A 144,179-nucleotide genomic window follows, 5' to 3' on the forward strand; every position below is an offset into this window, starting at 1 on the left:
TTTACATCTAGAATGAGTTTGCCCCCCATGATTTTAAAACCACAAGGCTACCTTCCCATTCTCCTGTTGGAGATGGTTTCTTAATGACATAGTTTAACTTTGTGAGGAAGAAAGTTGACCTCCCCCATCAGGCCAAGTGATTAAGCAAATTCAGACAGGCATCCAAATTTCAGGATTTTATCCAAACCAAATCTGTACTCCAGACCTACAGAGGTTCCCTAGCAATTGGAATAGAAATATATGTCACGGGTTGTGACCTGCAAAGAAGGAGAAAAAAATAATCCCATATTTTACCTAAATAGCAGTTTCTATCTCAGGGTCTGAGCCAGCATCCCTTGCTGTCATAAATATAAAGGGAAGGGTAAACCCCTTTGAAATCCCTCCTGGCCAGGGGAAAGCTCCTCTCACCTGTAAAGGGTTAAGAAGCTAAAGGTAACCTCGCTGGCACCTGACCAAAATGACCAGTGAGGAGACAAGATACTTTCAAAAGCTGGGAGGAGGGAGAGAAACAAAGGGTCTGTGTGTCTGTCTATATTCTGTCTTTGCCGGGGATAGACTAGGAATGGAGTCTTAGAACTTTTAGTAAGTAATCTAGCTAGGTACTTGTTAGATTATGATTTCTTTAAATGGCTGAGAAAAGAACTGTGCTGAATAGAATAACTATTTCTGTCTGTGTATCTTTTTTGTAACTTAAGGTTTTGCCTAGAGGGGTTCTCTATGTTTTTGAATCTAATTACCCTGTAAGATATCTACCATCCTGATTTTACAGGGGAGATTTCTTTATTTCTATTTACTTCTATTTTTTATTAATAGAATAATAATTCTTCTTGTAAGAAAACTGAATGCTTTTTCATTGTTCTCAGATCCAAGGGTTTGGGTCTGTGGTCACCTATGCAAATTGGTGAGGCTTTTTATCCAACATTTCCCAGGAAAGGGGGGGTGCAAGTGTTGGGAGGATTGTTCATTGTTCTTAAGATCCAAGGGTCTGGGTCTGTAGTCACCTAGGCAAATTGGTGAGGCTTTTTACCAAACCTTGTCCAGGAAGTAGGGTGCAAGGTTTTGGGAAGTATTTTGGGGGGAAAGATGTGTCCAAACAGCTCTTCCCCAGTAACCAGTATTAGTTTGGTGGTGGTAGCAGCCAATCCAAGGACAACGGGTGGAATATTTTGTACCTTGGGGAAGCTTTGACTTAAGCTGGTAAAGATAAGCTTAGGAGGTTTTTCATGCAGGTCCCCACATCTGTACCCTAGAGTTCAGAGTGGGGGAGGAACCTTGACACTTGCAAACCCCAAATTCCCACTGACTCTAAGGGGAGCTTTGGTTGTGCAAAGTATGCAGGACTGGGTCCACAAGAAGCAACAACCAAAACAGTGCATTGTTTCAGAGATTCTCAAACAAATGCAGAAATCAAATTCCCTAGGACCTTTCCCCTTTTGAACACCATTTAGATACTAGAAGAACACGGTAAACCACAGAGAGATAAAATGAAAAGGAATATATTCACTTTCCTTCTACTGCTAAAAATGTACCCTTATGTCAAACTTACAACTACTATAAAATGCACTGTGCCTACAAAAATTGTACACCATATGGAATATAAAACAGCATTTTACAAAAAACAAAGTTTAGCAAAGAGCTAGTTAACCCTAGTTTCAGATATTATGCTAGAAATACCAATGGCCTAGCCAGCTGGCCCTAAAGATATCTAAGAGCGAGGCAAGTTGGAAAATCCAGCTGATTCTAATAATGAAAGATCTGAGTTGTGAAGACAGAGGAGGAAGCCTAAATATATATAGAGCACCTGAAAAAGAGATGATTAGGAAGCCAAATATAAATGTATGAAATCCACAGGAAATGTCAGATAAATACAGGTTGTGATAGTCATGGAAATGGTAAATTGGGCTCCTTATGCTGTCAATTAGTCTAGATGATCAGTGCCCTAATGCTTCATACTACAGTAATGCTGTGCTGTATAATCATATAAACTAGGCCCTGCCTTTATACAGCCATATGTGCTACTATATATAGATATTGAAATGCAGAGCTGCATTTAGATTTGTTTTACTTAATAGCTCTTAACGTTTGAACAAAACATTTTGGGTGCTTCAGCAAGTCACAGTGTAGCCATATCGTGCTTACAGTTCCTGATTTCTTGTTTCTCGTGGTGCTATTTAATGGACTATAAAAATTATTTTAACTAATCCATCTTCAATTCTAATTTATGAAAAAGCAACTATTGTGGCTTAGGGCAACAAATTAAACAGTATCAACCCTACTGGATGATTCAGAGTTGAGCTTCTTTACAAAGAAGCTTAATTGCTGACCAAATGAGTGTGGCAGTACCTAATATCCATCTGTTATTGTCCATCAACCACTATTTTTGGGAGTTGCCATTCAGCATGTGAAATGCTTGCTGCACTTAAAACTTTAGAGAGTGAATCCTAGCTCTGCTAGGGATCAGGAATAATGTTTAAAGAGATGATTTTTATGTTTATAATGTTTGTGTGTGGGAGTCCCATTTTAGGGGAGAAAAGACACAGAGATTGCTCAGAGTTATCTTGTACTGTGCTTTGGCAACAACATCAGCTATTCATGGAATATGCTTCACTCAAAAGTTCCAGGGTGTTTTAGCATTCAGTTAAAAGCAGCATCAGCCACATTAACTTCAATTTTTGTTTAAAGCAATTCCCTATTTCAGCATGAAGCTCCAGGCTAAATATAATCCCATAATCTGGCTCCAGTCAGAACATGGGCCTGCCGCATTCTGTATCAGATTAGACCTGTAAACACTGCAACTGAAGTCAGAGGAAAGACTCCCATTGACTTCAGTTGCCTTTGGATCTGTTCTTAAGTGCATAAAATGAAGGAAATGAAAAAGTACATTGACCAGCCTTCCATGTCTGTCTTGATGGGCAGAGATCTTAATCTGGCAACACTAAAGAGATGTTTCAGAGTAGCAGCCGTGTTAGTCTGTATCCACAAAAAGAAAAGGAGTACTTGTGGCACCTTAGACACTAAATAAATTTATAAAATTTGTTAGTCTCTAAGGTGCCACAAGTACTCCTTTTCTTTTTACTAAAGAGATAATTATTGTGCTTCTGTCTATAGCTTTCGTCCTCTAAGTGATCTCAACATGATTTAAAAATATTAAAACTTAATAGTACCTCTGTACATGAGTAGGTATTATTATGCCCACTTTATAGAGATGTTAAAGTAAAATCCTTCAAGAGTGGCCACTGATTTTTAGATACCCATTTTGGGCCCCCAAAATAGAGGCACCCAAAACTGGTCATCTCTTTTGAAAATCTGGACCTAATGCCCTGATCCTTAAGAGACTTAGGGCTATGCTTAACTTTATATATGGTGAGTAGTTCTCACTGAGGTCAATAGAACTACTCACAGTGTGTAAAATTAAGCACAAGTTAAGCATATGGACCCCAACAAACAAAGGGCTTATCCTGAATACAGCCCACTAAAGCTACATTCATCTTATGTCTATTTATATATAAATGCATTACCTGGCCAGATATTTGTGTTAGCCACATTATTATGTATCAAGCCTATTTATTGGCCATGAAGAGTCCATTACTATTGCTTACAGTGAACTCCACTCCCAACACAACCTTCCAAATAAGCATGCTAATATAGCAGATCTCTTAAACATTCTCATAGCACGAACCACGTTGTAAGGGGAAGCTTGTCACATGGATCGCCTCCCTTTTTGCAATTCTGTGGATTATTTCCATTCATAATCATGTAACATCTCAGTAACTACAACAATTGCCTGTATGCTAGGGAGATATTTAACATATACTTAGCTGTCTTTAATGTGATTTAGCAGGTGAAAACAAGAAGAACTGGCACCATGTGACCACCCAACTCTCCTTAGAGAAGTTGCTGAGCAAGTGCACAATGGACAATTTTGGGAACCTCTGCACTATCGTATTTTGTTACACAATTAGTCTGTTTGTCCTTGCACTTAAAGGGGTAGGTCCAGGCAGGTATCACCAAATTGTATCAGGAGTATCTGTTCTACAATTTATAAAGGAAAGATGGAGATGGAGAGGGTGAGAAAGGATACAAAGGTCTATGGCAAGGGTTGTCATTTATTTCTTTGACAAGGTCTAGACTCCAGAGAAAATAATAGAAATATAATAACAATAATAAGTAAATAAAAAGATTTTAAGGTCCATTCAAAAGTGTCTGGTGGCCCTGATTTGGCCTGCAGTCTTATTGACTACCCTTGTCTATAGCATAATTCAGTGGTTTTTAACCATTTGCAGACACCTAAAACTTTTTGAATAGAGGTGCGTACTCCTTTGGAAATTAGACAGTTTGTGGACTCCCAGGGGTCGGTAAATCACAGGTTGAAATCTACGGGCATGATCTAATGACGGGGAAGCACAGGAGATACAGAACAGAAAGCTGCCTAAACTTATGGGTTTGAACAGTGACAACTTGATGAAGACCATGGGTCTGGAAAATCCCTGTTGATTTTTGTGGGTGGTCTGCCAGTTTTCCCACAGTTTGGAAATTAATACATGAAGGGGAATTGAGAAGAAGATTTCTTGTATTAACAAAATTACAGTGAGAAAAGAAGTAAAAACCTTTTGGAAATGTAAATATTCCTGGTGGGAACCAGCAGCACTGCATGCAATACAATGAGGTGTGGGGAAACTGCAGCAAGTGTGTAATGGAAGCAGGTGCACAGCAGCCACTGTGCAAATGTGTAACATATTAAGCAGCTAGGCACTAGGCAGGGTGCAACGATGCAACACAATGAGCAGGCGTGGGGCAGCTGTGGTGTGAACGTGAAACTCAACAAGGTATGTGAGAACTGTGCAACACAATGAGCAGCCATATGGCAGCCCTCGTGCAATGTGCCACAGCTTGGAGCAAGCGACTGGTAGCCGTGGTGCAAACGTGCAACACAATGACCAGACGGGTGTCACCTCAGACCTGCCCACCTTCCCCCACCCCCGAGTGGGCAGGAGCGGGTGGGTCTGCGGCCAGGGTTCGGCTCTGCCGCTCTACCTGCGATGGCGGGTTTGGCGGTTTCCTGTAGCGTTTTGGGGAGACCTGTGAGCGCGGGGAGGGGCTCCCCTGGGCTGAGCGCACCCCAGGCAAGGGCCGGCCTCCTCAGGCCTCCCCACAGGGGTGGGAGAGTAACTGCACGACGCCCCCAATGACTGCTGCGCTGCCTCCTCGTCCTACTGCTCTCTCCCCCCAACCCCGGCCTCGCGAGCCATTCAGAGCATCAACCGCCTCAGGCAGAAGACTAACGGAAACTTTGACTGGAGCCCTGCGCATGCGCCGCCCCACCCCCTCGCCCAGCTCCTGCAAGGCAGGGTGGGGGTTGTCGTTTCTTCGCCGGGCTCGGCGGAGGCAGGGAGCGGGAGGTCGAACTACAGTTCCCGGCAGCCCCTGCGTCCCACCCCGTCCCGGGCGTCTCTGTGGATGTGGGGAGCAGGGGGAATAATGAGATGCGTGTGAAGCGGCTCTGTCCCGCGGGGCGCCGGAGTCGCTCTGTGCCGCAGGTGAGTAGCGGGCTGCGCGCGGGCGGAGGGGTCGAGGCGGGAGCCGTGCGCGGGGCAGCCCCGCCCCTCCTGGGAGGCTGGGTCCGGGGGTGCAGCCAGAGCAGGCTCCGGGAGCCCGCGGGGCAGCCCGGGCTCCTGGCGCTGCTGCTACGGGGGCGGCTTCCTCAGCCCCGACCCGGGCGGCCCCAAGCTCCCGCTGCGGGAGGGAGCGGGCTGAGGCCACATCATCTCCGGAGAGAGGCGCAACCGCTCGCGGGGGGAAGAGGGGCACTTTACCGCGGGTGACTTCAAAAGTGGCTCCCGGAGGCGGGGGTGGGGTCGGGAAACTTTCAGTCGCCCTCCCCCGCCCGACTCCGAATCAGAAACGGTGTGAACGAGCGAGCCGGCCACTTCCATTCCCGCGCGCTGCCCGGGACAGACCCGGCTTGTCCCCACACTGTGTGGGGCCATCGCCCGCGCCCTTCTCCAGGGCCGCGGGGGGGTGGGGGCGGGTAACGGGATCAGGCACGCAGAGACCGCTGCAAAGCCTCGTCACGCGTGTGAGGAGCCCCTTCGAGCTCAGGGGCCCCATGGCATGAGTAGGGGGTTTGCAGGGCTGGACCCCAAATGGTGTATGACGTGGGCCTTCTCGGTCAGTCCTGCCAAAAACATAACTTCCAGGAGAGTGAGAAAACTAACAGCCGCCCAGCCAACCACTTGGATGAGGGAGAGGAGTCATGTTTTATTTGTATTATTGTGGCACCTCCGAGTCTCAATCACAGACCAGGAGCACATGGTTCTGAAAGGTCTAGGTAGGAATAATGGGGATGAATTTACGAGAGAGAAAAATGTAGGTTGAACCTTAGGAAAAATTATCTGGAAGATCTAATACTTTGTGAAACAGTCACCAAACGACCATGGTGGAAGATCATTTGGGACTTTTGAAACTGGACATGACAAAACTGAAAAAAATAGTGTATGGAGCAGTGTTGTACTGGCAGGGGAGTGGACTCTATATCATCTAATAGGTCTTTTCCATTTTTGATTTTTGAGGTTCTGTGAACTATTTTATTTTTACAGTTTTAAAGCATTTCCGGAATGAGCATTGATTTCAAAATTTGAGTTTTAAAAATATATTTTTAAATTTTTTAATCACTTTATAATCCTTGCATGGGGAAGCTGTATAGATGTAAGTTATATTTACATGGAATAATCTTGTTAAATGAGCCTTTTTAGTTTACAACGGTCGGCCCCCATTTTCAATAAACGACTTTAAACATTTATGTGCAGATAATAAAAAATTGGCATGAAAAGACTTAAATACAAATATTTACCATTTTAAAATCTTTTTAGTATAAGAATCGGGCAAATATAAGTGACACCTGGGCCTACAGCATGCATCCAGTACCTACATTTGACCTGGTTTCTCTTAATTTCTAGCCACCAATGACATCATGTCAGTTAATTCTTTCGTCTCCTTCTCTTGCACATATCTCTGTGCCTCCTCCTACACTACTGCATATTCTTGGAACCCCTTCCCCAAATTTGTTTACTAAACCACTGCTCTTGTTTCCTTTAATATTCCTTCTAAAATCTAATTGCTGCTATCTCATCTGTGAGAAGTGAGGGATAGGAAAGTAACACAAGGAAAACACACACAACAACCAGCTCTCAGGGTTAAAGGAACAGTTAAGATGTTCGCATGCTTTATTGCAGTGGTTCTCAACAAAGGGTACGCGTACCACTGGAGATACTCAGAGGTCTTCCAGAGGTACATCAGCTCATCTAGATATTTGCCTAGTTTTACAACAGGCTACATAAAAAGCACTAGTGAAGTCAGTACCAATTGCAATTTCATAGATAATGATTTGTTTATACTGCTCTGTATACTATACACTGAAATGTAAGTACAATATTTATATTCCAGTTCATTTATTTTATAATTATATGGTAAAAGTGAGAAAGTAAGCAATTTTTCAAAGTGTGTGCTGTGACACTTGTATTTTTATGTCTGATTTTGTAACTTTTTAAGTGAGGTGAAACTTGGGGGTACACAAGACAAATCAGACTGTTGAAAGGGGTACAGTAGTCTTTAAAGGTTGAGTCACTGAGTAAATGCATGATCTTACTATCACTTTTGCCGCCTTTTCTGCTTTGTCTGTTTATGGCCCTAATTTGTATTGTGACAAATGTGTTCTTCGAGGCAGGGACTGTCTTTATTTTTCCTACTTATGAGTGCACAAAAAATAATTATTTTGTTGTAACTAGTTACACTGAAAGACTAAATAAGTAAAAATTTACTTTTATTTTTTGGATGAGGTAATTGTGAGAAGCTAAGATATTAATCTTAAAATAAGACATGGGAGCAGAGCTCCATACCAGCAGTTCTGATTGCTGGATCAGGGACTATTTTTTTCCCCAACTTTACATCTCTTTTATGACTTTTTTTATGTGTACACACAAACACACACACTCAAGTGGATCTTTGGTTATATTATGGATAAATATTCACCAGTAGTTTTAATCTGTTAAATTAGGCCTGTAATGTTCATCAGCCTTATTACTAGTCAGGGTAGTTTTTATTTCCTGTCCTGAAGAAAGCATGGAGTTATTTAACTTTTTTAGGATTAATTTAATTGTTAGAGATAGTAATGTTCTCTGTGAGCATCCCTCATCTACAGAAAATGTGATGAAAAGCATGTGAGCTTTTATGTCTTATATTGATTTATTCTTGAAAAAATTCCTGATACTTGGGTCACCTGGTGGAGCATTCAGATAATTTCTTTTTATGGGAGCAGAGTTACATGGGGAAATGCAGAAATGTTTGTTTGCTGTTATTCCAATTATATTTCTTGAAACCGTGGAAAAGACATTCTCTGAAATGCTGTGCACTGTCTGCAAAATGTTGAGCATCCTTAATTTCTGAGGTTGTCAGGGGGAGTCATAGAATTGTGCCCTCAGTCCTGTCTCAGATTAGTATGTCTGACATGACATTTCATTGTGTTTTAAACTATCTGTCATATTGATCCCTGTTATAAAATGCAAACTTGCCTCACTTTGTTCTTTAATATAGCCAAATGATAAAGCTCAGCACTATTAAAAATTCAGCCAGAGCTGTTAGTGTAGACAAAATGTATTCAATGAGTGGTTATTTAGCATTGCTCCTGAATGCTTGAAATGCTGGTTCAGGCAATAATATATTATAACAAATAATTAGAGTCCATAATCACCAAATGCAGAGCAAAAAAGAATTAAAATAATCACAAAACAATAATAAATACATATAAAAAAGTGGCAGGTTCACTGTTTGTCAGGTATAAGAACATTAATATGGCGTACAGTAGCTCTTTTGAAAACATTGTGTAAATATCTTATAGCACCTAGAAAAGTTTAGCTGCAGAATTTCACATTTTTATATTGACTTGAATGAATAATATTAGAAAGTCCAAGTTAAGCACCAGAGAATTTTCTAATGATAATATTGTGGTTTTGTGAATATTTGATTGCATTTAATGTATTTATTATCCCACACACCACCTACAGACCAGTATACTCATAAAACAGAGCTGTGCTCAGCCCTTCTACATCAATAGTTACAGTATGAACCACTCTTTCCTCTGACATTACTGGGAAAACAATCATGAAATGTCAAACGGAGCACGTATGCTGGGTAGCTTTAGGCACCATGTATATAGTATGGTATACAACAAGGAAGCAGTTAAGCATCTGTTATTAACCAACAAAATGAATGTAAAAATTGATTAATTACACTATAGATGTATTTGCAAGGAATTAGTAATAGTTTGAAACTAATGTGATTATACTGCTATTATGCAAAATTATAAACTAATTTGAAATAATATCAATTTTTTTCCCCTACCAGGCAGAATACAACGTTTCAAAATGCTGCAGATTATCTGGGTGAACCTAGAGATTAGATTTAATGTGCTTGTGTTTTTAGAAATGCTGTTCCTGCATTTCATGAGATAAAACACTTCACAAAAATGAAAACTTGGAGATCAATTAAGGTAACTTTTTTACCATGTCCGTGCATATTAATGAACTCCGAGAAGAACTTTTGAAGAAAGAATAGATTCGTCATAAACACTGATATACGCAGTATTATTGGCTCAGGATGCTATCCACATGTTTTTTTGTTTAAATAGAAAAAGACATCTAAGTGAAGATGAGCCTGTGTTTGATATATAGTGTCTGGAGTTAAGTGAGAGAAGGAATATTTTTTTAAAGATCTACCAACAGTAATCTCTATCTGAGACCAAGATTTTTCTCAAAAGAAATAAAATGAAGGACCTGTGTGAAAAAGCAGTATTGATTTATTCCTCTGAAGTAGACAATTTCATCATGATTTAAGCCTCTCCAAACATCTGGATGTGGTGCTAAAGGCAAGTCTGTGTCTTTGATCAGCTGATTGAAACTGTGGAAAGAGGACCTTTAATTTAAAGTAACTTCCGGCTGAAATTCTCTTGCTCATCAGCTTGAACAGAATGAAAGGGAAAATGAACATGATGTATCAGTCAGGGGCCTCTTACTGAACTGAAAAAGGGAAACTTTAGACTATCCTTTAAACTGTAAAATTATAACAGACACCCTGGTCAAATATTTTTTTAAAAAAGTTGACTACTAGGCAGATCTCTACAGATTTAAAGAAAGTCAGATGTCAGCAAACGATTCCTCTCCTCCATCCTTACAGAAGTTTTCTCCTCCTGCATCTCATGCTGCCGCACCACCAGTCCCTTCTCTGTCTTCAAGTCCCCAGTCGGGGCTCTCCAACCGGCTGTCCAATGGCAGCCTCAGTACACAGAGTCTCACCAACTCCAGGGGCTCTATGCATGGGGTCTCATTCCTGCTGCAGATCGGTCTCACTCGGGAGACTGTCACCATTGAAGCTCAGGACTTGTCACTCTCATCTGTCAAAGACCTAGTTTGTTCTATAGTTTACCAGAAGGTATAGTATAACAAAATACAATGCTGTTGATTGTAATAATTGTTTTAATTTACTATCATCGCTATCACTCTGTGTAATTTGGGTACATCAAGTGGTTATGTGCAGAGACAAGACCAGTGTTGGGACTGTGTTAAGGCTGATCCCATGTAGTTCTGAAAGGTGTACCTCCCAAGATGGGAGTCTCAGTTAAAAGGAAGTGGGCTCTCCTTATGTCTGTCTTCTGAAATCCTACAACAATAGAAATGTAGTAATAAAGTTGGACTCTTCATACAGTAATTAGTTTTGATAATATGGAAAGAATGTTATTTTTCGCCCTTGTGGTTGTAGTCAGTGTTGCTGCTCTCTAGTAGTGTTCTTCTGTGGTCATTGCTGCTATATATTTGTGTTGAAGAAAACATTGTTCAGTATTCTTGATATAACACAGCAATTCTCAAACTGTAGTCCTTGGTCCAGTGGTGGCTCACAGAACAATTGCTGGTGGTCTGCAGGGGTCTGGTGGGTCACATGATATTGGCTCTTCTTGTTTACAGCTGCAAAATTTCATTAAAAGGCAGCTAATACTTTCCTAATATTTCTTTTCCATGTAAGCAATTGCTATAGTTGTCACAAAGATGCAATATACACTTCAGTGGGAGGGGAGGTACCAATGAGACAATTTTTCTATTAAGATGGGGTCTGCAGTGTGAAAAAAATTGAGAACCCCCAGTATAGTGCTAAAATGTTCTGAGTTAGTAGAAAGGAAATGTGCATTTCATTATTTTTGTTCATGTGTTCTATTTTATGTATAGATTATATGCTATTAACCAAATTCAAAGTTCACGTTAACTTTCAAGCAAATAATAAAAACAACCTAATTGTATCCATTCTCTCAAATGAGTTGTTATATTAAACAGTTTTATAGAAGGGGGGTGGGAAAAAATCACGAGAGGAAATCAACACAATGGGAGTGTCGACTAAGTTGATTTTCTTTGCCTGTAATTCTTTTTATTTCTCTGAACTATGTTTATGAATAGAAAGGCTTATTAGACTTGGAATACAGTGTTCTTTTCCCTTACTTAGGATTTTGAGAGGGTGCAGGTAAGCTTGATATGAGCACCAGTATCTAGATAATCTAATTGCATTTCCCCTTCTCCATAAGATTTTTTTTGTATTCTCATTCTGTGTTTCACATTTTTTTAGAAATGTAGTAAACATATTGATTTCACAGAAGTTTTGTCAGCTGTCAAAAATAGTTCAGGCAATGAGCCATATAATTTTTGGTGGGAAAAAATATAGGTGGGACATAAAAGTTAGCACCACTATTGATTCCAACCTTTTATGGTCCTTCTTTCTTTTTCTTTCTTCTCCATCTCTTTGCATCTGTATGTTTGCTTGTTTCTTCCTGTCTTCACACTTGTAACACCTTTCTCTTTGTTCATTCTCTCTTATTTTGGCACTTCCTGTCTACTCTTGGTGGCCTCATCTATAGCTATTTCATAGCTCAAGTTCAGAAGCATGTTATATGTGGAGCCAGCTAGATTGTAAAATTGGCTAGGATTTCAAGATCCTGGTCTTCCTCTCCCCAGCTGGCTTTAATTAATCTGTATACTAACTGTTGTGACTGATGATGCCAATAGAGAGCTGCTTAGGGAGAGCATGCCCCGTGCAGGCAGCAAACCACTGACCAGGAAATTGGGGGATGGCTGCTTATGTGTGTTGGACTTATCTTTTGTAAGTTCTTTTGAAGCCAGTGCACAAGTGGCAATATTACCCTACAGTTCACAGCAATATACCGGTATCCTGCCTGGAACTGATCCTGAAGTCAGGTGGCAGAGCCACAATTATATCCATAAATATGTTCTCCTATTAACATAACATTAACATAAACATAACTTTTCTCTGAGAATTATCCTGCACACAGCTATTTATTGTCCCATCAGGAATGTCTTGTAATTTGGTGGTAATCAGGCCTCACCTACCTGTGGCATTTCATAGCACGCTCAGTGTCTCTTCTCTTGACCGGTTAACTTCTTCTAGCCTCAGGACAGTACACAGCTTGTTCTCATGGGTTCAGGAGATGTATGCTTTTTAAAAACTGCTAATAGTAAATTTGTAAAAGTTTAGGATTTGTGATATTTTGGAACTGTTTCTAACTTTTGTTCTTCTTTAAAAATTTCTCAACTCTACTGATAGTTTCCTTTTACTTTTGGTATTTCTTCCCTATGTTTCTTAATAATGCTTCTAAGTCATATTTCAATTGCATGTTGTTTCTTTGTATAGCGAGATGAGGGAGACCACTCTTGATCTGTCTCTGTAGCCTCAGACACCTCTGGATCTGAGGTTGAATTGCCTGCCTACCTTCAGTAGCTCCCTACCGCAGGACAAGTTGTAGAATATGAAAGCATGTTGGTTGGGGGGCTCCAGCTGTCCATAGAGTGTTGATTAGTAGCCCTTTCCTCCGTCATAACCTGGAGCAGTAGGGGCAGGATCTCTTTGCAAATCTTTCCAAATATCTCATATTTGCCCCTCTTAAAAACAGTTGTCTTCAAGCACGTTTTTATTTCTCTTAGGGTAGCACAGTATACTTGAAAACTACACTTCCATCAGAAAGTAGAGTAGCTACTACAGGTAATAGCTAAAAGTTCTATAACTTAAAGAAATTGGAGAGCAATTTCTCTTATTTTTTTCAGTTTACTTTGTGTTTAGTCAGTTTTGCTATTTTGACAATGGTCAGTTGGACTTCCTGTTTTATGCACTGCCCTTGGGGGAGCTCAAATCATCCAGGTGCTGCAAAAGGGCACTTAACCGGTTTTGTTCAATATCTTCATAAATGATCTGGAGGATGGTGTGGATTGCACCCTCAGCAAGTTTGCAGACGACACTAAACTGGGAGGAGTGGTAGATACGCTGGAGGGTAGGGATAGGATACAGAGGGATCTAAACAAATTGGAGGATTGGGCCAAAAGAAATCTGAGGTTCAACAAGGACAAATGCAGAATCCTGCACTTAGGACGGAAGAATCCAATGCACTGCTACAGACTAGGGACCGAATGGCTCGGCAGTTCTGCATAAAAGGACTTAGGGGTGACAGTGGATGAGAAGCTGGATATGAGTCAACAGTGTGCCCTTGTTGCCAAGAAGGCCAATGGCATTTTGGGATGTATAAGTAGGGGCATAGCGAGCAGATCGAGGGACGTGATCGTTCCCCTCTATTCGACATTGGTGAGGCCTCATCTGGAGTACTGTGTCCAGTTTTGGGCCCCACACTACAAGAAGGATGTGGAAAAATTGGAAAACGTCCAGCAGAGGGCAACAAAAATGAGTAGGGGACTGGAACACATGACTTATGAGGAGAGGCTGAGGGAACTGGGATTGTTTAGTCTACAGAAGAGAAGAATGAGGGGGGTTTTGATAGCTGCTTTCAACTACCTGAAAGGTGGTTCCAAAGAGGATGGTTCTAGACTATTCTCAGTGGTAGTGGATGACAGGACAAGGAGTAATGGTCTCAAGTTGCAGTGGGGGAGATTTAGGTTGGATATTAGGAAAAACTTTTTCACTGTGAGGGTGGTGAAACACTGGAATGCGTTACCTAGGGATGTGGTGGAATCTCCTTCCTTAGAAGTTTTTAAGGTCAGGCTTGACAAAGCCCTGGCTGGGATGATTTAACTGGGGATCGGTCCTGCTTTGAGCAGGGGGTTGGACTAGTTGACCGCCTGAGGTCCCTTCCAACCCTGATATTCTATGATATTCTAACAGTAGTGGCATCACAATTGAAATTGAAGAGGGAGTGGGCATACCTTTTCACTGAGAGGAAGGGGAAGAGAGAGAAGATTGGAGGGCCACATATGTCTGGTTTTGCTCTTGAACTTGCCCCAAAAACTCCTTTTAAAATCATCAGGAGAGCAGAAATAAACCTTTCCAAATTGAAATTCAGGGCATTCTGTGTAAAGGGTATTCTATATCAGAAGATTTTTTTTAAATTAGTCAGTTTAAACAAGTCAGGTTGTCAGTGTTCTTTAAATCTGATAGGGATATTCCCAAATTATCCTTATTTTTATAGCCATGTGGGGGATTGTAACCATGTCTGAACCATAATTAGCACTGCTTCTGTCTTTCCTTATTTAGATTACCTGTATACCAGCTACATTTTTGTCAGTGTGGAGTTTGGAGAAGAACCTTAGGCATAACCAAATAAAAATATAAACTTGAAGTGCATGTTGTTAAAAATAGACATTCATATGTAACAAGTGTGTTAGAGCAGAGCGAGTCTTGATATCTGATAAGATGTGGGAGCTGCCTCAATAGTACCCGATTTAATGTTTAAATCTGCTGCTAACTGCAGCTGCTTTCTTCCCTGCACACCCTCTGATGTCAGGAATGAAGTGAAAAGTAGAACTGTTTAGCAGTTTTCAATAGAAAACTAATGTTTTAATGCATTTTGTGAGGTGTTCAGCTGACAGTGTGCTCTAAATTATAGCTAGTATTTTCTTTGTTCTAGATAAAGTAGAGGCAGTGTTCTCATAAATTTATTATAAATGAGAAAAAGATGTTTTACCAGTTTAGGTTTTTTTTGTTCTGTTTTCTTTAGAACAGCAATCTCTGACAAGATCTCTTCTGTTATCTCTCTACCCTTGCAACCTGTCCCCACCCCTTCTCAACTCCCGTTATCCTTGATTCCGCCAGTTATTTTAGCTTTCTTTTATCTTTACCTGCAATCTCTTCTGTGGCTGATTTCCTTTTGCCTTGAAGAATTATATTTTTGTGTGTGTGGAGTTCTCATTTTCCTTTCTGACTACTGTTCTCCCTTTGTCTCCAAAATCATAATGTGTGCTATTTTTTCACACTTCTTAGATTTCTTCCCCTCTTAATTTCTTTATGGTCCTTCCAAGTTGGCTTCCTCCCCTCCATTTCCTGAAACTGTCCTGACTAATAGTCACCATCTGGCAAAGTCAAGGGGACACTCCTTATTTATACTGATCACCCCTCAGATTTCTCTCATCTTTGATTTCATCATTCTGTGCTCTCCTTTTTCTCCTCCCGCTCCATATATGGTGGCCTCCTTGAAGGTTCTATTCTCAGTCCCCTCCTCTTCTTTCTCTGACCTCATGTATTTCCTCTGCTTCATCTACCACCTCCACACTTATTCCCAAATCTAGCTCGTTACATTAATTCTCATATTTCTTGTTCTATCTATCTCTTGGATTTCGATATCATTCCGCAGTTGTCTCCTTTCTTCCTAATCTGCCTCCTTTAACTCTATTAACAATTCCTTTAGTTTCTGTCTGCCAGGCTCCCAATCCTAATCTTTTTTGCTCTTCTCTCCTCCCATATGCAATTTCTTGTTATGTTTTGTCATGTATACCTGTAGCCTCTTCAAAATCCAGCCTACCCCATCATCTGCACATTGAAACCTGTGTGTGGCACCTGGTCACCTTGACTACTGTAACCTTCCATTATTTGGCATCTCTGGTTCTCATTTCTTCACCCCTCTAGCAGTAACATTTTGGATACACTTAAGTCGTCATCCTCTCCCTCCACTCCAGCTGTGTCAGTCCCCTTTTTGAATCCCACCATTAGCTTCCCATCTCTCTCAGCATCAAATTCAAGATCCTACATTATCTTGTCTCCTCCACCTTTGTATCTGGGTCTTTGTGTACTCCTCCATCCTTTTACCTGATTGTTACCTTGATCTCCTCTTTTCAGCTTTGGCCTTTGCCTTTGATCATTTTGCCTTCCATACTCAGAGTAATCTTCCTGTTCTTGTCTGGCAAGATTCCATTTGCTTACTTCACATCTCTTTATAGCCCACGTCCTCTGCCAGGGTTTCATATCTTCTCATAACAATCTCCTCCATCCTTCCCTGAATTATTGCTTACTGTTTTGTCTTATCAGAATTGAGGCCTCAGTCTATTACAAATTTACACATGTGATAATCTTATTGAGTCTGCAGGATCAGGGTCTTGAAGTATTTGCAGGATTTTTGGGTGGGCAGTGTAGTTGAAAGAGCACAATCAACTTGAAATATAGTCATTTTCAAAAAGGAAAAGTAGTTTTAGATATTACTGTGACAGAATGGCAATTTCCTGCAATATCCTTGGAAGACCTCATTGTATTAAGTTTATGTATTATTGTGGGCCAGGATTATATGTAACCTCTTTAAGGGGAAGATGTGATAGATGTGAGACTTTAGAGTTCAAAATACTATATTGAAAATGTTGCAGACAGATACTGACTTTTGGGACAATAAGTGTTAAGTGGATTTTCTTGGCATTTCATAGGGAGAGCGGTTAATGCAAATTCCTCTACTCTAGTTTTGCAGGAACACAGCCTTTTGAAGTTAGTGCCCCTCTCCTAAGGGCATATCTGCTGATCATCTGCTACAGAAGGCCAAGACCAAAGCTGTATAAATAAATGGCTGATGTGCCGAGCCTTCATTCTGGTTCTGGATCTAAGATGGATGAACTTGTAATCGGAGAGAAAATCTGGTTGTGGGTTTTGAAAAATTAAAACTTACCAGAACCCTAGGTTGTAGTTGGGGATGACCTCTGGGAAGCTTTTTAGCATGGTTGTATGTTCATTTATTTTTTAATGTTTTTTTCTGTAATATTTTTACCTTAAGAATAAATGTGCTTGCTTAAGAAGGAGTTGTCTGGTAACTTGTAATGGTTTGCTATACACTTTTTATAGTCTTTGAAGAGAAAGCAAAGCCTAGGCAGTGGTCTGTTGAAGCAGTTTAGCTTGCTGGGGATATCACAGTGTAAGGCAAGGTTCTGTGTAGTCTTAAAATCCCTGGTCCAAAGTTAGTGAGATGCATGTCTCCGAACAAGAGAGTTACTGCTAGAAGCCTGAAGTGGATGTCCTTGGTGGACCTTGGAGGGGGCATACAGGTGCAGCTACCTTGAAACTATGACAACTATACCTGTTGCTAAGTTTCCCTGGCAATTTTTATGATTTTGACATTTTCTCCTATTTTATAAAAATGTTTCACGTCTCTTGTTCCTGTGTGAAAGACCAACACAAGCATTGGAAGAAATAGACTAATTGAGGGGAAACTGCGCATGTGACAGCACTTTGGTATGGTTAGTTTCAGTAAATAAATGTAAATATCCTTTGTTATGGTAATCTTGGCTGCTGCTTGAAACAATAGCAGATAAAAATGAGACAGAAGTGTGATTTTTAGTTTTTGACTGGTCACTGTGCCCCTCCTGATAGTGCAGCTATGTTCCAGTGTAAATCTTTCTTTGATCGTTGTATAATTCTACTTATATTTTTCCTGAAAATTGCCCAGTTCACTTTGAAGGCAAAAGTGAAATTTTCTGCAAAGTTTGAAGAGACTTGATCAATTTTTTTGAGTTAGTGGTCATTTAAAAAGATTATCCTAATTTGAAATTTCTAATTGGGTAACATTTAATGTGTGTCTAAGACACAAATGGCTGCTTAACCCCTTCAGATTTTCTATATAACAAAATCCAGGGTTGGATAGGGATGACTCACAATAGCTAACTAACTGGTACTTTTTTGTGGTGGCTGTCATTGTTCCAGAATCTAAGCTTTCATTTAAAAACAAAACGAAAAGCCTCTCTTCCTTATGTCTGAAGATAACTTTCAAAATGTTAACTAAGTGGTGTCTTCCTGAGTCTGCAGATATTAGGATAGTTTCAGGCTAAGAGGCATTTGTTGCTCCTGTTTATATGGAAACATGAGTTGACATTGAAACCTTATGACAGTTTAAATGTGAGGATTAACTATTTAACTGTCGATCAGAGTAGATGAGGAATAGATCACATTATGACAGTATGCTCATGACCTACTGTGAGTGGTGTCTCATTTTGATGTCAGGAATGGGCAGCTCAGGGGAGAGTACCACTATTGTCTGCCTTAGGTTCTTCCCCTGGTTAAATCTTAACTCATGCATAGGATATATTTGAAGAAATGAGGTTGTAATTAAGCAATGTATTAACTATTGTTGGATCTAGTTGTAAATGTTAGTTTGTTTATAGGTAGTGTGCTCTTTCGTAGTTGATTGTAACTTAGCATGAGTCCTAAACTACACTTATGTAAGGGACTGATTCTGTTCCCATTGATGTCAATGGCAGAACTTCAGTACATCACAATGCAGGATTAGACACTAACAGGAGCAGTGGTACAGGAGCTAGCAAACAGAGCTCAAAAACAGGGAAGTTTGGGGGAGGAGCTGTGTGGTGGTCTGGTTTTGTTTTGGTGTTTGGTTGTTTTTTTTGTTTTTTGTTTTCCTTGATAGGAGCTTAGGCAGGAAGGCTATGAAAGATTCAGAGGCAACAGTAGTAGTGACCTAAGGAATGGAAGAGACAATGAAGATGACCGGCTATAGAAGATGCAGATACATTATTCTGGAGTGGGTATGGTTAAAAGAGTTTCGTTTGTATTGTGTCACCTGATAGAGCTGATGGAAGAGGTTTGGAGATGCAGGTGGAAACTATGGTTGAATTCTGAAGGTGATTCCAGCAGATAATGGAGGAAAGGCAAGAGGAGGCTGAAGGGAAAAGTCAAGACTTGCAGATGCAAGCTGGACTGGAGAACTGAGAGAGTAGACTGCTGGGTAAGGAAAGCAGCCATGGAAGCATGAGAGTACGAGAATCATGAAGAGTAAAGGGCTGGCTAGTGAAGGAGAAATATAGCTCAGGAACAGGTTTGCTGAGTTGAAAAATGAAGAAGGGGCATAGCAGGCAGTACAAGGTGGGAGGACAAGGAAGAAAAGAGCAGCTAGTCCTACAAGAAGAGGGGACAAGTCAATGGAGACAGTCAGTCAAGCCCCAGGAGAATAGAGGGAGAGTCGCAAAAGATTGTTAGAGAGAACAAAAGACAAGAGGACTTGCAGCCAGAAGGAACAGGAGGAAGGCCAGAGAATCACACTATTGCCAGAAAAAGGCAGGTCTACGTGACTGGGGGACTCTCTACTAAGAATAGACAGGCCTGTCACCTGAGCTGATGCCCAGAGATAAGCTATGTGATGTTGACCTGAGGTTGAAGAGGACCCTAATAGGATCAGGAAAGAATCCACTAATTGTCCTTCACATTAGTCCAAATGATACTGCTAGATTCTTGCTGGAACGCATTAAGGGAGACTAGGCCGGGCTGGGGAATACACTTAAAGAAATGGAGGCTCAAGTGATCTTCAGTGGGATTCTACCTGTCCCTAGAGGAGGAGGAGGAGGAAGGCGAGACAAGATTGTGTTGGTCAACAGATGGCTCAGACAGTGCTATAAGGAGGACTTTGGGATGTTTGACCCCTGAGAGGCATTCACTGACAGAGGACTGTTTTCATGGGATGGACCCTATCTGAGTAGGGAGGAAAATAGACTTTTGGGATGGAGGTTGGCACAACTCATTAAAAGAGCTTCAAACTAGGAACCCAGAGGAGATGATTGGGACATACTCATGTAATCTCCATGCCTGATTCTAACATTGAACAGGAGGAAAATCAAGAAAGAGGGAATTCAGCAAAGGGAAAAGGAACAGCACTGGGTAGGAGAAGGAATATTAAAAGGAAAGAGCTTCATTGGTATTGGCACTAACAGGCAGGTAGGCGATACTGGCAGTAGAATGACTGTATCTGATTGGGTGAGAAATTTGGGCAAAGCCAAGCAGAAACAACTAAGACGTCTGTACTTCAATACAAGAAGCCTGGGTAACAAAATGGAGGAACTGGTGCATGAAGTGAAACCAGATATTAAAGGGATAACAGAAACATGTGGACTAGTAGTCATGAGTGGAGAGATTGAAAAGTATGTGCTGTTTAGGAAAGACAGAAATAAAGGTAAAGGTGGTGGAGTAGCATTGTATGTTAATGATGAGGTAGACTGTAAAGAAATTAGAAGTGATGGAATGAATAAAAGTCTGTTTGGGTCAAACTCACTTTGGGGAAGAAAACTACCAGAGGTTCCCCTGGAATAGTGCTTGGGATATGCTGCAGACCCCCCAGGATCTGATTTGGGTATGGATAAAGACCTCTCTAATATTTGTAATTAAATAAAAACTACTGGGAATTGTGTGATTATGGGAGACTTTAACTTCCCAGGTATAGATTGGAGGACAAGTGCTATTAATAATAGTAGGATCCAGATTTTCTTGGATATGATAGCTGACAGATTTCTTCACCAAATAGTTGCTGAATCTACAAGATGTGATGGCATTTTAGATTTGGTATTGATGGATAGTGAGGCCCTCACAGAAGAACTGATTGTAGGGGACAACCTTGGTTTGAGTGATCATGAGCTAATTCAGTTTAAACTAAATGGAAAGATAAACAAAAATAGACCTGCAACTATGGTCCTTGATTTCAAAAGGGCAAACTTTTTTTTTAAAAGGGTGTTAGTTAGGGATGTGGACTGGACTGCAGAACTCAAGGTTCTGAATGTAGAGGAGGCTTTGAATTAGTTTCTGCAACTTTGACCAAGTATCTGAAGCCTGCGTCCCAAGCAAAGGGAAAAATTTTGTAAGTGTTGCAGATCAAGCTGGAGGAGCAAGCATCTCAAACAGATGATTAAGGAAAAGCAGAAAGCCTACAAGGAATAGAAGATGGGATGGATCAGCAAGAAAAGTTACCTCTTGGAGGTCAGGAAGTGTAGGGGAAAAGTGAAAAGTGCCAAAAATCAAGCAGAGTTGGATTTTGCAAGGGAAATTAAAACCAACAGTAAAAGGTTCTTTAGCCATATAAATAACAGGAAAACAAGGAAAGAAGTGGGACTGCTAAACACTGAGGATGGGGTGGAGATTAAAGATAATCTAGGTGTGGCCTAATACTTACATAAATACTTTGCCTCCATTTTTAATAAGGGTAATGAGGCGCTTTGGGGTAGTGGCATGGTGGATAATGGAAATGAGGATATGAAAGTAGAAATGATCACATCCAAGGTGGAAGTCAAACATCTTAATGGGACTAAATTGGGCGTCTTGGATAATCTCCATCAAATAATATTAAAGGAATAGGTATATGAAATTGCAAGCCCAATAGCAAGGATTTTTTATGGGCTGTAAATTTGGGAGTTGTACCCTATGACTGGACGATTGCTAATATAGTACCTATTTTTAAGAAAGGGAAAAAGGTTATCTGGGAAACTACAGGCCTGTTAGTTTAACCTCAATTGTATGCAAGGTCTTAAAACAAATTTTGAAAGAGAGTAGTTAAAAGACATAGAGGTGAATGAAATTGGGATAAAATACAACATGGTTTTACGAAAGGTAGATCGTGCCAGACCAGCCTGATCTTGTTTGAGAAGATAACTGATTTTTTAGACAAAGGAAATGCAGTAGATATAATCTATCTGGATTTCAGTAAGGCATTTGATACAGTTCCACATGGGAGGTTATTAGCTAAATTGGAGAAAATAGGGATTAATATGAGAATTGAAGAGTGGACAAGGATCTGGTTAAAGAGGAGACTACAGTGGGTCATACTGAAAGGTGAAGTGTCAGGCAGGAAGGAGGTTACTAGTGGAGTTCCTCAGGGATTTGTCTTGGGACCAATCTTACGTAATGTTTTTATTAACTTGGGCACCGAAAGTGGGGGTGTGCTAATCATATTTGCAGATGACACAAAGTTGGAGGTATTACCAATATGGAGGAGGACTGGAATATCATACAAGAAGATCTGGATGGTGTTGAAAACTGGAGTAATAGAAATGGGATGAAATTTAATAGGGCAAAGTGCAAGGTCATGCATTTAGGGACTAAAAACAAAATTTTTTGCTATAAGCTAGGGACTTACAGTTAGAAGCTACAGTGAAGGCGAAAGACCTGGGTGTATTGGTTGATCATAGGATGACTATAAATGACCAATGTTATGCGGCCGTGAAAAAGGCTGTCATCCAAGAATGCATCAGGCGAGGTATTTGCAGTACAGATAAGAAAGTGTTGCCATTATACAAGGCTCTGGTGAAACCTGATCTGGAATACTGTACACAATTCTCATATCCCATGTTTTTTAAAAAAATGAAGTCAAATTGGAACAGGTGTAGAGAAGGGCTGGAATAGAATGGAATGGAAAACCTACCTTGTGAGTGGAGACTAACCAAATAAAGGCTGTGGGGAGATAAGATTACTATCTGTAAATACATCAGAGGGATAAATACTAGGGAGGAAGAGGGGTTATTTAAGTGCTAATATTGACACAAGAATAAGTGGATATAAACTGGCCATCAATAAGTGTAGGCTCAAAACTAGATGAAGTTCTGGAACAGCCTTCCAAGGGGAGTAGTGTGGCAAAAAACTGGCTTAACTGGCTTCAAGATTGGAGTTGATAAGTTTATGGAGAGGATGGTATGATCATACTGCTTACAATGGAATATAGCCAATCTGCGACTGCTAGTAGCAAATATCCCCAATGGCCAGTGATAGGACATTAGATGGGGAAACCTCTGAGTTACTACAGAGAATTCTTTCCCAGGTGTCTGGCTGTTTGGTCTTGGTGAAATGCTCAGGGTACAATTGACTGTTGTATTTGGGGTTGGGAAGGAATTTTTCCCCAGGTCAGGTTGGCAGAGACCCTGTTTAATGGTTTGTTTGTTTTTTTGCCTTCATCTGCAGCATGGGCTTAGGTCACTTGCAGGTTTAAACTAGTGCAAATGGTGGATTTTCTGAAGTCTTCAGATCATGTTTTGAGGACTTCTGTAATTTAGCCAGAGGTTATGGGTCTATTACAGGAGTGGGTGGGTGAAGTTCTGTGGCCTGCAATGTGCTGGAGGACAGACTAGACGATGATGATAGTCCCTTCTGGCCTTAAAGTCTGAGTCTATGAGACGGTTTTCCTTAGCTCAGTGGGTTAAGGCCTGTATTTTGAGATCTAAAGAGTTTGGATTTTTATCTCGACTCTTTGGTTTATCTAGCAGTTATTTGCATCAATGGTTTCCTTGCAGAATGGCATTCAACTCTATCTTCTAGAAAGTATGAAAAAATTGATCATGTAATTAAAAATTACTCTGGGTAAGGGAGCCTATTAGTTGTAGCTCCATATTAAGTTCTTTTTCAGACTTCCTGTATAATTCCTGTGTGTGTGTGTTTATTTCATAACTTTGCTCAGGGAATGTATTCTTGTGATTACTTTCAGGATAGGCTATTTTTTTAAGTTAGAAAGCAGTTGAACAAGCTATTTTCAAAATATAGTTGCTTATAAATTACTCTGTTTTGGCTCCCTGTAGCTAATTAGCATCTTACTGTAAAATTTTGAACCTAATTTACATATTAAAACCTAGGGCATATGTTGATTAAAAAATGCCTTAGAAAAATCAGCTGGTGGTTCTGATACAATGAAGCAAGATTTATAAAGGCCTCAAATTACATCAACTCTTTGGGGGATTTTCTGACTAATACTACAGGTGGCATAAGAAACGCTTTTAAATGCTTCCTTTCTGGAAATTTGTCCTGCTTCTCTCAATTCTTTGCATTCCTCTAGCTAAACAACCAGGGTTTCTTCTGTATCCTTCAAGTAAACACCAATCCATTCCTCCAAATCCCTCCAAATTTCACGTACGCATGCTTTTTTCCTAACAACTCTGATGTACACTACTTTTGACAATTTAAAAGTGGAGCACATAGTTATTCTAATTCAGGATAACGTTTTTGAATTACACAAGGATTAACAAATAGATCTGCTCAGCACCATCAACTGTACATCTGCTTTCTCTTGCGGCTAGCCAGGGTGGATTGATTTAAAATAAGGCAATTTAAATGAGCAATTGAAATCATTAAGTGGAAAGGCTTGAATTTAAATCAATTTTAATCAGCTTTTCCATTTGTACTTCAGTTATTTTATGGTTGTCATAACTAATAAAATGTTGATTTACAACTAAATAGAGCCTTTATTCTAGGGCTGTCAATTGCAGTTAACGTGTGCCATTAACTCAAGACAAATTAACACATTTTTTTTAACGAGCGTTGATCGCAAGCCTCTGGAGACGGGAGTCGGTGGTGACTGGGCAGGGAGGGAGACACCCTGCCACCTACACCATTCCTTCCCCGCTGGACAGGGTTGGACTTATGGGTGGGCGAGGGGGGCCACCACCCAGGGCACCATGCTCAGAGGGCCTCTAGTGCATGCTTCCAGGGCAGGGGTGCCCCTTTTCCCTCCGTCATGCTCCACTGTTTTTCCCTCCTCCCCCTCCCCCATGGAGCTGCCCTGGCCAAGCTGCTCTAGACCAAGAGCCTTCCTCCCATCTGCTGCACAGAGCAGAGTTGGGGACCTGATGTCAGGGTGTCCTTTTCCCTCTGTCCATATACCCGCTTGCTGCTGAGCTGGAGTCAGGGAACAGGGTAAGCCTGTCTTCTGCTGCTCCTGGCTCAGGAGTGAATGCTATGGACAGCAGCTGCTGCTGACTGAAAAAGCATTTAGGCTCCTGAGTGCTCTTCTTAAAAAGACAACCATCTCCCACCAACGCACTTGCCCTCACACCAAACCAAAATCTGAAATGGCCCCCCTAGTGAGCCAGGAGTAGCCAGAGGGCTGCAGGATGGCCAGCAAGATGCAGCCCCTGTGTGAGATCATGGAGCCTGCCATGAGCCGCAGGATGAGTGCTAGGCACCACGAGCCACAGCAGCAGTGCAGAAATAAGGGTGTGTTGTAATTGAAATCAATATATTTGAAAATGTAGAAAACATCAAAAATATTTAAATAAATGGTATTCTGTTGTTAACAGTGTCATTAAAACTGCGATAAATCATGACTGTTTTTTTAATCTCATGATTAATTGCGATACTTTTTAAAAAATTGTTTGACAGCCCTATTTTATAGTAGATGTAGTATATCTTTTTGCTACGTAGCAGGGTATGTTTTAACTGCATATGCTTATTTAAGCAATTATATAGCTTAATATTTTCAGATTCTTATTAACTGAACATTTTTAGTGTGCTAGAAAATAGTGAATAAATGTTGCTTATTTCCTTATAATTTTTGCTTGTGATTTGTGTCAGACCTTATCAGGATGTTAACTGGAATTGAATTCAACACACACAACAGCATATAAAATATATATTTATTAATCAAAACAACTTTAAATAATTTGGATACATAACCATATCAAAACATGTTTCACATTTACTACTAAATGATTTATTAAAGGAACAGAGGTATTAACTGTAGTTGGTGAATTAAACTGATTATTTCAGGTCAGCCTGAGAAAATTTTCAAATATGTCTTAGTGAAAGTGATTGGAGCTTAAGTTCTTCCTTGCCCAAGTCTCTTGAAAATTATACAAATCTCCTAAGTTACTTAGGTTGCCCTTCAGATGTTTAAAACTGGTAGATTTCGTTCCCTTCCTTGTTGTTTTTATTCATAGACTGGAAGGGAAAGACATGTTTTCCTGCTTTCTCAACTCACAGTTGATTTCTCAGCTTTGAATGAATTAGTCCAAATGAAGAAAATATTCTTTGTGTCTGCAGAAGAGGCTACTGCTATCCAAAGTTGGTTTAGTTCTTCAACCAACTCTGGTTCCAGGTGCTTAGCTAGTGACTTGCACCAGGTTAGTGGTGTGACTTTCTTTAAAACATCATCAGCAAACGTGCTGCTTGAAAGGTTCACCTCCAGCCCTGACATTTATTACGGTTGGCATGATTGCTGTGTGACTATTAGATTCCCACCTCACAGAGCAGCACCTTCAGCAAATAGGTGTCTACCCTAGTACTTTGGGTTGAGAATATTGGCATGAAAATGAGGTGGAGTTAAGTACTTGATCCATATGCTTCTATACTACCTGCAATTTAATTTTGTTGTTTAGTATTTCTTTCTTCAATGTTTCTTGAAGTTCTTTCGAAATTTCAGCAGCATCAGCAATACACTAGCAAACTTTCTTCAGTTTGTCCAGAGCTATGGAAATAGATTTCAGTATATTCAGCATATCTTCTACATTTCTCTTTAGTTTGATGTTGACTACTTTGGCTGCAATAGTTCCATCTGTTTTGTCATGATTTTCTTCACAAACTGTCATCTGAATTGGCCAGTTCTTAGTAAATAGCTTAAAACAGTCAACCACTGAATTCCATCATACATTTTTGGGGGAGAATTCCTCCTCCTCCTTCTCTCTTCAGTGAAGCTGAAGCAAAGTGGCTGGTCTGGAAGTATTTTGCAATTTCAGCAATGTTTTCCTTTATTCCTAAAGCTGTAGTTAAGACTTTGGCGAAAAGAAGCATCAAATGAGCACTCCACCTGTATGTTATAAGTTTCAGGTTTCTTTCATTATCTTCTAGATTTCTTCATGTCTTTGCTACATTTGTAGCATTGTTTGTGACAAAACTAGGCACTTGACATTTAAATTTTTGTTCACAATTTTTCATAGCTCTTACTGCTAATTCTTATAAGTATTCTGCTGCATGAGCATTTCCTGAAGTATCGACTGTTTTTGTGAGATAAACAACCCCATCTTTTGTTGTCGCATAAGCATGTATTTCTGGATCATTGTGTACACTGCTCCACCCAGCAAGACTCAGATTAATGAATTTCTCGTCAATGTTTTTTGCACACTGTTCAGTTTCCTTCTCATACACTATATGTAGCCACCTTCCAGGAAAGTCTGCTTTGCTGGGTAGAGTGTAGCATGTTCCTAATGATTGAACAATGTTAACAAAATATTTGTTCTGAACAAGATGAAAGGGAGAATTTGTTGCATAAACAAACCAAGCAATCTTTTCATCTATGGTGTCTTGCTGGAATTTGCTGGTCCTGAGTATGAACTCCTCCTTGGTTTTGCTGGATGATGAAGAAAGTCTTTTTTTGACACAGGTAATTTACTATCTGACACATATTTAGTTGCAACACTGTTGGTAGTACCAACAGACACCTAAAACTTCAGAGTTATTGCAGATGATGAACATTCATAATGTGTTATGTCTAAGACTGAAACAAAATGGTTAAAAAAAAAATCACTGAGTATTACTCAGTACAGTGCTTTAAAAATGAGATTGTTAATTAAATATATTTCCTACAGCAGCTGTTTGTACTACTGTGTAAATGATTTAATTTATTTGAAACCCCATTTTATAGAGAAAAAAATTAATACATCATAAGGATTATCATCTAAATCTATTTAAACCCTTATCTCCAGCAACATACCAAACAGGTTGGAATTAAAAAATATAAATATTAAAATTCATAAATGCCTAATAAAACGTTGCTTTTAAACAGGAAATCTTCATCTAGGGTATTTGATTACATTGAGCAATAAAAAAATCATTTCAGAAATCCCACAGTAATAGTAAACATGTAATTGATAAATATTCTCTCAATAAACTAACATACCAATTGTATTTTCAACAGACCTTTTGAAATTCATAAATAAGGAATACACTCAAAACACAAATTTATGACAGTAATATAGATTATCATTTACTAGCATAGTAAGACTTGGTAGGCAGTCTATAAGAATGAGTTTACTAGCCAGTTGATCCAAATTGTTCAGACATGTCCACATCATCTTCAAAGTCACAACCTTCTGAGGAGCATTTTTTTCATAATGTTGTTTCATCCTGACAACTAGGCCTTGCATTTCTTTGTTGCACAGTTTACATTTGGGTCATGTTCCTTTTTTATCCAGAGGTACAGGAATTTATAGAAAATATTCCTAAATAGGGTCTCTTTAAGACCTGCAGCCAAGGTCTCCAGTTCCGAGACTTTGAAATGAACACTTAAGGGCTGCACTCTGATGAATGTTGTTCCTTCTTCCTACAGTGTCCTGCTTTTGACAACAGCATTCTTCCTTTCTGGTTGCATACTCTGCCACTCAGGGCAGCAGGTATTTTAGGCTGGGGGAGGCTGTGCCTCCCCAAACGGACGAGGCTGACCCACACTCCACCCCTAGGCCAGGCCCCCTCTTGCAGTTCCCAGTGCTCTGTCCTGGCCCAGGCTGGCTGGCCTGCCTCCCGCAGGGATTCAGGGCAGCTGCCGCTTGGGCTGCACCTCCTAGTGCACTGGGGCTGGGGGTGCTGCAGGTGCGCTGCCTGGAGCACTAGGGCTGGCGGTACTGCAGACACGCTGTCCGGCTCTCTGGTGTTGGCTGCCTGGGGCTGGGGGCACTGTGGCCATGCCACCCAACCTCCCGGGGCTGAGGGCACTGCCGCCTGGTGCTTCGGGGCTGGCCGCCTGGTGCACCAGGCCTGTGGGTACTGTGGCCACACAGCCCAGCACACCGGGGCTGGGGTCTTGCCTCCCGGCACTGAGGCCAGGGGCCGTGGGGAGGTGCTCTGGGTTTCTGCGGGGGCGGGGGGTCAAAAAGGGCAGTGCGGAGGGCAGAAGGGGAGGGGCCGGGGGCTCGCCTCCCCCAATGGCTGGATCACCGGCTGCCCATGCTGCTCCTTCTCCCTTGTTACATAACTCCCACTCCCTACCCCCAGAAAAACAAAAGTAGTAACAACAATCAAAGACTTATGTTCATGTAACCTAAGTGCCTTTTGCATTGCAGTGTTTTATCTGTTTAGACTAGAGACAGAGAGGGAGGCAGCTGAGAAATTTGATAGATTTCTGTTTGTATCTGTCTGTGTACACATGCAAGGAGATGGTTCAAGGCCATTTACCTGAAGTGCCCAAAACCATCCAGAAGAAAGGGCTGGTAGTTATTGGGTGAATCAGTATTTTTGCATGACCTGGAGAGTAAGTTTCCATGATGGGTACAGTCATAAATTGAGAACTGAGCTAGTCAGAGCTCAGGTAGGGAGAAGCTATAAAATAGGAGTATGAGACCACCCAGGTGAACTCCGTGGATGATCCTGATGAAATCTATGATGTTGTCTCCTGGAATCCAGAGGCTGGGTCTCAATGCCTATGTTGACTTCTACCGTCATTTGCACCCAATAGTACAGCCGCTTGGTATTCCCACAGGATCGAGGCCTGAATACAGTACATGCCCTATTGTGCCATATTTATAAAGCTTGACCTCAAAATTTAATGTTTTTCCCCGTGATTTTTTCTTTATATAGAAAAGCAGCCTTTAACTCAAAGTTTTTGGTTGTGGCTCAGTCATGGAGTCAGCATATTTATTTTTTTATTTAAAGGTTTTGAGAGATTATAATTTTAGGCCTTAACATATTTTGTATTAAACTGAGATTTCATTTTAAACGTGTATTTTTAAAGAGAAAACCTGATTATAATTTAATTAATGAAATAAAATCTGATTTTGACATTTTTTTCAGAAAAAATCATCAATTTATATTCACCAGCTTGCAGCATTGACTGACCTGTTTATGCTTTCCATGTGCCCCTGATATGCCAAGGAGGCAGGCTCTAGTGGAGAGTGAGAGGGGGTTTTGGTTGTTATAGGAAGCATGAATCTGGATGTGTGGAGGCTAGGGGAGTGAGTCAGATTTGGGGTACAAGGAAGTGACCAGAGAGGTGGGGAGATGAGGGCAGAGAGGTCAGCAAAACAGGGATGTATGCAGATAGGGGTGGGAGTGGTGTGTGTGGGGGAGTGAGGAGTGTGTTTGTGCCAAGGCATTGACATGTGCTGGGATTTCTGGTGTACCAGGTGACAGCACCAGTGAAGTAATGTCCATATGGCAAGGCAGGGGGTGGAGAAAATATCTGTAGTACTGGATTTTGAAGTCTAGTTCTCCAGACAATAGCTCGAATTCTGACATGATTTTAAGTGTTAGGGTGGTTAGCTGGCTGAGGACACAAGGTGGTAACAGAATGATGTGGCTTCAGTGAGTTATAAAAATTGACAAGATTACAGATGTTTTGTGCTGTTAAAGAGAAGTTGGGATTAACTTTCAAATGGTGTAAGCATTTGTTTTGAGTTATGGTGGGTCATGAGATATTGGACCTTAAAATAGTATCCGCCTACACTTGTCCTTTGTGTGAGTTTTTGACGATTGGTCCATAATTGTGTAAAGTAAGTTCTGGAACTTGAACCAGAATAATTTTCAGTTATTGTCAAGATGGAGGAAAACCCCCAGTTGTGTTTTTCACTCCAGCAATACTGGTTGCTGTATGCTGCTTTAGGGTCCTCAATTTAATTTCAGTAATGTTATATAAAGTGGAAAATGAAGTATTGCTTCCTGAAATGTTAGTAAGTATCACCAGAACAAAGGGCAAAGTTAATTCCTGATGTAACTGCACTGATGTCAATGTAATTACACCAAGGCACAATCTGTTGTATAAGCAGACTTCCCCCATGTGATATCCTGTTATACTTAAGAACAGGCTCCATTTTGCTTTTAGGAAATTTAGTAATACTGGGATTAGATTTTGTACATTGAATCACTGCAGATTGTTTGGTGACAGGTTTCAGAGGGGTAGCTGTGTTAGTCTGTATCACTAAAAACAACGAGGGGTCCTTGTGGCACCTTAGCGACTAACAAATTTATTTGGGCATAAGCTTTTGTGGGCAATAACCCACTTCATCAGATGCATGGAGTGAAAAATACAGTAAGCAAGTATAAATATACAACACATGAAAAGATGGGAGTTGCCTTACCAAGTGGGGAGTTAGTGCTAACAAGGCCAATTCAATTAGGGTGCATGTGGCCCATTCCCAACAGTTGACAAGAAGGTGTGAGTATCAACAGAGGGAAAATTATTTTTTGTAGTGACCAGCCACTCCCAGTCTTTATTCAGGCTTAATTCGATGGTGTCAGGTTTGCAAATTAATTCCAGTTCTGCAGTTTCTCGCTGAAGTCTGTTTTTGAAGGTTTTTTGTTGAAGAATGGCCACTTCTAAGTCTGTTATTCTTCAACAAAAAACCTTCAAAAACAGACTTCAGCGAGAAACTGCAGAACTGGAATTAATTTGCAAACTTGACGCTATCGAATAAGGCCTGAATAAAGACTGGGAGTGGCTGGGTCACTGTTAAAAATAAACTGTTTTTAAAAATAACATTCTGGTTTGTATTTTGTTTTAAATTTAAATTGATCTTGTGATTCTCTCTTAAAAAAAATTGAAAAAGGGTCTGATGGTTCCCCTCAGATATTTATTTATGTATTTGTCTGGAAGATAAGCTGAAAAAGCTTTTCTATTTATTACACTACCAAAGGGAGAATTTCTGGTGATTTTTATAATATTGCTTGAAAATAAGAATTTATGCAAAGTTTAGCTTCAAGCTGCTTTTCTAAAAGACACTCTTTGGAATATAAAACCGCTGCTTGTTTGCCAGTGAGATTATTGGCCAGCAATCCATATACAGCTCGCTAGCTGAGATGGCAGCAGAAGAGTGGAGCTTAGTTGAGCTCCTCACTGCCCCTACAAATGTGACAGGGAATGGGTGAGGTGGGGGAGGGTAGCTGAAGGGCTGTGAGGAATAAAGCTGCCAGCTCCACTCCTTCTGCTGAAGCCCAGCCAGCTACGGATATGCTGACGAAACACCTGTGGCTCATCAGAGCAGGGGATTGTAGCTGGCAAACAATCAGTAGTTCTCTAGCTGAGGCATTCCAGAGCGGGAGGTGGGAGGAGGATGCTGTGATGGATCATGGGGAGGGGGCAGAGTATGCAGCCTTGGCTGGATTTCCACAGCAGGATTGCCAGATGTGGACCTGCAAGCTGGACTGTGTGATGGGGCAAAGGGGGAGCAGTTAATATGGAGGGGCGTGGCTGGGGGGGCCATCTCTGGTATTGGGGAGATATTAAATATGCTGAAGGTATGATGAGGGGCACAAAGGGGACCCTCAGCTGGTGATTTAAAGAGGTTAGCCCGCTGAGGTGGTAGTTACCTTTTGATAGCTGTAAAAGGTGACAGCTGTTATTTTAATCGCTGTGAGGCAACCCAAGTGTAAACACAACAGCAAACCTTACACTAGTTGAAGTTGGCAAATGTAGGTGCACTCAGTCTTTTTTTGCATCAACAGAAGCACAAATGATTGAGCAGTATAATGCAGACAAGGCCTTGGTTTCTGGAATGACTGTTTGATTCAAAATCGGTTATAGAAAATGAAGATTAGGTCTGTAATTGCCCTCAGGTGAGAGTGGTATGACCTATGCATGTATATAGATACAGTACAGATTTTGTGATAGGATTCTTACGTATCTTATCGGAGGTCTGTATCTCAAGAGACAGATTACCAAAAGGTCGAAAAATGTATTCCTGTAAAATAAATGATTGTCTGTTCTTAAAATCAAAAGTGAGGTTTTTAAAGAGAGGGGAAACCATATAGCATATACAGTTGCAGATATGGGGCTGCCCGGGGCCCTGTGACTGCTCCTGGAGGGGGGTGGCCGGAGGCCTTGTCGCCACTCTTGGGAGCCAGGCGGCCCAGAGGCACTGCCTCTGTTGCTGCTCCTGGGAGGGGGATGGCTCAGGGGCCCTGCTGCTCCTCCCAGACCACTGCTCCGGGGCAGCTTTGGGGACCAGCTGCCTGGGGCTGCCCAAACAGTGGCCAGTGCGGCTGGCCCCGGGGCCACTCCAGCAGCTGGGGAGACCCTGGGGTCAGCTGCTGCAGCTGTGGAAGTCCCGGTGGTCCCGGAAAGTCATGGCATCAGTCACTACTGTGACCTTCATGAAAGACTTGCAGCCTTACCTGTAGTAGTAGTCTTTATTTCTAACGCACAAGGTACAACAATGCATTAAATTGATTTTACTTGCATACATCGACATCTTCCATCAATACTTTCCTTTTCAAAAACTAATTTATCCTATCATGTAGAGCATGTAATTTGTTTGAGAGTCAAGTCTCCAAGTTCTTAGAAATACTGTAACTCTTACACCTTGCTTCAGACACTTTGGAATTAGATCCTAATGGGGAGAGACTTTAAAGCTGTTTACTAGTAAGGAAAGAGTACTTTCCTGAATGCGGAATGAGAGTCTGGCATGTTTCAAGATTTGCAGCTACAAAGGGGATTTCCACATGGCATGTACAATCTCTTAATTATAGTTTAACACAGTCTCTTAACTGTGAGCTAGTTGCCTTGAGTGTTTAGAACTCGAAGTAATTGTAAATCATTAAAAAAAATTATAATCTAGGATTTATACATGAGGATGGTTAAATAGGTTTAGTTACAGCTTAAACTTTATAACCAAACATACTTTTCACCTTCGTACATGATTTCTAGTTAACTGGGGAAAAATTTCTGGCACATATGTCCTAAAAGCACAGAACAAGGAAAAAATTGACTGAACAATCTTTACAAAAAGAAATAGAAAATGACTCCTGCAGTTTAGCCCCCTACTCATGGAAACTGCTTGTTTGTAGATCCCTGGAAATCTGTGGTGCATAGTTGATTCTTTGTGATCTGTCCTGAGAGAGGACTGTCAATGGTTGTCTCCCCTGTTGAGTTAGAATCGCCATTGCATCAATAAAAATTTCACTTTTCGGTGCAGGCAGACATAGGTAACCCTGATAGCAAGTGCCTGCATGCTGGCTTTCTCCCTGTTGCTGAAATAAATTATTCTATAATGTAGTGTAGTTGGTATGCTCTAACTGGGAGTCGTCATATATATAGAAAAGGAGTACTTGTGGCACCTTAGAGACTAACCAATTTATTTGAGCATAAGCTTTCGTGAGCTACAGCTCACTTCATCGGATGCATCGGATGCTGTAGCTCACGAAAGCTTATGCTCAGATAAATTGGTTAGTCTCTAAGGTGCCACAAGTACTCCTTTTCTTTTTGCAAATACAGACTAACACGGCTGTTACTCTGAAACCTGTTATATATATATAGAATTGATTTAGGCATTAACATACCAACTTTTATTATTAATAATACTACTGAAGTACCTGCAGTCTAAAGCTCACAAAGCACTTTATAAACATTTATGAATGAAACTTGATATCCCTATGATGCAGGAAAATTTAATTCTCATTTTTACAAATTGAGGCACAGAGGTTATCTGATGACTTACAGAAGATCATTTGAATGCCCTGATTGTCGGTGGGGGCCACTGGGAGAGTAGTAGTAGTAGCTGAGTGGCCAACAGTTCCCATCTCTTACGGGGAGGTGGGGAAATCAGCACTTAGTGGCCATCTGATCTCCCCCAGCAGTGCTCCTGTGACCTAGTTTGATGTCTTTGGCAGGGTGAGAAAGAAACATGTTTTGTAGGGCTTGGGGTGCGCATATCTCCGTTGTTTTCTCTCCCTGGCCCTGGCCTTCCAGTCTCATATCTTCTTGGGTCTACAGCCCCCGAGTCTCACTTGTCTTCATTGCTGCAGCTTAATTGATAAGCAACTTCGTTGAGGAGGAAGGTCTTCTTTCTACAACAAGGAAGTAAAGGGATTTAATATGGACCAAAGTACAGGTATTTTTTAACAAAGACTAAAGATTGGTCTTTTATATTTATATAAATATGGCAGTTGCACTCAGAACAGTTTATCAACAACTCTTTAATTTTAGAAACCTAATACATTGAACTTAAATAGCCCCACTAACTCAAAAATGTCAAAAAGAAAAGGAGTACTTGTGGCACCTTAGAGACTAACCAATTTATTTGAGCATAAGCTTTCGTGAGCTACAGCTCACTTCATCGGATGCATACTGTGGAAACTGCAAAAATGTCAGAACACTTTACAAGGATCATTTCCTTCTTACTGTTATCCAGCAAAGTGAAAACTGTCCAAATCGCCTTCTCAATTAGACAACCTCTAATTTTAGGAGACTGTCCCAAACATGTTCAGCATTGGATGAAATGTTCTGCCTGGATGAAAAATAAGAGCATAAAAGGTAAAATTAAATTATTGGAAGGCTTACCTTTCTGTTAAGCTGTTGATTTTTTCCTTGAGCAATCACTTTGCGTAGTTGTCGGTGTAGCTTTTCATTTTGGAGGTGGTATCACCCTTGATTTCTTTTTGTTTCTCATAGGTGGAGGTGAGAATTACTATCTAGTTGAAAATTTAGTTTTTGATAACTTTGAATCATTTGTAATTTTTCAGGGTTTAGTTAACTAATACTCTTTTTCTAACAGTCATTTAAAAATTGTAATTAAATATGGAACTTTAATAGGATTGAGCTACAACTTCAGATTGTTCTCTAAACTCTTTACAGACTCTCCCTGTGCATATAAATCATTTTGAAAGTGAAGTATGAATGTCATGAGCCACATCACCTTCTCTGTTGTAAATATGTCCTCTTTGTGTTTGTGTAGAGTAGTAGTTTTCAGCCTACGTACCATTGTGGGCCTCATATGCAGCTCTCTATATATTATATGGGCCACATCCACACAATATATATACTACCTGCATAGGCGCTGACTACGTGGGTGCTCTGGGGCTGGAGCACCCACAGGAAAAAAAAAGCGGATGCTCAGCACCCACCAACTAAAGCTGTTAGGCAGCGCCGCTGATTAGCTAATCGGGGGTACTGCCAAACAGCTGTTTGGCGGCTTGGAAGATGGCGGAGACCAGCAGTGAGTGGTGGGCAGGGGTCTCGGGGAGGGGGTGTAGTGGTGTTGGGAAGAGCTGGAACGAGGGCGGGGCCTTGAGGAGGAGGCATGGTGGGGGTGGGAAGAGGTAAAGTGCAGGCAGGAGGCCTCAGGGCAGAGCAGGGGTGGAACCCCCCTGGGGAAAAGTAAAATTCGGTACATATGATAATAATAATAATAAAAAGGGTTTAGTATTTGTTAATGACAGCCCTGTCTACCTGCTGCTGTGATCCTAGTGCCGGGTAGCCTGCTTCAGCTAGGGTCATTGGACCCGTGATGCTGCATGCGGGTGTGTGTGCTGAGCACCTGGCCTCCTGCTGCTGGAGGGGGGGGTGAGGGTTGATGCTGCTCTGCCTGATCTTGCTGGGGGGAGGGGGACTGATGCTGGGCCTGATCCTGCACCGTGCCATTTTTTGTGCCCCCCCCCCCCCGGCTCTGCTCCCAGTGCAGGTGCCCCTCCTGTCCTACCCTAGTTATGGCCCTGAGGATGTCACATGGGCCACAGCTGTGTGCTGATTGGGCCACAGGTTGAGAACCACTAGTGGGGGGAGAGAGAGAGAGAGACTGTCTTTCCTCTTTTATATTTGTTACATTTTAAACTCACACATGCACTTGGGGCTTTGGAACAGAATAAAATGCTGAAACCACTAGCAGCAGCTGGTTACTTCAATTTGAGTAGACTATATTGGCTTTGCTGGCAGAGTCTGACCTTGATGTGGTGTAGTGCAAAGTAGATTTTTACACAAAAAGCCAACATTAAAAAAAATACCTTCCCTCCCAGTGGATCAGATCTGAATTTTAAAGTGCTTTAAAATCTCTTCTCTGATCAGTAGAAAACTCTTGTTGGTCCTCCCCCATAAATGATATTTCTAGACTGGCTTTTCTCAGAGTCATGAAAACTTGAAGCAGTCTGGTGGAAGGGTAAGCGGTGCTTATGTTGAAGGTAATATGCTGCAAGCTGTTAAAATTCTGTATGATCTCCAGGTTCCTATGAACAATGCTTTATTTATATTAACTAAAATATCTAGGCCAGGCTGATTATACAAGTGACACAGGCAATTTTTTTTTAAGCAGGCCACAAACTGAGTAGTTTTGAATGAGTAAATAGTCTTTATCAGAGGTTCTGAGATGCCCCCCCTCACAAAGATATGTAACATTTAATATATTTGGCATATAGTGCAATCCGTTGCTTTTTAGAGGCAAAAGTATTTACTTTTGTGTCAGGGATAAGTCTTCTGGTAGTGATGGTTTAGTAATAGCCAGAAAAGGGGATGAGTTCCACCGAAGATGAGAGAGAACCTGTTTCCTTCAGTTGAAACATTGATGGTAGTTGTATTAAATATATGAGAGCCAGAGATAAGGCATTCTCAATTGGGGTCTGGTGGTGGAATTAATTTTTAGTAGAGATGATTAATTTAGAGTTCGACCAGCTGAGGTCAAGCTGTAATATTTTCCTCTTTGGTAAAGTTTTCCCTCCATAGTGGGCCTCATATGCAGCTCTCTATATATTATATGGGCCACATCCACACAATATATATACTACCTGCATAGGCGCTGACTCCATGGGTGCTCTGGGGCTGGAGCACCCACAGGAAAAAAAAAGCATAGTCAAAATAAAGTTTACAGGCACATCCCTCTCCCCCAAATTAAAGATGCCTAATTTTAGCAAAGCTTTTTATAACCCAAGAGCTGAACATTCTATAAAAGTAACTTGGGACTTTGCTATGCAATCTAACTAATAATTATGGTGATGGGGACTTGAACAAAATGCAAAAATATATTGCTATGAAATATCATATAAAGCATGGTATAGTAAAAAAGGTTTTATCCTGAGTTTCTAATAGCTGCATTGCTCTTGAGTGGTGAGGTTGTGAATTGTCCAGACATCCCAAATGGTATAACTTTATACCATATTAAACCATCATTTATCCTTTACATGGCATACCTTGTAAACAAAAGCTATTTTATTATGTTTGAGTCTTCAGATAGAATAATAGAATATCAGGGTTGGAAGGGACCCCAGAAGGTCATCTAGTCCAACCCCCTGCTCAAAGCAGGACCAATTCCCAGTTAAATCATCCCAGCCAGGGCTTTGTCAAGCCTGACCTTAAAAACCTCTAAGGAAGGAGATTCTACCACCTCCCTAGGTAACGCATTCCGGTGTTTCACCACCCTCTTAGTGAAAAAGTTTTTCCTAATATCCAATCTAAACCTCCCCCACTGCAACTTGAGACCATTACTCCTCGTTCTGTCATCTGCTACCATTGAGAACAGTCTAGAGCCATCCTCTTTGGAACCCCCTTTCAGGTAGTTGAAAGCAGCTATCAAATCCCCCCTCATTCTTCTCTTCTGCAGGCTAAACAATCCCAGCTCCCTCAGCCTCTCCTCATAACTCATATGATATTTTTATTGAAGCTATATTTTGTAACCCCTCTGCCTCTAAAGTTAGATTTTGTTAGTATAATGATTTCAACGGGCCAAGGTTCTGAGAGAGAAATTAATTATAAATACATTTCAGAAACCTTTAAATAACATAAAATTACTCTTCTGTACATAATGCCATGATAATAAGATCTGATATCTAGAATTCTACTATGGCTACCTTTGGATGGGCAGATCATTTCATTGTCTTGCTAATGGCGTAAAAAGCTTCCATTTCTACACTGATATTCTGTAAGATACTATGCTTCAAATTAGTTACTGGCCTATGACTGAGTATTGTACATCCTGGGCATCAAGCCAGTAGAATTTTTTTTGAGAGAAAAAAGATGGAAACACTTTTTGCATGTGGTTGCATTTTGTTTTCAGTGGTTGCTGTTTGATGCTCAGAGGATGAGTGCTGGTTAAGAAGGCAGTAAATGTAATGTATCACCCTTTTTTGTGTTTAGGTATGTGTGTATATATAGGTATTGGTGTGTGGGTGTGTATATATACAACAGTCTTCCCCCCCCCCAACATATATACAATATATACTACATGTAGTTTTCTCTTAGAGCATGTGGTTCCCAAACTGGGGTTTGTGAAGCCTTGGGGCTTCACTAAATGTATTGGGGGTTCTCAGAAAAAATTCTGTAATGGCGGACAGAGCCATCCCTAGGGACTCCAGGTGCGGGTGGCTGGCACCCGAGCCCCATGACTTCATGGCGGAACATAAACTTTAGTTGGATCAGTACACTAAAACCAATATAACTGCACACCTAAAAGGACTTTGCACAACGTTCAGGCAATATTTTTCAGCTATGTCAGGTGATAATGACTGGATTCGTAACCCCTTTGATACCACTTTCTCAACGCAGATATTGAGCACTGGGGGGGGGGGGGAAGAAATTGATTGAGATCTCCTGTGATTATGAACTGAAAAGGAGTTTCAGAAATCTGTCATTCATCAACTTTTGGCTGAGTTTAAGATGGCAGAAAAAGCTAGTATAGTTTTGTTACCATTTTTTAACAACATACTTATGCGAGAAAGTATTTTCCTCATATGCACATCTGAACACCAAATACAGAAGCAGACTCAATGCTGAACCAGACCTGAGACTTGATCTTTCTCCAGTGGTTCCGGACTTCCAAGAACTATGCAGATGAAAGCAAGTGCATCCATCACACTCAGGAGACTTAAACTTCAAGACTCCTTATGAGAAATGGAAAGGGAGGTGGATATTTTTTGCTGTTTCTAAAATTAAATAGGCTGCTAGTGTGTTTAAAATTATTATTATGAACAAGTTTAAGCTTTGTTGTAGTCGTGCATTGTTTGCCTGGACTGCTCAAGGCCCGAATGCTTGTGGGAGGAGTTCTTTATTTGAGTTGGCTTCTTAAATACCTTCATGCTGTTTCACGTCTGGTACTCCTTGATGAAACATGTAGGAGGCTTAATCGAAGTAATATGAGTGACAAAAGTGAAATCTTGGAAGAGTGTTGCTGTTTTCATAATGTAATAAAATTAATAATGTATTAATAAATAGTGTGTAATAAGTATGTCATAAAAAACTCAAATTATTTCCAAGATTAAGCACAAATAGGCATCCCTCAGAATCATCAGATTCTCTGCTGGCTATGGTTTACAAGGAGGCAAGTAATAGTTTAAGGGTGTTAAAACATCACATCTATCAGACATCACTCTTGATAACTGAACCTTCAGATGTCTTCCTGCCATGGTATAGCATTGCTTCATCGACAAGGAAGAATTTATCACTAATGTGGTTGATACCAGCTTCCTGGAAGGATGACAAAGAGACAGTCCTGAGAGAGACAGACTGGAGAAGTCAAAATTTTGAATACAGATCTTAAAATTAGAGGTACTGTGTATTGCTCTTATTTACAGTATTTAAACCCATATTATGTATGCTCTGCTTAATGCAGTTCTCAATTCTTCACTCAGTTTTCTCCTTAATTTATTACTCCATATCCTATTTTCCCTCAGAGGCAGCTGTAGTGAGCTGGAGCAGTACCAAAGTACACTGGAAGCCAAAATACACTTACATTCTGATGCCAGAGAAAGTGCAGATGAGGTCACCCTGGAGAAGCTGGCCTTGCCAGCAAAAAAACACCCGGAAATGAACAGTAACCAAGACATTAAGAACCAAGCCTAGAAGGCCAATTATAAAATTCTAATATTTTGAGTAAAAGTGACTTACAACGGCCTAGCATTCTATTACTGATTCCTAGTATCTAGTCTGAGATGGTGAAGGAGAGGTGGGAGTTTGATTAGCCAAACATGGGAAATATTACTACTACAGCACATCACTGTGTGTATTACAAAATCTCTTCTTATGTTTCAGGCACAGACTCTGGCCGTACAGACATTCCCACCCTCTTTATCTCCTCCCCTGACACAGACCTTTGGGAGCTTGATGGAAAAATACTACTTTTTGATAATTCATGGACAAATGCCAATTACCAAGATTCATCTGTGGATGACTCTGCTTGGATAGAGAGTGAAGTTGGCAATAAGTGCCGGAGATTGCTTACGTAGGAAACAAGTGGGGAGGTGTAGGTAAAATCGCATGACAGTGGTGGAATTTTGTTCTCTATCAGCTCATGTTTGATGGTTTACAATGCTCTGCATTTGAGACCATGGTTATGCTGTCATAACCTCTTTCCAGAATACAATGGAAGAAAAGAGTAACAGGCTTGTGTGTGGAACATATGAGAATGGACCAGGCAGGAAGAATAAACAGCATGCTGCTTCTTCATAAGCACAGTCAGCTTCTCAATGACTGGGAACGTGGGATGGATAATCTCAGCCAGTGTTTGTAGATGAAATGTGCCGCAGTATCCACCAAGATGTCTTTTCTTTTCTTCCTTATGTGTGCGTGATACCCACTGACATTGAAAAAGAGCTGCCTCTCCATGACTTCTCAAGTACATTCTGAGTGCTATGCACTGTTAACTGCTGGAAGCCTGGTGACTCCTGAGTATTGTACACAATGGTCATCCAAAGTAAACATGGATGGCATGCCCAGTAAAATAAAGATGGTCACACCAGTATTGTTGAGGAAATGCTGGCATAAGGAAGGAAGTTATTTCCTTACCAATTGGGAAGGAAATACAGATCATAGCCATTTCGAAGCCTGGAAAAAGAGGCCCCCAAAGGATACTGACTACCAAAAGATAACAGCCCATCTCCGTCCTTAGCAGTTGCTATAAATTGTTGGAGTGGTTTCTACTTCAAAGGTTGTAGTTGATACTGGAGCAACTGGTCCCCAAAGAGCAGGCCAGATTTAGAACTAGTTGCAACTGCTGTGACCAGGTGCTGGTCGTAACCAGCTACATAAAATTTGACTACCAGTGAAAATTAAAAACAGCGGCAGCATTCATTGACCTTCTGCATAAGATACTGTAGTCTCCTGCTGAACTAATTAGCTTTCCAGTGCTAATCAACCATCATACTTATCACTGAGATGCTGAGTAACAGAAAAATCACTGTACGCCTTGGTGAGTCCGCCAGCACATCGTGGAAATTGAACAGTGGCCTCCCACATGGATCCATTTTAGTGCCTACACTGTTCTGTGTCTGTACCAGCAACATTCTGGTCATATCATACCATAAATTTATCTATGCAGATGACACTGTGCTAGCAATGCAAGTATCATCTTTGAAGGCCACAGAAAAGGTCATGAACAACTACCTCTGGATATTTGAGATGTATTTCAGAGCTTGGCAACTGAAACCCAACACTTTGAAAACACCTGTCTCTGCCTTCCACTTGAATAACCATGAGGCAGAAGTGCCAAGGAAAGTGGACTTCTGTGGTCTACCTCTACTGCATGACCACAATCCTGAGTACTTTGGAGTTACCCTCGATCAGATGCCAAGGTGTCACCAACACGTTGACAACACCAAAAAGAAGATAAAGAAAAGGGTTAATATCAAGAAGCTCACAGGCACATCCTGGGGATGTGATGCAAGCACACTTCAAATGTCAGTACAAGCCCTGGTCTTGCCAACAGTGGAGTGTTGTATGCCAGTTTGGTAAAACAGCTCCCACACCAATCTCATTGACACTGAAATCAATGCTATGCTCACAATTGTTTCTCTCAAATCAATGCCAATACTGTGGTTACCAGTTTTGGCGGGCACTGTGCCAGTCAACATCAGGTGAGACACTGCTGGGGTCCAGGAGTACAAGAAGATTCTGACCACTCTGGATCTGCTGATACACAAAGACCTCATTTCTTTGCCACTTTCCCCATTCAAATCTAGGAAGCCTTTCTGGAGCTATGTGTCAATGCTACAGGCCAATGGAGAGGACGCCAGCACTCACTGGCTCGAATCTTTGGCCACTTGTGTGATATTCTGAACACCTGACCTGAAGTTCCAGTGAAAGAAGTCCTAAGATTTTGCCTTCCCCACAGGCAGTGGACTGCACTCAACCGCATTTGGACAGTGCTCAGAGGGTGTGGATACCTCTATAGCAAATGGAAAATCAAAGAATCACCATATTGTGACTGGTTTCAGAGTAGCAGCCGTGTTAGTCTGTATTCGCAAAAAGAAAAGGAGTACTTGTGGCACCTTGGAGACTAACCAATTTATTTGAGCAAAAGCTTTCGTGAGCTACAGCTCACTTCATCGCATCAGTCAACTGACCCATTCGTATTTACAGTGGTGGCAAAAGGGGGACTACTGTCGCTACCCGAGAAGCATTAGAATGGCTTTCGAATCTCAAAATTCAGTTACAATCCCAGCCCATTACTTTTCAAATGACATATAAAAGAAGAAAATACAGAAACAATGGACACAATCATTGAATCTGTACAAATTCCTGGCAGAAATTCACCATCAGCTCCCTTGGCTAAAGAAAATTATATGTTGTATGGTACTTAAACATTCATGGTACCACATTATTTAATGTGTATATTCTGTGTTTACTGGGTATGTAAAGAAATTGTAATCCAAACTTCACTTTTTAATTAAAAGTGTTGTCCCTTGTATACTGAGTCATGTCTCTCCTATGTTCTCCCTCCTTCTTTCTACAAACTGCTTTTGTATATTTGTTCTCACCCAACCTCTGATTAGAAACTGTTTGGACACAAGGATGGGGGAGGCTGGGATGATAGGTTTTCACTGCTCTCCAGGACGCATTTGGGTTCTCCTTTTCCTCTGTGAACTACTATATTGATTTACACGGTCCAAAGAAAACGAAATTCTTCTTTCCTGCTGCCAACAATTGGTAACAATACTTTTGGAAAATGGGCAAACATGGAGTCAAGTAAGGTATGGTCAGAAAAATGACAGTGTTGTAAGCATATTTGCTCCATGTTTGTATTCAGAGTCCTATCCACTGTCTTTTGCAAAAATAAGATTTTACTCTTTTTATGCCTGCGAATCTAAAGAGTTGTAGGATACTGAGTTGGATTCTTCTCTGGCTCTCATATCAACAGAAGTGTTAACTAAGTTCTAGTTATGTAATCTTTTATCTGGAGCTGAATGTTTACAGAGGTACATACTTGAATAGCACCTCCCCTGGATCAGGATTTCTGGTGGTGATGTTGAGTTAGAAAGAGCAAAGCTTGGCTTTCAAATTGTGTATTGAATTTGCAGGTCTTATTTTCCTTTAAATGGATCAAATTTGTTCTAGAATCATTGGCTGCATCTGGCAAAATTCACATCCGTAATTCTCCATCGGTGCATCAGCATCAATGATTGCAAGAAACCATGGCTAAAAGCCTTTCTTTTTAGTGTAGTTTTAGGAAGTTTCCATTTCAATATACATATTTAATTTCTGCCTTTTTTAGCCTGTGCTGGATTTCAAGTCAGATAATTTATTTTTCAGAAGCTGAGATATTAACTGGATCTCTAGTGGAACACTTGCAGCACACAAAAGTTCTGTGGTCATATAGAAAATATTCAGTTTATGGGATTTAGCAAACTATGGCATGTGCTAATTTAGAGTCTTTTTTTTTGTTGTTGTTGCAGTTCCCAGAGTGTGGTTTCTTTGGCATGTATGACAAAATTCTCCTCTTTCGCCATGACCTGAACTCGGAAAATATTTTGCATAGGATTACATCAGCAGAAGAGATACATGAAGGAGATCTTGTTGAGGTTGTGCTCTCTGGTAGGTCCTTTGTAGTTGCAATGAAACCATTCTTATTATTGAATAAAAGTCACAGTATTACTGTACACTGTCTGCAACAATATGACCATGAGCTGTGGTCTTGAAGCTATTTGGCTGAGCAAGCTTTGAGGCAGATTTCCAAAGAAATCCAGAGTGCTCCCTGAAATGGTATTTGTGATTCAGTGAATTTGTCTTCTCTGTGGCTGCATCTGCACTAACAAACTTTGTGGTCTTAATCCTCCAACTCTGATATTAACTGTGGAAGCTAAAGTATAGATAGAACTCAAGTTCCCCCAGCAACCATGTTGTTTATACCTAGGTCTGCACCCTTTCTATTTTACAGTTTCCATCAGTGATTGATTACAGCAAAAAAGAGTGCTAATGTAGATGAGTATTCTGTATCATTACCTGTCAGGATGTGGTGGTGTTGTGCTGCTTGAGTGAACCATCTTGTAGATGATGCAGAAAACAAAGGTGGTGGTTATTAAAGAACCCATTGCATTTTCAAAATCTTTGAGATGTTGGGCTCTATGGATCTGATTCAAAGCCTATTGAAATAAATGGAGACACATCCATGGACTGCTGGTAAAGTTGGAAATGGAAACCTAACAGTTTGTGTCTACCCTGCATTTTAAAATATCTGTGCAGTGAGTCTTGGAGCCCGGGTCTACAGATTATGGCCTGCAGCACTCACTCTATAGCACTAAAAACAGCATTGTAGACATTGTGGCTCAGGCTCTGAAACCTGTCCCTCTCCCTGGGCTTCAGAGCCAGCACTTTGGCATATATTAGTAATCCAGGGGGAATAGAAAGCAGGGGTATGATAACTGAGGCCCAGAATACCACCTTGGATACTGAGAGGGAATTTCTTGCCTGGTTTCTGAGACAGGAGTTAGATCCAGCCAGGGAAATAGGAATTGCATTGGTCACTGTTCTCCTTGACTTGTCTCAAGCAAACCTGGGAGGGCAGTTTCCTTGAATCTTGTGTCATAGCACAGTGAAGCATTCTCTGATGCCTGAAAGTGCAATATGGTAACCCAGTTTTCTTCCTTGTCTCTTGTTGGCAGAGTACTTCAGAAGATGTAAAATTTGAGTTGAGTCACCTTGGTAGCCTGGTTTAGCATTACCTTTGATTACGGTTCTGCCAGTTTTCTATTCACCTAATATTGTTCCAAGTTATTTTGAATTATCTTTTAGGTAATGTTTTGTGAGGCACCCTATCAAATGTTTTAATAAAATTAAATTATACTTAATCTGTTGGGTTTTCTTCATTCATTAATTTTGTAGTTCCATAACACCCCCACCCCCAATCAACCAGATTTGTCAGCACTAAATATTCTTCAGTAGCAAGTACTGTTTGGTACTCATGATTCTATTATCTTACAGGTACCAAGAGATTAAAAAAAAAAAGTTTAGCTAAAAACTGTGCGCATGAGTTTGTATGAGCAATCCTCCAAATGTATGGGATTTTGTGATGTAATTTTTGTATTAAACAGCTTGATGGTGTTCTTTGCAACTACTGTTTTAAAACAATGAACGGTTTCAATAAATACTTATTATTCTTACAGTCACAAATATGTAATTTACTGCAATTTTTTTTAAAGCTTTGGCTACAGTTGAAGATTTCCAGATTCGTCCTCATGCACTTTATGTGCATTCTTACAAAGCCCCTACATTTTGTGACTATTGTGGGGAGATGCTTTGGGGTTTGGTACGGCAAGGATTAAAATGTGAAGGTAAGTCAAGTGTTAATAGCTGATAGGTGAATCATGATGTTCTAGCTTTTATCTGTACAGAAAGTTACACGGAAAGTATAAAGGCAGGATCTGTATCTTAATTACGTTGTATAATTAATTTGTTGGTAAGTGATGAATTCAGCTTTTGGGAAGGAGCATAGTTCAGTTGGAGCTTTGACTGTATATCAGGAAACCTGAGTTCTGTTCCTGGCTCTGACACACAATTTGTATGACCTTGGGCAAGACACTTAATTTCCCTGTTCCTGTTTCCAACCTGTAGTAAAGGGAATAATACTTAACTCACAGGGGTTTTGAGTCTGACTCAATTAGTGTAGAGTTTGAGTTCCTTGCAATAGCTTTTTGAAAAGTTTAATGGAGAGAGTCCCAAAGGGGAACCCCTTTCCATATGGCCTTTGTCCAGCTGGATTGTGGAAAATGTTGCAGCCTCTTGTCAGCAGCATAGGAGCCGACTCCGTGGGTGCTCCGGGGCTGGAGCACCCATGGGGAAAAATTGGTGGGTGTTCTGCACCCACCAGCAGCTCCCCGTCCCTCCACTCAGCTTGCCTCCGCTCTGCCTCCTCCCTTGAGCACGCCGCTGGGTCCTGCTTCTCCCCTGTCCCTCCCAGCGCTTGCACCACGAAACAGCTGTTTCAGGCAACAAGCATGGGGAGGAGGGGGAACATAGCATGCTTGGGGGAGGAGGCAGGGATTGGGGGGGGGGGGGATTTGGGGAAGGATCCAATGGGGCAGGGAGAGTTGGAGTTGGGCCAGGGGCGGGGTTGCGGAGCACCCACTGGTGCTGACAAAAGTTGCTGCCTGTGGTCAGCAGGCTGCTGTCCAGGTACTAGAAACACACCACTTCCTTGCCCATTGGCTTCCTCTTCACTCCTGTGGCTTTAGCTTAGCCATGAGAGCCTGCCTGTGGGAAAAGAAGTAAGGAAGATCAGTAGCCACACAAGCTGAGAGACCCTGTTTCCAGGTTTTATTGAAAGGGGTAATTGGAAATCATTATTTAGGTAAATGGCAAACTCCAAAATTTTTAGTGCAAAACAAGCCATTATTGTAAATTACACTAACAATAAATACTGAGTTCCCTATTCTATTACATTAACTGAATCTAAACAAATTGCTACATTTGTCTACTATGTTTCTGGATTTATATTTTTCCCTTCTGCTTTATACAAATATTAATACTGTACTTTCCATTTTAAAATATTTTAATTATTTGTGCTATTGGAGGAGTTCTCTTTACATAATTTTTTCAAACTGACATTTTTAGGCTGTGGATTAAACTACCATAAGCGATGTGCCTTCAAGATCCCAAATAACTGTAGTGGAGTGAGAAAGAGGCGTTTGTCTAATGTGTCTTTACCAAGCGCTGGGCTTTCAGTTCCTAGACCAGTGCAAACTGAATACACAGCCACTGCCACTGAAGAGGTATGTAATAAAAATGTAAAAACAAAATACACTTTATACATAATAATGCTGAGTTAAATCCATCATGTTTCTGGGAACTAGAACCAGCCTTATATCATAACTGATTTAAATTGAGTAAAAACTAGTTCAGATTAACCATTTCAGACCATGCTTGTTTATTTTTAAATTGCTGGTGAATCTTTTACACTATGACATTTGATAATAATTCTGTGTTTATTACAGGGATTGTGAGAAGTGAAATTTGAGGTGGATTATAACTTTTTTATGTATCATTTTGCCATTAATGTGTCATTCACAGTAATGTGTATTCCTTAAAAATCTTGGGATAGGAGATGATAAAATACATTGCTTTCTTTTGGAATATAGGTTTAGTGTGCAATTACTTATCAGTCTTTAATAGTTTATTGGGTAAAACACAGTATAAATTGTACATTTATAGTGTGAGAAGAGAGAGTGTTCCACAGAATTCAACAGAGACATCTGTGTAGGGAGTAAAGATCTTACAGGAAGTGTACTTCTCATAGATATTATCCACAGTAGTCCCCCCACAATTAAGAGGGATGAGAAATTAACACAAGCTCTTATATCCCAGACACGACAACAAAACATCCAAGGGCCAGTGGGATCATTAGATCAGTTGTATTTGTTACTAACTGTGACCAGTGGATGGGAGTAAGATAACTGATATTAAGCCTGTTCTTACCTTCTAACTGTCAGTTTAAAAAATAAAATCTAAGAGTTAGTTGCAATTGATAGAAATAGCTTTCTGTGGCCAGAGTTATGGCAGGTGATGTGCTGCAGTTAAAAAATTTCTGCTTTGTTGTCTTTGGCCAGGATTTTGCATCCTAAATTTGTCAAGTTTCTTTGCTGTCATGTGTGTTGGGTTGAAGTTCATTTACTCGATGGGTCTAACAAATATTTATTATAGCAAAACACTCAGCTAGTAGTGATCAATTACTTACAAGTGGGAAGCTCATTAAGACAATCTTATCATAGTTGCCTCCAGCACCAGACAATACAGCTTCAATGTCCCTTTGTTACACAAACTTATTTATAACGTTTTGTTATCTTTTCATATACATATATATTAGTCTCTCATTTCTATATTAACTCTCTTCCCTTGTCAGTACAAGTTTAGTGTTAGTTCAAATGGGCTTTTCTAGCTTTGTAGTTACTTTTATTTTTTCTTGTTCTCACAAATGACTACTCTGTAGTTTTACACATGTGCAACATTAAACATGATTATTCTGCAGTTTTTTACACATATACACTTCTACATATGCTTATGCTGTTAAATGTTATCAAAACAGACTCTTAAAATGAACAGCAGGCTTCTGCCAGGCCTAAATATGTCTCTGCTCCCAACAATGTGATCCCAGAAGATATCGTAAACCATTTTAAATTTGGCTAGAGAACACAGCGAGCCATCTGCCCCTTTCAGAGCTGTTTGGTAAAACTGTGTTTATTCCTTGAGTGACTGAACGCCATTGTGGGAAGGGAATACCAGACTGCAGTGAAGCAACTTCACTTTGTATCAGCTGAGGATCTAGTCCAAGGTCTTTAATGACCAGGAGAGTATCTTAATGTTAGACACTATTTCTGTCGTTTACTGTGTATCGTTGGTGTGTTTGGTGCTGTACAGTACGTGGAGGGAGATGCATTTCCTAACTTCAGAGACCTTACAGTATAAATTTTACAGACAGTACCATTCAGGAACACAATACACCTTTTGGCCAGAGCCTGGAGGGTCCAGTCTCAGAGCACTTGAAGATATATGCAACTAAGTATCACTGACCATCTTTGCAGAAGTTCATTTGAATGATGATAGAATAATCACTATTTCTCCACCTAATATGGTATATCTAATTTTTTTTCATGCAGATTCTGCATATTTGCCCAGTGCATCTTAGATTTCATCTCTTTGGTTTTGTTTTCAGTGTTAAGGGGATTAAATTGACAATATAGATTACTGGATTTGCAGTCTTGTCAGTTGGTCCTATGTTACTATAGTTTGAGTTTTGCAGTGCCACATTCCTCCACCTTCTCTGATGTTCAGTGTTTTCCACATGGTTGTCCCTGAAACTAAGTTACTATTATTTTACTTCCATAAACAATACACCTAGATCAGCAGTAAGGCTTTGAATATTTCATTTTAATTTTTAAATTACACATTATTTTGGATTTTGAATTTTTACCTAATTTAGTAAATTGTCCTGGCATGCAAGGCTTTCTGAAATAGATAGTGTGATGTGGCAGGTGTCTGTTTTGGGGTTGATTGCCTGTAATGCCTCCCCTTTTGGAGGAGTCTGCATGTGAGACTGATGTTTATCATAGGTCTGTGCTGTTTCTGAGCCTTTACCATACTACCTGAAGAAATCAAAAGTGGGTATTTTTGGTGTAGTTTATCATAATTTTAGTCCTCGTGGAAATACAGATTCATAGACTTTTTCCTGCTCTCTGCCTTACAGTATGGTGCTTTTTTCAGTCTTCCAAAATTACATCTTGAAACTGCCTGGCCAAGATGCTCTGCAAAAAAGATGTTTGCTCAGTGTCTGGGCCAAGCGCCCCTTGAAATAAATTGTTTCTAAGCCTGACATGGTTTTATTAAAATCTCATGTGCATCTTTTATTCCAGCGCTGCCACCCAGAGCCCAGTAAGAGAATTCCCTCCTGGAGTGGGCGTCCAATCTGGATGGAAAAGATGGTGCTTTGCAGGGTGAAGGTTCCTCACACCTTTGCTGTCCATTCCTATACTCGTCCCACCATATGCCAGTACTGCAAACGTTTGCTCAAGGGCCTTTTTCGCCAAGGAATGCAATGTAAAGGTAGGAGTTCAGTGCTCTACAGGAGTAAGATTCATTTCAGTGAATGTTACAATATTTAAACATTTTAAAAATGAATCTCATTATTTAAAACAGCAGCTTTATTTAAAACAGAATTATATATTTAAGATAATTGCAGTTTTCATGCTTTGCTCCATTCAAAAAGGTGTATTAATTGTTTGTATAATTTGTGAATAATGTACTTGAATAATAAGTTAGTTCAAATGTAGTTCAGCAAAGAAGGTAATCCTCCAAGGATCATTCTGAGTAGCTCAAAAATATTGTGGAGGACATTCCCTCCTTTAAAAATCGCTTGCATTTCAACTAGAAGCTTTTAAAAAACAAATACAAAAACTCTTCGAGGCACTGTCAAGTATAGTACTTAAAAAGACCTAGATCACATTTTTCCTGTTCCAGTTTAGTTTCTTTCCATTAGGTGCACCTGTGTTTATAGGGAGAACATCTTAACATATCTCTACCTCATTGTTTGTATTCTCACATCTTTGATTATATCACCACAGCTCTCAGAACATGGCACATTATCACATTCTTTCTCTATTGACTCTGCATTAGCCAAATACCAAAACACTACAGACTTTACTTACTCAGTGTTTCATTGCTTTGTTTGTATAAAGGGGTTGTCATTCACTGTGAGTGCATCCTCAGCCCTTCTGCATTTGGCCAGTGTGGGGCCGGGGACCTGGGCCCGCCCACTACTCCAGGTCCTAAGCCAAGGACCCTGTGGCTAGCAGCCACCTGCTGCTTCCTTCACTACTATCTATTGCAGCATTCCTTGGGCTGCTTTCCACTATGTCCTATCAGCTTGTTGGGTCCCCAGCCTGTTCCCTGTTTAAGCAGGGTCTCTCCCAGGCCTCCTTGCCCAGAGAGTCCATAACAATCTCTGCCCTGTTCTCTCAGGTGTATTCACCTGGTGCGCTTCTAACAGGTCTCTGGCCCTTCTTGTCAGGGCTCTTTCTCTGAGGCCTCTGTGCCTGGAGAGCTTCACAGTCCTGCTCCTGGGCAGGGTTTCTCCCCAGTCTCTGACCTGTGGAATTTCCCAGCCTGCGACTGCTCTGTCCAGTTGCTGCAGCCTTCTCAGCCAGCCAGGAACAACATTCTTCCTCCTCTAGCTCCAGCCAGCAACTGAGCTGTCTAGGTCCTGCAACTCCTTTTATATGTGCCTTCTAGGCTCTGATTGGCTGCCTCCCCTGCAGCCTCTCTAGGCCACTTGGCCAAACCCCACTCTCTTGCCTTTTTCTGGGGCAGGGTGTGGTAGGACTGCAGGGCCTTCCAGAGGGCGGTACACCATCACAGTTTGTCACAGAGAAAGCTAAAAAACGCAGAGTGATGAATCTTAAAAATTAACATAGAAAAAGAATATTTTACAATCTGATGGACATTTCTGCCTGGAGTATACCAGAAGGTCAGATTTGGAGGCTAAACTGTTTGGTCATGTTTTAGTATATTTGAGACATGTTGCTCAATAAAGCTTCAGTAATCCTGTGTTTAAATAGCTTTTGTTTAAAAAATTTTCGGTTTTGTTTTTTCCCGTCTGTTATGTAAAAGTAACTGTAAAATTGAACACCAGACATCGGTAGGTTCCTTTGCAATGGGGAGAGTTATAACCTCACATCTTTCATCTCTGCTGGTATTGCAGTGTGGAAATTCTAGGCTGCATCCAGGATTATTTAGGATTTTGAATCTCTGTCTTGTTGTATATGCACTGTTGATATGTAATTGAGCACAAAGCTTAAAAAGACACTTGAAACTTTATTTTAACCCTTTTGAGAGTGGAAATGATTGACAGCAGCCACTTCAAAGAGAACTGGTCTTAAATCCATCCAGACACATGGAATTCCTCTATCCCCAGTTTCAGTGAAGTAAATTTCAGTAGATACAGATAGCAAAAAAGCGTAGAGAAGTGAGAAATGAGCATGAAAGAAGAGAGATGAAAAATAAGATGACTAGCATTTCATGCAGTATGACCCTTTCTTCTCAGCTCCTTATTGGGATTCCGAGCACCTTTATCTTTCCAGCTCCTTGAAAGTAAACGAAGAAACTGACCTTGTTCTGTAAATCTTACTAGAAACAGTCCTGGAGAAAAGGGACAATTACTTTGTTGACATTTGGTCACTCTAGGTGCTCAGAAGACTAAATAAGGAAGTAGTTGGATCCAGCATTTAGCTACTTAGTTTAAAAGGTAGGAGACTGAGCTGTTTCTGTTTAATCCTGAGGAAGTGAGAAACCCCTGGTGATTCCTGCTTCATGTGGGCAGCAGCAGGGAGGGCCAGATTGTTGGTTCAAAACCAGTCCTGGAGACGAAGGAAATCTTTAAGCTGTGGTGACTGTATTGAAGGGAGAGATATCATGGCCTGGTAGCAGGGGGAAGTCTTATAACTTTGATGGGTGGTGAAAGACTTGGTGTCATAGTGGCCATGGTGGTTGGAACAAAACTTTAGTCCCATAACAGCAGGCAGAACAAAGGGTAGGGAGGAGACAATCTTTGATCCCAAAAACAATGGAGAAAAGGGAACTGGGGATGGAGAAGGGAGAGTATGAAAGAAGAGAACCAGAGCAGAGTAGTAAAATCAGGATTAAAAAAACAAAACAAATGAGAGAGAGACAGACACACACACACAGAAAAGAATAGTATATTTCTTGGAGAGAGAAGAGATGAAAGGATAGTCATAGATGCCAGTATGATTTAATGAATTGCAGTGGAGCCATATCAGCAAGTGACTTCGTGACAAGATTGTTGACATGTTTTCTGGCTTGAAGTTGGTTGACTATCTTGTTGAAAATAATGTGATAGTTATTTCAGAGGCTCTTTCTGGTATGAGTAAAACTAAACTATATGTAATGACGTGGGTTTTTTTTAGATTGCAGATTTAACTGTCACAAACGTTGTGCATCTAAAGTACCTAGAGACTGTCTTGGAGAGGTGGTGTTCAATGGAGGTAGGAAAAACATGTTTTCAAATAGTGAAATATCTCTGGAGACATAACAAAATACACAAACCTTATTTTTATTACTTTCTGATCCTGTCAACTCTGAGTATTTTAAGGCTAAAGTGTGTTAAATGCCCTTTTCCACTCCTCCTTTTTTCTTCCTGAAGAAGAATTAGTCCCTATGAGGTAATTGAGAATTAAAGGTTTGGTTTTAAGACGTGTCTTTCTGGTAGTTTAAAACTTACTTAAAAAATCTTGGCAAACTCAGTATACTTCATTTGATATTTCTCTTGAAGTTAAGAATTAGGAACATTTTTTCATGTCCAAAAATGAATTTAAATTGTGATCAGTCTACTCAATGTTTTTCATGAAGAACAACTTTCTTTGCAGAAAAAAGGACCATTTTTAATGGGGTAAAATGGAAAATTGCATAGGGAAACATTCTCTCTTAATAACACATTTTAATGGCCAGTCAGCCAAACAATACTTTGTAATGTGCTAGTAACATTTCTGTACGTATCTGGAGAAAGAATTTCCATTAACTTTTTAACTTGTTGGAGCTTTGGTTTGTTTAATGGGACTCTATTCCCAAAGGGCTTGGGGGGAAGTGTCATCTCTTCCTAAATTCTTGAGGTTTTGCCCTTTCCGATACCATTTTTCCCTTGGCTGTTCTGACCCATTCAAAAGGGAGGACATAGGCTTGATTCTCCATTCTGTCTGAGCTTTGTGAAGATAAGATGGAGAGGGAGAGTCATAGATGAGTGATTGTATCTCCCTGGTTCTGGGCCACCTGGCAACATAAGTGAAAGCTTCAGGGGAGCAGTTTTAATTTATGCCAGTGAAGAACTGAGTGTGTACAAACTCCGTTCTGTAACATCTGCCTTTGGATTGTCCCCAACACCCCCCTCCTCTGTATGCTGGGGTTGGAAGGTCAGCTGGCACAGGGGGAAACTTTCCATTAGTGGAGAATTCCCTTGAACAAGGAATTGACCATCTCTAGCCACTTGAAGGCCATTTTCATTACTCACAGCATATGTGGTACAAAATAACTTTAGCAATACCCGTGAATCCAGACCATAGAATTTTGCCTGTAATTTTCTTATGAGGACTGTTTTGGCCTGACCTCCCTAACCTGGCATGATGTGAAATGAGGCCTGCAATATGTATGTTCTTTATACTCTTCTGCATCAATACTGAAAAAATATAGGGCTCTTGAATGGTTTCGCAGGTGTGATCGACAGTCTTTTTGTTTGTCTGTGACTTGATTTTTGTGTGTGTGTAAGACTAGATCAGAGGGGAGAGTTCTATGACTTGTCATTAACTTAAGATAATTCTATCTGTTGTTAGAACCTTCTAGTCCAGGCCAAGATTTGGACATGCCAATGGAAGTTGACAGCAATGAAATAAACAGTGACGGTAGTCGGGGTTTGGATGATGCAGAAGAACCTTCTCCTCCAGAGGACAAAATGTTCTTTATGGACCCTTCTGATCTTGATGTGGACAAAGATGAAGAAGCTGTCAAAACTATCAGGTAAGCAGCAACAAAGATTGTTGTGCTACAGACATTCCATTCCCCAATACTGTATACTAAAACACAGTTTTTTTGCAGAGTTCCAAATTTGTTGTTGCTGGTCAGGTCTTCATTTGCACAGTTTTACAGAACATTCAGTCCCAAATAAAGCTGAAAACCAAGTAAATTAAAAGCCTAGATATATGGTGGGATTTTTTTTTCTTGCAAAAGCTGCTGAACTGTGACTGTGAACCTGGAAATAAATCAGCTTATTGAAAAATGTCTAGAACTACAGATTAGTCCAGGGGTCTCAAACACACAGCCCACCAAGCTCCCCCCACCTCGCCTACCTCTGGGCCAGGGGTGGGCAAACTACAGGCTGCAGTTGAGATTGCGTCCCCTGGTGCTGCGAGCCCTGCGCTGCTCCTGGCACCACATCCCTGCTCCCGGCACCACCGGGGTGGGGGTGGGGGTGCACAGAGAGCTCTGTGTGTTGCTCCCAGGCACTGCCCCCTGCAGTTCCCATTGGCTGAGAATGGGGAACTGCAGCCAATGGGAGCTTCAGGGGAGGTACCTGGAGGAGTGGCAAAAGCAGTGCACGGAGCCCTGTGTCCCTCCTCCCCCAGGGGCAGCAGGGACGTGGTTCCGGCCACTTCCCGGAGCAGAGCGGCGCAGGGCTGGGGCCTGGACAGGCAGGCAGGGAGCCTTCCCTGGCCCCGGTGCGCGCTGCTGCAACCCTGGAGTCGCTCTAGGTAAGCGGTGCCGGGCCGGAGCCCGCACTGTGTACCCCTCCTGCACCCCAACCCCCTGCCCTGAGCACCCTGCACCCCCTGGGGTCTGGGAGGGGGCGGAGTTGTGGTGGGGACTTTGGGGAAGGGGTTGGAATGGGGGCGGGGAAGGGGTGGGAAGAGGCGGGGCAGGGGTGGGGCCTCATGGAAGGGGTGGAGTCGGGGCAGCTGGGCAGGGGGGGTGTCAGTGATGTGGCCTTCAGGCCAATGCACTAGTCCTCATTTGGCCCTCATGGTCTTTTGAGTTTGAGACCCCTGGATTCATCAATGGAAAATGCCTTGCTGACCAAGATCTTCATGCCTATTTTATGCTACTGACCTTGGACCAAATTCATTCCTACTGTAAATAGATCTAAATGGCTTTAGCCCTTGTGTTTTAATTCCTTGTGAGCTGGACTAAAGGAGATGATATTTTAGTTTTTGTAGTTTAGATTTTGATGTGAGTGTTGATTTCTCTGTGTACAGCTTGTATACCAATTGTCTTTACTTACATAAAGTGGGGGGTATTGACGGTTTGAGAGGAAGAATTTGGTATCTGATTTGATTGAAATTAAATATCTTCTTGGTCTTGAATAGGGCAATCATTATCCAGTTTGGGTTTGTTTACTTTATTTTATTATGTAATTTTTTAAAATTTCTTTATTACTTTGAAAAGTGTCAGCTGGATTCTCTCAAGCCTTGTTTGCAAACTATTCCCACCAGTGCTACCACCACTTTCTGGACAGGACATTGGTGGTTTTTACTGCATAAACCTGCAGATTTAGTTAATTCATTTATAAAAATGTTAGAAGCAGCCAGAGCCTTGTCTGCACTTGAGCTAACACTAGTGGGATGATTATTTTTTTGGTAAAATTGTTTAGTGCAGGCATGGCTCAAATGAAGAAAGTCCATTTCTGGCCAGGTGGACAGCTTATGTCACATGTGTACAGACACAGATGACCAGTGGAATAGCAGTATTATGGAATAGTGTAATAAGTGGAACAGAATAACAGTACATAGGCATTAGTGATACTATTTTCTGGTTGTTGGAGAAAAAAAATGACCGCTTCAGTTAATCTTTAGTGAGATGGCATTATTTCTCTAGTCATTCTAATTCCAACCAGGCATACCTTATCTTCAATTTTGTAAACATATCACTCTGTTGTAAATGCTTTGGCATTTGTACTGAGGAAGCTAGTAGCAGCCTTGTGACAACGTGTTGCAGCTGAAAAATCCTGCTATTCAACTGGATGATCATTATGCTAGTGACATTCAACTTATTTAGAAGGTGACCTTGTCAATCAAAGAAATAGCATTTATAGGTAAGAAAAGATGTCTGTTCCTGAAAACACACAGTATAGTACTGGTATAATTGTCGTCAAATTTTAATGGTTTCTGATTAAATTATAACCTTTTTTAAAATTTAGTCCATCAACAAGTAATAATATTCCACTAATGAGGGTTGTACAGTCAATCAAGCACACAAAGAGGAAGAGCAGTACAATGGTGAAGGAAGGATGGATGGTTCACTATACCAGCAGAGACAACCTGGTTAGTAACTTTAAGTTTCTTCATATATCTATTTTATTTTAAGGGTTACTTGTTTAAATCAATAAATTAATTTCCCTTTTGTTTTAAAAAACTGGTTTAATAATGTATTGACGTCCTTGTTTAGAATTTAATTTGAATATATTTAGATGTATGCAGTAACAATATGACTAAGGAAATCTAGCAAGACTCAATTCCCTGTTTGCTAGCCCTGAAATTATCTAGGCTTTCTATCAACTCCATAAGGATGTATTTAGTAGCAACATCTATGTATCTTTCTCTTATATGGGGCCAGATTGCATTTTCCCATCCTACAGTGGCAAGATTCCTTAAGGGCTTCATGTTTTTTCCCCAGTTTCCCCCTTTTGAACCTCAGTAGACTGTTAGCAGAGTTGATGGGCCCTTAGCAACCTGTTCCCTGTGCCACCTGTTGATGAAGTTTGCTTTTGTAGTAGTCCTTACATCAGTTCAAAGGGTAGAGGAGAGTCTGGCTCTCATGATACGTTCTCCTTGTTTCAAGATGATGGGGGTCAGTCTCCAAGTTTTCCACAAGGTTGTCTCAGAGTTCCAACCAATCCATTCACCTCCCAGTTTTTTCCCCCCTCAAATCTCACTCAACTCTTGGGGAAGCTAACCTTAACTCAGGTGTTGTAGTAAAGATGCTAAACTTTTACATCAACAAGAAAAAATCATTCAGTAACATACCCGGACTATCCATGGTGTTTGCTGATAAGAGTTAGGGGACGACTTGTATTCTCACCAAGGGTGTCTAAGTGGGTCTTCAATTTTATAAAAACAATTATGGGCTAGCCAAGTTAGATTCCACATTAGCACTCATTCCACTAAAGACCAGACAGCCTCTGCTGCCTGTTTGGGGAATGTCTTAGTACTTGAAATTTTAGGGTAGCTACAGGGAGCTCTATCCACATCTTTGCAAGACACTACTGTTTGCCAGAGGCTTCCAGATTGGCTATCCTGCAATCATTTTTTTAAGTAGGACTCCTGGTACCCACCTCCAAGCAAATAGACAGCTTTTTGTTAGTCACCAGGAATGGAATGCAGGTGGACAATCACTCAGAGAGAACAGGTTTCAAAGTAGCAGCCGCGTTAGTCTGTATTCACAAAAAGAAAAGGAGTACTTGTGGCACCTTAGAGACTAACAAATGTATTTGAGTGTAAGCTTTCATGAGCTACAGCTCACTTCATCGGATGCATTCAGTGGAAAATACAGTGGGGAGATTTACATACACAGAGAACATCAAACAATGGGGGTTACCATACACACTGTCCACACAAGAGATCCACTTCCGGGACACTACAGTGCTAATAAGCGATGGTCACATAAAACCACCCTATACCGGAAACCTACTGACCGCTATTCCCACCTACATGCCTCCAGCTTTCATCCAGACCACAGCACACGATCCGTTGTCTACAGCCAAGCTCTACGATACAACCGCATTTGCTCCAACCCCTCAGACAGAGACAAACACCTACAAGATCTCTATCAAGCATTCTTACAACTACAATACCCACCTGCGGAAGTGAAGAAACAGATTGACAGAGCCAGAAGAGTACCCAAAAGTCATCTACTACAGGACAGGCCCAACAAAGAAAATAAAAGAACGCCACTAGCCATCACCTTCAGCCCCCAACTAAAACCTCTCCAACGTATCATCAAGGATCTACAACCTATCCTGAAGGACGACCCATCACTCTCACAGATCTTGGGAGACAGGCCAGTCCTCGCTTACAGACAGCCCCCCAACCTTAAGGAAATACTCACCAGCAACCACGCAACAAAACCACTAACCAGGAACCTATCCTTGCAACAAAGCCCATTGCCAACTGTGTCCACATATCTATTCAGGGGACACCATCATAGGGCTTAATCACATCAGCCACACTATCAGAGGCTCATTCACCTGCACAGCTACCAATGTGATGTACGCCATCATGTGCCAGCAATGCCCCTCTGCCATGTACATTGGTCAGACTGGACAGTTTCTACGTAAAAGAATAAAGGACACAAATCAGACTTCAAGAATGATAACATTCAAAAAGCAGTCGGAGAACACTTCAATCTCTCTGGTCACTCGATTAGAGACCTAATCTAAAAAGTGACAATTCTTTAACAAAAAAAACTTCAAAAACAGACTCCAATGAGTGACTGCTGAATTGGAGTTAATTTGCAAACTGGATATAATTAACCACTCTCCTGCTGGTATTAGCTCATCTTAAGTGATCACTCTCCTTACACTGTGTATAGTAACCCCCATTGTTTCATGTTCTCTGTGTATATAAATCTCCCCACTGTATTTTCCACTGAATGCATCCAATGAAGTGAGCTGTAGCTCATGAAAGCTTATGCTCAAATAAATTTGTTAGTCTCTAAGGTGCCACAATTACTCCTTTTTTCAGAGAAAACAGTTACTCACCATACACTAACTGTGGTTCTTCAAGATGTGTCGTCCACATGGATTCAATGAACCATCCTCCTTCCCCACTACTGCAGTATCCTCCTCTCGGATTCTGTATCGGCAAAGGAACTGAGGGATGGTTGGGCTTTCTCAGCCCTTAATACCCGTGTGTGGGAGCTGTGTAAGAACACTTAGGATGCAGGTGTGGCCCCCACAGACACTGCTAGCCAAAAGAATCTGATCTTGCCTGCATGGAGCACATGCACCATGAGTGGAATCCATGTGGACAACACTTTGGAAAGAACCACAGTTACCATAGGGTAAGTAACCATTCTTTCCAGTTTGTGGAATGCGTCTGTTCTTGAGTTTTAAAAATTGGCGTATGTATCCCAAAGTACATACTGCTTCATGCATCCAGTGTAAACTGAAAACTCTAGCAGCGGTAGCCTGATGTGTGCAGTATATCATGTGTACCATAAAACCACTCTACATTAAATTTCTGGAAACTGAAGTTTTAGCAGTTTTGTTTTGTTTGTGTCTGATGATCCTCTGTGGTATGTCTTGTAGAGAAAGAGACATTACTGGAGACTGGATAGTAAATGTCTTACGCTATTTCAAAATGAATCTGGAACAAAATATTACAAGGTAAGTAATAATACTCAGCAGTTGTATAGCACTTTACTTGTTACTTTACAAACATCCAGTTTATTCTCAACAAACCTTTGAGGTAGAATGATAAATATTATCCCTGTTTTATAGATCAAAGCTGAGGCAGAAAGGTTGTGATTTGCCAAAGGCACCAGATAGGAAGAGCTAGGACTAGAACCTTAGGAGCTCATGCTTCCCATTCCTCTGCTTAATCACCTGGACTAAATGTCTCTCACTTTAAAAAAAATATTTAAACGGTTATTTAAAGGCGTGTTAGCTTAGTATATGAAGTTTCTTAGCAGTTATTGGATAGTTTGGCTAACTGGTGATACCCCATTGTAGATGTAGATTGTGTGTTGTACAGTTGGGGCTGTAGCTTAGAATCACAGCAGTGTAGGGCTGTAAGGGACCTTGAGAGGTCATCTAGTCCAGGTCCCTGTGTTGAGGCAAGATCAAATATACCTAGACTATCCCTGACAGGTGTTGGTGTAACCTGTTCTTAAAAAGCTCCAGACATTCCACAACCTCCCTGGGAAGATTATTCCGGTGCTTAACTATCTTTACAGTTAAAAAGTTCTTCCTAATATATAACCTAAACCTCCCAGGCTGCAGATTAAGCTGATATGACATGTCAGATTTTAGAAAGAGAATGCATTGGAAAATAATTTTTCTTTTGTAAAAGGTATTGGTAAATAAATAACTATGAAAGTCTCAGGGCCTTGACAAAGAGTTTAACGTGGATGATGCTCAACTTTATTAAGGGATTTTTCACTCCATATTACTTCAGTCATCTGCTCTCATTTCTGTAACTTGCCAGCTCAATCACTTCTGACAGATGGCTTTGTTAAAAGCTGGGGTCTTCTCTTACTATACATGTTGACTGTAAATGTTCACATGGGCTCCTGTATTTACTTTTAAGTTCCTAAGATAAAACTGAAATTGTTCTCTGAGGAGTAATTAACCAAGATTAGTTAAATGCATTTCTTTATTCTCATCTTGCTGTGCAGCCCAATCAGTAAATAGTCAAGGCTTGCCAATAATTCTAGCAGGTTATTAATATAGTAATACATTTTGTAGCGAAATGCTCAGAATGTGTTGATAATTTAAGCAGAGATTTTTCCCCTCTTGCTGAGCACATTCAGGCTGTGTCCAAATCTTGCAGTTTCTTCCTCCATAACATCTCTAAGATCCAGCTTCTTCTCTGTGCATTCAGCTAAAATTCTTGTCCAGGTCCTCCTCCTTCCTATCTGGAACAATGCAATCTTCTCCTCTGAGACCTCCCTGATGCTCAAATTGCCCCATTCCAGTCCATTCAAAACACAACTGTTAACATTTTCTTCACTCGTTGCTCACATTATGTTACTACCTCTTTAAAACCCTCCACTAACTCTTACTTTTCTACTATTTGAAGGCTTTTTGTCCTCACCTTTAAAACTCTTCACAATTTGTCCTTCCTACTTATCCGCTCTTGCCTCTTATTGAGTGACCCTCTCCTCTCACTACAATGCCAGCCTAGTTCACCTGCTTGTCCAGTTTTTTACAAATGTCTTTACACACGCTTTCCCACATGCATGGAATGCTGTCCCCTAACTGGTCCATAAACTTACAACTCTCTTTCTTCAAATCTCTCTCCAAGTCTCACTTCTGCCATGGTACTATGGTAATTTGCCAGCTGATAATGGCAAGGTAGAATGCCAGTGGGATTGTCTAATATTTATATAGAAGGGAATTCTTTAGTTTTTTGTAATAGTGCATGTAACTTGCTTAGGTAACCACATATTCTTAGCACTGTTGCCCTTGTCCTTTGTCTCCTATTCCTTCTTGTTTTGGTCACGCTCACTTGTTGTATCTTCTCTGAGCTGTAAACTCTTCATAAAAAGGATTGTGTGTGTATATTCGGGACCTAATGCAATGAAGTCCTAGCCCAAATACAAATAATACCGCTATTTAAAAAAATAAAACAGTCCTATTACTAAGAGCCTGATCCCATGATGTTTACTTAAGCTGTGCTCCCATTTAAGTTAATGATGTTTCTGTTTGGCTTGAGTACTGGATTGGGCCCTAAATATGTATGGAGATAAACAACAATGTTGGAAATCTCTCTGGGCTTGTATATAGCAGTTTGGAAAAATTGTGGCGTTTGTAGCAATATGAAGTTTGACATTACCAGAACATCCCGTTCAGTAACTGTAATGACTCTTAACTTCAAGAAAGAAGTTCCAATATGTTATAGCTACATGTACGTTTTCAATTTTTTTAATGCTTCATATTTTTCTTCAGGAGATCCCACTTTCAGAAATTCTCCAGGTGAATCAGCCTCGAGATTTCTCAAACATGGTGCAGGGCAGCAACCCACACTGTTTTGAGATCATCACTGACACCATGGTATACTTTGTTGGCGAAAATAATGGCAACAGCCATCACAATCCTGTTCTTGCTGCCACTGGAGTTGGACTTGACGTAGCTCAAAGCTGGGAGAAAGCCATCCGTCAGGCTTTGATGCCAGTCACTCCTCAAGCTAGCGTGTGCACTGCAGCAGGACAAGGAAAAGATCACAGTAAGCAGGCAGACAAGGCACTGTTGTTCATATACTGAAGCTGTTACTGATTTAGGCTCCAGTTCAGTAAAGCATTTAAGCATGTATTTAAAGTAAAGTATTCATGTAAATGCTTTGTTGAATTGGGGCCTTACTTAATTTTTAGACACATGTAGAATTTTATTTTAATTGTGAAAAGAAACCTTTTCACCTGTTGTAGCACCAAACAGTAGTTAAGAATCTGTTGTCATTTCTATCATGAATGCATATTACAAAACCTTTATTGTAGGACTGTAAAAGTCACACGTAGCTGATGCATTTAATACAGATCATGACTAAAGTACTTCTTTTAATATAAACTTTAAAAAAAAATGGGTTGTTACTTTAAGTGAAATTTCTTTAAGTTTGTGAGATTTCAGATACTTTGTGGTACTGTCCCCCTCATCCCTTTCACATATGTAATGCCTCTTTGTAGTTATACCCTAGCTGTAAGAACAAGGAAGGGAGCCGATAATGGAATGTAAATACTGCCAGTGGTGGGATGAACTCCTTCTGCACTGAAGTTGTAAAAAGGCAGAAGAAAGGCACCACCCTTCCTTCTTCACCCTTCTTCTTCACACAGCACATCAGATTCACTGTCCCTGGTGTACTGAACACCAGATATTCCAGGTCATTCTCTCCAAGTACCTCCTTGGAGCCTGTTGGCAACAGCATTCATACTGTTACCCTGCTCAGGCTTATGCTTCCACACTTGAGTTCTCCCTCAATGCTGTCCACTGCTGGGGCCCACCTGCTCCTTCGTCCGCCTATTGTTGTGTCACTAAATTTGCAAGGAATCCTGGGATAAATTAATTTACCCCTGACAATATCAAATCCCTACCTATTCTGTGTAGGTAATGATATCGACAGCAGAGTGATACTCAGATGCTGCCCTCAATCAATGAGTGAAGGTATATTCTGAAAACAAAATATGCTCTCAAATTAGTGTGATGTATATCTAGCAAACACCATATTGGTATTTAATTATGGAGAGGTATTGTTTCTGTGAAATGTGATTGGTTACTATAGCTGTTTTACCATTCTTTTAAATATATCTATCATCTTCTGAGTTTTAACTCTAAGAGACTAATATAGGCAGAAGCCCTTTTTAGTATTTAAAAAGCCAAAAGTAATTATTTGTAATCCTTTTGATAACATGATATATCCTGGAAACCAGTGACTTCAGTGCATTTGTTAGTTAGTGAATATCAGTCTGACTATAGACATTAAAATTGTCTATAAAAGGGACATAGATAGCTTAACAACTACATACATCCATCAAATCACGTGAAAAATCCTTAGAAATTTGTTTTCTAGGCACCGTTTTTCATATCTGCACTGCCGATTTAGTATTTTGGTTTATATATGCATGTAAGGAGCTTGCAGATGATTCTTCCCTTAATTGATGAATCACTGACATACTACTGTTCCTCAAAAAGGGTGGCTCTCCGGGTCTTTGTTTTAATAAATTAGAAGGCAGAGCTCCCCAGTTGGTGTAGCTTCACTTAAAGTAGGAGGGAAGAAGACTGGAGGTAGATTCAGTGAACTTTTATGTCATATAATTGTACACAGTATAGTTATAGCTGTGTCGGGTCCTGGATGTTAAAGTCAAGGTGGGTGTGGGTTAGGCAATATCTTTTATTGGATGAGCTCTGTGGCTCAAAAGCTTGTCTCTTTCACCAACAGAAGTTGGTCCAATAAAAGATCTTACCTCACCCACCTTGTCTTGCTAATTAACTTATATAGGCAGCTTCTGAGGGAGTACTTTGAATGTAAAGTAATGATGTTGTTGGGTAGAATAAGTTATGCTCTTAAGTCTCCTCAGATATGTGATCAGTGGAGAACTGTCAGTCTACATGTTGTTTTTTATACATGAATCAGCTTACCTGGAAGGGGCCGTTAGTTGATCACTGTCCTCCTGCATGGTAACTGGACTGATTTCATGCTCTCTAAGCATCTCTATAGATGGGTGTCACATGTAGTCTTAAATATCTCCAGTAATGGTGATTTTACAAAGTTCCTCTTCCTTTTAACCTACTTTATCCTTACTGCAATTTAGACTATGTATATTTTGATGTTATTTTCTAAATCTTACAATTTTTGTTTCTCACTTCTTGAATTCAACTGTTTCTTGGCCAAAATTGAATACTTTGTCCCAACTAAGGCCTAACCAGTCTCGAATAGAAGAGGACAGTCATTAGACACGCATGAACCTGTAGAGGTTCTTGTTCAGGTACAATATTCAGAGGAACCTAGTCCCAGTGAGTTGGTATTTGTTACCATGCCAGTTCTGTAGAGCCTTGCTTTGAGGGTGGAGCATTGATGACAAGAGAGGAAGCAACAGGCTTTCTCTTTGTGCTTTTGAATTGTGTTCCTAGAGTTCAAGGCTCTTTCTGGTTTGGAACATGCCTGACATTCATATTGTCCAGGGATTTGTTCAGCATACTCTGAAAGTTCACTTGGCAGATTGGTCTTTGTCCTTTTGTCTGAGAAGTTTGACTCCAGCCTGAAGACAAAGGAAAAGGCAATTGTTGCTATGTTTTGTCTATTTTCTTGCCTTGTACATTATGAGGGTATACTCCTAAACTTCATGTCTAAGTTGGTTCTCTGCTGAAGACTTAGAGTAGAAATTTTCTGTGCTCTGAACTTCCATGTCTGCTTCTTTTACTTGAAGAGGTCTCTGATCAGTCTTCCAGATTTGCTCTCAAATTTAGCAGATTTATGTCCTCCTTCAGCAGATCTACAAAACTAACATTTAGAATAGAACTTACACAGGCAATATTTTCTAAATTATCATGCTCGTCTGTATCTTGCTTGACTTGATATTTTCCTTCCCTTGGTTGCTTATATTTACCTACTTAATTGCATATAAGTTCCTTAACTCTGCAGACAGCTAACAATTCCTTTTGGTTAAGATAAATGATCTGTTTTACTTTGTCACTTGATTACTTTTCTGTTTCACTACCAGAGAATTGCTGCAATTTACGATGCAGTAGGCAAATTACTTTCATCTTCAGTTTCCAGCTCCTGGTCTTGTACAAATTGTTCTAATCTTTAACCTCTTTTCCCATCAGTTTTGGCATTTTACTAATCCTGAACTATTGCTTCACAAAACAAAACCCAGACCAGTTTGTCTAAATCAACATGTGACTTTGGAGTCTGAATATATATTTTTCTGCAGAACACCAGTGCACAGCCTTTCACCCTAGCTACATTGCTAGAAGTCTGTTAAATGATTTTTAACCAGTAACAAAACTTGACTTTTTATTCTGTTAAAGTGTTATACTTTCTTTCTTATTGCAGAGGAATTATCTCTTAGCATCTCTGTTTCAAATTGCCAGATCCAGGAGAATGTGGTGAGTCATGTGCAAAAATAGTATTATGTACCCAAACTCTTTTAAAGCAATTGATAGTAAGAAAGAATGTCTCATAAAATGGTCAAGGGAAAACACCTAAAGGTTTTACAGCCATGGAACTCTCTATTCTCAATAGGTACATAAAAGCAGTCTCCCTTATTGACATAATTGATATTTTGGTGAGTGTGTGTCATCATATGTAATACAATGACTAGAATTTCCTTAGAGAAAGTTCCTTCCCCTGTATATCTATTTCCAAATTAATGATGCGCACACACAATGGGAAACCTATATTTGTAGGTGATGCAATTATGCTCCAAATACTTCGGCTGAATTTTTTATATTTTCATTTACTTAAGGGCCGGAGATATGAGTGAAAAATAATCTTAGTAGACAGGTTTTTAACCTTTTGTTTGACTGTCTTTATTAGAACCCAGAACAGATTGAACTAAAAGTGTGTTCTGGAATTTTTAAGAATGAGAGAGCGGATATTCAGTGACATTCAGAATAATAAGTGGATGTTATGTATATATGTCAGTTAGTACAAAATTATTCATTTTCTTTACTGTCACCATAGTGTTAAATACAATGAGGCAGATACGACAACTTAAATTAGCTTTGAATCTGCCCCATAGTTTTAAAATAACCAAAGCAACTTTAATTTCAAACTGTTTATTGAAAGCATGATTAACAATTTAGCCAGTACCATTGAATTTCCAAATGGACATTTGTTCTCTGATTGCTCCTAATGTTTGCGGCTTATCTCTTTCATGCAATAGGATATCAGCTCTGTATATCAGATCTTTGCTGATGAGGTCCTAGGTTCCGGTCAGTTTGGCATTGTATATGGAGGTAAGTTACTGTGAACTTTTGCTATGTATGTGCTCATGCTGGGGTGTAGTTGGCTAGTGTCCGTATATTAGCTACAGTCACATTTCATATATTACTCATATCTGAGTTGTCCCAATGACATACAGCTCTGCTGCCATAATATTTCATGTTAAAATGCTTAAGTTACAACATATTATTTGTTTGTAATGTGAAATCATGAGCAAATGAAATTCTGGAAACAAGACAAAATCATCTGAACAGTCTTGCTAGTTTTCTTCCATTTCATGTCTCCTCTTCCCAGAGAAGAATCATTGTTACCTTTTAAGACTCCACCTATCAGAAAGCAAGAAAGGAGGCAAAAGAACAGTAATTAAACAAAAAGAAAAGGAGTACTTTGTGGCACCTTAGAGACTAACAAATTTATTTGAGCTGGCTATGTAGACTCCCTCCTCAGGCCCTACGCTACCAGCACTCCCAGCTATCTTCGAGACACAACTGACTTCCTGAGGAAACAACAATTCATCGGTGATCTTCCTGAAAACACCATCCTGGCCACTATGGATGTAGAAGCCCTCTACAGCAACATTCCACACAAAGATGTCCTACAAACCGTCAGGAACAGTATCCCTGATAATGTCACAGCTAACCTGGTGGCTGAACTTTGTGACTTTGTCCTCATCCATAACTATTTCACATTTGGGGACAATGTATACCTTCAAATCAGCGGCACTGCTATGGGTACCCGCATGGCCCCACAGTATGCCAACACTTTTATGGCCGACTTAGAACAATGCTTCCTCAGCTCTCGTCCCCTAATGCCCCTACTCTACTTGCGCTACATTGATGACATCTTCATCATCTGGACCCATGGAAAAGAAGCCCTTGAGGAATTCCACCATGATTTCAACAATTTCAATCCCACCATCAACCTCAGCCTGGACCTGTCCACGCAAGAGATCCACTTCCTGGACACTACGGTGCTAATAAGCGATGGTCACGTAAACATCACCCTATACCGGAAACCTACTGACTGCTATTCCTACCTACATGCCTCCAGCTTTCATCCAGACCACAGCACACGATCCATTGTCTACAGCCCAGCTCTATGATACAACTGCATTTGCTCCAACCACTCAGACAGAGACAAACGCCTACAAGATCTCTCTCAAGCATTCTTACAACTACAATACCCACCTGCTGAAGTGAAGAAACAGATTGACAGAGCCAGAAGAGTACCCAGAAGTTACCTACTACAGGACAGGTCCAACAAAGAAAATAAAAGAACGCCACTAGCCATCACCTTCAGCCCCCAACTAAAACCTCTCCAACACATCATCAAGGATCTACAACCTATCCTGAAGGACGACCCATCACTCTCACAGATCTTGGGAGACGGGCCAGTCCTTGCTTATAGACAGGCCCCAACCTGAAGCAAATACCAGCAACCACACAACAGAACCACTAACTCAGGAACCTATCCTTGCAACAAAGCCTGTTGCCAACTGTGTCCACTCAGACATTCTTGTCAACCGCTGGAAATGGCCCACCTTGATTATCACTACAAAAGGTTTCCTCCTTCTTCCCCCCCCCTTCCTGGTAATTTCTTACCTTAAGTGATCGCTCTTGTTACAGTATGTATGGTAACACCCGTTGTTTCATGTTCTCTGTGTATATAAATCTCCCCACTGAATTTTCCACTGAATGTATCTGATGAAGTGAGCTGTAGCTCACGAAAGCTTATGCTCAAATAAATTTGTTAGTCTCTAAGGTGCCACAAGTACTCCTTTTCTTTTAGCGAATACAGACTAACACGGCTGCTACTCTGAAACCAGTAATTAAACAGTCAATGTAAAGAAAGAAAACGTCCTTTCCATTTTGCCTCCATTGTCTAGAAAGCATGGAAACTTTAATTCTTCTGTATATTAGTTGTGCTATTAATACTCTTCTTACTCTGAAAATTTTGTGATGGAGATATAAGTTGATGGGCTGGTAGCTGTCCACCATTCTTGACAGAAATTTATTTTGCATCTGGACTCCATGGAAAGTGGTAGCATGACATTTTGTGTAAGGATTCTCTTTTAAGTTCAGATTGTGGGGTGGGAAAGAGAGATTGTGACAGAATTAGACAGTTTTCCCTGTTTATCATTTTTTGATCTACTCCCAGAATTATGCTGTCCTTTGTATAGAAACTCATCTTGATGTTTACAACAATTACTCCTTGGTTCAATACTTCTTTTAGCCAATGTGTTTAATGCTTGTATGAAGCATTTGTCCAAATTCTTTTTTAGTTCACGCCACCATTTACACCATGCATGCATGCTGTAACACATTTAAGATACTAAAATCACAAAGAAAATGGGAGCGCAAGAAAAGAGAATATAACCAAAGTCTTACGTTCTGACTGCATTGATCTATTTATTGCTGAGACAAAGTTGGGTGAGGTAATATTTTATTGGACCAGCTTCTGATGAAAAGAGACAAGCTTTTGAGCTTACACAGAGCTTTTTGTCTCCAGAAGAAGAGCTCTGTGTAAGCTTGAAAGCTTGTCTGTCTCACAAACAGAAGTTGGTCCAATAAAAGGTATTACGTCATCCACCTTCTCTTGCTAACATCCTGGAATCAACACTGCTTCACTATTTATTGCCAACAGTTCATAGATTGGATCTGGTAACCATTATACCATAAATAGGAATATTCTTATTCATTTAAAATTTGGATATACAACCTTCTAGTTAACATACAGTGAATAAAATACTTTTGGTTTCATTTTTGTGTTCCCGTATTTTTAGAAAATTTCTCACAGAAATAATTAAACCAATAGGATGCTCTAGGTATATGAGAAATTTTTGCTTTTTTGCAGAATGTAGGACAAAATTTTGAACTTGTAGATACTGAAAATCAAATACATTTTGAGGTATTGATATCTAGCTTTTCTTTCTGTTTGCCCCTTTATTCACATTACCTTTAATTTCTAAAAGGTGTTAACATTTTTGTGGGGTTAGGGAGGAAATTTGGGTGATCTCTTACTGGTGTATGATTTGACAGCAATACCATATCAAAGGGCTATGTTTAAAGCCATTTTGAACCCACATAGAGTATTTAATGTTAATCCTTCACCTGTGTGTGAGCACAGCTCCAGTTTGTTCTCTTTACTTAACCAAATATTGTCTCCTGGTTCTTTAATCAAGTCCAGTATCCAGAAGGAATATGTCTAGTCCACTATTGACTTTATTTTTGTGGCATTTTGGTATAATGTGATGTTTAGTGGAGTTAGAACCTCTTCCTTTGAATTTTATATATATATATTTAACCCTTACAGGTGGCTATAATTTATGTCATTTTAAGAATTGCTGTATGTCATCCGCGGGTTTTATTTGGTATTGATACTGGATGCCTCAAAACAGATCTCCTAAAATCCTTGGAAGGATTTCAACCTTTATGCCATTTCTTCTGTCAGCCCAGGATATATTGCAAGCTTTTCATTGTATTAGTCTCTTCTAATCTGATTTAATTGTTTTTACTTTTCAACTATGAAGTCTGTTTGGCTACTTTGTTGCCATTTGGAACTTCAGTCAGGCCTCCATTAAGTCTACTTCATTTTGTCCAGTGGAAATAAGCCCTTTTTTTAACCATTTATTCATCATGTAAATCTTTAAGGCAGGTACATTATGTTGATTGCTCCATGCAACAACCTTCAGGAGCAATTACTAAGCCATGACCACCAGTCCTGAATACAGAACTCCAGGTGAGGTCTAGCTAGGTTGTTTATATAGCAGTAGTTTGACCTCCTTGTAGTATTTGTCTAGCAGTGCACCGTAGTATTCTCTGTGCCTCTTATACTATAGCTGTGGACTTTTCTGTGTATTTTATACATTTTTCTAAAATATTTTTCAGCACTTTCACTGAGCAGACATTCCCTTTTGTTTTTGTTACAATCTCATTCTAGATTTAACATTGATGTATGTTAGATTACTAAGGTCCTTCTGTGTCTGACCTCATTAACCTGCCCTCTTCATTGAGGGGTTAATCCTGACATTACAGGAAACAACTGAGCATGGGTGGGGGTGCTGGGTGGGCAGCTGCCGATTAGCATTTGAGACATCCTGTCTGTGTAGGGTATAATGTTTTCTATTGAGGTGAAACATCACACACCCACACCCCCGATCAGCCGGTTTTCCCTACCAGTCATTTAGAGCTTTCAGATGGCAGCACACCTGCTTTGGGCTACTGTATCCCTCTTCATGTAGACTATACCCTGTTGGGCATATGGCATGCCAGCCAGTGAATTAGCTGGATGTACCTTCTAGCACATTCCTGCACACTGTGGAAGTATCCTTTGGCTGCTGGGACAACAGGAGAGAAGAATCCTTACACCTTTTTCCATCTCACCCTGAGCATCAGCATAGAAGAGGCCAGGATTTTATGGGCTTATGTGACACTTAATGGTGCATAGGTCTTTTGCAGGTCATCTGCATGGGGTGAAATTCACCTAATATATTTAGTATCAATGCACAGATTGGACAGCAAAGCGACAGTCACTTTAAATTTATGCTGCAGAAGAATCCTGCATTTCAGGATTGAGAGTACTTACTGTCATACTTACATTCATATCTCAGTTACAATTTTCAACTCAGATGTGTATTAACATTTATGATTGTGAAAAAAGTACCCATTTCCACAAAGAGGAAAGCTTTCAACTGTAATTTTGTTAATGAATGATTTTCTGCTGTTTGATGGGTGGTACTGCTTTTCTGTTAGGAAAACATAGGAAGACTGGACGGGATGTGGCTATTAAAGTCATTGATAAGATGAGATTCCCTACAAAACAGGAAAGTCAGCTTCGCAATGAAGTTGCCATTCTGCAGGTACAAAATAAATTTTAAATAAAATCCACATTTAAGCTTTGTGTCCTGTCAAAGGAAAAGATTATTTCTGTGATTCTATGGCATGTGCTTAAGTGCTTTACTGAGCTGGGCATAAGACCGAATCCTTGAAATCTGAGCCCAGCTGTTAGAGGGGGCTCTGAAAGACAGGGAGTCTGTGAGCAGCTGGTAGCAGAGTTGTCAGCTTATTGTTAGCAGCTGTCTACTTACTGCCAGCACGGACCGAGGGAGAAGATATACTTAGGCTTCCTGGGGCCACCCTGAAGCAACAGGCAGCAGCTGAAATTCATGTGACTTCTGTTCTGTTGATTGCATGACTTGCCCATCAATCCATACAAATGTTTGCTCTTTTCCTTTATATTCCTGTCTGATTGTATCATATACAAAATTGTCCACTTCAGATATAATTTCCCTTTCAAGACAAAAGTAATCTTAATACTGGCAATTGGCACATTTCTTTTGTTAAATCTTGCCACCTTGAAATGCCTTCTGCCTCATACCCTTTGTTTCTAATCCCTAATTCTCCATTTGTATATCCTTTCTGATTTTGTAGCTCAGGATAAGTGTAATTTTCCAACTGTTTAATCAGTGCTATATCTCTTTTGTTCTTCATGTGAATTTTGTAACTCTCTAGAATTTGCACCACCCTGGGATTGTAAACCTGGAATGTATGTTTGAAACCCCAGAACGGGTGTTTGTTGTGATGGAAAAGTTGCATGGAGATATGCTGGAGATGATTCTTTCAAGTGAGAAGAGTCGGCTACCAGAACGAATCACTAAGTTCATGGTCACCCAGGTTGGTATTCCATCTCTGTTTGCTTCTCTGAAGAAAAGGGGCCAGATTTTGGTTTCTTAAACTGGTGTGAGTAGAATTTAGGCCAAGGTATTGCCTAGATTCAATCATTATTTAAAGAAGACAAAGCTTTAACGGTAGACTTTGTATTTAATGGAAGTTGAACTGATGAGAATTCAGACTCTCATCCTAGGTGACAGTTTTCACGTTTTTTCCCTAGAGGTGTAATTGGTTATGTTTTAAAGGAGACACCTCAAATTAAGTTTTCATAAAGGTGCATGTGTGGTATAAAAATATTCAAAAACTGCCCTTCCCCAAACAAAATTAACACTAATCGTGATTTTGATCAGGAAAAAAAATAGCACTTGCACAATGTGAAAGCACAGCAAAATTGTAGAAGTCTGTACAGTTCAAAATTATTGTACAACTTTGTGTCTGATCTTTGGTGCTTAGACACTTACAGTCCTAATCATTTTGAAAATACCTTTCCTTCTTTTGTAGATACTTGTTGCTTTGAGGAATTTACACTTCAAGAATATTGTACACTGTGATTTAAAACCAGAAAATGTACTGCTAGCATCAGCAGAACCATTCCCTCAGGTGAGTGAAAATATAACAAATGTTTCATCCTAAATCACTGTTCCACTAAAGAAGAAATATAGGATTTAGAGCTTAAAAATTATCTGTCATAGGACAGTGTTACTGATGTTTTCACCCAAAATATAACTAGAATTATGTGAGCTGCCTGTTTTGTTACCTTATTACATTTTTTTCAACTTTTAGAACACTGAGGATGAAGTTTTTCACCTCTACTTTCCCTGCTCTAATGTTACTGTCCCTCTCAGTAAGTAGTAGCCTCTGCTCACTCCTTCAAAGAGAATAAGACCCCTCCACCTTTCCAACTGCCTCAGTGAGTGCTGGAAGAATACATTTTCCCAAAGCAAGCAGGTAGGGACATCGGAATTACCAATCTGGATCAGATCAGTGAATCCTTCAGGTCAGTGTCCTGTGTCTGACAGCGGCCCATAGCAGCAGCTTCAGAGGAAGGTGCAAGAAACTTTGTAGTGGACAACTGTGGAATAATCTTGCCATAGGGGAAGTTTCTTCCTGATCCTAATCAGTTAATGACTGAAATCTTCATGCTTCAGGTATATCTTAGAGGAGTAAGAGGTGACTTGATTACAGTCTATAAGTACTTTCACAAGGAGAAAATACCAGGTATTAAACGACTCTAATCTAGCAGTAAAAGGCATAGCAAGAACTAACGGTTGAAAGTTTAAACCAGACAAATTCAAATAGGAAATAAGACACAATTTTCTTTAACTATGAGGCTGATTAACATTGGAACAAACTACCAATAAATGTGGTGGAGACCCCATCTCTCACTGTCTTCAAATCAACACAGGATGCCTTTTTGGAAAGCATGCATTAGTCAAACAAACAGTTGGGGCTAGAGGGGTAACTGGGTGAAATTCTGTGGCCTGTATTATACAGGAGTTCAGATTACTTGGTTCCTTCTAGCCTTAGAATCTATTTAATCTAAAACCAAAAGAGTATATTCTGTTCTCTGAAATATAAATTCAGATATTGCAATGCAACTGTCCAGGAGACTTAAGATGTATTAGTACAACTAAGTTCTAGAAGAGTTTACCACAGTTAAATTAAAAGGACCTGGTGGCAAGAGGTTATGAATTATCTATGTATTTTGTGTACTGATTTATTGAATAAGTGTAGATGTTCTTTGACAGGTTTCAGAGTAACAGCCGTGTTAGTCTGTATTTGCAAAAAGAAAAGGAGTACTTGTGGCACCTTAGAGACTAACCAATTTATTTGAGCATAAGCTTTTGTGAGCTACAGCTCACTTAACTTAGAGACTAACCAATTTATTTGAGCATAAGCTTTCGTGAGCTACAGCTCACTTCACATCCGATTAAGTGAGCTGTAGCTCACAAAAGCTTATGCTCAAATAAATTGGTTAGTCTCTAAGGTGCCACAAGTACTGCTTTTCTTTTTGCGATGTTCCTTGAGTGATTGCACATGTCCATTTTACTTCAGGTGCCAGCCAAGTGTGCCAGAGTCGGAGATTTTTCCCTTACCGGTATCCATCAGGGTGGTACATGTGCCCTCTGTTGCTTCATGCTGCTGCACAATTATATAATGGGCAGAGCCGCCCCTGACCCTCTTCAGTCCCTTCTAAACACCCATGATCGGTGGGGTTGCTAATATTCTCTTTTTCAGGGAATTTTTCTTGTATATAGTTCGTGTACTCATCAATAGTTAGACCTTTAGAGTAAAGTTTTATGATTATTTAGCTTAGTTTTGCTTAGATTGTCAGTTCCTGCTTGTTCTGGGTGCCAACTCCTGGTACATGGGCTTTAAGGCTTGCATTGGCTGCAAGAAGTCTGATAAGTGACCCTCAGCAGTCTAAAGTGCCTCGGTGAGGGTCGCATCTCAGACTGTTCCCATATCTGTAGAAACTTCAAGCCTTGGACCAAAGGGGTGGACGTCAAGTACTTCTGCCTCTGTCAGAAGTGCCCCTCAGTACATTGCGGAGACTCTGTGCTATTCCCCTTCCCTGGTATCAAGGAAGAAGCATGGGCAATGTGTCTTGAAGGAGCCAGCTGCCTCCAAAAGATCGAGGCCACTGCCGACCCTACAGATACCACTAAGGCAAAAATCTCCGATGACCAGGCACGTGGGCACGCACACACCTAGAATGGAATGGACATGAGCAACACATCTTGAAGAGCAATGGTCACGAAAAGTAGGTAACTTTTTTCTCCAGTCTGCAGAGCCTCTTATCAGGGCTCTTTTGACACTACCATCAGAACCTAACCTGATCTTGCAGGACCACAGTCGACTCACTGCATTACAACCTGTCTGCTCTCCATCTTATGGCTTGGATGCTCTATAGTTAATGCCTTAAGAGGCAGTGTGTTCAGAGAATGTATGAAACATCTTCCTGAGTAGCTGAAAACCTAGTCAATATACTTTTCTGTTTAAGTGAAAATGATTTTCTTTATGGTCATAGCAGAAAGAAGTTTTCCAGTCTGGGCCTCTTTCCACCATGTCTTGGATTACTTGTTCTGCCTGAAACAACAAGGCCTATCCATTGGTACCATCTGGGAGCTATCTCCAGTTTCCAATCACTGGCCACTCAGTATTCTCTAATCCAGTGTTCTTAAAGAGTCTGGACAGGTTATATCTCCAGGTGGCTATATCTTTAGGGCTCAAATCTAGTGTTAACAAAGTTGATGGGTCCACGCTTTGAACTGATGGCAACCTGCTCTTTACTTCATCTATCCATGAAAGTAGCCTTTTTGATAGCTATTACCTCTGGGAGAAGAGTGGGGGAATTACAAGCCTTGGTAGCTGACCCTCCTTACACAATCTTTTATAAGGACAAAGTTACGTGCACATCCGAAATCTGTGCCTAAAGTAATATCAAAATTCCACCTCAATCAAGTGATATAATTTACAACTTCCTTTCCTAAGCCCCAATCTCATAAGGATGAAGAGACACTCCATACTTTGGATGTCAGAAGGGCGTTAGGTTTTTACTTGGACATAACCAAATTGTTTAGGTTGGCATCCCAACTTTTAGCAGTTTCAGACAGGATGAGGGCCCTTCTAGTCTCAGCACAGAGAATCTCATCATGGATTTCCTCTTACGTATGTGTTGTGACATTGTCAAAATAACCCTGACAAGCGGGGTGGTAGCAAACTCAGCAAGATCTCGGGCGATTTCTGCAGCTTTTCTAGCTCAAGTGCCCATAATAGACATATGTAGGATGGTGACTTGGTTATCGGCATACACCTTTATAACTTATTACTCTGTATCTCAGCATTCCAGAAATGATGCCTAGTTTGGACGAGTAGTCCTTCAGTTCTTTTTCAGGTAGACTCTGAAATGCACCTCCAGATTGAACTGCTTGTGAATCACTTGAAGTGAAATGGATGTGTGCAATCACTCGAAGACAAAATAGTTATAAAACTCTTCTGTAACTGTTGTTCTTCGAGATGTTTTGTACGTGTCCATTCCATGACCCTCCCCTTTCCCCTCTATAGCAGAGTCTCTCCGGTAAGGAGGAACCAAAGGGGTGTGGGGTGGCTTTATGCCATCACGAGGCAGCAGAGGGTGAATGTGTTGCCCCGACAGGTACCACTATAGGAAAAATCTCTGATTCTGGTGCAGTGGGTGTGCACATACCTGAAGTGGGCTAGACGTGTCATAAATATAAAGGGAAGGGTAAACCCCTTTGAAATCCCTCCTGGCCAGGGGAAAGCTCCTCTCACCTGTAAAGGGTTAAGAAGCTAAAGGTAACCTCACTGGCACCTGACCAAAATGACCAATGAGGAGACAAAATACTTTCAAAAGCTGGGAGGAGGGAGAGAAACAAAGGGGCTCTGTCTGTCTATATGCTGCTTTTGCCGGGGATAGACCAGGAATGGAGTCTTAGAACTTTTAGTAAGTAATCTAGCTAGGTATGTGTTAGATTATGATTTCTTTAAATGGCTGAGAAAAGAATTGTGCTGAATAGAATAACTATTTCTGTCTGTGTATCTTTTTTGTAACTTAAGGTTTTGCCTAGAGGGATTCTCTGTGTTTTGAATCTAATTACCCTGTAAGGTATCTACCATCCTGATTTTACAGAGGGGATTTCTTTATTTCTATTTACTCCTATTTCTATTAAAAGTCTTCTTGTAAGAAAACTGAATGCTTTTTCATTGTTCTCAGATCCAAGGGTTTGGGTCTGTGGTCACCTATGCAAATTGGTGAGGCTTTTTACCAAACCTTGTCCAGGAAGTGGGGTGCAAGGTTTTGGGAAGTATTTTGGGGGGAAAGACGTTTCCAAACAGCTCTTCCCCAGTAACCAGTATTTGTTTGGTGGTGGTAGAGGCCAATCCAAGAACAAAGGGTGGAATATTTTGTACCTTGGGGAAGTTTTTGACCTAAGCTGGTAAAGATAAGCTTAGGAGGTTTTCATGCAGGTCCCCACATCTGTGCCCTAGCGTTCAGAGTGGGGGAGGAACCTTGACAACATGTGAAGTGGAATGGACACGTGCAACACATCTCAAAGAACAACAGTTACAGAAGAGTTTAGTAACTGTTTTTTCTCAAGTTTGCTAGTAAGTTTCCAAAGTCAACTATGTAAAGGGAGACATCACTGAAGGAATAGGACTAACTGCTTTTTGCTTCAGTTTGTCCAGTGCAAGCAATAGTTAAATGACGGCAAATCTGTGATGCCTGATACCATACTTTTTGTTTGGACAGTTGCTCCTCTGTGAGATCTGCCAGAGATTTTTCAGTTAACAGTGCTGTATTTATTTATAGGTGAAGCTGTGTGACTTTGGTTTTGCACGCATCATAGGAGAGAAGTCTTTCAGGCGCTCTGTGGTTGGAACCCCTGCTTATCTTGCTCCTGAAGTACTCCGGAGTAAAGGTTACAATCGCTCTCTGGATATGTGGTCAGTGGGAGTTATTGTCTATGTGAGCCTTAGTGGTACCTTCCCATTTAATGAGGATGAAGATATAAATGACCAAATCCAAAATGCAGCATTTATGTATCCACCGAACCCCTGGAAGGAAATTTCTAGTGAAGGTAAAGAAATTCAAGAGAGCTTTTGCTTTTTGAGATCTTGTTTTTTATAGTATTTTATATACATTAACACTTTGGAATTCAGGTATTTTTGAATTGCATTATGAGTTTGATTCAGACACGAATGTGAAAATTGACAGCTGAATGACTCTTTGGTAAAGGCTAACATCATAGGTGTGAACCAGCATGAATTTGTGAAAGATAAACAATGTCAGGTGGGATTACATTTAAAAATCGGTCTAGAGAAAAGGGAGAACCAATAGATATAACTAGATTTCAGAAAGCTGTTGATAGAACTTGACAGAATGGCTTATTGTATAAACTCACCAAATGTGGGTTTAGCTAACTTTTCTACTGGGTGTAGAAAGTGGTGGGCTGGAGGTAAAGATGTGTACTCTTCATGAAAGCTAATGACAAGTTAAATCTGGCATAGCTATCTGTTGGGACTGATCACTTGAAACATAGGCATGCATATAACTAGAATTCTGGATCCAAACAGTCTGATCCAGTGCAATAACGAAATAGGGGTGAGTGAAGATATTCAGATCTGGATCCAAATGTTAGCAGGCTTCAAGGTTGTTCCGACCTGGGGTTTTAGCATGGGCTTATCTCTAGCTGTGAAATTCACGATGATAATAAAATAAGTGGTGTATATACATAAGACCTGGAGGGATGCCTGACAGTAGTGTGTAATGGTGGGAACTTACTGTTGAGAGAGAACACTTTAAAAAGAACTTTTCAAAAGAGTCTAAGTGGCTGAGGAGCCTAAATCTCATTGACTTCTGATGAGACGTAGGTTCTTAAGTACCCTCGTCATTTTGAAAACTTTACCCCTATTAATTTAGGACCAATATTGGTAAAGCTTCCATTGACTTCAGTCGGACTAGGATTTTACCCTCACATTAGTACATTATTTTTAACAGTAAATTTGAAATCAATAAATTAAATTTGGAGTAAATCAGTAAACTCGGTTTTGAGTAGTGTTTTTTTTTTTTAAAACAAATACTGGCTTTCTGGCTTTCTCCTAACATGAGTTAAAATTTACTGTAAAGACCATTGGCTTGCCTAAGATTCACATAATCTACATTGTGTATATATTTTAGTTAACACTTCAATTTCAAAGTTGCATGTAAACTACATTAGAGATGACAGATTTGTATTTATACTGTAGAATTTTTGATAATTTGTTTGTTCTGTGGCTTTTCCCCCAGCCACTGATTTAATAAACAATTTACTTCAAGTGAAGATGAGAAAGCGTTATAGTGTTGACAAATCTCTTAGTCACCCCTGGCTACAGGTAAGAGCTATTGCCCACTTCGTTTTCTATAAAAGCTGTGTGTAACTGTCCTTTAAGTGAATCACATTTTGAATTAAGTAGTGCGAAGGCTTTGTAAAGATTGTTTTTACTGCAACATTATGAAAATATCTTACAATGGATATCCATGAAGATGGCAACTAGAATTAATCTGAGAGAGAACTGAGCCTCATTGACCATGCTTACCTACTGTGTCCTTCCTATCTCCCCTTCCCACCTCTGGGATTCTGCCCATCTCCTTGTGTTCCTTCCCCCTGCCCTTCAGAATCTTATCTTGCCCTCTTGTTCTCTACGATACTGTTAATTTTTCTGTGTCTCAGCTTTTACTCTTTACTGTATATCTGGTAGTGGTATGGAGAGTTCATTCCCTTAGTATTGCCAATTATCAACACTCAACTCCACCTGAAATACATGGCAGAGTGAGAAGCTATTTGTTCTCAAGTAGAGAATTAAAGCAGAATTTATACCATAACTCATTTTAGAAGAGGCAAGATGAGGTGAGGGGTGCTTGTAGAAGGAAAGTGTTGGTTCAGTTTTCACTTGGGTCCCTTTTACTTTCTGATCTCTGACAACTACATAATCTCACAATTTTGCACACAGACAGACGAGAACTCTGAGGGAAAACCCACTCAATTATTTGATGGAATTACTATTTAAACTGAAAGGACAGCATTTTTACATATATCTGAAAAATGTCTGTCTTGGAATCATTACATTTTCATAAACTGTATGTAGTACTTTCACTGAAATCAGAGGGATTTAACTTATTTCAACTCAAGCCCCTTCAGGTGAACCTAATCCTGTTTGGTTTTGCACTATATCTTGTTGACTGTAGTCACCTAGTCATATTAAAGTGTAAGTATTGAATTGCTAACTTGATTTCTATGACTGTTGTGCTGCTATGGGTTTCATAAACCATTTGCCTTAATTTTTTTAAAGGATTATCAGACTTGGCTTGATCTTAGAGAGTTTGAAACTCGCATTGGAGAGCGTTACATTACCCATGAGAGTGATGATGCTCGCTGGGAAGAACATGCTTATGAACACAACCTTGTGTACCCCAAACATTTCATTATGGCCCCCAATCCAGATGATATGGAAGAAGACCCTTAATATTCGCCATGCTAACTTCATTACGGAAAGGTGCTTCAGATAGAAACTGATGTTGATACTTTTCTGGACCCATATTGCTCTTTGAATGTTGTTCAGATGATTCAGTCTACAAAACCATGAAGAATCCTGCACTGGCAGGTGGCTGGGCAAAATGACCTAACAAGTTTTTCTTCATCTCTAATTTCTTGAACTATGAAATGTGATCTGGCAATGGGATAAGCAACTTGGGTAACATTTCACTAGCTGTATGGTTACAGATGATGTTACTGAGGTGTAATGCATACAAACTGAATGCATGGTGTGAGTTTTCTGTGTTTTTTGTAGCCTATGCAATAATGAAACAATTTTTTTATGGTTTCCTTGTCCCTTATTTACTAAGCCATAGAATACTGTTTTCTGGTATTTAGATACATCTCCACTTTCCTAGTTTGTACATTGTGGAAGAGGCTGTAAAAAGAAATCAAAACCGTATACCTTGACCAAATACAACAGAAAATGCTGGATTAGGACTAATTTAAAAGATTGAATGTTGTTTGACAGGTATGCTAAAACAATCAAGGTAAAGGAACATGCTCATTTGCCACTGTTTAAGCAGTTGACTTTCTTTGCCCTGGTAGAATTGAAGGATCTTTCTCTGAAGATAAGATAGTAACACCAGATTTCATATTTCTGTTGAATGCTAACTGACAATCAAAAAGCTATGGTAGCCCTCAACATTGTCTGTTACAATAGAGCAATAAACCACAACAGGGTGTGTATTAATATGCAAGATTGGCATGTGTCTTGGGTGTGTACCAAAGGCGTTTTGTCTTAAAACCACCAAAGTAGTGCACAGATAGCATACCCACTTTTATGTAGCATATCCTTCCACTGTTGAATAACTTTTAAAAACATATTTTATGTTCATTTTAGGTTCCCCGGGCTCAGCCTGTCTGCAGTAGTTTGTGGACTGATAGCAACTCTCGATCCCCATTTTCTGTTGAACAAACTAAATTAGGAATCCTGTTGAAAAAAATCAAAATTGAGCATGAGTTAAAGGGGCTGTAGCGCCACAAACTGTTGCCAAAAGGGCAGCTGGATTCATGAACTAACAGGAGGAAGAAGCATTGCCTCCTATTTCAGCCTACCACTTTTTGCCTTCCAGTCTTTAACCTGCAATTCCACCCTTTCCCCACTTCCTAAACTTTACAGATTATGAAACTGAATTAGGAGCCCTAAACCAATTCTTAATTCAGCTTCTTAACAGAAACTTCCATTTAAACATACCCAGCCACATCTTGAGAACTGTGGCCACATGGAAAGGGAAGCAGAAGTTTCCTTCTGAAATGACGGTGCAGGAAGATAGTTTGGCAGTTAAAGTCTGCCATGTTTCAAGAAGAAAGCTTTATGCCCACTATATTAAATGGAGGCCTCCATTTACTTAGTTGTGAGTTTCTGAGGAAATTTCAGCCATGTATTATTGGAAGTTGATGCAAGACTATGCATATCACAGATAGGTCCAACTAGCTAATAAGAACTTGGCTTTGGGTAATGTCCTTATTATGGTTTTTTAAAATGTAAATTCTGTAGGTTTCAGCTGCAAAGGTAATTGAAGCCTTTGGGGTCTCCTTACTCTTCTAGGTGAGGTAATTTTTTTTGTAGGCTGACTAAAATATTTTTAATTGTAATTATCAAAATCATGGTGGGAGAGTAGACTTTTGTGCCTGGACTGATGGAAAATCATCATGAAAATACGTGGTTGCTTCAGAGTTTCAGCTGCTCTTAGATACATAAGTGAACTGGCAATGAAGTTGGTGGAAACTACCTAAGTGTATCTGAAGGAAGAACAGGGCCCATAATTGACTCTCTACCTGCTTGGCTTCCTTTAGCCTAGCCGCTGCATTTTATAGGTATCTAGGCTGTTAGCAACTAAAACCTTACGGCCAGATTCTGTACTATACCTTCACCAGTGGGAAATACAAGGTGCTGCCTTTGCACATCTGGGATACTGCCCTACTCCTGGGACTGCTCTAATGTTTGGCAGAATCCCTCCAGCCACCAGTGTCAAAGCCTTCTGGCCATTCCACCCTGACACACTCTTGCCTTGCAAGGCCATGCCTCTATTCTGAGATTTGTTCAGGGGGTTGGCATAGAGCTGCCCATACCACTCCTGCATTTGGGGAATTCTCCAGGAGATTGTTTTCTCCTTTTGTGGTGCTGGAAGAGTATAAAGGAATTGTGGTAGGAGGCAGAATCTGCCCTCTTAACCTTGCAGCCTCATTTCAGGATTGGTCCCTCCACAGAGAGTATTGAAACACCTTGTAGGCTAATGTAATGGTAGTTTTAATTTTTGACGTAGCCTGATCACCTGTGAAATCATTGGATTAGTGTTGGCCTAATTTCCTGTAAAGTTTGTCACAGCCAGGTTTTAAGAGGGAAGTGACACTCTCTTCTAGCTGCCACCATTTCTTTAGCATCTCTGAAATTTGGGCACCATGCCTCTTACGGCTGTAGTGCTTCAGACATGGTTGGGCTTTCAAACTTCGATTTTACATTGCTGAGTTGAGGCATTTCAGGGCTTCCAGTTACATTTAAAGAAACATCTTTAAAGCAGGTCAGTTGCTTGAAAAGCACAATAGCTTTTGGCGGGTCTTGTAACCAGAATGGACAGGGATGGTGTCCCTAGCCTCTGTTTGCCAGAAACTGGGAATGAGCCACAGGGGATGGATCGCTTGATGACCTGTTCTGTTCATTTCCTCTGGGGCACCTGGCATTGGCCACTGTTGGAAGACAGGATACTGGGCTAGATGGACCTTTGGTCTGACCCAGTATGGCTGTTCTTATGTTCTTAGCAGGGTTGGAGGAGAGGATGGTATCCATGGAGGAGGAAGAGGCCTAACTGCCTTCCCTCCACCCCCTGTAAAGTCTGTTTCTATTTTAAAACACAAAATGAGACCTCTTCAGTATTCCCAATTTAGGTTTAAAAACAAAATGGGAATTGAAACTGGCTTTTGGAGCCATTTGGACTCCTGGGGTTGGAAGCAGGTAGTTGAGGATTCACCCCCCCTCCCCATGCATTGGAAACAAACATTCAAATTAGTAGTAAAAGTGTGCTCCAAATTTGTTGCCCTTTTCTCTAATTCTTCTATAGTGAATTCCATAGCAGTAGGATATGTTTAAAATCCTCACCCATGATTTTAAAACTACTGAATTTTAGAATTAAGTAGCCATCTTCCAATAGCGATAAATTAAGTGTGTGCATTCCTGGATCACTGGTACACTATTAAGATAAGTAAAATACTTCAAGCCCCAGAATGCGTATGGCATGGGCCAGTACTGTAGCAATACACACCCTGTTGTGGCTTGATGCTTAAGATGAAAAATAACTGGAACATTTGTATTACTTTGATAGTTATCACACACATTTTACAAGCCATGAAATGAATTGCATAGCTTGCACTCTAACTTTTTTAATGAAAGCCTAAAACCTTTTTTATTAAATTTTAAGCTTTAAGTCACTGACTAAGAATCTGGAGTTATAATAATCAGTTGCTCCAGATGAATTTGTACCCAATGCTACATAATCATTAACCTGTTTTGAATTAAGAAGTTGCATTCATGCAAGAAATAGTGCTATGTTGATGCTAGAAAAAGCTCAAGTAAAATTTGTAGCCTCAAAAGGACACTGTCAAGTACTTTTTTTATATTTTTATACATCCATTGTTTGTAAATATCCTCTAAGCTTGAAAATAAAATTTATTTCCCTATCAGAGTTGTTGTCGTCCATTTACATGGATTCCCTTCCTTTCCCTGTGTTAAAATGTCCTTGAAAACAACTTGGGTGTGTACATACATGTTTGTGTACTGGGATCACTGATGTGAGGAACAGCTGTAGGAATAGCATTTTACTCACCTGTGCTGCTTTTTATGTTTTGTACTACTTTTTTATCCCCCTCCGATCTTTCAAAATATTTGACTCCTTAAAAATGGATTAAGAGAATCACTGACAAGGAGTGCTGGCTTTTAAACAAATATACATGTTTAGAATCCACAGGACATTCCCCAAATGTCTTATTACATCAAACAATGTTAATGTAGGTCAAGTATGCCCTGGTCTACACTAGGACTTTAGGTCGAATTTAGCAGGGTTAAATCGATGTAAACCTGCACCCGTCCACACAATGAAGCCCTTTATTTCGACTTAAAGGGCTCTTAAAATCGATTTCCTTACTCCACCCCGACAAGTGGATTAGCACTTAAATCGACGTTGCCGGCTCGAATTTGGGGTACTGTGGACACAATTCAATGGTATTGGCCTCCGGGAGCTATCCCAGAGTGCTCCATTGTGACCGCTCTGGACAGCACTCTCAACTCAAATGCACTGGCCAGGTAGACAGGAAAAGAACCGCGAACTTTTAAATCTGATTTCCTGTTTGGCCAGCGTGGCAAGCTGCAGGTGACCATGCAGAGCTCATCAGCACAGGTGACCATGATGGAGTCCCAGAATCGCAAAAGAGCTCCAGCATGGACCGAACGGGAGGTACGGGATCTGATCGCTGTTTGGGGAGAGGAATCCGTGCTATCAGAACTCCGTTCCAGTTTTCAAAATGCCAAAACCTTTGTTAAAATCTCCCAGGGCATGAAGGACAGAGGCCATAACAGGGACCCGATGCAGTGCCGCGTGAAACTGAAGGAACTGAGGCAAGCCTATCAGAAAACCAGAGAGGCGAACGGCCACTCCGGGTCAGAGCCCCAAACATGCCGCTTCTATGATGAGCTGCATGCCATTTTAGGGGGTTCAGCCACCACTACCCCAGCCGTGTTGTTTGACTCCTTCAATGGAGATGGAGGCAATACGAAAGCAGGTTTTGGGGACGAAGAAGATGATGATGATGAGGTTGTAGATAGCTCACAGCAAGCAAGCGGAGAAACTGGTTTTCCCGACAGCCAGGAACTGTTTCTCACCCCCCGAACCCACCCAAGGCTGCCTCCTGGACCCAGCAGGCGGAGGAGGGACCTCTGGTGAGTGTACCTTTTAAAATACTACACATGGTTTAAAAGCAAACATGTGAAAGGATTACTTTGCTCTGGCATTCGCGGTTCTCCTAGATGTACTCCTAAAGCCTTTGCAAAAGGTTTCTGGGGAGGGCAGCCTTATTGTGTCCTTAATGGTAGGACACTTTACCACTCCAGGCCAGTAACACGTACTGGGGAATCATTGTAGAACAAAGCATTGCAGTGTATGTTTGCTGGCATTCAAACAACATCTGTTCTTTATCTCTCTGTGTTATCCTCAGGAGAGTGAGATATAATTCATGGTCACCTGGTTGAAATAGAGTGCTTTTCTTCAGGGGACACTCAGAGGAGCCCATTCCTGCTGGGCTGTTTGCCTGTGGCTAAACAGAAATGTTCCCTGCTGTTAGCCACAGGGAGCGGGGAGGGTTGAGGGGGTAGCCACGCGGTGGGGGGAGGCAAAATGCTACCTTGTAACGAAAGCACATGTGCTATGTATGTAATGTTAACAGCAAGGATTACCCTGAAAGAGTGTAGTCACTGTTTTATAAAATGTGTCTTTTTAAATACCGCTGTCCCTTTTTTTTTCTCCACCAGCTGCATGTGTTTCAATGATCACAGGATCTTGTCCTTCCCAGAGGCTAGTGAAGCTTAGAAAGAAAAAAAAACGCACTCGCGATGAAATGTTCTCCGAGCTCATGCTGTCCTCCCACACTGACAGAGCACAGACGAATGCGTGGAGGCAAATAATGTCAGAGTGCAGGAAAGCACAAAATGACCGGGAGGAGAGGTGGCGGGCTGAAGAGAGTAAGTGGCGGGCTGAAGAGAGTAAGTGGCGGGCTGAAGAGAGGGCTGAAGCTCAAATGTGGCAGCAGCGTGATGAGAGGAGGCAGGATTCAATGCTGAGGCTGCTGGCGGACCAAACCAGTATGCTCCAGTGTATGGTTGAGCTGCAGCAAAGGCAGCTGGAGCACAGACTGCCACTGCAGCCCCTGAGTAACCAACCGCCCTCCTCCCCAAGTTCCATAGCCTCCTCACCCAGATGCCCAAGAACGCGGTGGGGGGGCCTCCGGCCAACCAGCCACCCCACCACAGAGGATTGCCCAAAAAAAGGAAGGCTGTCATTAAAATTTATTGAAAGTTGTAAACTTTTGAAGTGCTGTGCTTAAAGTGCTGTGTGGCATTTTCCTTCCCTTCTCCACCACCCCTCCTGGGCTACCTTGGTAGTCATCCCCCTATTTGTGTGATGAATGAATAAAGAATGCATGAATGTGAAGCAACAATGACTTTATTGCCTCTGGAAGCGGTGATTGACGGGAGGAGGGGCGGGTAGTTAGCTTACAGGGAAGTAGAGTGAACCAAGGGGCGGGGGGTTTCATCAAGGAGAAACAAAGAGAACTTTCACACCGTAGCCTGGCCAGTCATGAAACTGGTTTTCAAAGCTTCTCTGATGCGTACTGCGTCCTCCTGTGCTCTTCTAACCGCCCTGGTGTCTGGCTGCATGTAACCAGCAGCCAGGTGATTTGCCTCAACCTTCCACCCCGCCATAAATGTCTCCCCCTTACTCTCACAGATATTGTGGAGCACACAGCAAGCAGTAATAACAGTGGGAATATTGGTTTCGCTGAGGTCCAAGCGAGACAGTAAACTGCGCCAGCACGCCTTTAAACGTCCAAATGCACATTCTACCACCATTCTGCACTTGCTCAGCCTGTAGTTGAACAGCTCCTGACTACTGTCCAGGCTGCCTGTGTAGGGCTTCATGAGCTATGGCATTAAGGGGTAGGCTGGGTCCCCAAGGATACATATAGGCATTTCAACATCCCCAACAGTGTGTTATTTTCTGGTCTGGGAATAAAGTCCCTTCCTGCAGCTTTTGAAACAGACCAGAGTTCCTGAAGATGCGAGCATCATGCACCTTTCCCGGCCATCCCACGTTGATGTTGGTGAAACGTCCCTTGTGATCCACCAGAGCTTGCAGCACTATTGAAAAGTACCCCTTGCGGTTTATGTACTCGGCGGCTTGGTGCTCTGGTGCCAAGATAGGGATATGGGTTCCGTCTATGGCCCCACCACAGTTAGGAAATCCCATTGCAGCAAAGCCATCCACTATGACCTGCACATTTCCCAGGGTCACTACCCTTGCTATCAGCAGATCTTTGATTGCGTGGGCTACTTGCATCACAGCAGCCCCAACAGTAGATTTGCCCACTCCAAATTGATTCCCAACTGACCGGTAGCTGTCTGGCGTTGCAAGCTTCCACAGGGCTATCGCCACTCGCTTCTCAACTGTGAGGGCTGCTTTCATCTTGGTATTCATGCGCCTCAGGGCAGGGGAAAGCAAGTCACAAAGTTCCATGAAAGTGCCCCTACGCATGCGAAAGTTTCGCAGCCGCTGGGAATCGTCCCAGACCTGCAACACTATGCGGTCCCACCAGTCTGTGCTTGTTTCCCGAGCCCACAATTGGCATTCCACAGCATGACCCTGCCCCATTAGCACCATGATGCATGTATTGGCAGGGCCCATGCTTTCAGAGAAATCTGTGTCCATGTCCTGATCACTCACGTGACCGCGCTGATGTCGCCTCCTCGCCCGGTATCGCTTTGCCAGGCTCCGGTGCTGCATATACTGCTGGATAATGCGTGTGGTGTTTAATGTGCTCCTAATTGCCAAAGTGAGCTGAGTGGCCTCCATGCTTGCCTTGGTATGGCGTCCGCACAGAAAAAAGGCGCGGAACAATTGTCTGCCGTTGCTCTGACGGAGGGAGGGGCGACTGACGACACGGCTTACTGGGTTGGCTTCAGGAAGCTAAAATCAACAAAGGGGGTGTCTTTACATCAAGGAGTATTTCAGGCAGGACTTCACGGAGGGTTCCAATAGGAAATGGTGCACCTAAGTTATTGTTCTTATTGGAACAAGGAGGTTAGCCTGGCCTCTGATTGATACATGGCTAGATTTACCTTGCTGCACCTTCTCTGTGACTGCAGTGTGACCTAGAGGAATGAGTCCCCTAGACAGGGGAGGGGGGGAAGCAAATGAGTACAAAACAAATCTGGTCTATTTCTTGTTTTGATCCACTCCATCTATCTTTTACATCTTTGGCTGGCAGCAGACGGTGCAGAAGGACTGCATGCCATCCACATCTCATGGCTGCTCGGCAGAAGATGGTACAGTACGACTGCTAGCCATCCTCATCTCTTGCCTGCCCGGCAGAAGATGGTACAGTACTACTGCTAGCAATCCGTATCGCCTGCCTGCTCACCATAAGACGGTTCAATAGGACTGACTGCAGGACTAAAGAGAATGACCTGGTCAAGTCACTCCAAATTTAGTCCTTGCGCCCATGTCTGCCCAGGCGCTCCCAGCCGATGTGGCCAGGAGCACCTCGGACATGACGAGGACGACTACCAGTCGTACTGCACCGTCTGCTGCCAGAAGGCAATGGGTTGCTGCTACTGTGCAGCAAAGCCGTACCGCGTCTGCCAGCAGCCAGGAGACATAGGGTGACGGTTACCTGAGCGGGCTCCATGCTTGCCGTGGTATAGTGTCTGCACAGGTAACTCAGGAAAAAAGGCGCGAAACGATTGTCTGCCCTTGCTTTCACGGAGGGAGGGAGGGAACGGGGGCCTGACGATATGTACCCAGAACCACCCGCGACAATGTTTTAGCCCCATCAGGCATTGGGATCTCAATCCAGAATTCCAATGGGCAGCGGAGACTGCGGGAACTGTGAGATAGCTACCCACAGCGCAACGCTCCAGAAGTCGACGCTTGCCTCGGTACTGTGGAAGCGCTCCGCCAAATTAATGCTCTTAATGCACTTAGAGCATTTTCTGTGAGGACACACACACTCGAATATATAAAACCGATTTCTAAAAAACCGACTTCTATAAATTTGAGCTTATTCCGTAGTGTAGACATACCCTAAGATATCTTCTTGACAGTACCTCAATAGCTAAAGTTGTGCAATTTTACTTTCAGCTACCTCTTATTCACTTAATCATTCTTTTGTTTGTGTTTAAATTCTTACCGAATAGGCATAACGGTGTAAGCCCTAGAATATTGGGAAAAGTAAAATGTTTCTGCAGAATAAACATCAAGGTATATTCTATTGTAGCATGAATGTAACTTTACTGTTAAAAGTACACCGAGCATGTAGCAAGCAGTAGAAAAATATGGCCAAAAGAATACTATTTATTGGCTGTATAATAGAAACCATTTATGGTAAAGTGCTTTATTCACCTAACCCTTTCTTAAAGTTGACACCACCTGCATATACATGTGTGCCTTAGAAGGCAACATTTTCATTCCACTGTGGACCATCTGCTCTGAGAAAACTCCAACCACACAAGTGTGTCAGGTTTCTCCCAGGAAAGGAGAAGTGAGACTCCTGGGACTGTAGTAATTGTCTTTGTTGTCCAGGAGGTCATGTAAACCTACACGCAACTGGGGGGTGCCCAAACAGCTTCTACATATTTTAATAAGCTTTAAAGTCACCTCTGTTGATTTATATTTAAGTTCTGCTTGTTTCATGTGTATTTAGACAATACTGTACATAGAAACAACCTATTTAAAAACAAGAAATCATTAGTATTATGTTTACATCATTTTAGTTTACATTAGCATTAGCTGTTAGTGTTGTGTTGAAGCAGGCCCCAGGCCTTATGAAATGCTCTAGTGGGCTGTTGGGTACCCCTGCAGTTGGTGATCATGGCTGTACATCAACAAATAAGTACAGTAAAACCTGATTTCACAGGTATGTCATTCACAAGCACAGTGTTAAAAGAGAAACTCCACTGGAACAAAGAGTTTGCTCTCATTTATTGCGTATCTTTCTTGTATAGGAACTACTGAAATTTGTTCAGTTTGATATTAGCTCATACACAGGTCATTCTAGTCAATTACAGTAGCCCAGTTACCCACAACAGATAAGCATCATATAGATTTGTCAGGGCAGCCTGTTTGTGGTGTAATGGAGGCTGGCAGTTAAGCTGGGGAGAAATCTTTGGGCCATCAATGCTGCCTCAGGTTCCAAGAAAACCATAGGTACATACCTAAGATGGAGGCACAAAGAAGCTGTCTGGGGAAGCAGCAGGTCAAAACAATGGTACACTTCCTCTGCTTGTACATCAGCACAAAGGCAGTGCATAACCCAGTTAAATAAATCCTGGTTGCATACAGACAGATGGTCCATTACAAGAAAAGTTTATTTATGTAAAACTAGAAAATGCCCAGACTTCATTTTCTTTACTGTGACTTTAATAGTTACTGGCAGGCTCCCATCAATTATACAAAGTGTCTAATCTTTAGCTTTACTTCCAGACAAGTTCACCAAATCCAGCAACAGGGGCTGAAAGAGATTTTGTGTGTTGTAGATTCACTTTCTGATCAGAACGTGCAAGTCTCTGATGAGGCAGCAGGGCAAAAAAATTAAAGCGATCCCCCATTTTCTTAGGATTCATTAACATATCATAGCTTTGAAGCAAGTGTTTGTGCATTGCTGTTTCACTTGAATTCTGCAATAGCACCTGAAAGAAACAATTCATGTTCATTATGCCTTTACTCCTGTTCCTCCTCTCCCACAAAATAAGCCTTATACACAGATTCTGTTCTACACAAGGAAGATCAGGAGAACTGGTGATCGAAATGGGGCCTTATACTGAAGGGAATAGAAATGTTACCTAAAATTACTTTTAAAATATAAAAACGCCATTAATTATGATCTGCAAACATTTAATTTTAATAAAACCTGCAACCAACTGACAGTATAGAGAAACAAGAGGGTTTTTACATAAAACCTACTTTTAATGAATGCTTAGTGTAGCAGCAGCAGAGAATCATAGAACTGGAAGGGACCTCGATATGTCATCTAGTCCAGTCCCCTGCAGTCAAGGCAGGACTAAGTATTATCTAGACCATCCCAGACAGGGGTTTGTCCAACCTGCTCTTAAAAATTCCCAATGATGGAGATTACACAACCTCCCTAGGCAATTTATTCCAGTGCTTAACCACTTTGGCAGTTAAGACGTTTTTCCTAATGTCCAACCTAAATGGCTCTCATTGCAATTTAAGTCCATTGATTCTTGTCCTATCCTCAGAGGTTAAGAACAACAATTTTTCTCCCTCCTCCTTGTAACCACCTTTTATGTACTTGAAAAGGTATGTCCCCTCTGTCTTCTTCTCCAGACTAAACAAACTCAAATTTTTCTTCCCTCGGATGTCATGTTTTCTAGACTTTTAATCATTTTTGTTGCTCTTCTTTAGACTCTCCAATTTGTCCATCTTTCCTGAAATGTGGTGCCTAGAACTGGACACAATCCTCCAGTTGAGGCCGAATCAGCACAGAGTAGAGCGGAAGAATTACTTCTCATGTCTTGCTTACAATACTCCTGCTCATACATCCCAGAATGTTTGCTTTTTTTGCAATAGTGTTACAATGACTCTTAGCTTGTGATCCACTATGACCCCCAGATCCCTTTCTGCAGTACTCCTTCCTAGACAGTCATTTCCCATTTTGTATGTGTGCAACTGATTGTTCCTTCTGAAGTGGAGTACTTTGCATTTGTCCTTAGTGAATTTCATCCTATTTACTTCAGACAGTTTTTCCAGTTTGTCCAGATCATTTTGAATTATAATCCTATACGCCAAGGCACTTGCAACCCCTCCCAGCTTGGTATTGTCCACAAACTTTGTAAGTGTGCTCTCTCTGCCCTTATGAGGTGTATGTGCATTAGTCAGAGTGTCTACGTGCAATCACTGGACCCTACCTGCAGCCGGACATCAATACCCATATTCTTTAAGAATTCCTGTTGCTTTAGAGGTCCCAAGGTGGCTACTCTTCCCTGTGTCATGGTTTGGAGATAGCTGAAGTCAACATCTGCTGTCAGGTCTGCTGTACCTGGAGCTATTAATACATCATGAAGTTTGTGACTGCGGAAACTCTGAAAAATTAAATTACAAGGTAACTTAAGCCAGTGCACACCTAGGCGGCAGTCTGCCTTTAGGCCAAGGAATAAGACGTGACAGGCAAATTGTGTTTTTCAAGTTTACTTTCTCCAATTACAGAAACAAAAACTCACAGATAGAATCAAAGGCCCACCTCACTCATCCCTTCCCTTTTGACAAAGCTCCCCATATTTATTTAGAGCCCAATTCTGCAACTTCTACTTATGTAAACAGTCCTTCACCCAAAAGTAGTTTCAGTGACTGCGGCATAGTAAGGAGGTTAATAGCTTTTCATCATGGGTTTTCCTTGGCCAAATCTCTTTCAGAACTTTGGCTACTTTCTATAGTCATTGATCTGCTGACGCAGTAAGGAGTGAAAGATAATTGACCATTTTAACTATCCAACTTACCCTGAAAGTGTCAGTCTTATTTCCATTGTGACCATAATCAGCAATCAGTGCAGCTCCCCCATCCTCTTGAATACGACACGCAAGTCTCTGAATGAGGATGCCAGCATCAGGACATACTTCCACGTGATCTCTTGCTTCTTTACCCTAATGCAGGATGTAAGGATTAAATGCGTAAATCAGCACACACAAAGTAACTAAAAGAAAATATTTTTTGCTCCAAATCAGCTAGTTTGTCTTGTACCTGTTTTCAGATTGTTTTATTGTACATGGAGCATACCCCATATTCAGCTGTTCTAGGTTACCCTAGCAGTTTCTTGAGGTGGTAATTCATTCAGTTAATAATTTATATGAGAAATGTATTGGGGTGAGGGAGAAGTAGTGGAAAAAACCCATTGTACAACTCAACTTTCCCCCCTACCTGCCCCAGAGTGGTATGAGGAAAATTCTCTAATGAAAATGAATACTAGCATCAGGTTGTCATTACTATGCCATTATAATTGGAGGTTGAAAATACTACTTCAGCTACCTCTCGGTGATAAAAGGACCTCCTCAGATGAAATGTCTCCCCTTATGGTCTTAACCCAAAAATATTTTTGTAAGTAGTTTTAAGTTTGAAATTTTGCTTCACTCAGAAAACGTAGCTTTGTTTTTAAAAGCTGAAACTGGTTTAGAAAAATGCAGTTATAGTCATTTAAATATTGTAATGGGCATATCCAGGCCCATGTCAGCAGAACAGTCAAGCATGCTATTGCACATCTGAATTTAATGATTCAAGACTGTCAAATAACAGGATCAAATGGAATTTAATCAAAGATTATTAATCAGATTACTACAACACTATGCAGTACATAATACAGAAAGAGATACATTATCACCCTGGGCGTAAAGTAAAGAGCTGGCTTCTGCCTCTCTCTCCCTTCTAAAACTGGTGAGATGCCAGTAGTTTTGCATTCTCCAACCTATTTTTCAAGCCCTCTGTTGTTCATAGGATGAGACACAAACCCCTTTTCTGTATGGAAAAATACTTTCCCATGATTGATTTTGCCATATGTTTTAAGGTTTTCATTATGTCATTACTTACAGAATTTCCTTTATTGTATCTGTGTTACATGATTGATAAGCAAAAAAGGAATTCTTATCTGGTTATTATTTCTAGCAGCTGGGACAACCAGCCATTGCCAAAAACATCTTTTAATTGACCCCCATTTCATCATTTCAGAAAGCATGTACAGTAACAGTTGCTCCTGATCAATCAAGCAGTCCTGCTTATATTCTGTAGATGCTTTTGGTAATTTGAGGGGCTCTCTTTCCTCGACATCTATTTTCCCACAGACTTGGAGGTGCCAGGATGGATTACAGTCTAGTGCTCAATCATACGAAATTATTCAATATAGGTCACTCAGATTATGGACCAAACACTCTAGATTTACTATCCAAATACACACACAGACTGTGAAGACTGAGAGAATAGTTAACATGTAAATGAAATTAATATTCAAAGAAGAAGGATTTACAGGATTAATATGTACGGACAGGTACCAACAATATGCTCAAGAGCTTTGCTGAATCAGAGCCAGTGACAGGGAGGGATGGTTTTGGGGGTAACATGCTAGCCTGGGCCTCAGGAAGTCTGGTTTCAAGTGCCAGCTCTGCCAAAGATTTCCTGTTTAGCATTTTGTGTCCCTTTGCCTCAGTTCCCCATCTGTAAACTGATACTTTGTCTATTTAGGCACCAGCTCCACAAGAATGGTGCATGTGTTTAACTTTATGCCCTATGCGTAGTCCCATTCAACCCCACTCAGAGTGCATAAGGTTAAGCAAGACATTTCAGGATCAGGACCTTAGAGCATAAGCTCTCTAGGGCAGGAATTGTCTTTTAGTAGGTGTACATACAGCACTTCAAAAAGGGGGCCAAGAGCTATTGTAATGCAAACCAAACAACATAATGCATTAAAGTTACTACTAACTTCACAAAGACGTACTAGCTTGAATGTTCACGAGAGCAAACAGTCTTTTGCAAGCCAGCATTACATATGGAAAAGGAGAGGTAAGTTGACAGTAAGGTTTTGTAACTATTAAATGCTCCTGCTTATTACTCATGAGGAACAAAGCTCAACATTTTTCCTGAAACAATAAAACTTAAAACTGTGCAGTGACTTATGAGGCTAACAAACTCACCCGATGATACAGTATGAAGTAGTAGATCCTCAAATGAAGATGTTCTGGGAATCTCAGAAATAACTGAAGAGCCAGTAATAACCAGATGCTTGAAAGAGTAGGGCACAGCTAATTTGAGGTCATTCAAGTACACATAATCTTACCTGTATGAAGTATTCTGTAGCAGGGGTAGCAGATGGTGCCAGAACAAAACACAGTTGGTCAGGAGCTTTGGGATTTATATCAATCAACACTTCGCGCCATCCTTGTTCTGTTCTCTATTTAATAAACCAAAAATATTTATTTGATGTTCCATACTGTAGTCCATCAGAACTCATTAGCCTATGTATCTATTAGATTTAACTAAAGATTTATCAAAACACAGAGATGCTTTTACATTTTTATAACAATATCAAATGTATATTGGACCAATATCTACCCAGAATCCCCAGCCAACTGTCTTTAGGGAAAGCCTGGTAAATTGGTCTGGTAGAATGCTCTGAAGGTCACTAAATGCAGGCTTAAGTACATCCACTGAGGAGTAAGTTTAAGAGTTGGCACTTCATTGCCAAATTAATATGAACAGCCATCTCCAGAATTTTATTCAAGTTAAATAAGCAAACTATTCCCATAAGAATCTGGAAATATTTACATTTCTCCTAAAACCTTAGAAGTCTTTTTTTATTTTTTCAATAAAACATACATACAACATAGTATCTTTTCAATCCTAACTTTTTTTTCAGTTAAAGTACAACAGTAGGTCTTCCAAATTCAGTTACAATTTAATATATATTTCTGTAAGTGGTGAGGTTAGTAAACAAGCCCCAGTCTCGCTTGGTAATGAGTTTTATTCTTCCACATACCACACATCCCTTAAACAGAAAGTCACACACAATGGGCTTCTAGATGTACCTGAAATTTATGTATTGGCAAGGCATCAAAAAATTCATGTGCTAAATAAAAGCTAGTACCTGTTTAAAAAAAAAAAAAGTATAAAATGGTCATCAGTGTTTCAACATAAAAAGTCATTAACAATCGTACTTGGTACTTCTAACACCACTTTCCACTTGGGAATCAAAATGTACTTTATAAACAGTAATGAATTAAGCTAGTCAACATCACTATGAAAGATGCAATTATTATTATAACCCATTTCATTTAACTAAGGCAGAGATTCATTAAGGAACAAATTTTCAAAAGTGGCCACTATCTTTGGATACCTCCGTTTTTGGGTTGCCGGTTTGAGCCTGATTTTCAGAAGTGCTAGGCACCCACAAAGTGCAGATGAAGCCAATGGGGCCTGCATGCATTCACCACATCTGAAGAACAGGCACAAAGTGTGTCAAGATGGACACCCAGACATGGAGGACGTCAATCAGTGGCCACTTAAAATCTGGGCCCAAATCTTATTCAGGCTCACAAAAGAAGTAGGGGTTATTTCATACAGAATTACTTTTCTATCCACAACCACACTGCAGAGAAGTTCTCAGTTATAAAAAGGTTACAAATGAGTGAATAAAGCCATCATTACAGTAAAATCATAACTACCTTGTGGTACATCTTGCAGCTCTCGGTACCAGAAGATTGGAATTCCAGCCTTGCTAATGCCTTTCATGTAGACAGGGGATGTAACATCAAGCTCTGATTGTATCTTCCCTCCTGTCAGTGTCAATGCTTGGATCTCACTTAGTTTGGGGCTCACCTCTACCAGATGAATAGAAATGTCACATTTATTGAGTAAAGAGCCCAGCTGGTTAAAGACCTGTAAATAGAGAAAGAGGAATTCTGTTAGAGGCAGTTGTGTGCTGCAATACTGTAAACTTAGGATACGAGTTGATTTTAACTGCTTGTATTGTTGGAGACTGAAAAATGTGAAGGGAGCATATCGGGAGTTAAATCCTGGACTCACTGACTTCAATGGGACCAGAATTTCATCCTTGGTCTCTGGGGAGGAGGGTACTCAGCTCATCTAAGGCCTCATCTTGTCATCCTCATTTATGTGACTATTACCATTGGTTCAGGTCACTAGTCATCAGCAACAACAGGCAGGGGGACTGTAATCTGAGCCCCACCGCCCAGAGTTGAAGCCCTCGAGCTTTGGCCCTGGGTAGCGGGGCTCGAGTTTTGGCTTTGGCCCCAGGAAGTCTAAGCTAGCCTTGGCGACCCCATTAAAATGGGGTCCTGACCCACAGTTTGAGAACTGCTAAACTCGAGGATGGAAATGCAGACCCACAACCTCAAGAAGAAGTGGGAATGAATGAAAGTGTACTGAGAGTAAGAGGAGTCTGGCATAAAGAAGCAACTTCTCTGACACCTACAGCAAATTTTGCTTTTGGAGTACAATGGTTCACCAGCAATCTCTGATTTTTCCAAAGTAGGACACATGAGAACAATGTATATTATACACTCCACAGTCGTTATTACATTTGCCTTTTTTTGTGAATGAAGGAGGGGGAGCTGCCACTATTTCCCCTGGAGTACTGAATTCCAGTAACATTCCTTTTGGTTGGTAATTTAATTAGTACTTATTAGTGAATAATTGAGAAACAGGCATTGCATCTGAAGAGGTCTGATATTCCAAGAAATGATGAGCCTCCGCCATTCCCACTGGAGTAAACAAGAGTTCAGGATGCTGAGCACCTCTGAGGTTCAAGCCTGTAATACTGTCATGTTTCTGTAGCTCACATTAGGGCCTCTTAATTACAATCAGCAACATCCATATAAACTGCTTATGACCCTGAGTAACTCTTTTCTATAAGTGTATTCTAATGGGATAGTCTTACCCTTTTCCTCAATGTAGTTGTGTATTACAATGGATTAGTGATGGATCTGCACAATTGTGCTTCTAGTATCCAGTGTTCTCATCTCACTTCTGAGCCCCCCCAGTTTCCTCACTAAAATAACAGGAATACAGAGAGATATGCTTAGGTAAAATCCTATGTTGCAGTCTAGTAACCAAAATGCATTCAGGAGATAAGGAAGTTTTAACATGTATTATGGAATTTCATTTTGAATTTCAGGTTTCAATATGTTAGCTGTGTGAGCCAAAGAGAACTCCAAACTAGTAAACTCAGACATACAGAGAATATTATATTTTTTTTACGTACCCGCAAAATATCATCTGTAAGAGTGCCCCTACCTGGGCCTAGTTCCACCAGTTGGAGAGTTTTAGGTTTGCCAGTGGCCATCCATTCACTAACATACCATATTCCTATTAACTGTTGAGAAGAAAATACACAAAACTTACTAGAATTTATAGCATTAGTGATACATACATCTGCATTTCACTTACAGAAACCAGAACATTTACATTATTTTACCAGTCTTACAGCATAGGTCTGTGCTGAACAGTGGCTATGTAAAAACATCATTCTTTTACTAAGCAGCCAAAACGATCCCTGAACCTCTAGAGGGAGAAGATCTGATTACCGTCAGCCCTGAAGAACTAAAACAGCTCTGGGAGATTGACCTGGATTCTTTTCTGGCTTGTGCATCAAAAGAATTGTTAACTATCAAATGCAAGTCACTCGTGGATACCAATTTAGTTACACATAGGCAACCATCACTGATACAATGCCTTTTCATAAGTGCAACTGAAAGCAGAATTTGGCCTGTACGTTCTTTATTACCGGTAATGATGCATCAGTCAGAAAGCATGGGATCTAAAAGTCAAGTTGTGTTCTGAGTTCAAGCCTGGAAGTTACAACAGTTTTTTACTTATGAACCAAACAAATCTGGTATGAAAATAATTTATACACAATACATGTGAAGGACCCAAATGCTTTTTTCTTTAAACAAAGTCACTTTTCAGATGTGTGTTTAGTTTTGCTTCTCAGCAAATGTTATCAGCACTGGTAACGTATATGACCACATGTTCATAAATTGTATTTGTAACAGTATGTTTTAAGGATGAAAGAAACATTTTAAAAATTAATTTTATATATTACCTCCCCAAAGATTTGACTTATTTCAGGTGAAGTAACAAAATCCCCTTTCTCTCCCATCATGTCATGGTGCATATAGTAACCCTAAAGTAAAGTAAAGAGAGAAATGAATAATATCACATTTATTTTCCGATTACTGATACGTAAGCCTTCATATTCCCCTGAACTTTCAAAATTAAATCACTTTCCAGTCTACTGAACAAATGTAGTCCTTTTAATCCTGAAAAAAATGAAACAAATCCAAAATACCCCAAAAAAACTCCTCCTATGGAAAATGGTGAGGGTTTGACTGATGCAACAACAGATTTTACATCAAGGAAAAAATAAGAAATGAACTTGGGTTTGTAGAAGAAAATTAGTAAATGTTAAAACAATTAAAACATTGATTTTTATTACTGAGCTTATTTCCCCTTTTTATGAGTCCCTAGAAATCTGAAACTGACAGTGTTCTGTATGACAGCTTAACTTTCTACGATCATTTGATTAGCATGGGTTAAAATTACAAAGCTGTGAGTTCCATTTGAGAGAGTCTGATTGGTACAGCACTCAGAATTAATTCTTTTGCAGACTTTACAACCAACTAAAATAAGTCATTTTTCACATCACAACAGAATTGAGCATTGCCATAATAATTAAAATTAACAAGGTGGAGGAGGAGATGGTGCCAAGCTAACTAGAACAGAGACACATCCACTAAGATATTAAATAGCTAAGAGGCTAGTCAGGAGAAACCTGATTGCAGGTGCTTCTTCCAGAGATAATGCAGCTGCGGATGGCAGAGCAATGCAAGTGAGAGGTGTGCATCTCATATTACAAAGGAAAATTTTGCCCGGACTGAGGAATATCTCACTAACAAACCCTCCTCCCATCTCTCACCTGCCTCCCCCAACTGAATGATCACAGCGTTTTCCAAGGAGGGAATTTTTTTGTAGTTTTCCTAACATCTGACACTCATGAATATTTCTGTAGGAGACCCAAATGGGTGAAACTTTAAGTTTTGTGGTGCAGTTTCCCCAAGGGCTGTGGTGGAATTCCAGCAGATATTATCCTATTATTCCTCTAAAGGAAGGCATGCACACCAAGTGACACTGGCAGCACCTTCTGGAGCCCAGAGAGTTGGGAGGAGGACCAGACAACCTGATTACACAGGCACATTTAGGGGTCTACATTGCAAACCACCCTTCCGCTTCCCATCTCCACCCCAACTAATGCTTCCCCAAACCAGTTACAGGAAGGCGACTGTGTGCCACTGTTAGCCGTGTCGGTTACTAATTAACAACGTGATATGTGGGCACAAACACTGCGATATGTGTGCAAAGCCAAACATTAACAAGTCACCAGCTTGGTTACAAACTGTATTAGGAGCTGGTCTAGCTTGTCTATTAAAAGAACCAAAACCATGCTTTGAAAGAGGGGAGTTTATCAGATGGTAAGGGTTATCCTAGCAATGTGTTGGGATGCTGTCATCTGGTTCACCCGAACTGCATTCAGAAGCGCCATGCTGCGCACGTACCCTCACAGGATTCGTTAGGACTTCCCGCATATATTCAGCGACTGTAATAGGGCCAGTTGACTTTATTTTGAACATGAGGTGCTTCAGCAGCGGAGTAACCGGACTGCTGTCTTCTGCTTTGCTTCCGGCACCGAAGCACTGGCGTCTCCACGCAGCCGGGACCACTGGAGAAGCGTTAGGGGAAGAAAACACACAGACACCCTCACTACGGGAAGGACTGTCATGGTGGGACTAGCTGACTTAGCGCCTGCAGCTGACTTTGCCAGTCGGGTAAGGGGGACCCCGGCCAGCGGCAAGGAGGGGCGCGGCGCGGCTCGCCTCGCTGGGCTCAGGTGGGGCTAAAGCCTTGGCCCGGGCCAGACGCCCAGGGAGGCAGCGGTGCAGAAACGGCCCCCGCGGTGTCCGGGCCGCTCAGAGCGCGGGGGCCCTGCTGAGCTCGGGAAGCGGGCTCTTTTTCCCCCAACGCCCCCCAGGGGCGCGGGCGCGGAGAAGCAGCGGGGGATGGTGGGGTTCAGAGCGCCGTCGAGACGCGGCCGCAGCGCTAGGCCCGGCTGTTACCATGGTGACGGAGAAGTCGGTGTTGCCAGGAGACACCGAGGGCAACCGCGAGCAGAGAGCGCCCCGCAGGCAGCCGGGTCATGTTTGCAACGTCCGCGCCCCTTGACCTTCCACCTTTGACCTGACGCTGCCAGTTCCTGGCTGCTGTGTATGCTCTCTCCGCCCCGAATACAGGCAGGGACCTGATCCCTAGGCCGGGCCAGAGCACAAGCGATGCTTGCAGCTGTGAGGGTTTCCCTGACTTGGGCGCGGGCGCCCCTTTCTCCCTTCTCAGACCCTGGAATCTCTTTTACTCTCTAGCTATCTTGCCGGACCTGCCACCTCCCCAAGGGCTCTGTCCGGAAGTCGATGGAGCACATGCGCGGGGTGGCAGCCGCCGGCAGAGCAGTGATGGCGGCGTCAGCGGTGGTGGGTTTGAGGGAGCTGGAGGAGACTGACGAGGAGGATGGCGCCGAAGCCGGGTTCACGCTGCAGGAGGTGCTGCGCCTGGGGGGCACCAAGGTGAGAAAAGGCTTCGGGGAGGGATGGCAGCGCGCTGCTGGCACGCGCGTGAGCACGTGGGGCCCTGAGAGTGCGCAGACCTCCCCCGCCACCCCGCCGGAGAGGGGGGCGCGCGCGGGCCTGTGCCCCCGCGCGGAGGGTGGCCGGGCGGCGCGAGGGGTGACGCGGCCTGGAGGGGGCGTAGCCGGCATGGAGCTCGCAGGACGGTGACGCTCCCCGACGCACCGATCCGGGGGGGGGGGGGGGAGAGAAGCGGTTTGTTTATAAGCCGCTATGGGGCCGTAGCGGTGCCCAGCCAGAGCCGCTCTTCCCTTAGCCGCGTGGCAGCCCAGCCCGTGGTCCCCTGGCGCGCGCTTGTCCTGTGGGATCGCTATGCTACTCCCTGAATCCCCAGACTGGCCCGTGGAGGAAAACCGCAGCCACGATGGGTGGTTTTCCGTCCGTTATAGGATTTGCACGGCGCCTGTTCGCGTCGCTGCTTGGTTTTCTACGTATTTTTCTGTGTGTGTGTTTGCTTCATGCAGCAAGATTATATCATGCTGGCTGCTCTGGATGAGACAGAGGACCTAGTGGATGGTGGTAAACAAGGAGCAATTGATGACCTGGGGCAAGGTGAACTAGAAGAATTTATAAAGTCACTAGGTGTGTGCAAATATTCAAAAAAAATCGTGGTGGTAGAGGAGAAGGAAGAAAAGGACAAGCCAGCAAAGAAAGAGAAAATCAGCAAAAAGGAAACTAGTGCCTTTTCACCAGCAGGAAAGAAAGAAAATCAAGTCAAAGAAAACAAAGGAAAAGCACAGATCAATAATGGCAAAGATGGGAAAAAGAAGCCAGCTCAGCCTAATGAAGAGCACATTCCTACAGTGCCAGTGGTAAAGAAAGAGAAACAAGAAGAGGTGTTTGAATTTCATGCTAGACAAGTACTGCTGATCAAACCAGGGGGCAAATGGTATGATCTAGAGTACACCAATGAATTCTCTTCTGAGCAACAAAATCAGGTGTTTGTATCAAAGTATAAAGCCTTGGCCCAAAGACTGTATCAGCAGGAGGCAGACCTGTATAAGAGTAAGACAGATCTTCAGAAGGGGGCCTCCTCAGCTTGGATGAACACTGTTGTGTCATCAGGTACGCTAGCTGACAGAATGGCAGCCATGACCCTTCTTATCCAAGATGGGTCTGTCCACACACTCCAATTTGTTGAGACCCTGGTGAACCTTATCAAAAAGAAGGGCAGCAGGCGTCAGAGCCTAATGGCTTTGGATACTTTCAAGGAGCTTCTCCTCTCAGATCTTTTACCAGATAATCGTAAACTCCACACTTTCTCTCAACATCCTTTAAACAAACTGGAGAAGCTTTCGAGTGGCAACAGAGATTCAAGGGACAGGCGATTGATATTATGGTACTTTGAGCATCAGCTGAAACACTTGGTGGCAGAATTTGTACAGGCATTAGAAACACTGACCCACGATTCTCTGATGGCAACTAAGGCTCGAGCCCTTGCAGTTGCTTATGAGCTTCTCTGTAACAAGCCAGAGGAGGAGAAAGCTCTTCTTGTGCAGCTGGTGAATAAACTGGGAGATCCTCAAAACAAAATAGCCACCAAAGCCTCTTATCTTCTGGAGACCTTACTTCATAAACATCCAAACATGAAAGGAGTTGTGTGTAATGAAGTGGAGAGGCTTCTCTACCGATCAAACATTAGCCCTAAAGCTCAATATTATGCAGTTTGTTTTTTAAATCAGATAGTCCTCAGCCATGAGGAAAATGATCTGGCTAACAAACTGATAACTCTATATTTTTGCTTTTTTCGGAGTTGCATCAAGAAAAAAGAAGTTGAATCTAAAATGCTCAGTGCTCTTCTGACTGGGGTGAACAGAGCTTACCCTTATGCTCAGATTGGTGATGAGAAAGTGAAAGAGCAGATGAACACACTGTTTAAGGTGCTGCATCTTGTGAACTTCAGCACCAGTGTCCAGGCCCTGATGTTGCTTTTCCAAGTAATGGACTCTCATCAGACTGTATCAGATAGATATTATGCAGCGTTGTACAAGTAAGTGATTGATACGTTCTCTGACTTTGGTGGTCTAAATTTCATTTTATGAAATGATAACTGTTAACTAAAAATGCTGTTGTAGAAACACATGAAGGACTTTATTTTGTCATTAGTGGCCTCTCTGGTCAGTTTCCAATCTTCCTGTGCTAAAATTTTGGACATTTGTTACTAAATGCTTACCTATGTCCATCCCTCCTATAATGCACATTGTAAAAAAAATGGCAATGACATGACAATCACACAGGTCATCAAAACAGAACATTTAAACGTAACCCATTGTTCATGTATCGTTTTCCAGTTGCATGTTTTAACCCCATACTTAAGTTTGAAACTTATTGATGGTCACCTGCTTCTGTAACCTGTATTTTAGCTGTCTAATTTTTGTTATAATAACAGTTTGCCTAAACTCTTGTTTCCATACTTTTATGGGGGGCAAGATGTTGAGCCTCCATGGGAGTGGTTCTCAACCAGGGGTACACAGAGGTCTTCCAGGGGGTACATCAACTTATCTAGATGTTTGCCTAATTTTACAACAGGCTACATAAAAAGCACTAGCAAAGTCAGTACAAACTAAAATTTCATACAGACAATGACTTGTTTATACTGCTCTATATATTATACACTGAAATGTAAGTAAATATTGTATTCCAGTTGGTTTATTTTATAACTACATGGTAAAAATGAGAAAGTAAGCAATTTTTCAGTAATAGTGTGCTGTGACACTTTTTTGTATTTTTATGTCTGATTTTGTAAGCAAGTAGTTTTTAAGTGAGGTAAAACTTGGGGTACGCAAGACAAATCAGACTCCTGAAAGGGCTACAGTAGTCCTGAAAGGTTGAGAGCCACTGAGTTAGACTACCCTAGAGGCTCTGCATTTTAACCATCCCTTTTGGAGCTGACTGTTAAGAAGTGACATATAAAGGTTCTGAAGGAAATTCCTAACTGGCCAAGGAAAGCCACTGATTAATCCAGGGCTCTCATATTCCCCTTTGTTCCTCTTTGTGCAAAACATGCTGCTTCTGCAGTGCCTTCTAGCCTTAGCTAACCTGAAGAATAAGACAGTGAAATTCTGATTTGTCACCAAGTGTTTGGCCTGACTGTAGAGTGCTCCAGTGGGCTGATCCTTTTCTTTCCACTTTTTAAAATAGATGTTTCTGTTCTTTGAAAGTGTGAGGAGATTGCATAGATCAATTTATCCTAATATTTTTGACATTTTAAAACCTGATCATGAAGTTTTGCTTTCTATTGCTTTCTATTCCAACCTTTTCTTACACACAGGCTGTTTCTCTGTCACCTGACGGCTCAGAAATGGGTTTTTCATGTTAAATATTGTATATAGATGTCTCAACAGTTGTCATCATAACAATTCAGTATTTACTGTACTATTTTCTTATACGGTAGAATAAGAAGTAACTACTCTTTTAGATACCACTGTGTAATATGAAAAGGTAAAAACACTATAATAGGTAAATAGAAGGAAATGTTGCTGATAATCCTATGTTTTCCACAGGAAGCTGCTGGATCCAGGGTTAGCAGCATGTTCAAAGCAGTCCATGTTTCTTAATCTTGTTTACAAGTCTGTGAAGGCAGATGTTGTGTTGCGGCGGGTGAAGGCCTTTGTGAAAAGATTACTTCAAGTCAGCTGTGGACAAATGCCACCATTCATTTGTGGAGCCCTGTATCTTGTGTCTGAGATTCTGAAAATAAAACCAGGATTACGAGTTCAACTACAGGATCATGTGGTATAGTGTGACTTTTAACAACTTCTGTAATATTGTGTTGGGTCTCCACTTACTAGCTTTGGTAACACTAAAACCTTTGGGTTTTTTTCCAGATCAGCTTTTCTTGACAAGTGATTCTTGTCCCTTTGGCTTTATTAAATGTATTCATGAACTTCTCAGTAGGAGTAACTAGGAATAGTTGATTTCTCATCTGGTCTTTTCCTTAATATACTGAAACAATTTTATATGTGGTGAAAAACAGAACAGATTTGTATTCTAGCCAGGCCCAGAGGCTCCAGTCGGGATCAGGGGGCCTCACTGTGCTAGGTGCTATGTAATCATCCTACCCCAAAGAAGGTTATCTAAATAAACATTTATTTGTGTTTCACATATTTGTTCCTCCCAGTCCTCTTGCCTTCACCTTTGTTGCCTGACTCAGCTTTTCCCCTTCAATCGTGCCTGGAATAGCCTTTCATGTGCATTCTCTCCTCCTTGAAATTTACTTTTTCCAGGAATATTTTCCTGCTTTGTTCTCCTTCCCAATAATCTCTCTACATCTTTACATTTCCTGAACAATTTTTCCTTGACATGTTTGTCTTGTCTAATTTAGGGCCCAATTCTGCTTCCTTTGAAGTCAGTAGGAATCTTGCTATTGACTATAGTGGGTAAAAGATCATGCCTTTTGCTTGTAAGCTGTTGAAGGCAGGTATTTTGTCATTATTTTGTAAAGCACTGTAAATTATATTTAGTGATGTTCCAGCATCGATATTTTGACTAGAAATCACTGACATGGTTTGATCAGCGTGTCAACCATTTAGTCTTCACAATTCTTTCATCCACATCTTAGAATACGGTAGCAAGCATATTTCATACTACTTGGGTAATAATTTAAAGTTCTCAGTGGATTACGGTTTGCTGTGGAATTAATTTAAAGGTGATCTTCACATATTTTGACAAAATGATGTAAAACAAGGGTATGCTTTGAATATAATCCCTGAACATTGCAAGACTGGTGATTTGCAACCACCATGAAAGCCTGCTGGATCATGGAACCTGTTCTCTTCTGCACTAGGGATTGGAGGAATGGTACCACTAAGTCCTGTTGGTGTTTATGTGATGTTATTTTGCCTTTTCTCCTCTTTCTGCCCCCAACATTAAACTGGATCCATGTTTCTGTGGGATTCTCTGATGATTATGACCTGACCAGCTTAGTGGTGTATATTTAGAGATTTCCCTTGGGTCTGCTTATACTAGGAAAGTGACCTGCTGATGGTCATAATTACCATCAGCAGATTTCCCTGATTAACCCCTCTGGCTGCTAGTGTCAAAAGGGGCCAATCCATTTTCAATACCATTACAGAGAGTGCCCTAGTTACTAGTAGAATGTAATGTGCAGTGTGCTTAGTATAATGGTGTTGAAAAGAGTTTTGTCTCCAGCAGCCATACTGTTTTCAAGACCAGTAGAGAGCAAGCACGTCAGGGAGAGGACATTTAACAGTGGGATGTTTTCCTAGGCCCATGGTGTTAGGAGTCAGTGGTACTATGCTTCAAGTAATGTGGTAAGAATAAAGTAAGTTATACATACACTGACATGCCAAGTGCCCCTCTTACCGCTGTTTGAAATATTAATAGATATTGAAGGCCAGAAAAGACCATTACAATTGTCTAATCTGACCTGATGCATAATGTAGGTTATAGAATTTCACCCAGTAATTCCTGCATAATGCCCAATAACTTGAATATCTTCAACACTGAGCTCACTTTGTTTATATTTTTGTAGGTCACCTTTAACAGAATTATGTAATCTTGTCCAACTGAATTCATCACCTGTTATTACTACTATATAGAAATGCAACAATTAATGAAAAAATGTTTTATCTAGGAGTCTGAAGACGAAGAACACTTTCATGACCTGGAAGAAGCTGAAGAGGATGAGGAAAAATTCACAGATGCAGACAGAGAAATGGAGGCAGAAAGAGAGAGCATGATGGAAAGTTCTGTCAAAGCAGATGATACAAATTCAGCAGCCTCCTGGGTGCATCATCAGAACCTAGGAGGTAAATTAACTAGAAAATCTAAGTCATATCCAGTAATACCGTTATCTTCTGGTAGGTTGATCAGAACTCTTAGTGGAAAAATGAAAGAATAAATTAAAACATTACTTTTAAAAAAATCTCTAAATTAGAGTCTGATCCAAAGGATTCAACCTTCAAATAGAAGTTCTCCTCTTCTATAATTCTTTTTGAATATAAGTTATGTTCCCATATGTTTATGTACACATTTATGTTTGAAGAAACTTAAAGCGTTTGTGCTTGCTTCAGGTGGAAAGAATTCAAGTTGCTATGATCCATTGCACCGAAATCCATTATTCTGTGGTGCTGAAAGCACAAGCCTTTGGGAATTAAAAAAGGTAAAGTGTTCTTACAACTTTGTTTAATTGTTTTTTATGGTAAGGCCCAGTTCAGCAAGAAAACAGTTTGGCTTTAATGTCATGGAATATAGACTTGACTTTGCTCAGACTCACTCTTAACTGTTATTGAATTTTGTGAAATTTTAATCAGGTGGGAGTAATATTGGATGAAAAGGAAATCACTTACTCAGTTTTAACTTGAATAGATTACATGTCATGTCAATAATTATGCGGGGTGTGTGGAATTGCAACATTTAGATTGAGATTAGAATGATAGCAACAGATCTTTTCCATGCTCTTACATTTGCATAGTTTTTTGTACTGAATAAGGTTGTAGTACAAATAGTTATAACAAGCTTTAATCTTTATTTTGTAATAAATTCTTCAGCTGTTCTCAGGCAGCACAAATCAGACTTTCTTTAATTCAAAGTGGCTATGATTTGTGTAGCAAGTAGCTGAACAAAATTCTAGATTCTTACAATGGGGACATTCCAAGATTCAGCTAAGACATTGTGGATAATGTTGCTGTAGCAGTAGTCAAATGGGAGAGGCTTTTGTTTTCTGATTGCACACATCTTTTAAGAAGAAATATACAAATGTTTTTATTTTTTAGCTTTCCGAACACTTTCATCCATCTGTGGCTCTTTTTGCAAAAACTATCTTAGAGGTAAGTAACTTACCATTCCATAGTGTGTAATTTCCATTTTTTATTGGCATTACAAAGACTGGTGAATAACTTAATGGAATAACTAGGGCCCCAACAGTCGATGGTTTACTAGATCTAAACTTTGTAGCAGGGCTACCTGATTTCTGGTTTGTAACAGAACTTGAACTTCGCAGATATAGCGAGAAATTCTGTGACATCATGAATTACATGGGTAAAATAAAAGTTCAAAAAGAGTTTTTATGGATTTAAATATTTAACCTGAATGAGAAAACGCTTAGGAGGAGCCAATATGGATGGCTTTTTCTTCATCAGATCACATTTCCACACAGAGTGGGCATGGCTAGCTCAGGTTTCACAGACCTGGCACCATTTCCTCCACTGTTTGCACTGACATTTGTTGCTGTGGTTCCATGAAGTTTATGCAGATTGGTAGGTGTCTCATCCCACTGACTTTTCTATTGGGTTTTCTTGGATTTGGGTGCAGATGGAGAATGAATTTACTTTTTTCAAAATGTCATGGTGCCTTTTCTGCCATAGAGGATTCATTGCTCTCCTTTAGTTGCCTAAATGTATATACATTTCTTAATGGAATTTATTTCCTCACAGAATAAGAGGGCTGTGTAAATTTGCAAGATGTTTAACCTGCTTGGTGCTGGTATATAGACTTCAAGGATTAGGGACCTCTTCCTAACAGTCCTTGGATAGCATTTTGATTGCAAAAAGATCTGTCTGTTTGTATTGGTAAATTGAGGAATCTTACTTTTAATTTCTTGGAGAGTCAATGTGCACTTCCTTTTAAAAAGATGCCTCCATGTGCTCAGACTATTAGAATCCCACTTCTCTAAACTTCAGCTTCAAATCCCTAATTGAAATGCTGTAATTATTATTATGAATCCTTTCAGTTAACTAACCCAAGCTGAGAGGTTTGTGTACTCGAAGGAAAGTTGTTTTAATTGAAAGTACAGAGCTATTTACAGAGTACTGTAACTGCTCTCACGTCTTGACTTATTTTTTGAGATGCATTTTTGTCATTTTGGGCATATTTGTCTACTTGCCACCCCTGCATATTCTGCATAAAAGTGAAGATCCCTTTTCCAGGCTTTTCCAGTTTTCTCTATCACTTAGTCTCCTGACAATGTCTTCTGAGACTCTCTTCTTTTAAAGTTGTGGTTATAAAGAGATTATAAAGAATTAGCTCCCAATACATGGGAACTGGTCTTGTATTAATCTAAGACATGTACAGTGTGGTGATGGATGCCAAATAAATGCATGTCATAAATACTAACAGTAAAAGAGGTGAGAAGTGTTCATATAGATCAATATTTGGATAATATTAATGTTCGTTTTTATTTTGAGTGCTTTTCACAAAATGGACTATGCAGTCAGAACAAATGTTTTTTATGGCATTATGGTATTTGGTACTGTGCCAAAGTGAACACACAAAAAGTGTATTTTTAAAAAACATTATAACTCAGAGATTTTGTTTTGACTGTGATAGCTAACTAGTGCTGGGCATAGATTGTTATTTACTATGATATATGCACCTTCTTTTCTAAAGGACTTTAAAGTTTGTAATTGATCAAGAGCGTCAAAGTCTGTCCAATAAACCCATAAAGAGGCTATTAGAAGGTATCATTGAACTGTTGCAGTGGTCGAGAGCTCGTGAAGGTGTCCTAGAGCTAAGAAGAAAAATAAAGCACAGAATTTGGGAATCTGAAAATAAATGTATTCACTTGCAGGTTCACATAATTAGATATCCTCTCACTCAGTTTAATATTGTATTCTTGTTGTTTAGTGTTCAAGTTTGATGCTAGATCTTTATGTAATTTGAGTTCATTTCTTGTGTAGTTTGAAATTAAGACCTTGATGGTTTTTGGCTCTGTTTCTTCCAGGGTGATTACATTCAATATGCAGGTGACCCTCTACAGGATTTCACACTAATGAGATTTTTGGATCGCTTTGTGTACCGAAATCCCAAACTTCATAAAGGCAAAGGTGGGAACTTTTCTATACATTATAGGACATGATCTTTATTGTTGATATATGTAGTGGTAATATAAACATGTGAAACAACACATTTGATTGATTTATGTTCTACCACAGAGAACACCAGCAGTGTGGTAATGCAGCCAAAGAAGAAACAGTTAATGAATGATGTGCGTAGTCTTGCTGGTAAGTGGAAACATTTCCAGTTGAAAGATTGCAATGGCTAAGGAATAATAATGTTCATGGTGGTGTACGTAAGGCAGCAAATGTCTTTTGTGCGTAGTTGTTGCCTCCAGTGTATATATATATCTGTACCCCATGCCATGAACATTATTCCTGTTTCATCAAGAAAATAATAACAAAGAGAAAATTGTTCTCCAGAGGCAAGTAAGTCATATGTGATCCTTGCTCTTCAGTCCAAGCTTCTTACACATGAATATGTATGGAATGTTCACAGCTCAAAATTCCGGGCCGTTAAACCACCTTATCAGCAGGGGGTGCACACCTATCTGATAGAAGCATAATGGTCACAACGGTCTCAGCTATCGTTTTCTGTATCTCTTAATGAATAAGAAAATCCTGTAGCCTTTGCTTCTGCACATGGCTTGGTTCAACACATTTCCTGGTGCACCTTTTTACTGTTCTTTAAATCTTTTCTTCATGCTTGTAGTTCATTCACTGTCAGTTTCTTTATAGGGAAGTAGTTTCTTTTCCTCAGGCAGTCAGTGAGCTGTTGCTCTCTGGTTAGCCATCATACAGAGAAATGCATGCTAGCAAAGGAAGGGGTAGAACTACGGAAACAGCAGACCTTGCTGTCCTTGAAGCCCTGAGAGGCCCTACAGGAATATAGCAAATGGAGCTATTTTTGTAGTTTTCATGTACTGGACAAAGCTTTCTCATTTGTTTTATGAGATGTTGTTCCAAAGAGAGGATCTGGAGAGAAAAAGAGTCACATAACTCATTAAAAAGATGGAAAATAGCAGAATAATTGGCTCTTGTGACACACATCCCTGCCAACCATGTGTTGCTAAGGTAACTTGGGATGTCCAGCCATGCTTTCTGAATGATGGGTGTAGTAACTGCCAACAGTGACACATCAAAGGCATATTCTGGATTTCTGTGATTTCCAGTTTCCCTAAGAGAGAAGCCATTAGCACCTGAGGCCTTGAGAGGCACACAGATATGGAAGGAAAATGAGGGCAGAGGAATTAAAAAGCAAGGTGGGGAGAAAGACTGGAAAGGAGGTGAGCCTCTCTGTAGCTAGTCATGGCCTTGCAGGGGAGTAAGGAATAGCAGAGATCCTGCTTTACCCTCCTTTTCTTTCCCATTCATCTTCCAGCAAGTGTAACACAGTTATTGACAGATCCCATGCATCTTTTTCCAAACACTCTCCTCTTTCACTGCCAGAATGTATTTCCTTGCTCCCCTTTTCTTATTTCCCACACAGTTTGCAGGGTCTGTAAGCTCTGACAGCTGAATTCATGAGGGTTTCAGGGGCTCACGAAAATAAAACTATGTTCACATATCGGCGTGTTGAGTATCTTTTAAAAAAAATAACTTCCTAGATAAAAAAAAATCTTAAGCTAAAATTGTGCCATTGTAAAATATATGTATATTTAAATCATTATTTGACTATTGTATTCATAAATACAATTTGAAAGTCAGGAAACTCAGTTCTACAATTAACAGTGGTATAGATGACCTTTATATCAACACCTGTGCTTACCCACCAGAAACGTCCTTATTCCTCACCACACCTTTTACTCCTGAGGGAATTATGCACCACTGGATGTGCGCAGAATTAATGTCTGCCGCAGGTTTCTTTGCTTCCCTGCAGAAAAATGACTTTCTGACAGGGAAGCTGCAAGAGCGGTCACATGCCCCTCCCTAGCAGCGTGGGTGCATTGTTTCGGGCACCTGGAGCAGCTGGCGGAGAGGTAAATCACTGTGTGGAAGTGGGGCTGGGGATGATGCCAGGTGAGACCCAGGACCCCCCACATCCCCACACCTGGCTCTCCCCAGCCCCATGGCTCCTACACAGCGCCAGGCTCAGCTGCTAGTCCTAGTTGGGGTTGGGGAGGAGCGTACTTCCCCTGCATGGAGCGGCCAGGGCTGGGTCAGAAACCTCCCCTGGCCTCGCACCCCCCCCGCACCCCCCCATGTCCTGCCCCCATCACTCCTCAGCTGTGGGGGGAGCAGTCACTATATGGGGAGCTGCTCACCCATTCACCCAATCCCCATGCATCTAGGCTCCCTTCCCCCCGGCTGAATTGGCCACTACCAGACCCCGACCCCCCCCCCCCCCCCGGCTTAACCCTATCCCCACGCACCCAAACCCTGCCGAGCCCTAACGACCTTCACCTGGACCTCCTCTGCAGAGTTCCATTGCACCTGCACCCAGAACCCCCCGCAACAAGCCCCTATACATCCAGATCTCCCTGCACCCAGATCCCCCCCACTGAGCTGCCTGCACCCAAATTGCCCCACACAGAACCCTCTCACCCCACACTTGGATCTCCCCACACTAAGCCCCTCCACACTTGGATCCTGCTAGGATGAGCCTGCTTGCCCACACCTAGTGCGCATGGCGCAGAGGGGCAAGACTCTGGAGTGTTTCTGGGGCAGGCCAGCCCTTGTGCTGTGTCTGGGTTGGGTGCAGCCTCAGTGCCCAGTCTGTGTCCTGGGCAGGGTGGGAGGTTGCAGGGAGATCTCCCACCTCTGTGCAGCCAGTGCCCTGTGCTCCCCACTGCCATGCTGGAGCCACATTTATTGACAAACTTGCAGAATTTTAAAATATTGTGCACAGAATTTTTTGGGGGGGCGTGCACAGAATTCCCTTAGGAGTAACCTTATCTATTTTTCCATTGCTGACAGCATTCCTCTATGTACTGTTCCAAGAAATGTCCTCCAGTTCACTTGACCATTCAAAGCAAGATACACAAGTGTCTTGCCGCTTATCTACGTATGATACAAAAGCACTTGCTGTCTTCCACCATTCTAGAGAACCCTACCTGCTTTATTCACCCTTTCTATTCTGTGTCTTCCTCATCCGTACTCCCCACTTGGCTCTAATACCCTGCCCTTCAGAAACTGCTCTGATGTGTGCTGCTTTAGATACAGTTTATGTAAGATGGGTAGGGTAGGGCCACAATTACTGAGAGGTGTTTAGAATGTTGTTACAAATTCACTTGTTAGTGATGTGAATGATTAAAGTAACTTCAGAACTGGTAATGGTGCAACAGCATACTCATCCCCAACAGGAAGATGGGGTTGGGATACAGGATCAGAGTTAAGGTTGTTTGCAGAAGCCTAATTAAATTTCTTGCTTTACAAATATTTGTTTTAGTTACAATAATAATAATAATTAACTGGTTAAAATGAAATAAGGTTTTAAACACTTAACTGTGTGTAAAATATTATATGAGTTTGTGCTGGATCTCTAGTTTCAGTTCATATTCCTGTTCCCAAGTTATCATATAACCATATTTATTCTGCCTAAGTGACTTAAGTAGGAAAGGTGATTTAAACCTAGAACAGATTATATAATGATTTTAATCACATTAAGATATGTCCATAAGAGTATTGATTACTATGTAAAATTCCTAATCTGCAACTATTGTTAGGATTAGTAGGCATCTTTGTCAACATTATGTTGGTAAGATTCTTTCAGAAATAGGCAAGCTTTTGTCTGGCCTTGCTCCTTCCAGTGCTTAAGGGCAGGGTTTGGCAGCAGGAATGGATAGTAATGGACTGAAGACGGAAAGGGATTATAGAAGTTAATCGTCACATTCTCTCTGTAGTTAATTTAATGTGCAGCAACAAAGAATGAAATCCTTGGAATACAGCTAAAACTCTTTCCCTACCCCCCCAATAAACAAATAGTCTACCGCTTTGCTACTGAGTTGCCATGTCTTCTGCTGAAGGATTTTTGTAACTCTTTTTGGCTCTTACTTATGCCTCTAGTTCTGTTCTCTTTGAGGTGCTGTAGCCAGTGCTATGTAGTGTTGGTATATATCAGTGGTTCTCAACCTGTGGGCCTCATGAACCCCAATTAGCACACAGCTGTGGCCCAGCTCAGCTGTGTGCTAAAGGCCAGCTGCGTGCCTGGGGTCCGCCAGGTTCCCAGCTGCATGGCGCGGAGGGGTCTGAGCTAGCCCATCGCGGAGAGGTCCAGCTGGGCTGCCGGTGGGCCTTGCGGGGTCGGGGCTCCCAGCTGGCCCTGCAGGGTTGGAGCCTGGGGAAGCTGGCCCACTCCACTTGGTGGGGGTCGGGGAAGCCGCCCGGCCCTGTGCGGTTGGGGCAGCTGGCTCCGTGGGGCCCAGGGCGGGCAGCCAGCCAGCTTCCCCTTCAGCAACAGTCAGGGCTGCTGCTGCCCTGCCACCTGGCCCCTGTGGCCCAGGTAACACATTGTGGGCTGCACATCCCCTGAGAACCACTGGTATATAGAGTAGTCCATGGGTCTTTAATGGCACAAGGTTTCTGTGGCAGTATGAACACGTGATCAGGAATTTTTATCTAGAATTCATTCAAATGGATGATTCATTTATTGCATTAATCAAGGAGCAGACTGAGCATTTTAAAAACATTGACTAATTCCATTTATGCACTTTAAAAATCCTTATTTTGTTTAGTACATTTTTACTAAATATGTCAGGGCATCACCTAAACTGAGGTGTAGAGGATTTAGAATAAAAAGTAGTTGTGATTTGGCCCTCTGGAAACTAGTGCTCCCATGCAGGAACATGGCTATAAAAATCACAATCAGACCACCCTAGCAAATTGAAAACTCTGTGTTTGTGAGCAGTTAATTTACTAGCGTTCCACTGTACATTGTTTCCCCTGTAACCTTGATTATTGGAAATCCATTTCCATCACCCACTTTTATCTGAAACAGTCCTCTCCCCAGACTTCACTACTGGGGCCATGATATGGCTTACGATGCTGTGACATTTCTCTCTACCAGAGGGAGCAGGCTGTTTTCTGAATGCAGTGAAATGGGACATGGCTCTCCTTGTCTCCTTTTGAGTGTTTTTTGGGATGGGGGTTGTGTGGCGGGAGGAAGTGAGGTGCTTGTCACCATTGATGTCCTTCCTAATCCAGTTACAAGATCTTTTTGCCATCTCTGGTAGAGGGGGCTTTAGTGCCCTGCCTGTTGAGTACCTTGAGTACCTGCAGATACTTATCTTGCTTTCCTCACCGTCATTAGTGCTGGACTTTGGAAGTGGTGGGATGCTTGATCCTGTTCCAATCACTCCTGTTTGACCTATGCTGCTGTTCCCCTGCCCAACAGCTGCTGAAGAGCTTTTGGTCATAGGGGGAGGGTGAGAAGGACTCATTCGTGTGGTGGAAGAAGTGTGGAGGCTACAGGTTCCCAAAATCTGTCCCACCTCCAACCTTTTTTTAACATACACTCCTACTGGATTGTTACTAACATACATAAATGTGGATCCAGGGGATAGTTGGGGGTAATGCCTGTGAACTGTGGTGGGGTGGGATGTTAGCCCACATTTTATCATTTTAAATAGAAAATATAGTAGAAGTCCTTATTTTAAGAAATTGAGGAGAATACACCATATTTCAGAAATTTACTTTGGGAACAATTTTACTGTAGTGTTTTCATAACAAAACATAAATGTTCTATAATTATACTCAACTTGCTATAAAATCGTGCTCCTTTAGTGAAGCGAAGCATAAAGCCAGGTCTGTTATTTTTTCAGTCAACAGTAAGGAATTCCTTGCCCAAGATGAGAGTAAAATCCCAGTGGATGAAGTGTTTTTCCACAGGTAATTAAATATTTATGAATACTCTTAACAAGCTTTGTTCCTGAAATTTAACTCTTTAGAAAAAGAATTAGAATTTGTAAATTTGTCCTGACATTTTTACTCTGAGAAGTTTGAGGATTTGGATTAGCTCGAGTGATTTATGTAATGAAATGATGGAACTTCCTTTGCTCTGTGTGGAATATTGAAAGTTGTGAAAAATGTTTCAGAAGGGAGTGATAACATAATCTTAAAATGATAAGGAAAGCCATTCAAAATTACAATCTGCTCCTAACATCACTTAGTTGACTTAATAGTATGGAGTTGCAAGCACTGGTTGGTCAGGAATACCCTGTGTGCTGTAATACCTGGGCACAACAAGTTGATCTTTTTTAATATTTTAAAATATGTTACTGATAATAACTTGGCTTATTAAAATGGAGCAATTAAAAAAATCTAACTGATGGGCGTTTAAGGTGTTTGTTTACTTTTTATATTTCTCACCATTTTTTCCTCTATTTATAGTCTGTTTTATTTTCAGGTTATCATATGGTCACAATGCTAGTGTTTGAATTACAAACACTGCATGAGGACTGGCTTAAAAACCCCCAAACTTTTCATTGGATTTTTTTCTTAATTCATAACATCTTTTTTAGTGGTCTTGGGTTTTGCAAACTTTAGTTTTTCCTAAACCGGAAATTTGGGCTAAACTTGGCAGTGTCTCTTTATTGATATTGACTCTGAATTAGGCTTTTGTGGTTAAATTCTTTACTATTTAAAATTAAAATAAATACTAGCAAATGGAAATGGAATGCTCCTGTTAACACAACTATGGGAAGTCCGTTTGCGTTCTCCTCTTGATAAATCACTATTCCGAACCATTTTCATGTCAGTGCAAAAGTGTGTGCAATTTTCAGTGACATCAGAAGCTTCTCATAGATGGGATCCTGATATTAAAGAGACACCTACTTAAAAGTCACACTTCTGCCTGAAAAAATATTAATTATTGTTACAATAACACCTAAGATTATTATAACTTTAGTATTAGAGAATGTTTTTCTTCAGTTTAGTTTATTCACTTTTGATAATGCTTTGTGTAGTAAAATTCATATTTTCTTCTCATATCTAGTCACTTTTCCCTCTTCTTCGTGTGGATCTTTCATGCTGCAATAAAGCAGAGGAAAATGTTTTTAAAAATAGGTAACTGAGACTAAACCCACAAAAACTGGCAGAGGAAATCAGGGGGAAAGCATAGTACCTGAAACTACTTTTAAACTTTTTTTTTCCGATCAACCGGACTTCAAGTTGACAATGTTCATTTAATCACACACATCATATGTGTATTGTTCCTGTCATTTTTTAAAATTCACAGTGATCAAAAAAGCCTCTCAAACCACTAACCAGGCATTTTCACTGTTTTAAATCTTACATCACTTCACCATTTTACACTTTTTTTAAAATTTGAAAAATAAATGAACTATAAATCTTTGAATTGTGATCATATTGGAAACGATAACTGATATTTAAGTGATAGCTGGTAGACTTTATATACAATGCATGTAATCCATGTTGTGGCTTTATTAAAATCATTGCGTCATAAGAACACATCATCAGTAATGTAGTGTGTGATTGCAGAAAACTTTTTAAATATTTTAGATTTTATAAAAAGCTTGAGAAAGAGAAAGAGAAAGAGAAACGAAAACGTCCAGTGGATGAAGAAAGCGTGGAAGACGTAGATGATGATGAATTTGAAAGAATACTAGGTAAGGCTGTATTTTTCATAGCAGTAAAGCACTCTCAGCGCTTAGTCTATCAAGGAACAGCCTGTGTAGACTACTAATTCTTTACTTATTCAGTAGTCCTTAGTGAGGGCTCTGTGTGCAATGTGATTATGCATCTCTGCCAATGGCTGCATATGGCTACGACTGCCCTTTCTTTTGAACTTGATGCAAGTTTCTGCTCTAGAATCTAGGATTGTCTGTGCATGCTGCAACTTTCATTGTTTAATCTGCAGCTTCATATTTTGCTCATGCAACTTAGACCAACATTTTGAGAATTTAGTCCTAATTATAACAAAAATATCTAACTTTTCATTGATCCCTTTTATGTTTCACCATTGGTCTTTTTAATGTACAGTTTGCCTCTGATGTTAGGCCGGGGGTGGCCAACGTATGGTTCAGAAGTTAATATGCGGCTCCTTGTATAGGCACCGACTCCGGGGCTGGAGCTATAGGAGCCAGCTTTCCAATGTGCTGGGGGGTGCTCACTGCTCAATCCCTGGCTCTGCCACAGGCCCTGCCCCGACTCCACCCCTTCACGTCCCCTCCCTTGAGCCTGCCATGCCCCCTCCCCTCCCCTCCCCCCGAACTTCCTGCACTCCACAAAACAGCTGATCAGGAGGTACAGATTGGCGGAGCGCTGGTGGGCAGGAGGTGCTGGGAGCGGTGGGGAAGGGAGGAGGAGCTGATGGGGGGGCTGCTGACTTATTACTGTGGCTCTTTAGCAATGTACATTGGTAAATTCTGGCTCCTTCTCAGGCTGAGGTTGGCCACCCCTGTGTTAGGCGGTTTGCATCACAAATTTTGGATCCAAGGCACCCTAGTGTTAACTTTTCTCTGCCAGCCTCTCTTCAGTCAAGGATTTATAGGGAGAGGACTTCAATTCCTTGAGAGAGAAGTGTCATAGTTTTTTTGGACACATTATTGTTCCTAGTTGGTGTCTTCCCTGGTTTAGATCTATATTTCTAAATTCCATCAGTGACAGTGGCCTTTAAAGTCCAAGGTGGTTTGGCTTCTCTGTGATTGAGACTCTTAATTCAGAGTCGAATGTGCAGTCCCTGTATTCTGCATACCTTGGTTATGAGCGTCACAAGATAAGACTCTGAATCATAGGGAATATTTTCTCATGTGATGCTGGGGTGGAGGAAGGATTTATGTATATTTCTCTGTACAGTAGCATGAAAATAAACAAAATGAATTTTAAGATAACTTTCTCCAGTGCAAAGGAATTCTCTTTCAAAACTTATACTATGCTATTGTTTTTGTATTATGAAATGCCTTGTGACTCAAGGGGTCTGTTAAATGGTTTGTAAGCTAATTGACCAGTTTTCCATAGAAGTAAAACTCTCCTGGGATTCTTCCTTGATGAGTCAATAAATGTAAACAATGTATGCTTGAGAAAATGGAAGACTTTAAAATGATGATAAATTGTGCCATGAGCATTCAGTCTATTTATTAAATAACTTCAAAATGTTTCACTTGGCTTTGTGTTGCAATAACAAAAGAAAATTCCCCATTTTTTTTTTCTTTCAGAGTCATTTGAAGGTGACAGTTACTGTGATACTGTTAGCAAGGATGACCTTGATTTTGCTGGGTAAGATTTTTGATTCTGCTCCTTCTGTACTAATTCAGTGCCACTCCTACAGATTTTTACTCCACATGGCTGAACATTACTTTTTGAAGAAAGTCAGCCTTGCTCAGTATCATTTTGCACGAGGCGTCATTCTTGAGCGCTGCATGTCACTCTCTCTTCCACCTCCCCCTGGGCTGAGCATGCTGATGCTATGGCACTTGCAACTTAGCCTAGAAAGCGTGAGGCTGGGCACTTTATCTGTATCATCTTGGTTTTCACGGTCTCCAATTTCATGGTCAGATAATGCTAGTGAGTGTAATCATAAATTGGAATAATACATGATGTATGAAATCTGAAAACTGGAATTCTGATCCCATGTTAGAAGTCCAGTGTTACATAGCTTAATTCCTAGTAACTCGTTGGCTCCATTAATGATTGAATGTGCAATTTTATTTGAAACATACTTTTAAAATTCACTAAAGAAATTTGAAATTTCTTTTGGGAGGAGGGGGGAAAATTTATAGCTTAAATTTATAGTGAACCTTGAAAAACTTTGATCCAGATCTTGTTCCCTCTCAAACTCATCTTCGTTGTTACTACCTCTTTACCTACAGTTCCCCTCACCAAACCCCCTTCCCCCCACCTGTAGTGTTTCAGGATGGATCAGTTCCCCTCTATCCATTAAAGTGCTATACTAGGTTAAATTCTCAGTTTTCCATTTAATAGGCCTGCTAAGGCTTCTGGGGGTGTCTTTGAAAGCAGCTCAACAATCTCCTGTGCAAAAGGATTTCTGAAAATGAACTGGGACCATTAGAACATGTCACAACACACATAGCTGTTGTCAAAAGAGTACCTTAATCACAGGACTCTTTTCAGACCTTTTAAAGCGGGTGGATTTTCAGCAGCATTCCTTGTGTTAAATTCAGTTTGATGTATTTTTAATATTCTGTAAGTGCCAGTTGATTATGCCTTGGGTTACTTTTAAAATTCTTTGTAATGCTGCTTAACTTCCTAGTACGGTGCTTTGAAATAGATGGGTGTTCTCTGTAGACATCTAACGAGGCAGGAAGTGCTGAGTATTATTATTGTGTATTTTAGTAATATAAAAAACAAGCCCAAGGGTGGTAAGAAAAGCAAAGGAGGTGAGGAATGCAGTGATGACTTGGAAGATTCTGATGATGATGAATTCAATGAGATGGATGAAGAAGTAGTCTCCCTGGGAAGTATGGATGAAGAGTTTGGAGATGACATTGATGAAGAGGGAGGTGCATTTATGAATGTATCAGATGACGACAACAGTCCAGGTAAGGTAATGAAAACAACAGTAAGGTCAATACTTTTAAAAATGTGGTTGCATAGATTAGGTGTTTAAATCCATGGATAGGGACCTAAATCAGAGGCCTGGCTTTCAGAGACGCTAAGCTACCAGCAGCTTCCACTCAAGTCACTCTTTGGCCAAGAAGCTCCCATTGAAGGCAGTGAGCTGCAGGTTCTCATTACCTCTGAAAATGAGGCCACTTTTATTTAGGAGCCTAAATACGGAATTAGGAGCCTCATTTTAAGCACATCTCTTTGAAAACTTGGTCTTAAATACTTCACAAACCAGATACACTATTCTCTGCACACGCAAAATAGAACAAAAAACCTCCAAAGACCAAATAAACAAACAGGTCTGTACACAAGTAACTTACACAGTGACCATTATGTGGCATGAAGGAAAAAATAATCAGTCAATGAATGTTTGGCAAATTCTAGTTTTAGTTATGCATGATTTGAATCAACATTTATTAATTTTTTTCCACTGATTGATTTGAGACCAGTTAATGATTTTAAAATTAGTGGCTAATTAACTATTTGACTCCTGTAATTCTGTTTAGCACAACAACAAAAATTCATGTGCCTAATAATTTTATTTTTCTATAAGAAATTTGAAGCTGTGACTTAACCTGATCATGGGTTATTACGTTATCAGAGAGAGTGTTTACATGGAAACCACTTTACAATTTAAAGAAACATATGAGATTAAGAGATTGTTTATAATATTGGCTTGTTGAGGTCAGGGAGTATTATCAGGGACTGAAGTAACCTATTCAGATAGATTTTAATGTCTCTTTCAAATTGGCACTACTGCATAATATACTGTAACTCACGTATAGTCATCCTGGTTAATGTCATTTTGTTGCTGATCAATGAGGGAACATGCTCATTTAAAGTTGTGCAGTGCTCCCTTATAACGTTGTTTGGCAGCTGCCTGCTTTGTCCACTGCTTGCAGAAAGAGCAGCCCTTGGAGCTAGGTGGTGGGGGCTTGGAACCAGGATGGACGGGCAGCCCCCCATCAGGCTATCAAATGCCCGTAGTTCAGCTTTCCCTCTCCCCATTGCTGTGTGCTGCTCCTGCCCTCTGACTTGGAGCTGCTCCCGGGAGCCTCCTGCTTGCTGTGCGGGGGAAAGGGGTAGGCTAATGTCAGGGTGTCCCCCATCTCCACAGAGCAGGGGTGGGGGACATGACAGGGCTCAGGACGGAGGGAGCTTGCTGGTAGCAGCTGCTGTCTCAACTTGCTGATCTACTTAAAAAGGCAGTGGGATCAGCATACTTAAAGGTGCAATGCACGTCTCTCTCCCCTCCCTCCATTCGTGGTGCCTTGTAAAGTGCGAGGCTACACTAACAATAACCCTTGAGGCCTCAGCCAAGTGCTAGTCCGTCATTTAGCAGTAAGGCATTCCCTGGGAAATATCCCACGCTCTTCTGCGCTTTAATGTCACCACCTCACCAAGCTTCACAATAATCATTGCTGTGTACAGTACTATGTATACGTATGTATAAAATCTTTTGTCTGGCAAAAAAAATTTCCCTGGAACCTAGCCCTCCCCTATTTACATTATTTTTTATGGAGAAATTGAATTCACTTAACATTGTTTCACTTAACATTGTAGTTACAGTCCTGAAAAATGCTACTTTAAGTGAGGAGTTACTGTATTAGCTTGGTGGAATTTTTTTTTAAATTTCAACAGGTAATATTGATCAATTTAAAGCCTTTATCGATTTAAATTTTCAGTTGTGGGAAATCATGGGAAGGATGAGACAGTAACTTTAATGACATTAGGTGTTATCAATAGAAATATTTTTTCACTGGTTTGCATGTCCAGTAAAATCAATATTTGGCATTTACAGATAAAAGTCTAATCCTTCCAAGCCTAATACACCACACTGTTCATCAAATAGATACATTTTACATAATGCAATGTTTCTTTTGAACTTATTCTATTGGACTTCGTATCTCGTGGAGCTGAGATCAGTGCTTTATTTAATATCTTCCATGCTGTGATAGTAGGCAAAGGAGGCATTTAAAGCTGGCATGAAAAACTTAACTTAGCATTTCCCAAGATCTGTGGGTTTTAAATTAAAAATTTGAGTATGTCCATTGTGGTTTTAATGTTTTCTAAGAACAAGCTCAACAGAATAATGGGGCAGATGTGCCTTAATGGACATGTTAGTGTTCGTAGTTAATGTTTTAAATATAGTGTATACTGTGCAAATTATAGTGACCTATTTGGTTTTCTTTGATGATAGATGTAAACAGTAAAGATCAGGTCAAGTCTGTCAGTAAAAAAGGCAAGAGAAAAAAAGATATTGATTTTGCTGGATCATTTGAAGGTAAGAATATATTTTCATTTAAAGTCTGAGACAGGCTAATACAAAGTAGTAGAAGTATGTAGAGTGGCAGAGGGCTCTGTGGTGTAGGGGGTTGGTGCACTGATCTTTTGCCTCTGGAAACTTAAGTTCAAATTCCATTTTAGTGAAAATGAATTTCTCACACCTGTACCGCAAATCCAGTCAGTCTGGTACAATGGACATTAGCGACAGCTCTTGAGAGGCTGTTAGGGTTGAGATGAATTAGCAGAGATATGTAGAGCAGATTACATTGTACCTGGATATAGTACATGCAGCACAAATTTGTGTTCCCTAGATTTCTTTAAAAAGGGAAATCTACAGATTCCTCAAGAGCTGTGGCCTGCTGCTGGTAATAAAAACAAACTAAAAATGCAAATTTGATATAAATTGAGTTTTAGACATGAAAAGTGAGTGAATAGATGAATTTAAAGGGTGGGGACGAGAGGGGGAATGTAGTCTTTACTACTCCCACTCAGAAAAACCCCTACAGCATCAGCTGTTGCTTTAGATCAGTGATATTCAGACTGAAGCTTGGGAACTACAAGTGGCTCTCTGCAGAACATATTAAAACCCTGATTTAATTAATCAACCAGGATGTGTTTATTATATTAACCCATTGTAGTTGATAAAATACTTAGTCATTGTGCTGTGAGAATATATAAAACTAAGTATTTTGTCTCTTTAAATATGAATATACAGTACTATTGTAAATGAAACAATGAATTCACACTACTGTGACTCTTTAATAATTGAGGTCTGAGTGTCACTGCTTTAGATCTGAAAAACAACCTGCAAAAAAGGTTGAACCCTTTTTTTGCTACTTGGTCAACAAAGTTTACCTAAAGTTTTGTTTTTTTTAAATCTGCTTGTGTACATTAGAAATTCAGGTTCTGATGACTGGAAAACTGGAGAAACAACATCACAAGAACTAGGATTTTTAATTAGATAACTCTTTAACACTGGTTAAAAGGTGTGTTAAAGAGTCAACATATCCCACCCCCTTAAAATTTGAGAGCTAAAAACATACAGTAGAATATCAGAGTAATGAACAGCTCGGGAATGGAGGCTGTTCGTAACTCCTAACAAAACTGCTGGGCCCTCAGTCAGCAGCCACCGCTCCCCAGCTTTGACAGCAGCAGCACGGAAGTAAGAGTGGCACGGTATGGTATTGCTGCCTTCAGAGCTGGGCTCCTGGCCAGCAGCAGCCACTCTCCAGCTGCCCTGCTCTGAAGTCAGGGTGGCAATACCACAATCTCCTAAAATAACCTTGTGACCTCCTGCAACTCCTTTTTGGTTCTGGACTCCCAATTTGAGAAACACTGCTTTATACAGATTTTACAGGGGAGTATCAGGTAAAAGCACACAAAACCAGATTTCCATGGCCATGAATTTGGTAAGGCCCTAGCCATTAGGCTCTGATTCTGTATGCTTCTGAGGCAATCCTTTTGAGGAGGAAAAAAATACTGGCACACAATCCCCAATCTTATCAGCCATCCCTTCTCTCAGAAAAACTAATCCCCAATTTTTTTTTATACTAAACTATTTTAAAACTTTCAAGTGTATTTGTAACAAACACTAGCAGACCACTTTTGTGAAATCAGTTCCTTCTGGATGCTAATCAGTGCTATTGAAATCTCTGTGAATGACTCCAGAAGAGTATTACTCTTAAGACTCATTTCTGCTGCCGCATTGATTAGAAGTCAGCCACTTAATGACTGCTTAAGGGAAAGATGGAAATATCAGATTAGTATTTATACAATTTTCATAAACATGTTAACACTTATTATATTTTGGATTGTAGTCCTTGACCCTTCATCTATCACTTGAACTGTAAACTGAACAGGACAGGGACTGTCTTTGTACACCTTGCACTAGGGGGCTTTAATCCTGATTGGGTCTTTAGGTTGCTATTACAATATATATATTACATTATTAAGCGATCTGTTCACACATCTCTCCCTGCAATGAAATGATAGAGAAATCCTCTAGTTACATTCTAGACACTTAAATGCTTTTCTAGGAGCTTTAATAGAAATCAGATACTTTGGACAATGTTATTAAAGGATGAATGTTTGTCTGGTGGTGGTGCCTGGGAAAGTGTAGAATTTTAGCTGATTACAATTTTCAGTAATTTTTTTCTATTTGAAGGATCAAAGCAGCAAAAGAAAAGAAAACTCAAAGACATGGGCATGCTTGCTGCTGCAGAAGAGGTAAATCTGATCAGTATACATAATTAAGAAAAAATGCTTGATCTCACATTTTGCCTGAATATATTTTCCATAAAGAAAATACTAATATTTGTCTCTCTTTAAAGTTTGGCACTCTTCTGGATGAAAATGTTAAGTCCAAGTTTGACAACATTGGTATGAATGCAATGGCTAACAAAGATAATGCAAGTAAGTGCAGTTACATGTTCTATAAACAAACTATACCCTTACGCTATTTGAATAGGTACCTATGCACAATCCTTAAGACAATTTTAAGAAAAAATGTCATTGCTTAGTTATTTTTAAAAATTAGTGTATTCCATTTTAAAATGTTAAATCCACAAAAAATAATTCAGCCACTGCTCCAGTATAACTTTATGTAGATACATGAGGTATATAATACAACTGTACTTGTTTAAGGACTCTCGCCCTAGTCTAGATTTAATTGTACTTAGTCACAGCACGTGCAGCTTTTGACTTGCATCATTAAATACCTAATTCTAAATTATGTAATTTAACTTTCTCCCTGATGGGAATTTTTCTGATATAAAAGTTGATGTAACCAAGGTTTAGCCAAACACACCACTCCCCAGCTTTGGTGTATATGAAGCAAAAACAGTTTTCCCCCACAAATCTAAATCTGTAAATATCTACTTTTCAAGGTGGGATTAATCAAATAGATAAAGCACTAATTATACTCATTTCTCTGGTCTAAAAAAATTGATGGCTGCCATCGTAAACATTGAGTGTTAATGCAAACTATAACACAGGATCCATGAAAGCAACTCTAAAATTTGTGCCTTTGAAACAGGCCCAAAAGGTTTCAAGTATAATAGTTTTTGCATAATGGAAAAATTTGAGGTGAAAAATCCAATAGTTCACACTTTATTGGTGTTTTATTAATTTAGGGGTAGATTATTCAAATTCCAAACAGTGTTCAAAGGATACATCAGTTATCCACCACCTCTTATTTGTCATGTTCCTCCTCTTCCCTTGTAGGTATCAAACAGCTCAAGTGGGAAGCAGAGCGTGACAACTGGCTTCACAACAGAGATGTGAAAAATATTATCAAGAAGAAAAAACAGTTCAAACACAAAGGCCTGAAAAATAAACACAAAGGCAAAAAGTCAAGAAAATGAATCAGACATTCGTTTTACACTGCTTCCGTTTTTACTTACTTCTAATTTTTGCCACTTAGCCATTTCAGTCGGTCGTTCTCCCTTATTCCATAAACTCCAGCCCATTCATTGCTTTTGTAATAAACTGAAAATATATAAAAAAAGCATCAGTGTCATCTGTTTCTCTTATGTGCATCTGAATTTCTAGGTCTAATTTTATTGGATTTGTATTCATCTGATTCTGAGTAGGAAAAAAATCACTAGAATTGTCTCTAGCTAAACATACATTTTACAACCTCTGCATTTCTGAAAAACATTTAGCAACAATGCAAATCTAGAAGATAATTCTCTGTCAAAAAGACATAGAATCATAGAATATCAGGGTTGGAAGGGACCTCAGGAGGTCATCTAGTCCAACCCCCTGCTCAAAGCAGGACCAGTCCCCAATTAAATCATCCCAGCCAGGGCTTTGTCAAGCCTGACCTTAAAAACGTCTAAGGAAGGAAATTCTACCACCTCCCTAGGTAACGCATTCCAGTGTTTCATACAAGTTTTATGAAGTGTTTTCTTTTAGTTGGCAAGAAGTGACTTACCCTCCAGAATGGATGGAAATCTCCTGTTCATTGTATGCCTAAAATCTGGTAAGGGAATAAGAAAAAAATTAACTATTCTCAACGAACAGTTGCACCAATGGAATGCATGTTTCTGTATTCTAAAGGTAACTTAGTCTTTAGTTAGATACTAACTAGTAGTGTGTAATTTAATTTCATTTAGTATTTTTCAGTGTTAGTCAAACACCACATTTGAGCTACTTTTATTTACAAATTTAGACACTTTTCTTGCCCATTCACTAGTGGGGATAGGCGCAAAGCCTGATGAGTCCCTCTGTCATCTGGCTCTTAGGGTTGTAAGAGTGAAAAGGCTTTCTTTTTGCCAAAGATACACAAAAAATTCTCCCTCCTAAAATCAAGGAGGTTGTGGAATCTAAGACTGTTTTAAGGAAGGGTTGAGCCAAGGAGCTTGCCTCAAGTTTATTACAAGTTCAAGCTTTGAGCATCCTTCAGAATTTGTTAGTCTCAAGGTGCCACAAGTACTCCTTTCCTCAGAAGAGTTTTTCTTCAACCTTTTTGATACTGGCTTGCTGCCTTCCTAAATGTGTCAGGAAGATCTTGGGGACTTGCACCAGCCCACAAACCGGTTAAGAAACAGTGCCTTAGAGCAGTGGTTCTCAAGCAGGGATCTGGGGGCCACAAGCAGGTTTCAGGGGGTCTGCCAAGCAGGACAAGTGTTAGACTTGCTGGGGCCCAGGTCAGAAGGTCAAAGCCCCACCACATGAAGCTGAACCCTAGGGCACTGAGCCCCATCACCTGGGGCTGAAGTCAAAGCCCGAGCAACTTAGCTTTATGGGAGCCCCTGTGGTGGTAATGTCAGCCCTGGTTTTTATAGGGCCATGGAGTTTTTATAGCATGTTGTGGAGGGGCACAAAGAAAAAGGTTGAGAACTCCTGTCTTAGATCTCTCCATCAATAACCAGGCACCTCCAGACAACTTCCCTTATTTGGCTGCAGATTAACTTTATCAGTGCCATCCTGGAAGCTGAAAATAGTGTCTCCATCCTCTGTGCAAACCTAAATTTGAGCCGATGTTATCCCTTAACACACCTAAAGTTTTGTACCTAATGACCTAAACTGGAGAGAGTCCAGCGAAGGGCAACAAAAATGATTAGGGGTCTGGAACACATGACTTATGAGGAGAGGCTGAGGGAACTGGGATTGTTTAGTCTGCAGAACAGAAGAATGAGGGGGGATTTGATAGCTGCTTTCAACTACCTGAGAGGTGGTTCCAAAGAGGATGGTTCTAGACTATTCTCAGTGGTAGAAGATGACAGGACAAGGAGTAATGGTCTCAAGTTGCAGTGGGGGAGGTTTAGGTTGGATATTAGGAAAAACTTTCACTAGGAGGGTGGTGAAACACTGGAATGCATTACCTAGGGCGGTGGTAGAATCTCCTTCCTTAGAAGTTTTTAAGGTCAGGCTTGACAAAGCTCTGGCTGGGATGATTTAATTGGGGATTGGTCCTGCTTTGAGCAGGGGGTTGGACTAGATGACCTCCTGAGGTCCCTTCCAACCCTGATATTCTATGATTCTATGACTACTACATCACCCACAGACTTCCCCCACAACCTGTTTTTTTTTTTTTTTCCTGAACTAGGATAAGATGATTCTTTGGCTATTCCTGCCTTCTTTTCAAAGCTCTTTAGTTCTACATAACTCCATTTTTGATCATCTGATCTAAATCTGACCTAGAGTAGAACTGCAACTCAGATGGCAACCGATCCCTAACATTCTGGTTGAAGAGAACAAGTGTATCTTTGCATTCTGACCTGCCCTGAAGCTATGCTATAAGTCACAAATATCTGTAGCTAGAACGAGAATTTTTTGGTTGATTTGGAAAGCACTCAGATACTATAGTAATTGGTGGCAGTATAAAACTTACAATCTCCTGGGAGAGCCTTAGCTCACAGTGAATCTGCTAAACCCTCTAGATCTGAGGGCTCATTTGATGTGAGCTAGGCTTTGTCTTGGGCAGAGTGAGGTTTCTCCAGGCCCTAATAAATCTCTCTCTCATAATTTATGTGCTATAGATTACTGCTAGGGGAATTCTGCACCACTGCATGCACACAGAATTCATGTCCCCTACAGATTTTTTTGCTTCCCCGCAGAAGCAGAACTTTCTGCCAGGGAATCATAGAACATCAGGGTTGGAAGGGACCTCAGGAGATCTAGTCCAACCCCCTGCTCAAAGCAGGACCAAACCTAACTAAATCATCCCAGCCAAAACCTCAAAGAAAGGACATTCCACCACCTCCCTAGGTAACCCATTCCAGTGATTCACCAGCCTCACTGCAACTTGAGACCATTACTCCTTGTTCTGTCATCTGCCACCACTGAACAGTCTAGTTCCATCCTCTTTGGAACCCCCTTTCAGGTAGTTGAAAGCAGCTATCAAATCCTCCCTCATTCTTCTCTTCTACAGACTAAACAATCCCAGTTCCCTCAGCCTCTCTTCATAAGTCAGGTGTTCCAGCCCCCTAATCATTTTTGTTGCCATCCACTGGACTCTAATTTTTCCACATCTGTCTTCTTGGAAGCTGCAAAAGCAGTCACATGCCCCTCCTCAGCAGTGCAGGTGCATCATTTCTGGTGCCCGAAGCAGCCAAGGGAGAGCTAAATCACCACTGTGGGTGGAGGTGGGGACACCCTGGCCTGTAGCTCCTACCCTGTGCTGGGAAGGATGGAACTTCCTCTTCCTCTGCATGGAGCAGCCACGGCTGGGTCAGACCAACCCCAAGAAACCTCCCCTGGCTGTATGAAGCTCCACACACCCCCTGCTTCCTGCCCTCATTGCTCCTCAACCATGGGTGGAGGGATCAATGTACAGGAAGCTGCCCCCCATATCTGCCCAACCATGCATCTAGACCCCCCCATATCCAGACCCCCCTGCTGGGCATCACCCTTTGCATCTGGAGCCCCCTGCACCCAGACCATCCCCACTGAGCCCCTGCACTTGAATCCCCACCTTGCCAACCCCCTGCACCCAGACTGCATCAAGCTTCACTCCCCCAGCACCTGCTCCCCTCTGCTGAGCCCCAACCACTTTCACCTGTACCCACCTGATAGTCCCCTTGCCCATGCACCCAGACCCCCGCATTGAGATGCCCAAACCAAACCCTCTCAACCCAAACCTGGATCCCTCCACATTTGGATCCTGCTGGGCTGAGCCTGCCTGCCCACACCCAGTATGCCTGGCACAGAGGGGCAGTCCTAGCCCCTGTGCTATGTCAAGGTCCTCACCAAGTCTGTGTCAGGCATGAGGGGAGCACGCACTGCAGGGTGATCTCCCACCTCCATGCCACCAGTGGCCTGTGCTCCCCACTACCATGCTGGAGCCTTCCCATCTATTGACAAAATTTGCAGAACTTTAAAATATTGTGTGTATAATTATTTTTTTGGCACAGAATTTCCTCAGGAGTCTAACAGATCTAATCTAATAGATGAACAATTTCTTTTTCACCAATACAATCTTTCAGCAACAAATGCTTAGATGACTTTTTTCCTACTTGAAACTTTGTCCCTGTCCTTGGAGTAAGGTTTTGGGGAGGTAATAATTCCACAACAGATTACTAATCAGATCTCATCTGTTAGGCCAAAAAGTTTGCCCGCCCCTGGTGTGAGGGCCACATCGGGTTTCAGAAATTGCATTGAGGGCCAGTTAGGGGATGCTGTGCCTCCCCAAACAGCCAGGCATGGCCCAGCCCCTACCCCCATCCAACCCCCCCCCGCTTCTCGCCCCCTGACAGCCCCCCTCAGGAACCCTGCCCCATCCAACCCCGCCATTCCCTGAGGGCCCCCTTGGGATCCCTGTCCCATCCATCACCCCCCCCTGCTCCCTGTCCTCTGATTGCCTCCCACTGCCCCATCCGACCCTTCCTCTCATTTCTGACTGCCCCCCAAGACCTCTGCCCCATCCAACCCCCGCTTCTCCCTGTCCCCTGACTCTCCCTAGCCACCCCATCTCCTTCCTGACTGTCCCCAGGACCCCTGCCCCCATTCAACCCTCCTGTTCCCTACCCACTGACCACTCCCCTGCCCTCTATCCCACACCCCCGCTCCCTGCCCCCTTACTGCACTGCCTGGAGTACCAGTGGCTGGCGCCGCTACAGTCGTGCCGTCCAGACCGCCAGTGAGCTGAGGCTGCGGGAGAGGGGGAACGGCAGAGGAGGGGCCTCCCGGGCCAGGAGGGTCCCGTGGGCCAGATGTGGCCCGCAGGCCGTAGTTTGCCAACCTCTGTGTTACATAGTTAAGATACAGACTGCTGAAACAGAAATTATTTCATGATGGTTCTATTCCCCCTGCACCTCACTACCTCAGGATACATCTAACCACCTAATAAGTCTCAGTCATGTACTATTAGGCTAAGTTCTTGGGACATAACCCAGTAAATTCTCTCTCTTCTTAAGCACAGTCTCTCCCTACCCCAGTATTGCATGCACAGTTGATTTCTTCACAACTACTCTGTTTACAGAAAAAGGCAAGAGAAAAAACAGGAAAATGAGAGTAGAAAAACGGTATGGACTGGTGTGAACATAAGTTTCAACTTTTTAATTTAGGGCATCAACATTCTGCTACCTTATCCATTCTCTACTAGTTTTTCACTTTTAGTGTAAGAAACATTGGTACCCACTATCAGGAGTAATTTCTAAAACCATTTTATTACCTTGACTTGTGTCCATTCTGTAAAATAGTAAATACGCTCCAGCGACCCCAGCCACTTCCAAAAATAGAACTCCTTTGAAGATCTTTCTTGCAACAGGTTCCATGCCTAACTTTCAAAAATAGATTTGGATAAACACTACTATAAAGATGCTAATGTTTTCATTCTTGAACTAAAATTGTAATAAAGATACCATAAGAATTTCTGCTTATTCTTAAATCATTAAACATCTTCACCTTGAGTTCATCGGAGTACTGCAAGCGTGGAATGCGTCAAATATACTGACTAGGGATGCAACCAATAGCCACCGAAGTCCACGGGAGTTTCTATTGACTTCAGTGGGTGCTGGATCAGGCCCAAGAAGGAGCATTTAGCATATTACCTTGAAACCCTATAGATTTTTATTTTTTTTCCTAGGTCCTTTGTATATATTTAAAACAAAATTTTACAAAAGTAACGCTCTGGATAGTTAAATATAAAGCTCAACATTTATGTGAGCCATATTCCCAAGCAAGGTTCCATGCATGATGTGACATCATTAGTTAGAGGTATGCTAGTCCTCACTGGACCCAAAGGTTTGGTACTGACCTGCGCCCCCTTCTGCTTGACTATTGGGGCCTCCACCACATACTGCTGCAATTGATGGCACCCTGAAGAGGTGGCTTGCCAGTCACCTTTAACATCTGGAATTTACAGCTCTGAAAACAACTGTTGCTTCAAGAGTTGGCTATTGCATGGTGTCTTTTCCCCCTCGGCCGGCTCCAGGCCCCCAACTAGCTCCCCTTAAAATCAATGCGGCAGACCCTACAGCTGTCAGAGAGCCGGGAAGGGAGTACAGGGTCTGTGCCAGCCGAGAGGCGCCCCGCAGCGAGCCTTCAGCCAACACAGGCGCTCGCGCTACGGCCAAGCCTGGCCACTCGCGGCCTTGGGATCAGGCCAGGGCTGCAAGTGGCCGGCCCAATGCCTAGCGCGCTGCAGGCGCCAGGCGAGGCCTGATTCGTCGGCAAAGCAAGGCGCCAGGGTCTGCCACGGGCGGCCCCATGGCGCCCCGGTCTGCCACGCGGGGGAGCCCCGCCCGGAGGCCGCACAGCAGTTGAGACACGCAGCGGCCGGAAAGGCCGCGGGCAGGGGAGGGAGGAGGGGCAGGGGAATCAGGCGGGAAACCGCCCAGCGCGGAACAGGGCCGCTAGCGAGCAACTGGTAAAGCCAACGGGCACGAGAGGGGTTGGGAGCGCGGAGCCGGGAGCGCGCCCGCAGCAACTCGCCGGCGCCGCGTGAGAAACACGTGACCCTCTCCCCCCGCCCCCAGATCTCGGCGAGGGCACGTGAGCGGCCTGCGGGCGCGACGGGGTGGAAGGAAATGCGGAGGAAGACCCGCAACGCTGAATCCCCGCCCCGCACGGGGTTTCCAAGCCTCGCCCCTTGTGCTCACGGCCCCGACTAGCTCGCTCACGCCAACGGCAGCAACAAGCAGAGTGACCCGGAAGCAGAAGACAGATTCTACTTCCGCATCATAACTTGAAGGCTCGTTACGGTCACCCCTCCCCCCGAGTTCACCCGCTGCAGCGAGGGGCGCGCGGCCCAGCAACCAGCGGCCCTGCTCACAGCCCCGCGAAGCGGCAGCGGACAGCGCGCGCCCTCCCCCTCACCTCCCTGCGGCGGACATCGCGACTCGCCGCACGTCCGCTTACCTTATACCCTTGAGAGGGAAGGGACTCGCGCCCCGGCGCAGGCGCAGTCTGGTATTGCGCCCGTTAACGTGCGTGCGTACACAGCAGCGTAGAGGCTCGGTTTGGAGACGCTGGCCGTGCGCGCATGCGTACGACCGACTGCCCCCCCCAACGATCAGTCTCCCCACAGCGTAGGGGGTTCTAAGCAGCCCCCTCCCAGCACAGCGCCACCTGCCGCTACCACGAGCGCCCAGCCCAGCCCTGCGCTGCCCAACCTGCCCCCTGCTCGGAGCCGCCCCCCGCCCCCCTAACGCCCCCAAACATCCCGGGACCCCGCCCCGGCCTGCAGCTCGCATCCCGGCCACACCCCGGGAGCCAGCACCTAGACCCCGCCCTCCAACGCGCCCCCCAAGCCTCGGCGCCGCCCCAGCCGCCTGCCCCGGGACTGCACCTCCAACACGGGCCAGACGCCCTGCCCTTGCCCTGGGCCTCGGCCCTCAACACCCCCCTCCCGACATCCCGTCCCCAACATGCCCCAACCACTCCAGCCCTGCTCCCAACATGCCCAGGGACCCCTCTCAACACTCCCGAACGCTCCAGCTGAGCCCCAGGCCAGGACCGCACCCTCAACATACTCAGGACACTGCTCCCCCCACCGTGCCCCAAACACCCTGCCTTGGGACCCTACCTCCAGTACGTGCCAATCACCCTGCCCCTGTGCTGTGGATCTGGCTCCCAACTTGGCCCAAAACTCTCCGCCCCTGGGCCAGGATCCTGTCTGCAACCCACACCAAACACCCAGCTCCAGGCTCTGCACTGGGATCCTGCCCCTAACATACTGCCCCTATGCCTGTGTCTCTCAGGATCAGATCCACTGATATTTTTAGAGCTTTTTTAAGTTTTCCAAGCAGTGAAGGATTCTTTTGTTTTGGAGGTCATTGTCCACAAACTGCACCTTCTGTTTTTTAAATATAGCAGGAAAGGGGAGCTGTGTTTGGGCATTCCCAACAAAGGAAGCACAGGACTGACAACACACAACTACTGCTGCTTTGACTTGCAGCTGGTTTTGCCCAAACAATGGTGACTAATACCTCAAGTAACCTGTAGAGGTCCATAGTTAGGTTTTGAAACTATAAAGGGAGTGAGGGAAGCATTTGTGGGTTTGAATGGGCCAGGAAAAGACAAAGCTCGTGCTCTGCCAGGCCTGGTGATGGCACCTGTGAATTTCCTTTCTTATAGGCAGCTGCTTCTATCAATAGAATAATGGAAATGGTGGCCCAGAGGCTTGGAGTGTACTGTACAGGAGATCTTAATATTTCACAAATATGTTAATCAGTAACACCCAAAGGAGTGCACCAGCTCATAATGCAGTCACAAAGATCACAGATTTTTCTCCCTTCTCAGTAAAATGTAGTTCAATGGCCTACAACCTTCTTTAGCTTGAGTTCAACTTCCAACCCTTCCTCAACATAGCCTTGAATATTATGAGATGCTGCTGACATGCTTGAGAACTTGAGCAGGGGTAGATGGAGTTACTCTTGAGTGGATCCATTCCTTTCTTTGTAAGAGAGCCCAGAGAGTAGGATTGGGGAATTGTTCATTGACTGAGAGGGCTCTCTCTTGGGAGCCACTAGGAGAATTTGTAATTAAGTATGGATTAATGTCTTCCATATGCTAATATTACTCAGCAGTATATTTCAATATTTTCAGACTTTGCTGGTGTGATTGTAATAATGATCTGGGCATAGCTGAGGGCTCCTAGACCAGACTAGTATCATACTTACTGGGCAGAGAAACAACCAAAAGAAACTGTATTTTGTTTTAACATTTTTATAACATATAACAAGTGATGACTATTTCCCTCTTGCTCAATTATGGCTGTCATTCCCTGCTGCGTTCCTTCCACACCTACACATAGTCAGTGTTAGCCTCACTTCATTGCTCCCAGTCTGCCAGCAGGGTGCAATGCGATAGCCATGATCTCTTTGTTGGGAACACTGGGGCATGGCCACTAGGTAACTCGAGGGGATGGAAGACCACAAGTGTCAATGAAGCCCCCTCGCACTAGGCCCCTGTGTCCTTGGCCCCCCCCCTCCTGCCTGGAGGCACTCGCAGCAGCTCTGCGTGCTAGGCCCAAGTGTCCTTGGCCCCCCCGCCTGGAGGCACTCACAGCAGTTATGCTGAGAATCTGCAACAGTATGTTGCAGAGTCAGACTGCCTGAAACTAAGCAAGGCCAAACAGGGGAGATATGGAAGAACAATGCTGAATAAAGCAGCTTTATGTATAGTTTAACAAATGATACAGAGAATCAGGGAACTAGCTGGGAACTGGATTGGCTGGCTATATGGATACTTGGGGCAGCTTGCTATTGGATAAGTATGCTGGGAAAAAAGGATGTATAAAAGCCTGTGTAACTTCCTGCTCTGTTGTGCAGGATTTGAGATTTTATTCTCCCTGTACCTTTTTGCAGCTGCAAATAAACTTTTCTGCTTCTCCACCCCGTTGTGATTATTGGGTGTAGCACACCGGGTAACGAACCACTCCAGCTGTTGTTCAGCCTCTCGGCACTGGGTGCCGGCAACATCTTCTCCCAACAGAAGGGGAAGGAGAAAGTTGCCATTGTGTGTTGTTCTCTGGTGGGCTTGGCTGCATCTCTACTGAGCCTGCCATTTGTGATACCCACCTGACCTTTCTTGCCTCTCATCTTTGACTGTAGGGCTCCCAGGGCCCCTGTTTTCCACAAAATGCATTAGTAGCTCAGTCCAACTGTGATTACAGCTCCAGGTGCTGAAAATAGACAATTACGGTACAAATCACACACTGCTGCTTGAAACCTCATCCTTCAACAAGGTTCTCAAGCAAGTGCCTAACTTTAAGCTTGTGAGTAGTTCCACTAGAGTGCGTGAAGCATAAAATTAAGAATATGCTTATAATGCTTAGATACAGATCTCTACTGCTTGAGCTAATGGAAAAGTCCCTTAGCTACTACTAGCAAGTCCCATATTCTCTGTCGGAGTCAACTGCTAAAGTGAAACTTGATTATATACATAAATCCAGTGCATTACAGAGGGATCTAAATCTTATTCTGGGCACCCTGGGGGGGAAAAAGCCCTGCTAAATGTAAGCGTTCAGCATTTTATTGTCTCTTTAGCATAAAAGGGGGACATTAATATACAATACCTTCCACTGTAGGCATTGGGATTTTAAGCTATGATGATATTTTAAACACTATTTTAAAGCTATGATGTTAGTTTTGCTTTCCTGGAATTAATTTGATTGTTATTCTTTATGCCTTATGCTTTTTATTGTACTGTCTTCTATTATTGTTATCCATAGACTTTACATCTGTTTCTTCTAAATCACTGATATGGGGCTGAAAAGCTTTCTTTAATTACAGAAATAGCTTGCTGCCAAAATAAAAACAACATTATATTGGTGTGAGAAGCTTGCTTCCTGTTAATGTTATATAAGGTTAAATTTAATATTTTGCCTCTCATTCTTACTGATTTGTCTCCTATACCTGTTTGTCTCAGTGGGCCCAATCCTGCCACTCCTATTGGTCTTCAGTGGTACTACTTATAAGAGTAAGCCTTACTTTTAGGACTAAGTGTTGCTGAATTGGACCCTTTCTCCAGACCCAGGAAGATGGAAAAGGAGGAGAGAAATATACCTGATTGGGTGGGGGTTTGCATATGGAGAACAACATGAGATATTTTGTTCTCAAGAAAAAAGGGAGTAGTGCCAGGATTTTTCTCCACCCTTCAGATCTGTCCATTTAAAGGCAATTGTTGTTCTAACACTGCAATTTCACTCAAAGGCAACAAACCTGGCAAAACAACAGAATAAAGTAGCTGATGAAATAGAGAAAGTGTTGTTACTAATTGTGATGGAAAAGTGAAAGGACATATTGGATGTTTTTGCAGAAGTTTAAGCTTTTCTTTAACATTTTTAAATTTCAAGTTGTTTTTGCCAGATATGGTTTACTTAGTGACTAGAAAACAGTCCAGACCAGAATATAGTATACCAATAGTCCATGTTCCTTTTTTCTGGTGGACTGTGGAGAGAAGCATTTTGAGACTGAAGAGATGGGGGTTTATGATTTTAAGAGATAATATGGATGTAAGAGAGGATCTCTACCTTGCAAAGGGGTCTGCAGAGGAGAACCTGTGCAATTTTATTTAATCTTTTGTTGAGAAACCTGTTACAATAGAATGAATAAATGATGTAATCCAGTTGGGGCCCAATCATAAAGACCTTACTGTGGGCCTAATTGTGAGATATGCTGATCATCCATGGAAGTTTTGCCTTAGTAAGGACTTAAGAAATTGGCTTGCAGTGGTTAAGGTAAATATCTCAACCATGAAGAGACAGGAAGCCAAAGCAGCGGAAATGGGACAAATACAAAATGAGAGGTGAGCTGAAAATGTGGATCTGATTTGGAATATCTCATAATTTAGGGATTTTGGGGATTGTAGGTTTTTTTGTCTGGCCTAATATGAGGATAAGGGCTATTTACATAATTTGGTTTGGTTTATATTTCAAACACCACTACAGTTTGGAGATATTCAGAAATTCAGTTAGTTTAATGAGCCACACCTGGTTCTATAGCTTTGTCTGCACTGGGGGGGATTTTTAAAAAAAATCCCCACTATTGCTAATACGAATGCAGCTTGTGATAAATCAATGATGGGAAATTTTAACAAGAGACAAGACATTGCTAATGAGTTCAGTGGAATGAATCTGCAACTCCCTGCAGGTTTCCAACACCTGTAACAGAGTGGGGCAGCTGGAGAATTTTGAAACCATGCAACAGGCATACATCAATGAAAAGGCATTTGTTAAGGGTTACATTGAACACAAGAGAAAGGAACAGAAAATATATATGTCTAATGTGGTGGAGTAACCCATTGGCAGCAAAACCTTATTTTTTAAAAAATGTCCTGACATTTGAGTGCTTAATCTCACAACCTTAACTAGCATTAAATGGAACTTTTGCATTTAATTTCCCAAGTTTTATAAAGGAAAAAATGGAGAGGATGGGCGTGTGTGTAAAGAACTAAAAGGAAAACAGGAAACTGCAATTTAAAACTCTGTCTTTGAGGTGCTAAGCTCCATTGATTCCCATTGGTATAATAACCAGAACAGGTGCTTAGCTCCTTTTCAGGATTGAGCCTAAAGAATCACAGGTTAGCTCTTAGGTCTAAGCATCTATTTACAGGTGTCTTTACCACATGAACAAATAGAGTCTAGCTATTTGGTAACACTATAAAAACAGGTGTCTGATTTCCGTAGCCAGTTTCTCAAATGTGTCTGATATGAGCCCAGTCTGGGAAGGAGCTGACTGTCCCATTCCCAGTGCTGAGCACCCACAACTCCCATTGACTTTACTGGGAGTTGTGGGTGCTCAGCACCTCAGAGGATAAAGCCTGATGAAAATTCTCACATTTGAATCTAAACTTCCCTTCATCTTCCAAAGCCTCACTGTTGTCATATTTCTTGTTATTTATTCAGGATCATGAAAGTTAAACTAAAGAAAATCTCACTATGTGAAATGTTTCCCACGTCTTGGGTATGCACAATAGAAGAAAAAACATTAACTGATGTGGAAAATCTTTATGACGTGTGGGGTGAAGGAAAACATAGATTCAGAAGGCAATACTCTCTGCTGTTAAACCAGATGTTTGAGAGGTGGTAGGGAAACTAGAGACTTGTATTTCAGGCCTATCAAGTAACGTCCTTAAGAATTTAATTTTTATTTGTGCATTGATGGTATGTGATGAGCAAGTGAGGGCATAGAATTGTAGAGAGTGCTGTTGGTGGTTCTAGTCTGCATTTAAATAAGGAGATGAATATCGCTTTATGAAGAAACAACAATAATAGTTGGCACTTCTACAGTATCTGCTATCTGGGGATCTCAAGGCACTTTACAAAGGTAGGGTGAATTCACCTCTGGACAGTGCCAATGCAAGGCAAGCTGATCACTTGAGACCTAGTGCCTGGTCTTCATTTGGCTTCTAGTGTTTAAGTAGGATTTAAGTAGTGCATAGGCCTTATATAGGGGTGAATTTCACCCATTCAGGGATTTAGCCTCACAACACCTGTTAAGCAGGGAAGTACAGTTAACTCTCTTTCACAGAGAATCACACTGAGGCAGAGATTATTATTTATAAAGCAGTGCAGGCATGTGTGGTGCTTTACTGGTGAATACAAAGATAAGATCTCTACCCCAATGGGCTAACGATGTAAAGCTAATATGAAAACACAAGAGGACAAGAGACTGAAGAGTGAGGAAGTTGGGGAGAAGAATGGAGAAGGAAGGATAACATCCTTTCAGGCCACAGTTTTTCACAGAAAGCATGAGGTTAAAGCTGTCTGCATCATGCATTTCTTGTTGTTTCTGGAATGCACAGGGGGATTTCTCAGAGTAAATTATGGCTCAGCCAACTCGGCAGCACCATCTCCATGGACCCTGAGGCAAACCTTCCAAGGGGATCTCCACAAGGACCAGGGGGATGATGCTATGGACCAAGGACACACATTGTTGTCACACCTTGCCAATCCTCTAGGGAAACGAGCATCGAATCATGCTGGTTACCTTTAGAGCAGAGTACTCATGGAAACCTCTGAAGAGGTGACTCCAAGGAGCAGAAACGGGTGGGGAGTGACCTAACAATACAGTTCCATTGGAGCAACCCTATCAGGTAGCCAGAGAGGTGACAGGACAGGTGGTTCCAGGCCCAGTGCAGAGAAGGATTTGGACGATCCATGAGTGTAGTACCCCTTTTTATTTCTTAATAGGGGGTAACAGACACCCTCTCCCTGACAGAATTATCTGAGCTGCTTGGGGAGCTTCCTACACCCCAATCCCTTCCTGCAAGTTATTTCAGGGAAGGAGCTATGTCCCCCTTGTTTTTACTCTCTGTTTTAGAAATATTTTTTGAAAATATACAAATACATCAATGGCTAAATTCTATTCCTATTCTGCTCAGATACCATACCATAAGGGTCAAACTTACTGAGACCTACTGATGTCAGTAGGTCTCAGTAAGTTTGACCCTTATGGTATGGTATCTGAGCAGAATAAAGCCCAAAGTGCAGGCTGTCAAGGAGCAGTTTAGGATTTTGGTTTTTTTTTTTAAAGATTATATTGTATTTAGTCACGTGAGAGATCCAGTAAAATTATTTTCACATTGGCAAATTGTGATCAAAAATGCTTACAGTAACTATCCAAAAGAGCTGACATAATTGTTGCCATAACATAGAAAATGGGAATAAAAGGGGACAGCACAGCTACAGTTTCCAGAGGGAGAAAACAATAGTGCTTTGCACAATAACAGGCTGTAACCTGCAGTGGAAATTCACCAGGTCTAAGGTAACAATAGGGAGCAATGCCCCAAAGGGACAGGGAAGGATATTAATGATAGTAATATAGGCTTTTTCAGTCTTTCATTTTTATGACTCTTTGACCACAAGATCAAGCTTTAAAAGTGGCCAGAGACTTTATTATGGCCAACATTTTGAGCTTGCTTTTCATGTCTTACATACAAATGAAAATATTTAATAGCTACAGTACATTACTGGTTACAGAATGTTTGATTGTACTATCACAGTAGTTATCCCGGGAAATAAAAGATCTAAAAATTGCTAACCTCTCCCTCCCACTCCAGATACTGGTGTTTGTTTCGAAATCCTCAAGATACCGCTGCATCGTTTTTCCATTTCTTAAAGAACATCTCAGACATCCCCTGTTATAACTCCTGGGATGAGTTTTTCTCAGAGTTCATGAGTGGAAAAGGTACAATTACTATTTTTGAATGTATCTGAAAGATTAAGCAGCAGAAAAAAATGCTTTAGACAAAGTAAATGGGGCCAATATGAAAACAGCTGTGTAATGCTAAAATTAATTGATAGTTATTGTTGCAATTGAACTCCAGAATGTGAGGAAAGTTCTAAGATAGTGCTGCTTCTGGGCATTATGTTGTCTCTTGAGTCATGAACTTGCATAGTAGTTTAATATCTTGGGCAAAACCTCTGCCAACTAGGGCCAGCTTCAAGCAAGATCTGATCAGAATCATAAGCGCTAGTGAAGACATTTCAGTTTCTGCATCTGGGACCAAACCAAAATCCCAGTTCTAAGCACTTCCAAAATGTAGGGAAGTTTAAATCTAGATAGAGATCTGGACTTGGCTGCTCAGAATGATGCCTAATAACAGCATATGTACTCATGGAAGCTAAAACAATAGTATAGATAGAGGAGTTCGTGCTTCAGGACATAAACCTCTAGCCTACAGGAGTCAGAGAGAAATCTTGCCTTCTCCATTGTACAACACTGCACAACTGAACAGATGTTCTGTTTATTTGCATGGGTATAACCTAAAGGCAGCAAAAGTGATTCTTAGTTAAAGAGAAACAAAAGCATAATTATTGAACATACAGGCTGAAGCTTGTTTTCTATCTCCTTTTCAGTCAACTGGGGTTCCTATTTTGACCACGTGGTTGCATAGAGCAAACACATTGAGGATGAAAATGTTATGATTATAACATATGAAGACCTGAAAGAGGTAAAGCTGTTGATACTTGGAGGCAAGACTTATCTGATCCTGTTCCTACTCAAGTCAATGGCAAAGCTCCTAGTGACCTCAATGAGATATGATGGCACCCAAAACATATTATAGCAACAAGTTGAGCATGGATACAAATCTGTAACACTTAGCATCAAGATGATATAAAATGCATTGTGTGTGAAAGTGTTATTAATACGTCGATATCACACACCAGTCAAAAAGGGAACTCCTTTTTTCAGAGCAAACATGTTACCCCTTTCACTACACTGTTTTCAGAACTTGGCTTCTGGAGCAAAGCAAATAGCTGAATTCTTTGGATTCTCTCAAAGCAGAGCAGATTCAGTCTACTGCAGACAGGGGAAACTTCCAAGTGATGAGAAAAAAATCCCAGGAGATCTATGGCTCAGTTGGTCCGATTCTCTTCCGTAAAGGTAAATTTGTGTTTAAAAAAAAAAATCCAAGGATTGTCAATGATTACATTTAATTTAATTTTGACAGGAATCTGGAATAGGAGGCAATCAACCTTTCTTTCTTTCTAGTTATCTAGGTTAGAAATGGTTTGAGAAACACGGATGGTGCTTTTAGAGAGTCACTTGATATTTCCACATGGGTCAAAATCAATAAATAGACCACTTTGATTACCCTGTTTCCTTAAAGCATAGCACAGTCATGGCTTTCCCCAGCTCCCATTACAGTGATGGAGAGATTCCCGCAGACTTCTGTGGGAGATGGAACGGGCTCTAAAACTTGATTTAGGCCATTAAATCTCTATAGAATTTTCTTCTTGAGTTTCTTAGGCAACTACTGGGATTAATTATGGGCCTGAATCAAAATCTTGGATCTAAGCAACCTATAGGTTGACAAGTATCTTTGGAATGGATGAGACTACAGTCCCAGATCCATACATCCTCAGATTTAGGGGTATTCAAAATCTGGATCCAAATTTTGCAAGTGGGGACAATCTGTTCTTGCAGTTGCGAGTCATACTTATGAACTCTTTGGGCCTTTGCACTGCACCTTGCATAGTCTTTTTTACACCCGTGCAAATACAACCAAATCAGAACAAAAGCATTATATCCACTCTTTATACTCACCTTGTAGTGGTATAAATGACTATACAAGGTGCAGGCAATGGTGGATCAGGCCCTGTATGCACTTTTCCTCCTCTGAACAGATGTTTATTTCTGGCATATGAACATGCATTGTCCCCAAATACCATAATAAAGGAATCTGACATTCTTCTTTTAAATCTGTCCCTACAGTCATCACAGTCAAGGGTATCCTTTTCTTACTTTTGTTTATTCCAGGTGCTGTTGGAGATTGGAAGAACCTTTTTACTGAAGCTCAAAGCCAGGAAATGGATGCTAAATTTAAAGAGTGTTTATGGGGAACCAAGCTGAAAGCAAATCTGAAGTATGATGTGTACTGCAAGGCCTGAGAATGGTTACAGAAAAGTCTCACTTTGATATGTTTTTTTTAATTTTATTTTTTAAATATACTCTAAAAGGAATAGTTTAAATCAGGACGAATATCTCAGTTGTAATTTGTAACTTGTTAGTGTAAGATTAAATTTCTACTAAGTTTGGTTCTGTTGTATTATCAGAATACAGGCTTCAGTTCGGTAAACCGCTTAAGCACATGCTTAATTTTAAGCACCTGCTTCAATCCCAGTGTAGTCAGTGGGATTACTCATAAATTAAGCAAGAGTTTAAATGTTTTGCTGACCAGAGATAAGATTACTTGCACCACAATCACTTCTGTAATTTAGGACACCTAGATACCAGAAAGACTTAGCCAAACTGGGGAAAATTCATGGAAGAGCAACATAAGTGATCAGGGATTTATAAGGAATGAAATAGTGTAACTATGCACTGTGGAGCGTTGTATTCCCATTATCATAGTAGAACAGAAAGAGTGGAATTGATTAGGGTGCTTAAATAAGTAGGAATAATGGGATGACAGTGAGGAAAGAAATGTTGAGAGTGCATATCAGAAAACATTTCCTTAACCCTAACTGTGGAAGTGTCCCAACAGGTTTCTACAGCTTCTCATCACGTGCATGATTTTAAAACTAGATTGGAGAAAGCAC

General features: G+C 41.3%; 5 protein-coding genes across 5 annotated transcripts; 3 read left to right on the top strand and 2 right to left on the bottom strand.

Annotated features, from left to right (window-relative positions):
- The first annotated feature begins 5,398 nt into the window (after positions 1–5,398).
- Positions 5,399–84,348, top strand: PRKD3 (protein kinase D3). Its single transcript, XM_084622911.1, has 19 exons — positions 5,399–5,537; positions 9,400–10,482; positions 44,176–44,314; positions 45,919–46,050; positions 47,330–47,487; positions 50,122–50,311; positions 53,188–53,265; positions 54,604–54,787; positions 56,961–57,084; positions 60,069–60,146; positions 62,430–62,706; positions 66,028–66,080; positions 66,860–66,932; positions 71,670–71,776; positions 72,429–72,590; positions 73,089–73,187; positions 77,923–78,190; positions 79,399–79,484; positions 80,442–84,348. The coding sequence occupies exons 2-19, from the start codon at positions 10,192–10,194 to the stop codon at positions 80,613–80,615; spliced, it is 2,673 nt and encodes an 890-aa protein (XP_084479037.1). The 5' UTR covers positions 5,399–5,537; positions 9,400–10,191; the 3' UTR covers positions 80,616–84,348.
- Positions 84,349–90,405: 6,057 nt separating this feature from the next.
- Positions 90,406–101,266, bottom strand: NDUFAF7 (NADH:ubiquinone oxidoreductase complex assembly factor 7). The gene is made up of 10 exons (XM_084624982.1): positions 101,136–101,266; positions 100,578–100,741; positions 99,068–99,148; positions 98,228–98,338; positions 96,669–96,882; positions 96,033–96,091; positions 95,285–95,398; positions 92,964–93,107; positions 92,376–92,549; positions 90,406–91,136 (listed from the first exon to the last, which is right to left on the bottom strand). Exons 1-10 carry the CDS (start codon positions 101,215–101,217, stop codon positions 90,921–90,923), a joined length of 1,359 nt encoding a protein of 452 aa, XP_084481108.1. The 5' UTR covers positions 101,218–101,266; the 3' UTR covers positions 90,406–90,920.
- Positions 100,742–126,635, top strand: CEBPZ (CCAAT enhancer binding protein zeta). The gene is made up of 17 exons (XM_084624981.1): positions 100,742–100,847; positions 101,436–101,636; positions 102,161–103,686; positions 105,200–105,431; positions 107,293–107,467; positions 107,732–107,820; positions 108,434–108,487; positions 110,380–110,482; positions 110,591–110,659; positions 116,191–116,257; positions 117,890–117,996; positions 119,545–119,605; positions 120,683–120,888; positions 123,156–123,239; positions 125,406–125,467; positions 125,572–125,653; positions 126,464–126,635. Exons 1-17 carry the CDS (start codon positions 100,800–100,802, stop codon positions 126,601–126,603), a joined length of 3,306 nt encoding a protein of 1,101 aa, XP_084481107.1. The 5' UTR covers positions 100,742–100,799; the 3' UTR covers positions 126,604–126,635.
- CEBPZOS (CEBPZ opposite strand) lies at positions 126,342–133,547 on the bottom strand. The gene is made up of 5 exons (XM_084624983.1): positions 133,505–133,547; positions 131,859–131,967; positions 127,176–127,220; positions 126,643–126,727; positions 126,342–126,564 (listed from the first exon to the last, which is right to left on the bottom strand). Exons 2-4 carry the CDS (start codon positions 131,959–131,961, stop codon positions 126,645–126,647), a joined length of 231 nt encoding a protein of 76 aa, XP_084481109.1. The 5' UTR covers positions 131,962–131,967; positions 133,505–133,547; the 3' UTR covers positions 126,342–126,564; positions 126,643–126,644.
- Positions 133,548–137,885: 4,338 nt separating this feature from the next.
- Positions 137,886–143,528, top strand: SULT6B1 (sulfotransferase family 6B member 1; the record flags this gene model as incomplete). The annotated part of the gene is given in 7 exon segments (XM_084624051.1): positions 137,886–137,938; positions 141,194–141,321; positions 141,993–142,027; positions 142,031–142,087; positions 142,367–142,413; positions 142,415–142,521; positions 143,398–143,528. Coding segments are annotated over 7 exon segments (558 nt in total).
- Between the last annotated feature and the right edge of the window lie 651 nt (positions 143,529–144,179).

Source organism: Lepidochelys olivacea (assembly GCF_965140295.1).
Source record: "Lepidochelys olivacea isolate rLepOli2 genome assembly, chromosome: 3".
Classification (NCBI taxonomy): Eukaryota; Metazoa; Chordata; order Testudines; family Cheloniidae; genus Lepidochelys; species Lepidochelys olivacea.

Excerpts from the sequence above, each read along its gene's own strand:
- PRKD3 (XM_084622911.1), top strand. The coding sequence starts at position 10,192 with ATGTCAGCAAACGATTCCTCTCCTCCATCCTTACAGAAGTTTTCTCCT. Across the intron at positions 66,081-66,859 it reads GCCAGATCCAGGAGAATGTG|GATATCAGCTCTGTATATCA; the intron begins GTGAGTCATGTG and ends TTCATGCAATAG. Across the intron at positions 79,485-80,441 it reads TTAGTCACCCCTGGCTACAG|GATTATCAGACTTGGCTTGA; the intron begins GTAAGAGCTATT and ends ATTTTTTTAAAG.
- NDUFAF7 (XM_084624982.1), bottom strand. The coding sequence starts at position 101,217 with ATGACCCGGCTGCCTGCGGGGCGCTCTCTGCTCGCGGTTGCCCTCGGT. Across the intron at positions 100,742-101,135 it reads CCGACTTCTCCGTCACCATG|TGGTCCCGGCTGCGTGGAGA; the intron begins GTAACAGCCGGG and ends ACGCTTCTCCAG. Across the intron at positions 92,550-92,963 it reads ATAAGACTGACACTTTCAGG|AGTTTCCGCAGTCACAAACT; the intron begins GTAAGTTGGATA and ends TTAATTTTTCAG.
- CEBPZ (XM_084624981.1), top strand. The coding sequence starts at position 100,800 with ATGGTGGGACTAGCTGACTTAGCGCCTGCAGCTGACTTTGCCAGTCGG. Across the intron at positions 110,660-116,190 it reads TGATGTGCGTAGTCTTGCTG|TCAACAGTAAGGAATTCCTT; the intron begins GTAAGTGGAAAC and ends TTATTTTTTCAG. Across the intron at positions 125,468-125,571 it reads TGCTTGCTGCTGCAGAAGAG|TTTGGCACTCTTCTGGATGA; the intron begins GTAAATCTGATC and ends CTCTCTTTAAAG.
- CEBPZOS (XM_084624983.1), bottom strand. The coding sequence starts at position 131,961 with ATGGAACCTGTTGCAAGAAAGATCTTCAAAGGAGTTCTATTTTTGGAA. Across the intron at positions 127,221-131,858 it reads CAGAATGGACACAAGTCAAG|ATTTTAGGCATACAATGAAC; the intron begins GTAATAAAATGG and ends TTCCCTTACCAG. Across the intron at positions 126,728-127,175 it reads ATTTCCATCCATTCTGGAGG|TTTATTACAAAAGCAATGAA; the intron begins GTAAGTCACTTC and ends ATATATTTTCAG.